Here is a 144179-nt window from a genome sequence, read left to right on the forward strand (position 1 = left end):
CAGCGCTTATATAAGCAAGCTCTACATATATCATCCCTCTGATATGAGAGGAAGAAAGCCTTTGTCAGCCTTGTTTGTGTTCCCATCTTACTTTTCGTCTTGCCATGTTTTGAACAAGCGTATGTTGTATGTGTCATGATTAATAGCTAGAAGTCAAACAAGCACCTCAGAGAAGAAAAGGCTTTAATTAGAATGGGATCATAGCATTATCAGGTGCCTCTGTCTAAAGCAAAATTACATTTTTAATTACAGACGTTGGCAGATTTATGCAGGATTATAATCATCAGGTTCGTTCCAGTTGGTGCAACTCACCAGGGTGAGGTTAGGTTGGTTGTTCTGCGCGAAGAGGGCTTTCACATCTTGTAATAGCGCTCATTTGGAACCAGTGTCTCTCCTGAGGAGCACCACACAGAAACAACAGCGACACGTGCTGTGTTCCTTACGACAAACCTTGGCTTATGGAATGCCGAGTCCTGGTTCCTGCTCTCCAAGGGAGAGTGGGGGATTTTTTTTTTTAAATAATGATGAAAAGCCCACTTCACAGCTTATCCCAGCTACAAAAAGGAAGACTTATCTCTTCAGTAAGATCCCAAATTATGAAAGGCGGAACCTCGCTGGCAGATGTGCTTTGCTTTCATCAAGCTGACTCCTATTTGCTTGGGTTTATCTGCCAGCAGATATCCACGATGTGACAGAAATACATTTTACAACTGTAACGACAAGCAGACCAAATCCTGTGACGGAGTAACATTCAGCGGCCCTTTGTAGATGCTGTGCAGACTGCAAAGTTGCATATTAGTCAGAGTGAGATAACACTGAGCCCCACTTTATTATAAACTGAAAACAAACACTGTGCGGCTTTTAATTCTTACAGAAGGCGTCAGGAATCATGCCCTCCCCAGGCGGCCGACCCAACGAGCTTTCAGTTGATCTTTTTATACCTTTCTTTAGATGAGTGCTCAAGACAAGAATGTGGTTCATCTTGCATCAGAGACCAGATGACACCCAAACTGTAACTAATGCCTCTAAGCTCACTGTGCAAGAAACTCATTCTGCTTGCCAAGCCGTACAAAATCAATGTCTGTGCAATCAGAAAAGCGCGGATACAGCTGCACTATACGGCGCTCTGATGCATGTTCGACCAGTTTGTGTTAATGTGGAATATTTTAATCCAAGACCGTGTGGCCGTCAGGGCCCATGTTGTGATCAGCCCGTCAATCCACACAGCAACACCACACAGAAAAGCATTTTCTTCCTTTTCTTCTTTTTTTCCCACGGTAGCTGTCAATTAGTGCGCGGATTGGTTTTGTTTATTTTGCTTAAAGCAAGCAGGGCCGCAGAGGTCAAATTAGCTAATTAATTGTCTTATATTAATACTTTTCTTTGTTGTTTGTTCTTTATGGCCTCAGTGTGGACATGAGCTGCCATCAGCTTGACTAAAGAGGATTTCATTCCCTCAACGATTCAAAAGAAAACATAATTTTTGTGTAACAGATTTTTTTTTTCTTTTTTATCCCATTAATCATCTTGTCGCCCCTACGATTTATCTCCCTGCAGATCGGAAGCACTGAAACAGTGTCTTACACTTTGAAGCTCTCGATTTGGAGCACTGTCACCACTCTATTATTTCTTTTTAGAAAGTAGTAAACTTAATTAATCTTAATCCGTCTTGTCATAATTTGGCTCTAGTTCCAACCCTCTTGCTGGTCACTGTTGCTGACATGTTTAACCACACCTGTGCCTGGATATGTGGGTGGTGCTGGTCTTATATCAATGCTAACAGAGTGAATAGCTGAATTTTGGTTGCATAGCAAGTCTCAGCACTCCCGTTGCTGGAACATTTAACCGGCAGGAATTGCTTTATTGTGTGACAGTGCGACAGTGAATCGAAAAGAAATGACTCTTTCTTCTTAAAGCAGTATTAATGCATGTTTTCAGTCACTTGGGGGCAACGCTGTTCTCAGGAATGTGTCAGCAAACAGCCGCCTGTTTAAAAATCCAGCAGAAATGGAGCAACATTCATTCATTTTTGTCCATCTGTCCACATTCACTCTCTCATCAGAGCGTTTTTTTTACTGAAAACAGCTGCTTGCCGATGCTATAAATGATGCTAATGAGACTAGTGGGAGAAACAGAACCAAAACAGCTAAAAGACACAAAAACACTGAACAGAGCTGAGGGGAAGAGCTGGTCATTTTCCTTTCACATTACAAATACTAGTTTAATCGCTTATTACCATAAAAGTGTCGATAAATGGAGCTTTAAAAACTGCAAATTGCTGTAAAATCTTCACTGTGTTGTTTTTAAAAGGGTTAAACATCTCAGCAGTTATATGGAGATTAAACTGACGGTATAGATAAATATGAAATAAAAGATTTTAATTGATCAGCCAGACATTTGATTTTGAGGCGTTTGAGTGTCCTTAGGTTAATTACAGTGTTGGAGACCCCGCTGTATTGTGCACACTGTATTTATCTCGTCATGTTATAAAATGTGAAATTAAACGTGAGAAAACTACACCTATAAGGCGTAACAGCAGCCTCATTTCTCGCTCTGCTCCCTCAGATCCCATTGTGCTTTTCTTCCTTGTGCGCGACAGATAACTACTGTATATACATGCTTGCAAGTACACAAGCAAATCCATATGCACACACCGACACACACCACGTGTCTCCAGGCGCTTTAGGTGATAAGAGAATATCAGGGCATCAGAGCAGCTCGTTCTGCCACTTCTTTCTGATCTTCTCTTCAGACCTCCTGTCTCTTGATGGTTCTCAAGTTCTCTCACGCCTGTCTGCTCTTCTTGTGACCTTTCCAAAGTTATACATACAAAATGAGATTCTTTCCCTTCAGGAATGTACCATTTGAGAGCGATCCCATAACTTAGAAGACACTTTTTCAGCGCTGCAAGGATTTTCAAATGCCCATTGAGACGTACTGTGCATGATTTCTTTTTCTATTTTTTTTGTCCCCATTCCTCTGCCTCGCTGTTTTTTTTTTTTTTCTTTTTTCGGAGTCATTCCACACCTCAGCTCTCACTCTACATCTAATATTGGGCCAGGATTTCAATTTGTTGTTTGACCTTTTCTCAGCTACATTCTTGGGGAAAGTGCAAATAGCATTGTGCTCCCAGGACTTTAATTCAGGGCGCTGAGCTTCGCTGGCGGAAAAGTCCATCTCGATTCTTCAAACTAATATATCCTATCAATAGTGCAATATTTTTTGATGCCTTGGAAATCTAGCTATTATTTACAGGTATTAGATACTCGCCTACACAACATTACACTCTGAGTGATATAATGAATTTCCACTGCCGCCTCACCCAGACCCGTAATAGTATTCTGACGGTTTTACATGACCAATAGCATTTTCATTGTGCAAATGCAGCTCGGATCATAAATAAGCTTGTTAATTTTTGCCCTGCTGTTTGTGATGACAAATCACCCGCCGTGTAAACATTGTCAACAGATGGCAAAATTACTCAAGCGAGGGTGTGCCTGATACTTCTGGGAGGTGTAATGGCAGGGCTGTGTCTGGCAATGGGATGCTAAGTGATGCAGGGCTCCATTCTTCTTAGCTCAGCCTCGGCAAACAGCTCCATACATCATATCGCCGCGCCTCCTCAGACGGATGCGTGCCGAGGAAAAGATGGAACACATGCTACTATTACTTCAGATGGATCTCGCCAAAACAAAGCCCACAATGGATATTCCGCAGTCCCCGAGCTTGACAGGCCTCTGTAATAACAGTGCCCCCCATGAGGACGATATCTGTGTGTAACCGTGAGTGAGAGGGTGTGTGTGCTTCCCATCTTCACCCGTGTGTTCAGATTTATCAAATTCCATTCATTTCCTCTGAAGTCATCACTTGCAATTACCCACTTTTGTTATGAAATGGCAGTTACACAACACAGTCCACACTGTCAGCAGGGTCATGGTTGTTTGCACCAAACGTCTTCCCATCCACTCCGCTCTCTCCTTTCCTCTTCCGCCTGTTCGAAAGGAAATCATGATAAGAGACAAATGACCTGAAACTCAGACCTTGTGAATGCATCTTTCAACGCGAATGGCCTCGTTAAGTCCGCTGAGATGCAACTGCGCTGCCTTTTTTGCTTTCACTCATGGCTCAGCTTGTTTCCCCACCAGCTCAACAGTGATGTGATGGTAGGGGGTTACGGGTCAGAATGGGGCGGACTGGGGCAGTTTGAGCCTCTGTTACAGCTGGGACAATCTGCGTGATGGCGAAAGTCAGGAATCCTTCTGTGGGATCGCAATGAAGAATTTGAAAGAACGCCGTCTTGGCTTGACAGGATGTGTTTACTGTGTTAACATTTCACCAAAACAAGAATCTTTTCCAAAAAGTAACCAAAGTATTTCTTTTGACCTCAACCTGCGTAGCCACAGACGTGAACCCCTGTCACCAGTATTAAATTCTTGTGCTCTGTATATTGTATATTGGTCAGCTTCAGTCTTACCTGCAAGTCGTGTTTTCTTCAAACATATTTGGCTTAACAAATTAGCAACACATACATAAGGAAACAGGGTCGCTTCTCTATATGTAAGACAGTAGGCCAGTGTCCTGATGAATTACCAATGATGCCTAATGCAAACTGCTGACTGCCAGTGTAGGAGGTGCTGTGGCCTTAATGTACTGAAGTGGTAAGAAATTGGTTGGAGGTGGTGGACGGATGTGTAGTGTGTCCAACTTATACGACATCAATAACATTATTATGTTATCATGAGAAGACTTTGAATGAAATAATGTGGGAAGATAAACTGTATTTACCAGCTTTTAAATGGAGCTTATTATCATATTTTAAAAATAGAGTAAACAAATAAAAAAAATGATTAATGACTAAGAGTTAATAATTCACATCTTTTTTCTTATTCTGCACATTATTGCTTTGAAAAAATGTTAGAATTGAATATTCTCAAACGATTTGTAACTATGTTTAACTGACAGACAGCATGGTGCCATCTATCCGCTCTGTTTTAATTTTCTTGCTCACCATTAGCAACTCAACTCACGTTAACATAAACCCTATTGTATGTAAATGTATAAGGGTGATTTGGTTCAAGCTTATTGATACTCTCCTAAGCTTTATATCTATGCAGTTTAAAAGTGCAGGTGTGTTTGCTCTCTCTTCAGCTCCTACTCATATAATCCCATGCAGTAATGAAGTAAGTCTGCAGCAGCAGACACATCCTTCACCAACCTTCATTTTAGCTCGCCTTCAGATCAATACCCTGATATTCAGCGGACAGATAAGGCTGGTTTCAGTGCAGTGCAGAGGTGTGTGCGATTCTAACATCTCAGCATAAATGCTAAGCAAAAGTTTGATTTGAAAGGAAGTGGAGGAAGGAGGTGGAGCACTGACACACACAGCCAGTGACTGAGCATTATATTAACACACTATGCTAATCCTTTCAGCAACGCAGCTGGAGTCCAAGTTAGAAGGAGAGATATAGCTTAGTTCTCAAGTTCAGGTTATTTTAAGACATAAGAGACCTCGTTTTCAAAGGAACCATAAAATGAAAGGGAAAAGGTTGGCTCCTGAAATGTAAGATAATTAGGCATTCTCTGCAACAGTAATTATCCTTGCTGTTTTTGACAGCAGTAGAAGTAAGGGCTTGTCTTACTTTGCTTCCATCTACTTGCAGACGTGTATCTCTTCTCATCTGGCTCATGCGAACATTTGATTTTCCAGCTTTTTCTAGTGGAGCCTCGCCATGTTTTATTGTTTCATCACTCTGCGGAAAGCAGCCAACACCACTGCATGAATGATGATCAAACATATGCAGAGGAGCTGCCGTGTCCTCTCAGTCATCTGCACATAGCATCAGGTTATTTGGAATCCTACACTCAGAGACAAAGCAGTTAAAAACCTAAAGGGTACGTGCATCTCTCGATGCTTTCAGAAAGCAGATATACTTAAGATCAGAAACAATCGCAAAAGTTTGTCCTATAATTTAGCACATTTGTCGCTCTGATTCATCTTCACAGGTAATGATAAAAGGTCTAGATGAAGGATGCCATAAACAGAAAGCAATTTTGAAACCAGCTCTCCAGAGAACTTCAAAATTCTAGTCTGAGCCTGCCAGAATCACCTATCAAATCTGTGAGGATGGCTGTGAATTGAAGCCACGAAGTGAGTGTCTAGCAGTCCCAGTTTAAAGCAGTAAATATGGATTGCGCTGCTTGACAGACTGGGTTATTTCCTGACGAATGCAGCATAACACAAGGGAAAACAGAGCATTACACAAGCAGTGGATTTAGCACTTGTATTATCCCTCTCATGTATCTTAATCATTTTTACTGTTTAAAGGGGATATTACTTTAAAAGTCAGCCTGTGGAGGTGTCTTCTGTAGCTCAGGACAAGCCTTGCCAAGTCTGAGAAAATTACCCCTGATTATGAGTCATTTCTAACAAAAGGCTTGCATTACAAATTAGGCACTTGTAATCTTAACTTGAAATAGAGGCATTGACCAGGCATGTCGTAAAAAAAGATGCCCTGGAGCTCATTGTGGGAACTATAGGATCGAGGCTTTTTAGGCCCATACCCGGGACTAAAATAACACCTTGGCCTCTACTGCTTTGATTTGAACCATTCTTTTTAGATGCTGCATGGCATTTTTTTTAAACAATTACTTCTGATGTCTGAGCATCTGCTTAATAAACCAGCACAACATTTTCTACAGACATGCATGGTTTCCAATGAGACCAGAGGACTTTAATTGACACTCAATGAATGGATTATGTGACATTTAGTACAGACATTCATGAACAACAAAAGATTAACTGTAAAAAATCACCTGAGCACCAGTGTCAGGAATACCAGTACCTAATTGGCGGAGTGCAGCTTTAAAGAGTTGTAATCCCTGAACAAATTACATGTATGTTGTGGGAATGGTCCTTTAAAATCACTTAAAATGTAAACATATGAAAATGGAGTCTCTTTTCAGCTTAGCTGCTTAATTCCAGAAGTGAACTAACGAGCCCACCACACTCACACACTGCAGATGAAATAAAAATAGTGTCCTTTAGAATAAAACAAACCAGCGCAGGCCTCGGTTGTGGCCTGGGAGCATAGGGACCTAAAACAAATGGCTGCTCCGCAAGTGCAAGCTATCAATACAAAGTGCCTGTGGAATATTAGTTTCTACCCACAAGGCCATGAATTGCCACCCTAAACATGGGCAAGGGAAAGATGGGGCAGACTGGAGAAGGGCTGTGAGTGTATTTCAAGCTGCATGCTGCAACAATCCATATTTAATTTAAATCTAATTAGTCTGTTGTTTTTAAATGACTGAAATGAACTGGTTTCAACATAACATATTTAAAGCTCATGAATGCTTATTTATTAGCTCCTTCATTTCTGTCGACGTATGAAGTCTTAAACTGAGCTACGGGCTGCATGTGCGCGTACAGACATGAACACTCATGGTGGGTTGAATTATATTGCCATGTTGATTCTTTACAAGCCTCAATACATCTGAATTGGGACCAAACACCGTCATCGTAAATGAGCAGCCAAGTGCTTCAGCAGCTTTTAGCCAACCATGCCTTTTCTGCCCAGGGGTTATTTTTGCGGTTTTTGCTGTTTGAATACATATAACATGCTGGATAAAAAAATAAAAAAATAAAGAAAATCCACTGAGTCTCTGCAGCTCTTCCGTTCTATTTCATAACCGGAGCGGAGTACAGGACACTTCCCCAGTGGCATAGCTGCCACGGCCCCCTGGGATCCCTGTGCTTATGGATGGAGGCCTTAGTGAGGCTTTTTAATGTGGTCCTGAGTTCATCCATGACCCTCCTCCCTTTTTTTTCCTTAGAGACCTCAGTCTTCTTCATTTATATAACTAAATCTATTCACTGTAGAGAAAGAAAACTGGCAGAACTGTGCTGCAGAAGAAGGAGGATAAATAAAAAAGAATATAAAAAGCAGAAATGCAGCACTTACTTTTGATTAGATATCAGACCAAACCCTTTTCAAGTTTTGCCTGGTAACCACAGGAAATGCACAGTTCAGTGTTGAATTCGACAACAACTGAAGAGAATAGTAATGAGCAGTTACACTGTGTGTTCCAAATTTTGCTCATAATAGTAGTTGCAAAGCGTCCCTGACGTCAGCGCCTCAGGCGTGCAGTGGGGGGAAATGGCACCAGCTTGTTTTCAGCACTTCTTGTCACAGTTAAAGAATGTAGGACAGAATGAATAAGAGGCATATGAAGTCGAGAAAATAACATGTTGTCTCACTGCGCCATTGTAACCACATCTTTATTGGGCGGATTACATTCTTTTTTTCCGCACGGGGAGGTGATCCATTCATTGTGAGTGTCAGAGGGGGCGGCTGGAGTTGGAGTTTGTTTCGGAGCTTCATCATCTCCACTTTCCATTGTGGTTCTTGTATGTGAATATCTGAAAGCAATATGTGAAATAGCGTGCGCGTGGTGGAGAAAAACAAATAACCACATCTTGCAGACGACAGTCGGTTTTTGAAATAATTACCCGACCAGAAGGCTGTTGTGATTTTAAAGCATTTTTTTCCTCAAACCACAAAAGGAAAACTGTGACTTCAAACTGGGCAGTCATTTGCTGCGCATTGTTTTTCATCTTATTTAAAGCTTTCTTTTGAGAGACCACAGGGTGGGCCTGCAAATAATTTCATTTTTCAAGTAGCAGTGAAAATGCTTTGGAACAAAGGACATCACTGGAAGAAACACAACTCATGACCAGTATTTGAAGAATTAAAGTAAATTTGTGTTATTCATTCCTCCTGCTAGTTTTTCTAAGTTGAGCAGATATTTGTTAAAGCTGGTTTTTAGAAAATAATGCCACCTAGAGGTGAAAGGTTAGCAAAAGGAGCAAACGGCTTGCTCATCCGGTGCAGGTGGGCGCTGGAAGTCACAGTAGCGCTGGCAGTAGCTCTCAACCACAACAGAGAAGGCAGTAGAACATAAAAGAATCAAATGTAAAGAAAAAAGTATTTACAGACAGTAATCTTTTGAGTTTGCTCCTTTTTAATTTAATTTTGTTTGTAAAGGCCTGTTTTACTCATGAATGCAGTTGACTTTGTGTTTGTTCGGAAGGAGCCACTACAAAAAACAACATCAAGATCAACAAATGTGTGTACCTACATGTTGGAACTTCACGGCTTACGGTGGTTAATTGTAGAACAGGAAGTCACAAAACAGACAACTCATTAAGGATATTGCTTTTGTTGATTGGACCCGCTGCTGAAGCAACTGTTATCTGAATGGATAAACAGATGTGATTTGGAAAGTGTGGAAAAGCACTGGATCGACTGTGAATTGTGATCATTTGCAGTAAACCAGTGAACGCTGTATCGTTGTGGATATCGTAGTAGCCCATGTTCTGTGTCAAATGTGTGGATTATTCACTGAGACTGCCCTGTGGACAAAGAGAGTATTTGCCAGCAGATACTGTTTGTTTTCCCATTCATTTCAGTTGGTTGAGAACAAGAGGAACTAACTATCGTTAACTATCATGATTGAAAAAAAAAAAAAACATCTTGATTTTGAATATTGATGAAAAGGTGCACGTTCTAAAAAGCCTGCTGCAGTTTAGGTGAGACTAAGTGAAGGAGACCCTAATAAGGCCAAGAGTGGAGAAGAACCTGTAGAAGAAAAAAAAAAAAGACAGAGTAGGCTGGCAGAGAGAGCTGCTGAAGCGAAATTTGTTCAACTGATAAATAAGAGAAAAGCAAAGTTGGCTCAACTCCCAAGTAAAAAGAATCACATAAATTTGTTAAGTATATATAATGGAACATGAACTGCAGTGCAGCAATGTTTTAGTGTACTGAAGTTGCTCATCAAGGAATTTACACCCCTGCATTACTCTTTCTGACAGAGGAAGACCAAGATAAAGATCAGAGAGTGGTATCTTCCTAAATTACATATTTAAAGAAGTTTCAAAATGTGATTAAATAATGAACTGTTGAAGCCGCCTCTGTAGATAAAGAGTCCACGGCCTGAATGGAGTCTATTTGAGGAGAAAGCAGCATCAATAGGATCAATTAGCAGGAAGGGCTCAAAAAGCCATTCTTGTGATGGTGGTAGGTGTTCTACAGCCTCGTCAGCACATTTAGAGGCTGAAGCTGAGAGAGCAGCGCTGGTGAAAGACAAGGAGGAAGCAAAAAGGGCATGCCTCAAAGCTGAACAGGAAACACTTGCTCTTAAAACAGATACTGGAAAACCTTTAAGGCTTGAGAGGAAGTCACAAGTGCATGGTAGAGTACTGAAAATCTTTACTCAAGTAAAAGTATAACTATTCCCATAAAAGATAAAACTCAACTAATACTAAAATTTACCATTTGACAAACAAACTCAAGTAAAAATATAGAAGAACTTGTGTTTTAATACTGTTTTGAGTGTGCGGGTCAGAGATCTTCACAAGTTATTTCATCAAGTCCAACTCAAATTTCAGTTTTTTGTCAAGAGTTTGAGTCTCAAGTCTCTTTTTGTATAATAAGTCCTGCCTCCACTGTGCATCAGATTAGAAACAGCCACTGTGCAACATGGTTCATTTTAGGGAATGCACTTAGCTTTGCATATTGATTATCTATGATTTAGCTATTTTTGTTTTATATAATCATTGAATTTATTATTTTCTTAATCCGCATGAAGGTATCAAAAAGACCATTTTAAAGTATCATGCTTAATAGCTTGATGTGGGCATGCAACCAGCCGAATCACTTGCTTTGATGTGAAGGGTGCTGCATCTGTTTTACCTTCTCCAATAGCACAGTCTCACACAATGAGATTATTCCTAAAGCAACATCATCTTTACAAGGTAAACAATTAAAGTGGCAACAACATGGGAGCAGCCCATTGTTGAGTGAAGTAGGATGAGCCTATATTCAAGGAGAGACCTGAGCGTCAGCATGCCCAGCAGGATTGTCTTATCCACTCACATTTGCTCTCTCCCTGTTCTTCTCAAAACTTGTTTCCTGAGTGAATAACAACTGGTCGCCTACTGAGTGAAAGCCAAGCTCATTAATATCTGGCACGAACGCATGTCTTTTTGTACCGCAAGGGAGACCGGTTTAAGCTCTCTGTGTAAGTTAAGTGCATGCACACAGCCTGGATGGCAGCTTGTTTTGGTTAGTGTAGCAAAATAGCAAAATGCATAGCAGATAACAGACTAGTTGCAATGAAGTTAAAGATGGCAAATGTAGCAATGTTAAAAAAAGAAAATCAATGGCCCAAAAAATACTCAGGTAAAAAGTCCAAGTGCAGTTTTAAAAAGGAACGTGAAAAGTAACCATTCAAAATTTTTTGCAAGGAGTTAATACTCATTCCTGAAGGCCAGACATGAACCTACTGTGCATGAAACAGATGGGTTGAATGACAGTGATCATAGTAGTATAAGCAGATAACTTGAAGATGGTGATTATCAGGAGGACGTTGAAGATTTAGGTGATGGCTTAGAGCAAGTCAGCTCAAAGGTTTCCAGTACCTTCTATCAAGGTCAGCAACTGTAACCCAGATGTACTGTGGCAACAAGTAGCTTGGCTCCACCACACCACTTGAGCCAGAGTAGGTCAGCCTCTCATGAACCCATGGTAACTGGAACTCAAATCATGCAAAATGCAATGGCTGGCATTACCCTCATCAAGAGAAATCCCAGGCTCGAAGCAGATCTATTGGTGTTTACTTTGTAAAGTGTGTGGTTGTGGCTCAGGAGGCAGAACAGTTGTCTATTTAGGAGGTTTTATCTCAGAAGATTGGTGGTTTGATCCCTGGCTTTGGTAATCTACGTGTATCATGTACCCGAGTATTGGGCAAGATACTGAACCCAAAATTGTCCCGTTGCTGTGCCATCAGTGTGTGAATGATTAAAAAAAGCTTGTAATGTGCAGGTGGCCAAGCCATCATATGCGTGAAAAAGTGAATGTAGACTTTGTTGTTGTGAAAATGCTTTGAGAGGTCGGCAGGCTCAATTTACCAACATCGACCACTTCTTTCTGGAGCAGTTTGCCGAAGGCAAAGCAAGATAATTGATGAGTTGAAGGTGGAAGCATATGGACAGTGCAAAAATGGATACCAAGAAGCAAAGAGGTTGCTTTAAGATAATTTTGGAAATCATCTTTTGATTGCTGCTGCTTGCGTCGAGAAAATTCTGAATTGGACTACCATCAAGAGTGAAAAGACAGGTTTTTCTTGCCTTTGCAATTTTCCTTCAAGGATGTTGAAACACAATGCAAGATGTTGAACTGCTGGACGAAATGAACAGCCTATAAAATGTGAAACAAGTAATATTGAAACTTCTCTTGAAGCTCAAGGAGAATTAGAGATCAACTTTGACTGAAAAAAGCCAAGAGCCAAGTTCAAAAAGTTGGTTGATTTGATAGAAAGGCACACTTTTGATTCTTTGTTTGGGGACATGCAAGATGGGGACATTGTCTTAAAGGAAGTAGGCATCAGACTTCATCCATTGTCCCAGTACAAGCGATACTAGCAAACTCAAGTCAGATTGTTCAAACTTACACCTTTAAAGATCAGGGAAGCACTGCTGGCCTCTGCAGTCAAACACTTAAAATGACGGTTATACGACAAAGAAAAGACATTAACAATCCTTTTAGAAACAATTGGCCAAAAGAAAGAAGTTGAAAGTCCATTTGTCAAAGATCTTGAAGTTAGTTGTATTTGGTTTCCCAGATTGTATGCTGAAGAGGGAATTCCTTGTAGGAGAGAGAGAACATTCCTACACAAGACGCCATAGAACTTTGAGACTTATAGTGTGAAAGAAGTCAAGTTGCCAAAAACTGTTACAGCTCACAAAGCAACAAACTCTTCACGGTGGAGGAAACCATCTGCGACAACTCAAACTCAAACCTGTATTGCCACCAGGTTTATACGGCCCACAAGACATATACTTTAGACCACACTGGAGTTAGGTCGAGTATATTGCGAATTTGTTTTGGACCAGATGGGAATATCTCCCTCTAATGCCACAGAGACTACAGTGAAATCATATTAAAAGAAATTTCCTGCAGACATAGTGCTGATTATGGACTCGGTTGCATCCCGAGGATCCTGGGTAATAGCCAAGGTTCTGGAAACACAACCTCTTTTAGAGGATTTGCTTGAAGTGTCGTTCTCAAAATAACATGTTTGAAAGGCAGCAAGCAAGTTCTGCTTGCATGTACCTGCCACAGAATAAGGCAAAGAGCTTGGTTTTATTTTTTAATCTTGCTGTGTTATTTTCTTTTGTTTCATCGATCCATAACAATAGAGCCTGGTATGTTACAAAGTAATGCCACCTAATATAGGAGCAAATGGCTTGTGCTGGCCTGGCCAGTTAACAGTCAGGTGCAGGCGGTAGCTGGAAGACGCCCTCCAGCAACACTTCTAAACCGCAAGCAACCGCAACCAAAAAAGCAGTAGAATTTAAAATTAACAAAGAAAGACGAAGAGACAAGAATGTTTTATTTGAGTTTTTCTCCTTTTTTATTTAATTTTATTTGTAAAAGCCAGTTTTATTTATGATTGCATTTGGGTTTTTGTTTGTTCGGATCAAGCCACTACACATATAATCAACAAAGATCAACAAACATGTATGTTGGAACTTTACTGCGTGTGGGGGCTAGCTGCAGTCACAGCGATCATATTCAAATTCATTTAATTTTGTTTCAAATCAGTCGGTCCTTGGTGTTTGTTGTGATTTGTGTAATAATTTATTAGCAACAATAAGTACAAATTTAAATTAGTTTTATGTTTCTGCATTAACATAAAAGTACATTAGTGTTCTTCAGGGGACGTGGAAACTTGGATCTGGCCGTAGGTTCAGTTCAGTATCTGTGAGGGCTGCAATGTCATTGACTGCAGTCCGGCTGGGGATCTTTGTTGCATCGCTCTCAACCACATTTCCTGTCAGCTCTTCTCCGGCGCTATCTAATGGAGACATAAACCCACGCCCCTTTATAATCTAAAGTTCGAAATACTCGTACTTCATTGGTCGCCATCCTCAGCAAAACAAATCATCTAAAAATAACTTCAATTATGCGTTTGTGTACATTTATAGTTGTCTTCATAACTTGGCTCATAAATATCTCTGCGATCTTCTTCACACCTACGCCTCACTTTCTGCACACGTCTATGCCTCCACTCCTCTGTGCCCCTCCACACACCAGGCTGCACTCTGTGGTGGACTGAGCCTTCAGTACTGCTGCTCCTATGCTCTGGAGTGCTCTCTTTGCCTCACGTTCATTTCTATTCTTAAATCTAGACTTTAGGTCTATGTTTTATCCAAGCTCTTTCATTAATTCCTTTTTTTCTTATTTATGCGTCCTTGAATTATGTGAAAGAAATTAATGAATTAAAATTTGACATTTAGGAGACACAAGCGTTGTGCTGTGTATTGGTGCTGTATTTACCACTCTGAAACTCCCAGTATTGTTGTACTAAATGGCAGCACCTTCACTACACTGCCAATGTTACTTCAGTCTCAAACAGCATTTTTTTTTTTTTTTCTTTTTTTTTTCAGGTAGCTTCAACCTCAGGCTGATATTTTGACCAAATACTTCCTGTACAGTTCTGGTAACTAAGAAACAAAAGTGATTGATTTTTCATCATTCTTTCATCTCAACCAGTGGTCAGTGGTCAGTCATTAGATGGACCCACAAAGGTCAAATTCAGACTTTTGGTGCAGCCCCTTCTGTGTACCATGGGCATCAACATGGAGCTGTAGCAACACAGCACAAACACAATAATGGAGATAATCCATTATCATGTGAATACTCCTTTGCATCACATTACATTTATGACTTAGCCCGGCTCTATGAAGGATTCCCTCTAACAACTCAAGTGAATAGCACCATGGTGAGCATTGTAAGAGAATGTGATGTAGGCTACTGTTGGACGTAGAAACAAACTGCAACAAAATGCACATGATGTACAATGTCGTGCATTGAGTTTATTCACTCCCTTGAATTGTTTTCCTTGACTGTATTTTAATTATTTGAAGTGTTTTATCTACCAGTGTTCTCTTTGCTGTAAAGCCGCTCTGAGCTGTGCAGGCTGGGCAAGTATGACTGACCAGCGCTTGAACCAAGGCCAAGATCAGAAGTTATTCATCCTCTAGCCGCTCTCCCTGCCTCCTCAGACCATCACGGTGCTGCCTGACTGCTGCTGCTGGCGGGACACATGAGGGGTCATCATTTCAACGAGTGTCCGGTCTGACCTGAATAAACAGTGTCGGTGATGGGCAGAGATAATGTTTCTAACCATGGCCGTGACATTTCTACCAGATTCTATATCCACAGAAATGACATTTCCACCGGCGCTGATGATGTTTCCACACACGGCAGTTTTGTATTTACTGAATGATGATGTCTCTGACCCCAGCAGTGACCCGAACGGATAACATTTCTACTCATCTTTTTCCTGTGCTTTTCCTGTGTTTGGATACTGTATGCTCATTTCTAGTTTTTGTTCATTTTATTTAATATCAGCTCTATTATTTAGAACAGAATGCCCTCTGAACCACTCTATTATTATTTTATTTGATCCACTTGTTTTTACTCTGTAACACAGTGCACATACTTAACAATTGATCAAACGCTATCATAGAAATGGACCACATGGAGCAGATTATAAGGAAGGACATAGCACAGCATAAATTTAGGAGTAGAAAAAAACATAGATTATATGTTTGCTGGTCTTTTTAGTTTTATGTCAGTGTAAATGTAGTATGTTTTAGTTTTGGACTGTTGGTCAGACAAAACAAACACTTTCACCAGACCTTTGACTCTCTGAAATGGTATGAATTTTCATTATTGAAGCCAACAATGCCTGCACTGAAATGTGATGCAAGTTCACATCCACATTAAGACAAAACAGATGTGTTTTATACAGGCTCAAATAATTTCAATCTATCATGATTTGAAACTTCACACTGCTTGCTGAGGGTTTTATTTATCACCAGGTCATTGTGTTACCATCGGCATCATAACGATGTGAGGCATGAGCCTTTGTCATATTGAATGTAATCAAAAGGAAAAAAAATATGGGAAGTACATACTTTAATTATTTAAATCATGAATTCAGGGGCATTATGAAGGATGTCCATTTTAAAGAATGAAATGGGCAAGTGCTATGGCTTCTGTTTTATACCATTTTCAGATAATTGAGTGCTCCAATTCCTTTCCTGCATTTGGAGTTTTTACGCTTTTCTTCCTCTTTCTGTCACGTCTGGTTGTCCTTGTTGTCTGTGTTTTATATTGTAATCTTGTTGCCACTTTATATGCAGGGATTTGAAGAGACCCCAATCCTTGCTACACAAAGCTAAAATACAGAAATAATACTACACTGCAGCCTACAGTGTTTGCACAATTAGGCATCTTCAGCCTTCAATGAATTGAATATGGCTTATTGGGGTTGGGCATACTTGGTGCTTACAAATGCATATGGTGCATCACAAGACTGTGATGTGAACAGCCTTGTTCACATATATGTTGTATGTACGTAGAAGATTACAAACAGAGTTACCAGTGTGTAAGGTGCAAACTTATCGACAAGTTAAGTCTAAGCCTATGATAACCTGGGTTTTTTTTCTGATAGGAAAGAAATCACATGCGCCAAGTGTGTCACATAACAATAGACAGAATGAAAAAACAGGGATGGAAAATAGGATGGAAAATACAACCCATTTGACAATAATAGCAATAATAAGATAAAAATAAAGATGGATGCAATAAGATGAAAACAGAGGCATCAAATGACTCCACACTCTTCTTATTCCTTCACTACAGTGGGGTTCAGCAATTTGTGACTTAATAGGCAAGAACTCAGAAAGTATTTTGCCTCGTGTGCACACTCTACCAATTGGCATCTAGGCCTCTGAAGCAGACAAGCATAACAGAGCCTCCCAATTTCCTTTATTCACAATGCCTGAGATATTACTATGTATGTCCTAAACTTTTTGCATATTTTTCTTGATTTTTTTTTCAAATCTTCTGTCTTGAATCAAACATGCTTCTAAACAAATTAAGTTGAGTTCTCTTGTTAGACAACATGTCGTGTTATCTTCTCTGAATCTCATCTTCCCTTTCAATTGTCAGCAATGATGATTTACTCCTGTTTAAAATCTCAGATCCCATGCAAGGTTTTATTCTCTGTTTTGTTCTTCTACTCATACTCATGTTGTCATATGACACACATCACAAGTTTGTGTAGCTATCCTTTTTAGGGCATTGCACTGAGTTCCATTCATTGTGTACAGCTAAACCTTAACCCTAACCATAACCAATTCATGCCCAACCCTAACCTCACCCTAACCTCAACTCACGCAGCCGGTTAAAATAAAGTGCAAGGACATGTGTAGAGCTTTTAATTAGAATTCTCTCTGAGTGGAGTTTGCATGTCCTCCTTGTGTCTGTGTGGGTTTCTCAGTCCAAAGACATGCAGGGCAGGTGTATTGGAAACTGCCTGTAGGCATAAATGTGAGTGTGAATGGTCGTCTGTCTAAATGTGTTAACCCGGAGACAGACTGGTGACCTGTCCAGGGTCAGCCACAGGATAGGCAGGTGTAGACGGATGGACTATCCTTCTGTAAGGTTGTACTGAACGGTTTATTAACCATTAATAATAAAGTCATAAGTGGCAACTTCTAAACTGATTATCTGACTTTTTTGTTTATGTTTATGCATTGATTCATTGTATCAGGCTGAGCTAATGTCTCAAAGCCTCTATAATCCACAGCATCATTATCGTGAAGTATGGATAGAGAGGAAATTAGTTTTATTGTGTTTATGGGTGAACTGTGTCTTTCATGATCATTACAGCAAATGTTAGGGATTTAAAGATTAAGCACCAGTAGTTAAAGCACTACCAGTGACACATAAGCAGCAAGGCTGTTGGTGAAGCATGCACTACACAGACTACATCTATTGTGCTACAGGCTTTATTTCTTCTGTACATTTCTCGGTTGCCATGTTAAAGTAATTCACGTGATCACAGTCAAATGTGGTGCTTTTTAGCCTTTGCAGATAGGATAGTTGTTGCTCATTATTTATTATGACATATGATGCACTTGTCATTCTTACTTAAATAAAGAAGTGTGGTTTTTGAATGCAAATGGTGGAAAAACTCAAAACTGCTCTTGACTGTAACTACCCACCATATTTCAGTTTAAAACAGTATTCAGATAATACGTCAGATATTTAATCCATCACAATCTCTTCATTCTTGTGGAGGATGACATTTTTGCAGGTAGCACATCGGAGGGCAGCAGTAGACAGGCTAGCATTGAATGTAATGAGTCTGTCCCAGACATGGCTCTAAGGATGGCCTTGAGTTAACAATATTTTGTCTTAATTAAAATGTTAATTAGACTATCCCTGTAGCCAGACCCAGAGTTGCAGTGCTCCTTTTTTCAAGTCACTCCCATCTAACCTCCCTTGGACACCACAAATGTCATGAAACAGCGGGGAAGCCGCTTTGAAGTCTTCTTACAGCTGAGATTTGAGACGAAACTGTTAAACAGAACATGGAAAATTACAGCTTCGCTACAATTAAGGGAAATTCCTTTCATTGGAAGAGAATTTTCTTGCACTTTTTCTTGGGTTTGTAATAATGTTCTCATTCAGTCTCCTAAAAATTCTGTTCATATGCAAAAATATATTCGCAATTTACATTTGCTGGTAGCATTTAGTGTGTTTGCAGGAAGAGGAGGGCCATTATAGCACAGGGACATATCAGTGTGTGGAGGATGGGTGTACAGCTCCACAGACCGAGGGTAATGTCTCATGTTTTATTTTACATCAGCGACTTTTTTTAATGTCAACATTTAACAACTTCCTCTTACCTTGATTAAGTGCTTTGAGTGAACTAAACACAACCATAATCATGCTTGAGTTGCTGCTATAGATATTTTAGGTAAAACACTGCCTGTGAACCTATTGTTATGATAGGCTTATTGACATGTTGATAAAAAATGTCAGAACTTTTATAAATGTTTAATATTAGTATGTCTTATCATTACCATCATGATTAGCTAATGCACAGTAGTTGGATATGAATTCATGAGTTTTAATCTTGCTTGCAGTTTCACTTCACAATTAGTAGGTTACATAATCGGGTAAAAGAGGATTTAAAGCATCTAAATAGGTAGTGAACTAAATGTTACTACAACAGACAGGAATGATAATCTAGACCATCAAAATAATATTCATTTATATTATTTCCCTTGATAATAGAATGCACCAATGGGGCTAAGGAACTGTGTCCGACCTGCTGTGTATGCTTTCCACATGCCTCACAGTATCATTATCCCATTTTTGATGTATCGTGTCACACTCCCCTCTATGACAGCAGTCAGACCAGGACTTCATAAAGGGGACAAAATCAACAACCATATTTAAACTTGAATTTATTTAGAGCAAATTTGAGGCTTTAGCATTCTGAGTGAGACTAATTTGAGCTTTACATAATCTTTAGAGTATGTTTTTGCATGTAACAAAAACCGTGAGCTGTTTTGTCCCCCATCACTTCCACTGAAAACACAGTAGGATGGATCTGTTCATGGACAGGATGAGCAGGAGGAATGGTGACAGTTTCAGTGTTCATGTTGGCATATGTCTGCTGCTTGAAGACAGACTTGAAAAACTGGGAACCTATTCTTAAAGGCCGTTTAGAGATGCACTCAGCATTTCTAAAACTAAAAGGTTCGGATATAAAATATAGAGTGTGTGAAGGTCTCTGTGCTGAATAAGAATATTAGTTCAGTCAGAAAAAAAAAAAAAACACACACCATCATAATGTGACAGTTTTCAGAGAGAGTGTTCTGCTTAGAACTGAATGGCACAAGAGTTTTTGTATTTAATTTTATTTATTGTGTGTCTAATTGTGGCACATGCTGGAAGCTGAATGGGTGTAACATTTTTTTAAAAATGAGAAAACACACAAATCACGCTGGAATTATCCTTAATTATGTTCCCATGGTATCTTCTGTTTTGCTAAATTACCAACCTGCCTCATGTCCCTGGCAATATCAGGATGCTACATCAACACAGTCAATCACAGTTAGACACACACTCACACAGACACTCATATACCAAATATACTCATTCATTTACTGGATGCGATGAAGTTTATCATTGAAGACATTCCATTACAGTCATGTACAGCTAATATGTGTCAGGCTAAATGGCTCCATAACACATTGAAACTCAGCCTCTGCACGGGGAAAGAAACACATTACTGTCCGTTTCAGCCATAGCTCAGCCTGTCCTGCCATACGACATCTATTACAATCCAGTCAATGAGATTCACAGAATGGCAATGAAAGTTTCCCCAATGTCAGCTTTCTATCTTTGAAGTGAAGTCAATGATTAAGCAGAATAAAGACGGAGTGCAATAGGCCGCACTCGAGGAGACAGACAAACAGCCAGCGAGCGAGAGGGAGTTCTTCAAGTAGCCATTTGCTGCACGGCCATGAAATGACGGCCCTAATTATATCTGAGCAGCATGTGTGTGCAGACGCAGCTGAGCAAAGCAGGAGAAAAATGAACCCTACTCGCACTGTTTTAATTAAGTATTACAAACAAAATAATAGATCTTGAGTAGCTCTCACATGCATTACTGGCTTCATCTATAAAGGCTGCTCGTCATCTGTGTTCACTTTATAATAATGACACAGCACACTCAATTTAATTTGAAAATCTTCCCCTTTTGGCTTTTGAATCCACCCTATTCACAGTGAAATCACCTTCAAATAAATTCCCCAAAGGGCAGGCTTGAAGCCAGTTGTACAATGTTCTTGTCCAACTAAACAATTCTGAAGGCGAGAGTGTTTTTAGCCATTCTGAATGGCGGTGGAAAAAGCCTGCCATCATATTCTCATCCATTTCGCATTCCACTGTGTGTCTGATCCATCTCCAGGAATCCTGGGTCAGATCAACTATAAAAAAAAAAAAAAAATTGGCGAGGCACAAATGTGCAGGGCATTTCTCAATTAATTAGCAGTAGAACCACGCGGCGTGTTTAGGCTGATTTACGAAGGCGGCAGCTGATTGCGCAGTCAGCTCCTGGACGGCGGCTTCTGTGAGTGGGCGGGTCGAGCGGCTCAGAGTGCAGCAGGTGGAGGTGGAGATGGAGCTGATACAGCTGATGTTTCACAAGAGCACTCATGCATTCAAAGGCTTTAAATACTGGAAATGCATTTTGAAAAAAAAAACAAAAACGAAACAGTTTAGTTGCAGCCTGTAGTGATTTTACAGTACAACCAACATCCTGTTCCTGTATAATAATTAATAATGATTGCGCCTTTTGCTTTTCTAACAATCCAATTTAGTTATGGGTGTTTATTTTTATTGGTTTGTTTTTAGGTAACTGAGATGATGCAGGATGTTTGAAATCACTGAGATTCCCATCACAGTCGTATGGTTTCTTTTCCCACATCATGCTTCCTTGTGTTTCCTGTAAATACCATCTGTGCTATAGAATTGTCTGGCTACCGAATAAATGAATAAAAAACATCCATGCTACTAAAAGCTATGAGCTATCTGCATACCAGGATCTATCACATGGGCAACAAAGCAGTCTACCTGCTACAACTACTTCACACCAGTGAAACATGACATGTGGAGCTGGCTTAGACTGAGCTAATAAGAGCACCATATGGGGATTTATTTCACTGGATACCCACACTCCTGTATTATTGGATGCTGCAGCTGATCTGACACATCAGGCTGCACTGAAATGTAATCATTCCAGTTTTTACGTATTTGTTCTCTTTCTCTTTGTACTTTAATTAAGATAATTGGATCTGTGCTAAATGCAGGTCTGAATTAAGGAATCCTGAAACCCCTGTTCTCGCTCTTGTTATGTTTCTTCAGTTAAAGGCTTCTTTTCATTCTTGTATCTCTTCCTGTTCCATGTAACGTGCACCTTGGCTCACAGTCAGGTGCGGATGAAGAATATGTGATAAACTTTTAGCCCTCGGCTGACGTTTAATTTTCATTTTAGGCTATTTTTTTATTATTATTAACTGTTTATCATAGTAGAAGCTCACCTGTATCACACACTAATTAGCCTAAAGACTATATTTAGAATATTAGCTGTTGTCTCTGCTCAGTTGTGTCTGGTCTTTTTGCAATAAACAGTAGATTTTGCTGTCATTTTTTATCATTGGCTGTGAACCAATTAACCACAGAGTGTCGGGTTGTAACGTCTGTGACGTGGGCCATAGTAGGCACGTTTTCTGACAATAGCAATTCCTGTTATCATCTCACCCTACAGCAATAAGCTGTGCTAACAAAAGTCAGTAACAATTTCACACGCTCAGATTGGAAATATTGAAGCATGCTGATGAATGGCTGGCGTCTGGAGTGAAATATCATAGATCGACTGTGTGAGCTGGTGAAATATTTACATTTACACACTGAATTATGTTTCAATCAAGGTTTAAATTGTCTAAAGAGACGTGTGTTCATGAGTGGATCTGTGGGAAACGGCTCATCAAACTGTTGATTTTAAAGAACAATATGAACAGATAGCTGCTTTCAAGAGCATTTGAGGGTCGCTGGCAGGTGACTCAGCTATGCAGCCATCATCAGTATCTGACACTGCTTCAGATGACGCTTGAGAGGTATTTGGGTACTAAGGGAAGAGGCTCACTGGCTGATGACAGGACAAAAGAGGTGTTAATAGAAAATAAAATGTCCTCCATGCTGAATCAGACTGTTGGCTGGTGTGTAGGTGATGAGTAACAGCTTCAAATCAATTCTGAATTATTGAAGAAGCAAATGCAAGGAGGGTGAAACAAAGGTGTACTCTCTCATGCGTGGTTTGTGTACCTGGTTTGCTGAACTCTTGAATAATAAATATGTGGTCCTCTTTGTCTTGTTAGACAATGCACTCTCCATCAGTTAGTGAGCTGAGAGCTGCAAAAAGCTGAAGATCACGTTGTCGATCAGCGAGATTGGCACTGCTGTCACTCCTTCCAGCAGTTGTTGCTACGTGACATTCAAACTCAGGAGGTGTAACATTTGGGCAGGGGTCATGTGTTCAGTTTGGTTTGGAATAACTACTGGCCTGATATTCATGAAACCTGGTGGAAGGGTAGACCCTGGACCAATGAAGAACCCATCAAGCTTTGGTCAGGACTCCATATCACAAGCCAGATCCACGGGCACCAGTGATCCTCTGAGGTGGCTGTCACATGTAGTTGCTCAAACTTGGAGTAACTGTCATTGTAACATCACCACAACTGTGGCTGTGCTTTTTCTCCAAACTAAACAGAGGCTATGGAAATGTAAATACTCACATATCATGTTAATTATACTGAAAGGCGCTCTCTAGAGCTAGTTTCTTTTTTGCTTTAACCATTCCAGGCTGCTGTAGAAATATGGCGGTACAACATGGCGGACTCTGTGGAAGAGGACCTGCTCCTTAGGTAGATACGAAGGGCAAGGTAACGAAAAAATAACTACTCTTATTTTCAGGTGATTATGCACTAATGAATACAAAACTATGGATATTATATCCCATTTCTTACATACTGGACCTCTACATTAGTCCTCAGTAAACTCATTTGATTTATTGTTATAATATTATTACAGCAAATGACTGTTGCTCTGCAAAAAAAAGGTTGGTTAAACTTTGCATAAAAGGAGTCCTCCACAGATTGCAGCCATCAGTCCGGTCACAGGTGTCGTGTAAAACCTTTTGTGGCTCTAGAGGGAGCTTTGTCTTGAAGTGATGTCACTTAGTCAGCGTCGGTTGGATCTAAAGACTACAAGTTTGAAAATAAAAATCTCGGGGAGTGGATTAGGTAAAGTAGGTGTCATGTTTTACCAAGGAAGAAGAATGTGTGGAATGAAGCAGACGATAGCTCTCGTTCTGCTGCATCAATTTTTATTTTATTAAAAAAAACAAAAAAACAAACAACTTACTTCTTAGTATTTTTTTCATATTCAGAAGTTTCAGGATTAGATACTTAAGTTTATACTTCTTTCGACTCCCTTTCGCTCATGTAAACTATGTTGCTTACGAGATGTTACGGTTTTCTGTTTTTTTTTTAATGTGCACTTATTTCCTTATGATTGTTATTATTAATATAGATACTGTGTATGTATAGGTATGTATGTATGCATGTATAAATGGGTGCTTTATTTATTATTTTAGTTTTATTTTTTGTACATTGTTGTTTACGTGATCTAAATAAATAAATAAATAAATAAATAAATAAATAAATAAAAGACCTTGTGAGGTAATAAAAGACATATTTTTTGTAAGTTTACAGTATCAGAGGCTAATGGTTTCCCCCTGCTTCCACTCTTCGTACTCAACATATTCTGGAATGAATCTCTCTGCTTCACGCCTATCAAACAGATTTTTTTGTAGATACAGCAGTAAATTATGTGTCATCTTGAGTGACAGAAAAATGTATAATTTTACTATGAGGACATTTACAGTGAATGAGATATTATGAGTTTGTCATAAAATCTCAAAGTCATCGTAGTGATTTAAGTGTAACGGTGTATTTAGCTTCACTAGGCAACCACAGTGCGAAGCTGAGGGACCTGTCTTCTTCATTCAACATTCATGACACTGATTTGTTTTCAGTACCTGAGATGCCCCAAAACAACCTTGAATTGATTTGACAGCAGGGTGTCACTTCCACGTCCTCGGTGTGTGCAGTTCACTTCCTTCACTCGCGCCCCTGTGGCAACCTGTGAGGATTTGAAGGGGAAAGGTGGATTTTGCTGGAGGGGTCTTCCATATGGCACTTAGATTTGGAACTGCAGCATCGCTTCTAAATGCTGGATCCAAAGACACAAGACTGCACTGTAGACCCCAACACACACACACACACACACGTCTTTTAACTGCTGTGATTGATAGTGAATTGAACTAATTTGTTTGTTTACATGTAAGAAAAGCGTTCAGGAGAACAGTACATGTCTGTCCCCGGTTCTGTAGTTTAATGAGGCAGGCTTCACATTCTGTCAACACACATTCAACACTCAATTCTCTTGGGCTCTCTTTTTTAATAAGCACACCCACTCGCTTATAGCAATGCAGCACATTTCCATTCTGCCCTCACGCTGCTTCATCTGTCCCTCATGTTGGGTTAAACTGGGAGCTTTGTATCCGCACACTTTAAAATGACACGGCTGTTGTCGCCATATTCAGCCATTGACATCCATCCTAAGCCCGCCGCAGCGCATTTCTGGCTGATATGTCATTATGATTTTTCTTCCAAAACCTTTGGGGTTCGTAAATCCCATCCATTGACAGATGCTTAGCATTGATACGTCCACACAAACGCATTTCCATTCCTTTGGGCATTTTGTGGAACAAAACAATCAAGCAGGGTTAGAAAGTCACAGGGTACATTACAGTGACAGATTCTTGAAAGCCCAATAAAGACCCTTACATCAATGCCAGTTTCAATTGATTACTTTTAATGAGTGCAAATAAATAATGCAGGACTGTTCACACACATACTCTCTCTCTCTCTCTCTCTCTCACACACACACACACACACACACACACACACACATTGGCAAGCAACAGAAACTTCAGCAAAGTTTAATGCCCTTCAATTCCTTTGGCTTTGTTAAAATGTCTTTGAGCAGAATTGCTTGTTAGCACTTTGCCAGCCACCAGATCCCAATAGCACCAATAAGTTGGTGTCAGAGGACCGCTCATCCTGTTAAGTCAGATGTACAGGTCAGCAATTGTGAAAGCATGCAGGAGATTCGTATTCATTTCTGGGATATCCAAAAAGAACTTCTCCACGCTTTGCTGAAGGCAGATGATGGATTTTGTTTAACACGGCTGTTTGGGGTAAGGTTTGCAGAGTAGGTTTGTTCTTGCTCTTGTATTTTAAAGAAAATTGTTTCATAACCATAAACCGAGACACATTCACAGGCACCAGGGCTCTAAAAATTGGCAGTGAGCAAGTAAACTCAACAATGATTGGTCAGATTGCACATTACATTAGGTATTGGTTATTCATGGTCCTCAGAGGATGATATTGGTGGCTTGAGATTTGCCCTTCAGGCATGTTGGTTGATTTTTGGTGTCCAACAGGTCTTGCGTCAGAGAACCGTTTCCTTCCTGAGCAAAAATTGAAGCATTGAAAGAAACTTGAGCATGCTCTTTAGTGAGTACAAGGGCCATAAAAAGCTCCAGGAGGTGACAGAAGATAAAGCTGTTGCTCAACAGCACCTTCGCCGCTGCATGGTTAGATCGTTTTCCATTTTACCTCATGCACAATGTCATTCTTGAGGTGTGAGGAAGCAGTTGAGAACACATTGCGTGCGCCGTGCAGCGCTACCAGCGGGGTGCTCTGCGTTAAGGCTGGAATCACAGCGACTCTTTCACTCAGCATGGATCCCGTCTCTACAATGTATGCATGTATATTTCATGAACATTTGAAAAACTTCAGTCATCTCAATGTGTGATTTTTTCTTCGACAGGAGCGGATAAAAGACAAACAGATCAGGCCATCTGTGATTCATCGACGCTGCCACAGCACTCTGTATTTGAATATGCGAGATTTAGATAGACTTAGTCGTACAATACAGTGATTTCCACCATCCCTCTGTGTTTGTGCTGCATTAGGACCATTGGCCTGATTAGAGTGCCAGAGGCAGGCTGGTGCTTTGCCCTCTCTCTGCCTCCACATAAATAACTGTGTCATTGCTTGCTGAATTAACAAACATGGGCAGAGGGTTAATTTCGTATTGTTGCTCCTCTATCTCTCCTGCCTTCGCTCTCTTCCGCTGCTCTGCCTGCTTTGCATTCTGAATTCACTGATTGAGTAAACCTGATTAGCTGAGGCGCTGCTGCCAAATTCACTCCTCTGTTCCAAAGAGGATCTTATTTTCTCTCTCTTCATTTTCCTTTCCCCTATCTTGTCTTTCAACGAGATGACTGGATGATGAGATTTGACAGGCCCATTTCTACCAACAGAGAGATAGTTTCCGAAGGTTTGCACTAATAAAGCTTGGCTCCCAAAACCAAGAGACCTGCAGGAAGACTAATTTAAATATATCCTCCAAAATGGCCCCCCCAAACCCAAACATCGCTGGAATCACTTGTGAGGGGCTTGGATTGGTTTTGAAAGTCAGAAATATAAAGCAGTTATTTTGTCTTGCACACTTCAGTATCGGTTTTCTTTTAGGTTTTTTTGTTTGCTTGTAGCTCAAAAACTGTTCAAATATCAATAAATAAGTTATTTTATGCAGTATGCAGCTCTTTCATAAAATGTGCATACATTTGCATATTCAATGAGCACATTTCATAATTAAAATTTGATGCACATGGGTGCTGTTACTTTTCACATTGATAACTATTGTACTTTTGAATTATTCATATTTCTCGACAATCGGTGCACACAGTCTCATATCTTAGTGTATACAGGGTAAGTATTCAAGTTTAGAAAGGCTCAGCATTGTACACTGACCAACTGCACAAACCCTTGGATGATATATGTTGAATTCAAGTCTAAGGAAGCCCATTCAGTCTGACAGTATTTAGAACACAGCACCTGAACAATTGCATTAGACAGACAGTATTGTTCACTGATTATCCACACGTTGTTTCATTATGATGACATCTACAATTTAATATTTAAAGTAAATATTGCATTAAAGACTATGAAGCACTTATATACTGTACAGCATCAGCTGCATTCACATTGTAGTGCCACCTCCTGCACACTGATCAACTGTGTGTAATTGTATTATCATGACATTTACAGTTAATGATATATTGATATATAATGATATGGTTAATGCTGATATGGTTATGCTATATATATATACATATATATATATAGTACTGTATACAGTACAAACAGTGTTACATTAGGCTATGCTTAGTACTGCACACTGATTAACTGTACATAATTTCATTAAGTTTGAGTATACGTTATATATTGCATTAAAGTCTATGGGGGCCTGTACATCCCCACTTTATTTGAAGCTCCCTTCAAATTTAAAAATGCTCACTGCTGCAGCAGCAGTTGCGTGTGTTTTCTTCAGGAAGTGCTTCCTTAGTTTTATATGACTGTTCTGACATCTCTCCATATCTGGGCAGTTGCCTAAAGGAAGGGCGGTTTGATTTTGAGTAACACTTAGCAGCACAATCAAATAAAAAGTGATTTAGCTCACACACACACAAAAAAGAAACTCTTCCAAGTTGGAAAGTGGGACAGTTTTTGCCGTTGTCAGCACTCTCTCCAGTTCACCCGCTATGAAGCTCAGTACGTTCCCAACCAAATAGATGGAATCCCTCAGTGTTTGAATTTCATCTGTGAAAATGGTTTATTTAAATATTATTCTGATATCGTCATTATAATACAAACTGTTGCAATGTTCCAGTACAGAAGCCTCACACAATACCAAAGAAAAGAGAACTATAATTCATCAGAATTTTTGACAGCTCAACAAACAGACAGGACCGCATTGAAATGAAATACATTATAGAAGAAACAAATACATCTAGAGTGGATGGGTAGTGTGGCATATAAAACAGAACAAAATGTGTGTGTGACGTTTCTGAAATCACATCCCTGGATGAAGGAACTGCTGCTCTAGCCGTCGTCGTGAACTGTTCTCCTCTTTGGCAACGGAGACCTTGCCGCTTGTAAGCAATTCAGCCTCCATCACAACGCAAATGTTTTTTTTACCAAGCATCATTTTTCATCGCTCCGATCATATCAAATCAATCATCGCTCCAATCTCTCCTTCTTTGTTATTCAATATGTTGCAAGGACCCACAGTGACGGGAGTCCTTGTTGATTAGGATGAAAGCTTTATAAAGGAGATGTTTCTAATATATATATAGATTTTTTTTTTTTTTTTGTCAAATACAATTTACCCAAGTTCATTTTGAAGAGATGAAAATCCACTTTGGACTTTTTAACACTTGAATATGAGTACATGACACCATTGTTACAAGTACAGAACATCACTGGCCTCTGCCTTTTTAAATGGATTTTTTAAAAAAATGTTAACATGCTGATTATTTCATTTACAAGTTGTACAGATCTGTAACTTTTTACATGAGGGTTGGACAAACCGTCCACTCAAAACTGTGCATGCTCTCCAAAGCGCCGAGGCACTTTTCCAATAGAATCAACATCCAAATTCCATTCTCGACGCCTTAAAATAAGCTGTACTTCTCCTGCAAACGAAACATCCTGCATCTCATTACACAACACGTCTCATTTCAAAACACAGCAACCGATTCCCAGTCACAGCAGAGTGGCGCCTATATATCTCGGTGATGCTAGATTAACCGTCCAAATACAACCTGAAGCTATTTGGAACTTGAGGGATTAGACAGGGTTGCCCTCTATCGCCCACACATCTTGTACCCAGGCTGAAAGCTGCTGATCAGTAGATGTCTCCGGTCTGATCCCAAAGCATGACACACTCTGTCAGCCTTTGAACCTCGGTGCTGAATCAACAAGTTTCCCCCCCACACAGTTCTTTGGGAACGCAGTACAACTATACGAGGGGGGTTTTTGCTTTGTCTGCAAAACGGAATAAAAGCTCGAAGGGATGTGAGTGTTTTACTCTTTGAAAAAAAAAAAAAAACACAGCACAGTTATCATTGGCAATTACACCTGTATGTTATGTATGAATGTTAGATTATACCATACAGCACATGAGGAACTACATAATCATGCTTCGTGTTACCTTAAGTTGGTGTAAATTCTGGGCATCAACTAAGCAAAAAACAGAATGTGCTTAGGGGTCAGTGTCTACCAAAATAAAATATTGATCTCATTGCAGGGCGACCGCTGCAGCATGGTACTCATGGTGGATAACATTCACTTACAGTATGATTCTTGAGACATAAATCAGCTACTCTATTATTCATAAATATTTCAGTTTGAATTGGAACATCTGCTTTTCTGATGGATGGTGCACAATTTCCTTTTCAGCTCAAAAGTTAACAACAACAACAACAAAAGAATCCCATTTAATTCAGAGCTTATACTGTGTAATGATCTGAAGTTGCTGCGCTATGAAGCCAGGAAACACCTTTGTCTGTGTTTGTGTCAGATTGTCAAAGCGTTTTGCTCATAAATGCTCTGCGCGGATAAAAATCTCTATGATATATCATCTGAAAATAAAGCTAAAAATATATTACTGTGAGATATAAGACAGAAGATTTCAACAAAACTAACTTGTTTCTCTCGAACATGGGTCATATACAATGCCGATGATAAGCAAGCTGCTCTCTGTGTTGCACTGCATCTCAAACACCTCTCTGAAACCTTCAACATAATGCAAACTAGCAATGCTCGTGAGCCGAAGTGGGTGAATACTCGTTCACCTTTCTGTGATAATGAGACGTCCCAGGGAGGGGCACAGCAACTGAAGCATGCCGTTTAAAAAACCGGTGCAGGTCAATTAAAATTAATCATCCGCTGGTCACATATCAAGATTTTGAATGACTCATAAATTGTGACATCCTTTTTATTCCTACTGAGGATGCAATACAAATTAAAATGACAAGGGACAATTTGTTTTTTGCCTTTTTTTGTTTGTTTTTTTTTCACACCAAAGCTAGCACATTAAAATAAAGCTAAATTCAACATACTGTAACACTGAACTCCAAGTGTTGACTTACGTAGCTCAAATAACGTATGTTCCCCTCTTTTAAGCCTTCAGACTAATAAGCATGCGCACCTGTATATGTAACACTAACAAGATGTAAAATTATGCACATTAGATAATTTGGATGGCCAATACAGCTGAAGAAAAATGAGAAGTTTAACCTTTTTTAACCTGATGGTTAATGTTAACAGTCTAAATTAACATGTACTTGAGTTTCTTTTGCTTCTTTGAGAAGGCCAGAGTGTCTATTCACAATGAAGTTCAATGGCCAATATGGAGAGTGTCAGCTATGTTCACAGCACATACAGTAATTCTAGGTGTTTCAAATAAAACAGATATATATCTAGAATCATATATTACACAAATGTAGATTCTCCTTTTTTCTTGTTCACTTCTGAGCAATGAACACATGAACAGGAACAGCGAAGCCATAAGAAAATCATTCTTCCGTGAGAGTTATCCAACACGACACACAGTCCGTTCAGACCGGAGCGCCGCGCCTCTGATGGTGTCGACGTCTGTACAAAAGGTAATCCAACTGGTTTAAAGGTGACCGGTGTTTACAGTGGCTAATAACAATGTGCTGGGTACAAGAGCAGTAGTGGCTGGGAAATGAGGGCCAACTGTGTAGTCCGCATGGTGAGAGGGGGGGGGGAGAAAAATAAAACAGGCAATTTTCTCGCTCTCTCCGAGAGCAAACTGAGAGAGAGCGAGATCAGGGGGCAAACCATGTCAGTTCTTCAAATTATAACAAGGCATCCCTCACCAAACCACACACCAGGAGGAGGACAGCCAGTCCATAGCTGGATGATATTCTTGTACCTGAGGAGAAGAGAAACAAAGGATTTAGAAATGTACAATGAGCTTTACAGTTTCTCATGCATCCACAGCACAGATTACCATAGTCTGATGAACAGACAGACCAATGCAACACCATGAGAAAGAAACGCTTTTTTATTCAATTATATGTGGGGGTAGACGATATTTCCATACGTCGTCACGTTATAAAATTTGCCACAGATTTTTCGTACAGGCACTGTACTAGGTGGAGGTTTATACAGAGGTAATGATCTTCTTCTTTTGTGTTAAGTTATGAGGGAAACATTATAAATTAGTCAGTGGGACTGATTTATGTCAACATCGGATTATGTTTATATGTTCATGAATTTTGTATGAATGATAGACGTTGAGAAGTTGTCTGGATATTTTAGCCATTCAGAATTGCTCAATTTATTTCCCATCAAATATATGAAATTATAAATACTGTGATATAAAATTTTAGGAATTTATGCATGTTACCCACCAACAGTTATGTATTGCTATATCCGTGTATCTACAATATGGTATTATTTTGGGGAAAGCTCCCGGTTATGACAGATAAAACAAAAAAAGAGAGATGATATTTGGTCTGTGATGAGATGTGATGATCCAGCACCGACCTCCCAGACTGTTCCCTCAGGAAAAACAAGTGCATTAGTAGAAAATTCCCAAAACACAAAACCTCAGCCTTTCAAATAGCTTTTAATCTTCTTTTAACCTAATGTAACCATGACAACAAAGGTCCCCTAACCTTAAGTATCAATTTTAACCCAAACCATGACCCTTAACCTAACCAAGTTGCTCCACACCCTCACGTACGTTCCACCTTGTGACATAGTAGAGTTCACACAACCTGATGAGGTGGTCTAAAATGTGCCTGCGATGTTTTTTGTTTGTTTTCCTTCAGCATGTGGTTGTGTTCATGTGTTCATGGCTTCATTAGATTTGGTCCATATGGCTGCAGTCACCAATGAAGCCTGTGAACTCTGTTTTGCTCCAGAGCAGGTTTTAAATGCATTGGTTTAAAACAGAAAACACAGTGAAGCACATCTCGGTTGCTTCTATGTGTGTCATCAAATTGCTTTTAAAGCATTATCAGACCATCAGGCATCCATTGTTTATATTCATCTGTCCATCTGTGACTCAACGTGTTTTGGTGAGTCACCAAACACAAAACTGGGAATAGGGACTCCTCTTCCCATCAGAAAAAGCTCACACATGTGGCGAAGCTGCGTCGTGATGTGCTGCTGGTCACGCCTCGATCTGCAGGCTCACCTCCTCAGACACTTACAGTCTCTCATGCCGAGGCTCGTCATGACAAATGTACTTATTCTCACATGAATCCCGCTATCTTAGGCGAGCAGCCACAGCATCACCTTGCCCCTGCTACCATCACTGTAGACAGGACAGCTCTGACCGCTTACTGAGCATCTGACATGACGAACAACTACAAACTGCAACGCGGCCTCTTCAGCCCACTCTTTGATTCACCTGGGTCTTGGGGACATCGAACCTGAACCGACGAGCGCAGAACAACAGATGACAACTTTACAATCCCACGCAGCAGAATTCTATGGCCGAAAAACAGCCTGCTCTCCATCAGCCGAAAGAGAAAGAAAGGATGTGAGAAAGACTGCGCTCGAAAGCAGGGAGAAATGAGCAATAAGAGCACAAGTCGTAATCCTGTGAAACAAGGCAGGACACGGGAAATAGAAAATGAAATATTCTCTAAATCATAGTGACATTGACTAGATTCCCATGTCAGACTTGGTGATGGTTCTAAGAAGAAAATCGTCCAGGGGGACACTTTGTTCCTCGCGGCCCAGCTCTGGGTTGTCTGGGCTGCTGGGGATCGTAGGATGAAGGGAGGAAGGGTGGGGGGAGGAGGGGGACAGAGATGGAGGGCTTTGACCCTTTATTCCTCCCCAGCACATCTCATTTGGCTTGAGGAGATCGAGAGAACAGGAGAGCCACAGAGGAGCAGCAATCACTCCGGGCCAAAACACCCTTCACACAGAGAATAATTAATCAGCCTGCAGCTAGGAGTCAGAGCAAGACACAGACGCAGAGAGACATACAAATGTACATGGAAAAGGCATGCACGACTTCACCAATATCAAGCCTTTTTACGATAATCTACTCAGCGACGGTAAAACCACAGTTAAAAATGTCTTATTTCATTTTAAAAAACGAAAGCCACTTCATTATGCGTCTTGGGATCCCTAAGCAGTTGCCAAGCTAACCTGTGCCGTTCTGAACATCTCACGCCACTTTGAGGCACAGTCATGGTGTCACATGTCTCCATGTAATAGAGTTGTAATGCAAAGCTGCAGTCTGTCTGCACTGCACAGCTAAATGACGGTGAAAATTACGAAAAGTGATTGAGGATTAACCTCGCTGAATGCCTGAGTAGGTTTTTTTTTTTTTTTTTTACATAATTTCTGAGTGTATTGTGGATTAATCCATCATGGCTGCGACGATGTGTTGTGACATTTGAGGCAGATTTTGTAAATCTGGTGACAGGTCTGTATGAACAAAAGGGAAAAAATACTGCAAGAAATTAGATGCAGTTGGCATCTGTGGAGCATTATCTGTTCATATCTGAACAATGTTTTTGTATTTGGTCGCATCATTACTGTGTATCACCTATTCATGAAGTGGCACTGAGATAATGAGTAGCTACTACCTCAAATTGGTACTTCTTGACATTTTTGAAAATCTTTGCTGGGACTGCACTCTCCTAAGCACATTCAGTGTTTAGTCTCCTGCTCCGTGTGTCGAGGCTTAACGAAATCGATCAGTGGAGCACGAACAGCACTGACTTCACCAGTTTTGACTAATGTCTTAAGCCACATTGGTGGCAAAGCTGCCTGGATGAATGTTTTTAATGAATGGATTTTTATATTCAATACAGTACATAAGGTCGGTTGTGTGTTTGACAGGTTAAACACGTTGTTTTTTTCCCAGTCAGTGTGGGTATTGTGACATTTTCATCACTTTGTTGTTAACAGAATGAACACAGACTGTGCATGTTCATTTAGTTACTGTCTGGGTCACTGTGTTTGTACATTGCATCTTTGTTATGAACTGGAGGCAAACAATATATATGTGTATATATATATACATATATATACTTTCTAGTCATGAGACATTATTAAGATGTTAAGGGCAATACTGTGTTAGGGTTGACTGACGCCGTGTCGAGTAATCACACAAAAAATGCAAAAAATGTGCAACGGCTGCACGTCTGAGCTGTTTGAACAGCTCTTAGTAGTGTCAGGTTAAACTGATGCAAGATATGTGCACTCCTCTTTTCAAATGTATGGAAACATTGCAATATATGAAAGATAATGTGAGTCGTTTTATGACTTCATGCTTATGTTTTTGTTATAGCTTGATATATTTCATTGTGAACATTCCCAAAAACTCACAATGAATGCATGCCACTGACAAGTATTGTGCTTGTATCCCAAACCTGATGAATCTAGTTAATCTGTGCCACCAAGCTCTGTTGTTGTTCAACATATGTGATGAGCCATACTGTCGCACTGACTGTCATGTTCCTTCATCACCATGAACGCTCACACTGCCGCGTATTTTGACTCTGACGTATGAACTTACATGTTGCTTTTGGTCCGTTTTGGGGATTTGCTGACATAAAAAGCTAGCTTTATTCTTTAACCATATTCATTACTGAAATGGTTACAGTAAATATTTTATTAAAACCTTGACATACAGAAATCGAGTAACACTTAATGTGATAGTTTTCTTTTTTTCCCCTATTGGCAGCTGATCTTTGGCACCTCTATCAAGGAGTAAAATACATAAATTCCATGTCTCTTTATTGATTTACACATTGCTGAGTATGAAACTGGCCTGCTCACTTGTAAGAAATTTAGGTTTATTGTTTAGCTGAAAAACACTATGACATGCAGGCTGGACCTTCGCCTGGTCCATCTGCCGCAGAGCTCAGAACTGAACATGGATTTACAGTTACATATCATTTCCTGAACCATTTAAATTTGATCTTACTGAAAAGGAATCTGTATATTTGTCTCAAGGTTCAACTAAATACAACAACAGTACAGTGAGACAGGGCTGCCAGTGCTGGGTCATTATGACCTCCTTCTGGCTATAACCCGACATGACGGGCGAGCGCATGACGCACAGCTGTGCTCCATCACGTCTTTGATGTCACTTCTGACTTTGTTCAGATGTGCTTTTAAAAACCATTGAAAAAACTCTAAATAGTGCTACTCTCCCTCCCTCCCTTGTACAGAACATCAGGGAGATTGTTATTCATACATTATTGATTTGCTGTTGCAGTGGTTTATTGCTTTAGTTTGTATTTGGACACCTTTTTTTTTTTTTTTTTAGTTTGGTAGTCTGAGAGAACACACGCAGCAAAAACAAAGGTGCATGTAGATCTGATTTTATCAGGTAAAGAATAACTGAAGGAAGTGTAGCTGTAGCTGACAAACCACACCATCTCCATTAATACAGTATGCAAGGTAGTGAGATGCTCCAAAAAGCAAAAAAAAAAAAAAAAAAAAAAAAAAAGGCAAAGTTAAAGGCGATTGGTTTTCAACAATATTTTGGTCAGACATGGAATGCCGTTTTTGATCTTGAGTGGCAGACTGTGAAAACACCAGTGACAATGACGGATAAGTCCAGTCTATCCCTGACAAAGTCTGTTTTTATAATGTGTTAGGTTGCTGGCAATAAACCAGGTCAAAAACCAAAGTAATAGCAGAGCTCTGGATCGCCACAGTGAAGCACAATGTGGGAAAAGAGATGAGCAGTCAGGATGTCAGACAGGTTGTAAACAAGGCAGCACTCTATCCAGAACATTTTACGGCAGGTTCCTAACCTTTCTGAGTTGTGCCTGTTCCAGCCGAGAAATGTTTACAAATGACCCCCCATCGCAGGTTGCATATGTGCGTGAGTTTCCTCCTGACACCATTTCATTTCACAGCACTGGCCTTCAGAGGCATGAGGAGGTTAAACTCAACGTTTTACAAGAAAAAGTTACGAAAGCTATCATTCTGTGCAATAAAGGTATTTTTTCTCTTCTTTCCTAACTTCTAAACCATTTTTAAGCGCTCATCTTGTGGCCTTCTGAGGGGCCCTGACTCCCAGGAGGGGGCCTACAGTTTGGAGGTAAAACCAAATGTGAGCAATCTTGAAATGTCAGGAATAATTCCTCCCTGCACCTGGAAACTGTATGCACACAAACTGTGTTCAGAGGGACAGATCAGAGCTGAAGTAGGAATGTTGTCTGGAACCTTCATTTATCTTCCAAATAAATCGCTGGGACAAACACAAGGCTGTTACTTCCAAGAGGAATGAACGACAGCAGAGATTTCAACTCGCTGTGCGCCACTCTGCCCCACACAAACCACCTCTGCCCAGCTGAATTAACCCTATAATGCCGTGGGTATCATATTTGATCAGAGTTTTGCATTACCATATGGTAAAAACTTTGCTCAAAACGATACAAACAAAAAAACATATTTGCATTTTTTTTTTTAATTAAAAAAAAATTTTAAAGGGCCAAATAAAGTCTTCAAATTAAAAAAAAATAGATTCTTCTGTCCATTATTTCTTGGGTCAGGCATTATAGGGTTAATGCATTATCAATGGATTTATTTCCTCCTTTTATTTCCCTCTGTCTTCCCTGCTGTGTATTGTGGGGATGATCATGTTCTACATTTTGTTGTTCTCATGATGTTTTTGGGATATTAACCAAAAGTAAAGCGTTGCATGGAGTCAATCACTCAGCTTTTTTTTAGCCTGGATGTGACAAAACTACTTTATGGACATGGGACTGCCAAATGTCTGATGATGCAAATGTGGAATTTTTACTGAACTGAAGCGGATCACAACAGAGGACTGATCCTCTACCTCTAAGTGTTTCGGGCTCTGCCTGTGGCTAGTAGTTCCTCCAGAGTTTGGGTTTTCCCCTGTCCCGCCGCTGAGCGCTTTTAAACCTCTGTTGTTCACTGGGCGGCGCCTGGCTGCAACAGCACAGCAGCAGCCTGTACTCACAACGAATGACTGTCACTGTCCGAGCATTTCAGAGTGTATGCATGAGAGACTACACTCCTATACATGCTTACATTTTGGTAAACTGGCACCATTTAAAACATGCTGAATTAATTATTAGCAGCAGCCATCACTGGATTACTACAAGCTCTGGGGTTATATGGAGTGTCATTTATTGACCAATTGCAGGCATATTTCTGGACATTTATTTGCAGTGGACATCAGAGATAATGAATCACTGCATCACTGAATTAAAAATGATGTGAATCATGTCTGTGTTATGCAGTAAAACTCAGAGAAGGAGCACGACTGGCAATGAGGCGATAAGTGTTTTAAATACGTTAATTGCCTCCATGAGCTGCGTGTCACCGCAACACTGACGGTGTTAGCAAAACTGCATTAACTGGCTCACCATCAGAACACCTGCGTGCGCCGCTCCCTCTCACCTCATACGATCTCTTCCTCGCGTCTCTCTCCCCACCGATTTTCCCGTGCCCCCACCGAGGAAACGCCTGAAAACCTCTGAGCTGATTCTCTGATACTCACACAGCACTTATTAGACTGTTTCACCTCGCTCTCGCTATTAGCATTCATCTGGCGTGAGGCCGTTATATCCCCGGCAATGAAAATGCACGTAAGTCATGCAAAGCAAAACTACGTCTAAAGCTATTATTCTCATCCCGTCATATATATTCATTCAGCTGTTCTTTCATGTGAGCTGTTTTTCACTTCAAAAACTAACTTTGCAGGCGAGCGTGCTGAAGGTAAAGGTACCGTGTTCCCGTGCTATTTTTGGAAAACAACAAAGGAAGAACATTTGTGAATTATTGTTGTTATTGTTCACTAGCATGCATTTTAATTGCTGAGCAAAGAAGAAACCACAAAAGAGGATCGAGCAATGCAGCAGAAAATATATATATATATATATAAAAGTCTATCAATAGAGCAGAATACACACACCATATATGTGTGTGTATGTTGTGTAGGCAATGGTTATATTCCTTCATTTATCCATCTCTGTGGCTAAAAGCATCTCCTCCCACTTCCTGCCATTGTTTGCTTGACAAGATCATTCCATGTATGTCTGAAGTCATTTCGGATTAATTTCCAGCTGAATTCTGACGCTGTTATTCATCTGAAGAGGAGAAGCTCAAAGAAAACTGAAACAGGTGAAAAAGAGTTCCCCGGCAGATGTGATTTGGAGATGTGGGACTTTAATGCGATGTCTCGGGGTTTAGAGCTGCGACATGATGCCCCTTTGAGTTTACATTTCCTCTGTGTGCTTTCTGGGGGACTGCAGACTGACTTATCTGTAGGCATAATGAGTAAGAGTATCTGTCTGAGCGAGTAGAGACGTTTTCAGGCTTTCTCGGTGCATGCTGGGAGAGAATAGACCCACAATGAATACTCTTCATTTTGTCCTACTTAACCTAACACAACACTCAACGTTTTGCCAAAATGTTTTTGGCTCGGTGAAATGGTGATGTGGAATATCAATTCCAGGCCAGCGAGGCAGTCAGGTTCAGCGAGGCAGGGAGGTGAATCACCACAGCGCCTCCGCAGGGAGCTCTGACTGGCTTAGCGCCAGTTCCATCTCTTCCTGCTGATCCCTGGCCGGCTGACTGGCTAGCTGACTGTCTCTTTGACTCGCTTGCTTACTCGCCTGGTGGCTCTGTCATAAAACTGGCCGTCTGATTTGCTTGTTGACTGATACACTCTCTGACTGACAGTGCGGCTGAACGGGCCATGGCTGGGTTGGTGGCTGACTGGCTGGTTAAATACAACTGGATGTCATTACCTTGCAGCTTGACTGAGGGTAAATGTGAAAACACAGTCTGGTGTGCGATGTCAGAGCTCCAAAATGACCATCCACCACATTTGAAAGGATCCCAGCAGCAGTTTTGTGTCTTTCAGTCCACATTACTGCGGCCATTTTCCAAAGCTTATAGCCATAACTGAGATGAGGGACATGCGGCTAATTCAGGCTTAACGCGAGGGCCCACCATTGGCTGGTTTATTCTGTTTCCTTCCTCAAACACAAACATGTTCCCATTCTTTGTATGTCTTAGCTTTGTCATCATCCGGTTTGTAGCTGTTTCCACAGAAAATTACAGTTATGGAATGTAACTAAGTACATTTATTCAAGTACTGCGCACATCTGAGGTACTACTTCACGCTTTCTACCTTCACCCTTATTTGACAGCTTTAGTTTCTAGTTTCTGTTCAAGTTAAGATATCTGGGCACAGAACATATGGAAAGCTGTGATGCTGATGCATTGTTACATATGAAACTATCAAATGGTAAACACAAGTAGAGCTGAAGTGAGTATTATATTAATATACTGTATATATATATACATATATATATATATATATATATAGAACATTCAGGAAACTATTTGGTATAAATTATTTTGTCATGTCTGAAATGTGTGGTGCAGCAATTCTAACTATTTTAGTCTTTTTTACAAACCAAGTAATCAATCGATTGAGAATATATCCAATGTATAGGAAAATAATCATTAGCTGCAGTCCTATAGAAAAAAACAACAATGAAATGCTTTTCACATTATTGCATAAGTAACAATACTCTAATGAAATGATATACATATATAATAGTGCATATCATAGTGAGTTGAATATCTTTGCAGTGTGGTATTTGTACTTTAACTTAAGTATTGGATCAGAATACTTCCTCCACCACCTACTGGCTAAATAACGATCTTACAGAATCTTTGGATAAGTGGTTATCTTACAAAAATATATAGCTAAACACGAAATTTTACGAAACTATCAACTTTTCTTCTTTGTTTTTAGCTCTCAGTTTACCTGAAGCCTTTTTTTCACATATCCAGTCAAGAGTGTGATGTTCCTATAAAACTGTAACTGTATTGAACACACACATTTAGTTTTTTTTTTAATTTTTTTTATCTTGCTTAGAGAACTGAGGGCACAAGCAAAATGCAATGACCTAACAATAGCATTAGCATTTGTAGGCACACTGAATTATTGTCCCAGCAACCTTTAACTTCAGTTCACACTCTGTAATCTGTGAAAATGGACACATTATTATTAAACAGAGACCCTAGAATGGCTCCCTGAGGAGCTTCAAACACTATACAGTTGCTTTCATACTTAAAAATTAAGTTGATGCTAATTTGACAGCGTGGATAGAAATTATTATTTATGTATAAAAATGATCAAAAATTAATTAAAATAAGACGTCTGACACCTTTCGGGCTCCTTGGCATTTTGACGACTTAGCTGGAAACACATACATATAAAATGTTCTACGACAAAAAGGGCTCAGTGTTTATTTGTAAAGGTTTGCAAAAACATTGGTGTAACGCGACATTATTTGCTCCAGTCTGGTGGACAAAGTTTGTTTTCAGTGTTACACACAAAAGAGCATTTGGCTTTGGTTGATATCTGAAATCAGACTGTAATGTTGTTTGGTCAATTTCGAGTTCATTGAGTACATTTTGGACACATATTGGTGATAGAGCTGTTTGGTTCTACTCTTGTTGTCTGTGTTGTTTCTGTGGAACAGGCACAGTCATGCCTGTGTCCGGTGGACACAAACTGTCACTGCTGCAGTCTCATTTAGCCACATCTACAGCAAGGCTTCGGTGGATCTCAGAAGTGGCTTTTTAACATGCCGAGCACTCACAGACGTTTGCCAGATTTACATGCGCCCAAAAGACAGAACTGTGAGAAAGGAAGGACCCACGGAAGCATCCACATGAACCTGAAATGACACATTGGCATTGCGTGCGGCCGCTCGAGCAATATGAATGCAGCCGTGAACGGCGGTCTTGCTGTTCCCAACCACCTACTGGAGCGATGACTCACTGGTGTTCTTTCCTTAGACATATGCAGTCAAGGCGGTTTAAAAAATGTGGTGGTTCTTCAAAACAAGGTCAGTGATTTTTTGTTTGGATGAATGCTTATGCAATCAAGCTGAGTCCATATTTGTTTTTCTTTCATGCGGGAACCAGGCTGGCCTCTGGGGTGGAGGGACAAGTCTGGCTTAGGGGACATTTTCCTTTCCTTTTTTTTTTTTTTTTTTTCCGCATTCAGCACTGGTCACCTCTGAGCTTTGAGAGAACAACACTGCCAGGAACGATAGAGGCCGAGCTGTGATCTAACAACAGCTGACACACTGGTGGGGAGTAGCTGTGAACAAACCGCTCTGCTGCTGCTGCCGCCGCCGCTGCTGCAGCCGCTCCACCAGCCACCGTCACATTCCCCCCATCTGGAAAGTGCCTCATTGTTTACAGATGCAGCAATGCGGAAAAGGAAAATATCGGCACTCTCCCAGGTTTAATTTCATCTCAGCCCATTTACCTATTGTTGCTCATCTGCCTCCAACCTGAGCACAGCAGTAATAGAACTCTGTCGCCCTCAGCCGTAGCACCTCTCTGCCGCTCAGAGAAGGTGGCTGAGGCTGCCTGAGCAGCCACAGAGAGGCATTTATCAGTGTCAGACACACCGCGCAGAGGACTCACCGCAACACAGTTGTCAGCATAATTTGGCTGCTCATAATCTCCGACTCTGCAGCCCCGGGGATTATTCAACTTTTTACCTCTATTCAGTGGCAAGTAATATCTTCCTATGTTTGCTTCAGGGTGCAGAGGGCTATCTGAGCCCAGAGCAGGGCTGACTTTGTGTCTGGTCAGGTAGCAGATGATTGGCATGCATAGATGAGGAGGAGCAGTACAATTATAACACAGTTTGATAGTCAGAGAATTGAAAATAATGCGAAGAGTTAATGAGAGAATATTCAAACTAAGCCGCCTGAGGGACAGAACTGGCTGCTGCTTATGGACCTTACTGCTGCCATACAAGTTGAACACCATGAAGACACAAGACTGAAGCTTAAGTACGCGGACATGAAAAAGATTTGAGGAAAAGTGAAATTGCAAAATGCTCTCACACACATAAAGTCAACTCCACGTACGAACAAAAACACAAGACTGCACTCAATACACGTAACTTAGTTATTATAAGTGATGAGTAAAGGATGCGTCATGACTAAAAATATGTATTTTTGTGTAATTTGCATGACAATGCAGCGACATCGGTGACAGTTTGAGTTCAGTTATTTTGTCTCAGGTTAAGCTTTTTACTGACGGTGGTTTGCTGACTGGTTTGACACCATCCTCACCAGAACAAACGACAGCACTGATCATTCGCTCAAGCATGACCTTCTTGTTTTATTGACAAACCTCTTGGGAAGGGTTAGGGTGGCTGTACTGGTGGGTCTGACTTTGGGACCCGAAATCACTCTTTGCATCCCATTTTCTACCAACATTCAATATTTATTTGCCCAAAATGATATCAGAAAAAGTAAAAAAATTTTTTTTTTTCTCTGTTGCACCTAAAAACAACACCAAACTGTTTAACCAATTTAACCACTGAAGTAAAAACATCACTTCCAACTGGTGTTAAGTTGCTCTTTAATCACTGATAATGAAAAAAGCTAGATAAAATCGATTCATTTGCCCACACAGCACTGAGGTAATAAGGTTAAATATTGAAATGCCTCTATGTTCTGTATTTAACCGAAAAATAGATTTTTGAAAATACTGTTAGCTGTAAGCTTCCACACTTCCATCTGTTCAGGCCAGATAAATGTGCTAATGTGACTCACAGCATATGGAAACTGATCATGTATTTCACATGCATCACATCTGAGATGTAGCATGAAGACTTTCTTGGACAGTTTGTTCATTCAGGGCGCCTGCTTGTGTTTATTCGCTTGACTGTTCTTTAATTTTGGTGCCAGCAGAGACGTATCGAACTAAAGTGGTGATGCAAACTTTTTAAGGGTTGCAGACATTCACGTTGTTACGGTAATTTTATTAACCAACGGAGCATTTTCTTAAAATGTAAATCGCACAATTTCAGCTCGCAACAGCTTGCAAATCACTTCAGCTCACAAAACGATGCGCGGTGAAATGTTTGATGTGAGCGACTGTGGCTTCACAGGGAACGATTGCACAGATTGGTCGGGTGCATTTTGTTCATGTTGGTCAAAGGAATCCACCGGGAACGCAGCTGACCTCGACCACAATGAAAGGATTAAATTGTCCTCCACTAGCTCGGCCCGCACGTTTTCCATTTCTTGGCAGTGCTGATGATGTTTGCACTCACCAAGACAACTCAATAGGTATTACACTGCACACATCTTTGAAAGGATTTCAGCCTTGCTGCACTTGCTGAAGGACAAAGGTAACATTGATATTCTTTGCAATCTGCTGAGTATAATTACAGACTGGGTATTAGAATCCTATGGCAGGGCCATACTGCAGTAAATGTCATGAAAGTTCAATAATAATAATAAGAACTAGTATGTTAGTTAGCTAGTATGTGTAGCACTTTTGTGTGATTATAGCTCATCAAATTATTGTAAAGGTGTTTTTTGTGGGTAGGAAAATTAGTATATTGGAGTAATATTGTAGTAAATCTATGTATGTGTTGTTTTCAGCCCTGTATTCTCAGAGTGTCTCTTGGGTGTATTGACAGACTCCTTGAGTACACAAATCAGGAAATATTCTAATTCTAGCCACAGATAATAATTAAGTAGCAGTGAAATTCAAGCTAATTGTGGAAAATTAAATGATACTACTGATTTGGGCCAGCCTGCTCAGGCACGGAGTCCCAGAACCGAGAGGCCTGCAGCAAGAAGACCCTCGATAATAAGGTGAGTTTAAGAAGCACCAGAGGAGGCACGCCTCAGGAGCTCTGGGGCTGCTCATGGGGGATGAACATCTCTAAAAGATGGCTGGGAGCCTGGCCACGTAGTGCCTCACGCATTAAGAGTAAAGTCTTGAAATCAATTTTAAAACTCAGCCAGTGAGGAGACGCATGAAAGGGTAAAATGTGTTCTCTTCTCGAAGAATTAGTTAAGAGCCGAGCAGCAGCGTTCTGAGTACGCTGGAGGCAGGAGATTGACTTGTAGCTGATCACTGAATAAAGGGAATGGCAATCCTCCAAACAAGATGAAATAAAACCACAGACTCCTTCAATATCTGTGGTGACTGAAAAAAGGCCTAATTTTGGCTGTGGTCCTCAGCAGACGCAAACACTGCACCACCATAGTCACTTGCTTATCAGTGCTTTATTACTAAAGTTGGATAGTTCCTCTAAACAGCTTGCAGTTGTGCATAATCAACAGGAACAAGCAGAGCTCAATAGTGGGGTCTCAGATTTTGATTCACTGACATGCTGACACAGTGACATTCTCCTCTCAAGCATGCATGCTTCTGTCGCTGGGCTCTGCAAACATGTGCAACATGTATGTCAACAGGCCAATGGGGCTACCAGCTTTGTGAACAGGAAGATAGCCAAAAATGGTGCATTCCCGCTGCCTGGTGCAAGTTGAGATGAAAACTCGTGCTGCACTTTGCCTCTTGGGGAGCCTGATAGGGTTGTTAATCAATACTGAAGACTGGGCCAGATTGCTCGCCAGCTTCTCCTAATTCTGCATTTTCCTGCTTGTCCTCTTGTTCTATAAAACCTACATTATATCGTGACAGTTTAGTGAGACCAGACACTCAGCACAAAGTCTGTTCAGCTGTTTAGAGCCACAAGATGCTGATTCCACTCTCATTGCGTCCGACGTGTTGATCAGTGTTTTTAATTTAGAACGACGCAGGCTTGTTTTCTGAAAGCGTCATTTTACACTTGACTTGGTTCTTTTGATTGTCAGCCACGCAACCTTTTTTTGTTTTTACCAAGGTAGGTGGCTCATGAATTCGTCAGACAGGAAGGTTGCAGACCAGACTTTATGCCGGTAGTAAAAATTCTGGCCAGATGAGTCTGTTTTGTGTTGCACAGTGCCCTCATTATGTAACCCTCCCCCAGGGCCTTACCTGAGCCGGGGTTGTGTTTAGCTGTATTGGAGGATGTGTGAGAAGTGGAGGTGGAGGCCACCCTCTGGTCTGAACTCATGTTGTCCTGGCCCAGAGGCGAGCTGGTCTTTCTCGGCTTCTTGTCCGTCAGGTGCAGCGGGGAGCTTTTCTTGGGGGGCGACAGTGGTCGTCGTGGCCTGGCCGTGGCGTTCACCTTCAGCCAGGCTTGGGCTTTGTACTCCACAATCTCTCCGTAGTTAGCTCGCGTCACCCGGCACTCGTACAGTCCTTCGTCACTCTTGCTGACTCTGGAGATCTGTAGCTTGTGTGAGATGTCGTTGCCCTGGACTTTCACTGTCTGTTAGAGTAATTAAAAGAGACCACAGTGTCATAACAGTGCGTGGTGTGATGGAATGCAACAAGGTTTCATGGCACATCATGCCACTTTATTCTACAGCATGCCATATGACCATTATACTGAGACATTTGGATAGTGATTCCTAACCGCAGTGGAACAGTGGATCTGGAGCCAATAACTTTTGCTTACTGGCTTGCAGACAAAATTGTGCCAGGGATTGAAAAAAAAAAATCATCTGTCAGGGTACATGTACGTTTATATAGCAAGTTCAGTATACATGTCATTATAAAGCCAATTCTGGACTTAGCTACTTCTACTTCTTATTCTGGAATTTCTGGAAAGTCAACTGAGAAACTGGTTCTAGATAAAAATGCTAAACGGTGATGTGTGTTTTTGGCAGACATTGAGGTACTTAACACACAGAAATGCAGCAGTCTTGTAAATCCAGTATGACCATAAAGCAGTCCTGCTCATTGATTTGCAGTGGTGCTTGCAATGGCTCAATACATTTAGAAGTATCTAACACCTTAGTAGATATGGTAAAGACAAATCTCTAATTGTTGACACATTTCTCCTCTTTGACCAAACCTGGCTGTGTCACTTAAAATGGTATTTAATCTTGGCTTTTTTGGGGGGGGAGAGGGTTAGTTTACATCTGGTCAAGACACCTGAGTAAAGTGGCACAGCTGCTGGAAATCTGGTATGGCATCTGGTATAAGCAATGATCAAGAACTTCCTTAGGTATTAATTATTCAATGTTCAACAGCCAAAAGCACATACCCATTTAGCCACTAACTGTCAGAAAAAATCACTAAATTCTGTCTGCTGCACAGAAATGTGTGACATTACCGTTTTCCAAATGCACTCCAGCCACTTCAAACCAGTGAGAGGAGCGAGAGACAGAAATCTCTTGTGAAAAACAATTAAATGTCACGACTTGAAAAAGCTGCATGTTCGTGTAGCACCCTGCTAGAAGCTGCCTGAGACAATGTTTTCAGGATCTTTAAAGCAGGTTGTCACAATCATTTTTTCAGCCGTGTGTGTTCTTGAGGGTAGCATGTTTTGGGATAAAATCTTTATAGTATTCAAAAATGGACTGAATGACTGAGGTGGACGTTTCTGCAGTGATAGAGGCCAGGCTAACAGTGTGACTTCTGACGTGGTGAATGTCAAAGTTGGGTCTGTACAGTTGTATTAACACAGTAGCTATAGAACAAAATAAGTAGATATAGTATAGATCCCAAAAACAAAGCCACATGTTTAGAGGACTAAGACTATATAATGCAATACAGCATATGTGGTACACGTTCTATGTATATTCTTTTGACTATCCATTTTCCTGAAGATAATGGTAAAGAATTAAGAATCTACAACTGTGTGTGCATTTATTAACAAGGGGTGAAGAAGTGTCCCATGGCGGCCGGTGCAGCCCTGAACGCTGTACCATCCATGTTAATCAGCACAGCTCAACTGGACGCACTGGTGGAGCCAATCGTGTGGTACGTGGCAGATGTTTGCCAGACCTGTCTCCTAGAATTTCTGTTTATGCACAGCAACCTTTTTTTTTTTTTTCACCAAATACTTTTAAAGGAAACATCGACTGTATGCCTGAATTATGTTCTCTGGCAATGCTTGTTTTCCAGTCGGCAGAGTGCTACGTTCTTGTTCCCCACAGAGGTCACTGGAAGGTTGGCGTAAACAACAGACTAACAAAGCACTGAAGATCCTGGACCCCGTGTATGGTTAAGTTTACACAAAAGAAAAAGTAGGGAAAGGTTTGATTCAATATTGAAACTGTTTTATACCTCAGATCACAGTTGACTTTTTAACTTTAACCATGTGCAGATACATTTTGTGAATTTTAATCAAAGCACTTCCTTATTGTGTTGATAAAAACGTAACTTGAGAGGCATTATGGCTCTGTCAAAAAATACAGTATTCACTGTTGGGAAGTGAGCAGTTTCTAATCATTTCTAGGAGACAGAGTTGCACAAGCTCTGTAATGGCACATGAGCCGTGGGACAACGTCATGAAGATCTCTGCAACTATAAACGTCGAACCTTCTGCTTCTAGTACACAACAATTCAGAGAGTAACTGATTTTCATATTTTTTTTAGCACGTCTTCAGTGCTTCTTTTAGGGAATGGGCATAACTGGTGTCCTTGCGAGGTGACCTTCAGTAGAACGTTTTTATTCTAAATATATTTCAGATGGGTTGGTTGAAATGAAAATGCAACAGAACTGAACCAACAAAAGACAAGTTTTCAAGTTTGTGGTTGTTAGTAGAGTTTTGCTGTCTTCCTAGAGGGAAATTATGGTTTCATACAATCTACTTCTTTCAGTTTTGCCTGTTATAATAACACCGTACTTATTTGTGATAAGTACAGCGTTGAAATCCAGGAATGCAGCTACATTGCTAAAAATAAGTCAGACAGGAGATGAAACACTAGAACAAGAAAACCTAGATATATGCTATTACTTTGGTGAGTATCATAATCTGAGGAAATGATGACCCAGTGTCTGATAAACCAGAATTTACCTTTAATAGCAACCTATGGGTTACCCTGAACCCGGACCAGTCACTATACAATGCATGACATTACATCTAGATGGCTCTTTGATTATCTGAGGACTCCATTCAGAGGCGGGCTGTGTGGCGCACTGGGCACAGAAAGCACATACAGAGTAGCAGGAAAAAGAGGCAGAACGGCTGCTGGGGCATGAGCACAGGCAGGGAACCACTCTGACAGTAATAATACACTGCCACTGAATTCACTGATTAGCTCCTTTCTCCTATTTGAAGGTGTATTATTCCGGAAAATCAGCTGCTGTTGTGTTTGCTTGGAATGAAACGGCTCAAACTTGGGTCACGACGGTGGGCTGGGCTACCACTAGAGATACATGTTCATCAACTTACACTTATTTTTGTCCCCTCGTCGTCAGGATCGGGCTCTGGTATCATCTCCATCTGGGAACACAGAAAAGCAACAGAAAGAGAAGGAAAGCATTATCAAAAGTGATAGCAGAGTAGAGCAGCTGAGTACTGTGTAGCTCTCAAAAAGCCACTCTGAGGACACATTCAAAAGACGCGTTTTATGCAAGTCTAGCCGCAGACTCCCTAAAACCAGCTATGAAATTACTACAACAGCTTTCCAAAAAGCATCATCCGTCTGCTGATGGTTATGAATCTTTTATTCCAACATCAACACACAGTTTACAGGCTGAGTGACTGCATTGCTACCAGTCTGCTTTTAAAAATAAATGCACAAAGATGTCACTTTTGCAACCGTTTCTGATTTATATTTAGATTCTTTGAGTGGTTCTGGAGAGAAATTAGAGACATCTTCTAGACGCTGCAGTGAATCAAGAGAAACAACTGGTTCAGACCAGGATACCGTGTGACAAACTAACAGCAGTTCTGAGACAAATTGTGCCTCAAAACCTCCATCAGTCTCTGCAGTAAAAGTAAAATTACCCCTGAAAACTTATGACAAATAATACATGTCAGAGGGCCTGGAATAGCTTTTCAGTTAAAGAGAATTTCAAAAAAATACGAAATACTGAACAGCAGCGTAGCTCTGGGGCTCATGAAATGTCCCTGTTTGGGCCCCTGTGACATAATTCTAGCATGGTGGCAAGCACTAAGCCTACAGCCTACAACGTAGACTGGGCATTGATTTTAGGGGCTATAATTTATTTATCCCACATCGGATGCCAAATGGATGCGTGCCCGGAAAAAAGTCTGCTGACTACAAAGCTGAAGAGGAGCAACAGCGAGAGCAGTGCAGCAGAAAAGGCTTGAGAGGAGGAGGAAGTTTCTACAGAGGACACGGGAGCTATTGGCTCCACGGCCGAGACAAAAAAAAGGGAAGGGCAGGAGAGGGATAAGATGGCTACTTATGAGCGTTTGCAGCAGAGAGCGTTCCTTCAAGTGCTGTAATTACCTCGGAGGAGCCGGGCGCTTTCTCTCTGGAGGATGTTCGGCAGACAGGTGATTAATGAGCAGAATTAGGAGCCATAGCTTTCTCTGTCTGCATGTATGCATGACTCTTACATCTTGACTTCACAGATGGACCTGGCATCCTCTATTGTATCAAGGAGACGCCTTTAACGCGGAGGCAGGATTAATTGTCCCCAGTCTTGGCGTCGGACTGTTTCAAGTCATCAATTTCGGCCTGCTCTTTTACAAACTTCGCAGTGGTTATACGGGCTGGGTGTGCAGTCTATATATGTCACCTGAGGGGGATAAAGTTAGAGCTCCGCTGGAGGACAGATGCTCGACTCTTGCCTACAAATTGTGGCTGCTGCGTTCAGGAAAACATGGTTACAGTGACAAATAAGCTGGAGGAAAAAGGTTTAATTGCTTCTCACACATTTTATAATGGAAAATCCTATGGGCTTAATGAAATGGCTTAAAACAGCTGAATTATTTCCTAGAGTCCAGTGTCTAATCAGTTTGTAATTTTTTTTTTTTTTTTGCAATTGAATATAAATGGATTTAATTATTTGTTTAAATTAAAACCTTCACTGACTTTTCTCCAAGCAAAACACCATCAATATGTAGTCATTGCTCCACTGATCAGTCAGTTAGGAATGGTGAGTATCTAGCCTTTGTCAACATCTGGGAAAATAAACAGAACTTAATAGAACTTTAAATTTGTTAAAGTGGAACTAACCATCACCACCAGCGTCCTTGTCCGACTCTGAAGTGTACTCAGCAGTTGTATATTGTCCTGTGTGGCTGTGGAGGACCACTGTCGAGTCTGAGAACATAACTCTGATGACATTTTTTGTGCTTCACAGTCTGCAGGTGTTCCCCAGGCAGTGAGGGTCTAATGAGAAGATATTACGGAGCGTGCGATGTTTTTGGAGCTTAAATCTGATGAAGACGTCGATGATGAAAGTGCCATCATTTGCTACATCCTGCCCCGACTGATCAAAGGCGGACTGGAATGAATTCTTGAACTGCTGCGCACTGTTAAGGACTGTCTGGGAGCATCTTCCCGCTCCACAATGTTTTTGTCACTTTGATTTCTCTCTTTTCTTTGCAACCCCTGTTGATGCAAACGGAGAAGCACCACGTTTGAAACGTGCTAATCCAAAGTAGCTGCCAGTCCGAGCCTCTTTGTGTTCTATGTGACATTATTTGGCTGTATTTTGCACCTATTGAGGTGATTACAGCTCCCCTCTTTCCTTCTTTGAGACATTGTAAAGTATGGGCACATAAGTCCCTTGGCTGAATGCAAAACTGCCCCAATTTGCATGCTATTGATTGCAAACACTTGGCCTACAGTAACATAGTTAGACTGCCATTGCTCTGGGAGCAGCACACTGACTCAGACGCACTCCTTTGGCTCTATGGGCACCGACAAACACCAGACTGTGGCAAAATAGCCACAAACCTCTGTGGTTGCTTGTCGTTTTGATGAATCACTCTAAACGGCTTCTATTGCAAATCAACAAGCATGCAGAAGATGGGCACATTGAAAACAGCTCAAACAGAAAAATCGTAGATCAATTAAAGTTCCTCTCTCTCCTAATAGCTCCCTCAGGACTGTCTGTTCCTGCCAGTCAACCACAAACACACACAAACACCCTTCCTCCTCTGACGCAAGCCTCCAACCGCCATTTTAGGAGTGTGGCCAAAGTGTCGCCTGGAGCTCTGTATGTTTAATTACAATACAGGTAGAGGTGTGACTGTGAAATTCTAGTCTCCGTTGATGGTATTTAACTGCAAATGTTATTGTGTGGATCACACTGATGAATAAAATCTCACCCTACTATGCAGAGGAACCATGGTGACAGCAGGAGCTTCAACATGTCCAGAAAAATGACTTCAACTTAAATAGAACTCCTTCCTCTGAGGAAAACTCTCCGCATGATCCCCAAACTGTCAGTGCGGCATGACAGAGAGGGCCCTGTGATGAAAGGGGGCGAAAGCAGTGAATGTGATTGGCCATGACCGGCACGGCCTCTAACATGGCCGCATATATGGCTGAAAAAAGCGTATACGGCGCTCTTTTACTCCCACGCACTCATTCATCACTGTGAGTGTGTGTCTATGAGTGTGTGTTTCTTTGAGACAATCAAAGTAATCACAGCAAGCGTGCCTGGCCCCCCCCCAAAAAATGTGTTTGGCATGCCACCGATGGATTATTTAATCAGATCTTTCCTGGGGGTTACTGTCTTTATTGGCCTAACTTTAGCTATGCTGTAGATGTTTGATTACAGACTACACTTAGGATACTAAATGAAGCTCGAGTGAAAGTTCAGTCAGAGGGACTGTTCTTCTGCATGCTCAGGCCTGTAGTTTATCTCTCATACCAGCCTGGCATTCGCCCCTCTCATGCTTGTGCATAAATTCCTGGCTGTCATTGTCTGGGGTTGTTAATTGAGATATCAGCTGTTCTCACCAGCTGGTTGCATCTATCCAATGGCACAGCGACACACATTTGATTCCCTCTCTCTGCCTTTTCTAGCTCATGTCACTGCGATGTTTACAACCCCACCATCACCGTCCAGTCTAACTCATCGGCTTCATCGTTTCATCAGCCTCAGCAGAGTCATCAGCCAGCACCACCACCGTGTCCAGGCACTGGCGGTGGTGCATGCTCAGGGTTCCTCCCTGTAGAGTCTAAGGCTTTCTGTCAAGGCTTAACTGTCATCATAACAATTATCTTTCCTTCATTCACCTGTCTCTCCTGACAGAAATATATTTCCCATAAAATATAATATATTGAACTGTATGCTGAATAGAGAGATTAGCCTAGTTAAGCTTAGAGACTGCGTGTATATGGGATGACAGGGTGTGCCGTAAACCTCTTCACAGTTCATTCATCCTGTGCAGATCTCTGTTCCTTTGATGCTCCCATCGCAGAAAAAGCATCATGTAACATGTCACAAAGATGGTCAAAAGATGCGTGAGGGATATGTAACAGCAACACACGCGCACTATCCTGATGGAGGTGATGGTGGTGTTTTTCTTTCATTTCCAAGCCTAAATTAAACTCAGTATGTGGCCGAAAAGGTGTAGATGTCGCCGTATTGTTGACAGTATTCTGTTATAGCGGTGGTTACGCTAGCTGGGGACAGAGCCGAACACTGAAATGAAAAGCTTGGACTGTTTATAAAAGAAAAAGGTAAAAATGGGAGGAAACGAGTGCAGAGTTTGGCTGAGATACTGAATGGAGACGCGTGTAGGACTGTAGATTTTGTAAAACAAAGCTGACTTCAGGTAGATTAGCTCATTGATTGCTGACATCAGCCACAAATATCAAATGTGTTTGAAAAAGTCTCCATGAGAACATTAAGCAGCGACTGAATCTGAAGATTCAACATTAGGCTCTCTACATATCACACACCATACGATTTTATCTTCCGACAGCGAACCCCAGCCGGCCCAGACAGGAGCAATCGAATGATGTGTGTCCCTGCGTCAAGAGTTATATTTTCATGTGGAACTAACATGTCCACCACTGTGGCTGTGGGCATGTGTAAACAGGAAGTGGCTCAAACGTTTGATGTGTGTTTTTTCATTTGTTGAAGCTAATTTATCAACTTTATGAAACATGTAAACTGCAGCAAGCACTTTCTGCACCATGGAGCTGAAACTCCATGAGCTCATACACATGTAGCAAATTAGCCAAAGGTGCAGCACCGTAAGAATGAACATACTCTCAAATCAAACACGCAAAATGACATAAATGAATTTTTCTAACTCAAAAAACAGCCCTATCCATCAAGATTCATCACAGTTACAGAACTACTTGACACACGCTGTGTCACATCCAGCAGCATCAGCACAGACTAATCACACAGCAGTATTTTAAAGAGCCAACAGCAGTGACTACATGTCTGAGAGCAGCGGGGGAAGATAAAAGGAATGACAATATTCATCATCTACATCTTTTTTTTTTGTTTTTTGTTTTCGAGACAGTATCTCTCAGCTCTGTCCCCAGGTCAGCTGACTGTGCCGGCCTTGTTCACACACTGAGCATACATTCATTCCCGGCTTCACCTCTACCTTTCAGACATTTTCAAATATTTCACCTAAATTGACTGTTTGAATTTGCAGGCATTAAAACAAAAAAAGGCAGTATTTTATGAGTGTGAACCCATTAGTCACCCGACACTGTACAAATGCAATTAAGGTAATTGTGACATAATGAATGTCCAATATCAATTCAGAATCCCGGCATTTATCATCCGCTGTAAAAGGCATTTATCTGCCACTAGGATTTGGCGGCTGTGTGTCCTTAAAAAGAACAGATAACAGTGTCAAACCTTTTGTCGAGAATAATCACTCTCTTGCATTTCTTGCAGCTTTTTCAGCTCATGACTGAAAGAATGACTTTTCCTTATCTAAATGTGTACCTGCTCGCAGAAGTAAGTTTCGAGCCTGTGACAGCAATGTAAAAGTTTTCAATGACACTGTCGGAATAAACCTCCATTATTTTCCCATTTATATTTCATTTCTATCGCATGAGTGCCTTCTGAGCCAAAGCTCTGGCCGCTCGCAAGTATCTCAATTTCAATCGCTTGTCTCTTTATTGCAAAACCCTTCCACCATGAAACGCTGCCATTCTTCATGCAAATCTCAAATTGACTTCTTGTAAAATGTGCTCCGCAATTATTGTGCATCAAAAAAGCTTTATTGAGTTGCTGAGACTAAATTAACGTCACACGAAGAAAAATGGTCATCATTTAAACTGAAGTATAGACTAGACCACCCTGTGTTGCTGTGATTGTATTGCAGCTCCTGCTGCGACGGGATACGATCTCATGTCGGAGCCCTGACCCTGGATGATAGGCATCCACGACGGATGAAAGCACATTAATAAGACCAAATATTTAAAAGAGGCTATCCGGCAATCATCAGCGATACAAACACGAACGCTCAGATGAGGGTAAACTCAGGTCGTGCACTTCATATGACACATTAATGCCTGTAATCTTAAGATATGGTGGCAGAGGAAATGTCATTATATGCTGCAGTGAAAAGCTTAGCATCGTCAGTTTGCATAATATGGTGCCAGCTTAGCGGTGCTATCGAAATACACATTAAAAAGAAATTGTGCTTTAAATTTGACAGGAAGCAATGATTTTTCACTTAAATGCCTCTGTGATGAGATATAAATCAAATTGGGCCCAAGGCATTTTTATTTAAGTACATCTATTTGTGTACTGTGAATGAAAGTGCGTCAGTTTCAGAATTAGATGAAACTTTTAAAGGTGCACTCAAAGGACACTCAAAAAAGGGAATTTGGAAATAAACAGTTGTTAATAGTAGTGCCAATTGTCTCTTAAAAAAAATCCACCAACAGATGTCCATGTTGTTTTTAAAACTACATTTTATGATCTTTAGTTTCTGGTTTGGACGTTACATTTTAAGCTTCCCAGTGTTTCATCAGCCAGAAAATGACAGTTTGCATGATTGACAGTTATTGGGACTATTCAGAGTGGATAACACCTCTGAGAGTGTATGGATTATTCCAGGTGAAACACACATGCACACTTGACTTATTCGCTCAATATAAAATCTCCATGAAGATTAATTCTATGAAAAAAAATTGAAGATTTGTGTGCAGCGTAGCTGTCCGGCAGAGCTGGATCCAAAATAAACTGAGCTGTTTGGTTCAGGGGAATTTTATTGAGCTCAGCAACAGTTTTTTTTTTTTTTTTTTTTTTAAAATTAATTGGTAATTGACAACCATGCTGTATTTGTCAGCTACACATATCGTGCTGTTACACCTGCATTTTGAGAGGATGACACCTTCATCAGCCTGTTTCACCAGTACACGACTTACTCTCTTTGCCTCAAACATGCACAAAGGCAGACTTTGTGTTGTCATTCATGTGGTTGTTTCTTTAAACCCAGTCTCACTCCACAGATATCACCTATCGATTATGAATCAGCCTTGAGCAAGAACTGTTGGGTTGAACATGGTGAAAGTGCTCTGTGGAATGTTCCTTACAGGCGGCTAAGGGCTAAGGGAACAAACTCATCGTCCCAAGTCCTACATCTTGTAGTACTTATCATCACTTGCCCTTCACGAAATGTAACATAAGATTTTAATCAGACTGACAGTTATTATAGTACATTTACTGAAATAATTAAGGCCTAAATGATCCGGTGTTCCTCGTCCTGTTCTTCCTGTTGATTCATTTGTAATTTCTGACCTTGATGTTGCCATCTGTTTTTTGGCTGACCACAACAGTAAAACACACCTTGCACTGTATAAAGTCATCAGACTCATGACTTGTGCCAGACTCGAGTCCAAACTCAAGTCTGTTCCTCTGCGTTGCCAATGTGTTGTGATTCTAAATCGTCTTTCCTCTACCTAAAGTACCTAAATAATTTAACACCCATATCAACAGCTGCCTTTTCCCTGCACATCTGGATCCATTTTCTTATTGGCTGGTGTGTCTCTTGTGGTATAACTGGATAAATGTGCACATTGTGACACAATGCCAGCATATTTCCAGTGCAGCACCAATGGGGTTTAATAGCAGAAAATGAGTGAAAGATCTGAAACACCATCAGAATCAAAGAGCGACACTTTCTTTGTAGAACCGCCATTTGCACTCATGCTCTGTAATGACACGAGGAGAAATGCATCACGGAAGAGGCCGAGATAACCGTGTCTCCACCCACAGCAGCAGAAAATAGAGCTGCATCTGATGCGGCAATATGAAGACGTGCTTTGCGTAAGGTAAATGTAACCCACACCTAAGTGTTTCCACTTCGGAGCCAATTACATGCGCATACACCCACGTTGATTGAAAGCAATGAGTTCATGGCCTTTCTCTGAGGGATGTCGATGAGGGACGGAGGATATCATGAGCTGAAGCCGAGGTGGTTGAGGCAACCTTTGACATGTTGAACATCACAAATTGGTGATGCTGGAACATGGAACAGTATCTGTGGGGATTTTTCTCTCACTTTACAAGTAAGTGTTGTAAGTGACAGCAAGCTGCCGTAATGAAAACAGGATTATCTTTTTTTTTTCTCAGCTCTAAAAATATGCGACTGACTGACTGAAGACTTGCAGTCTGACTCGGTAAGCCAACAAAATTAAACACAAAGTATTGACATGGATCCTTACATCATCTTTTAAAATATACTATCTCCAACTTGAAATACAAGACATGTCATCATCTTAAAAGAGACTGTCTGTCTGAGAGCACAACTGATCAACAGCTTCAAAATACATTACACATAATACACCGTGCAAGACATCAAATTCTCACTCCAACATCCTTTCTTGGCCGCTGCTTTGAAGACTGTCGGGTTTGACGAGGCCTCAAAGGACTTTTTTTAATCTTAAAACAGTACATACTGTGTTGGTTGCTGTTGTTCATACCGCAACCCTGTCTCCAAGAAGTACAAACTAATTTGCATTCATAATTATGTTGTGCTGACAAATGTAATGGCCGGATTATGTTCAGATTTTGAGTGAAAGAAACCTGCATTTATGGACCGTGCTGGAGTTCGAAGGAGGTGGTCAGGGTGGACGGTGGCCGCGCAAAGTGCAGGACTGTGACACCAGAGTTTGCATTCCGACTGTTGGATTTAGGCAACAAAAGCACTTTGATGAAGGCTTGGGAAAAACTGGGACTGATCGGGATTGCTGCTGTCTTTTAGCTGACGTTAACCTGATGTAAGTGCCTATGACATAACCATGAAAAAGTTGAACAATGTCTTATTCACTATGAGTGGATAGAGTAATGTAAGATTGCCTATTTTGATGGCAACCAAATGAAATTCATTGTCATTAAACATTTTTGCGACGTACTTTAATTAATCCAAGCCGTAACTCAGTCTACATAATGTTATAATGTTGCTAATTAGTTGTATATGAATATAATTTCCGGGAAACAGGGCTCCCATACTGGCCACGAAGCAATTCCTTCCTTACATGACTCCAGTCTCAGAAATTAAAGGCTGTTTTCTAAAATTCGGTCACACTCAGCCAGATATGTATGGAGTCGGTCAAGACTCATTGATGCGACTGATCAGTCATCACCTGTGCTGATTCAGAGGGATCCTCACGTGTCTTGTCTTGAGGTCAGTCTATCTGCAAACAGAATTCTCACTTTTGACTGTATTGCTGCAAATACAGTACGGCTGGGGTTAGACAACTAAAACACTCAGGTGAGGTTAGGGACAGAATGTGTCTCCGTTTGCTAAAAACGTGAATGCTAATTTTAGGTTTGGCGTGGGATCAAACTTTGTTCTCTCTGTCCAACCCTTCCGACACATGACTTCCACACCTTAGCTTTCCACCTCGCCACATATGGGCCCACTTCTTCTTACGTGGTATTGAACATTGTCATTGAATGTAAACTATGAGGAATCCCCTAATATGGACAGAATCCCTAGGATACTGGGCTGAATCGTAAGGTTTAGAATGCATTTTCACAGAAAATGATTTTGTTCTCACTTTTTGCAGTGTAGACAAACTGATCACTTCACAGCCAGTAGAAAACAAGAGGAGTAATTAAAACAACCAATAACTCTTTCAACGCGCATATGGGATGTGAGCATTGTATTAAGACGGCCTTGGAAAAATCCCAACCAGTCAGCACAATAGGCTGCTTCTTCCATGTCATAGCAGCAGTAAACCAAAGAGAACCTGACCATTTCTTCTCCTAAACCTGTGACGGTTTAGGTTTTCCACACTTGTTCTGTCATTGTGAGACTGAACGTCTCTTACCTCCTCAAAATAACTGGGAAATCGTCCGTGTAAAATCCTGTGAACTGTATAAAGTTGGATTTGATGTGCTCTTTCCTCAACTTAAAACCACAGTAGCACTCTTTTAACCCATGGTACTCCTATGAACCTGCCTTAGATCAATGCAAGACCGTTCATCTGGCAAAATACATATCAACAAACCCCCAAGTCAATGAAATCTATGAGAAAAAACTGCGCGTGTAAGGCACCTACACTTTGACAGTGTATCGATACTCAATGACACATCTCCAATTATGATGGATGTGTTATGTGTTTGGTGCCGTTAAGATCCATTACAGCCAGGACAACTTAATCATATCCGATAATGAGTTAGGAATGTTGCAATCATTTACAATTCAATCTCCTCTCCAGCTGAGGCCCTCAGTGACAGTGCACCCCCTCTTTAGGAACAAAGTGAGGCCATAGTGGGTGTAAAGTTGGAGTGCATAGAGCACAGTAGCACGCTGTACAGTACTACCCTGTAAAGTGCTTCCTAATTACAATACTCTCTGACTGCCGCTTGAAGATGTTTTGGGTCTAAGCTTAGTTGTTAACCCTAATTACATCCCACAGCTGACAGGGGTCCCATTCACATGCAAACACTAATCCCCTTCACAGCCCATTGGTTTATGACAAGAGCAATGTTAATTACATGTAAAGCCTGCAATTGTGCGTGTAGAAAACATGAAAGTGTTCGGATTGTGTACAATTACTCCATTACTTTATCCAGTGAAGGGGAAATGATCCTTGGACAAGCCAATGTTACAGGAATTAAAGACCAAAGGGGCGCTCTTGTTAAACTGTGAAATGGTCTCAAAGCACAACTAAAAGAAGAGGTGCATGATGGTCCTTCAGAGTGACACTTGGATTCCTATAAAGTCGCATGCACGGCACAACTAGTGTCATGTCAGCTCTATTCATGACACTCACACAATCTCTGGCAGCTACATTAATGCTGAAATGAGGACGCATCCGTCCCAGTGTGCAAATCAGAGGTTTGTCCTCTTTATTCCACTTTTCTTCCTGTGTATGTCTTTGATGTGGGAAGAAAAGTGGAGTAGAGAGGTGGTCTGACAAAAAAAAAAAAACGTTTTTCGTTATTCCTTTTTTTACATTTGGTCTTAGTGTTATTCTTCTGGTGTCATAAACAAACACTGCCGCCTGGTCTCTCGCTTTCTCGGGTCGAAAACCAAGCTGTTCCACTTAGCACGCCCCCGAGAGACCTGGAGAACGTCCGTCGTGTTGACTGGATATGCAGCGTTTTTCTGTTGCGTTTGTTTCTGGAGAATATGCAGCAAGTTTGCTTTTAATGTATTTGTTTTGGCATTGCGCAGCCCATTTTGTCATTTGTGCATTGTTGTGCCAGTTTGACAGCAGGGAATACAAAGGGGATTTACAGAGTTTCCTGAACGGCATGCAGCTTTCTTTAAGCTAACCATTAACTGCTGCTAACTGAAGCCGCTAGCCGGATGGCAGCACAATGTAACACACAACCAGCGCTACTGGCTACTGAAAACACCAGTCATAGCCGCGACGAGTCCCTCCATAGTCTCCTGTTTTTTACAGGGAACACACAAAAAAACAGAATGAAATAGCGCTCTGCTATTAGTGAACATGGCCGAACTGGGACCGAACACAGCCACCAAGATATATGGAGGCCAGTCTGATTATAGGGGGGTCGTTTTCTTGCTGGGTTTGGCTAATGGCACCCTGGGGCTGAGTCAGCTAATGTTAATAGGTGTGCCATCTGTACGCTGAACCAATGTATTCCAGCTAATAGAGGCTACCCTTCGCAACATTTAGTGGTTGTCTTGCTTTAGCAAAGAGTTTGACTACTTTTTAAACTCTCAGCCAAACAGGAAACTCCATAAATCACCTCTGTAACGTTATTCCCTGTGGTCTCGGAGGCTGTGTTCTGGTACATTTAATAGCAGTTAGCAGTTAGCTACTTACAACAAGTAACGCTATCTGTCCATGAGGAAACTCCATAAAATCACCTCAGTGATATTAGGGAATTTTCTGTCCTCAAACTGGCCTTATACGATTTAATGGCACCTTAATGTCATTAAGTCCCAGTTTTAACACTGTAGCTGAGGTCAAGGAAATTATTCATGGCACAAAAGCATTTGATAGTTTAATAAAACTTAAGAACATTTTAATGACTAGTCCAAATTATATTAATGTAGTTAAGGTCAAGAAAAATATTCACGACACAATTATTATGTTCTCATGACAGCCAATGTCAAAACAAACCATGCATGACAGTTTAATGTAACAACACATAATATTCTTTAAATTTGATAAAGCAATGGGATGTTTAATGTCAAGTTGTCATAACAAAGACACCGTTGTCTTGGATAAGGTCAACTTGTCATCACAAACACATCGTTGTCTTTATTAATGTCAAGTTGTCACAATGAATGCATCTCAAACAATGTCAGCTTTGCTTTAAAATTACATAATTGAATGACACTTAATGAAAACAGTCGTGCCATGTCAGGCTCATGCACATCCCTTCAAAAAAACGTGTTAACCATAGCCCTTACTGTAACAGAAAGAGAAGAAGAGGAAGAAGGATGAAGATGTCAGTGCTGTTAATAGAAAGTGCTGTGAGGTTGTATTGTAGTGGCCAATACGACCCAGCGTAATTGCAATGTCTGGTTCCAGATGGGGACCTTTGTTAGATGCCATCGTCCCCTCTATCGCTCCACATAGCCTGTTTCTCTTTACTGTCGCCTGCCAAAAAAAAGGCAAAAACCTCAAAAAGAGATACATTTGAAAAGCTGGTTAGCGACATTTTTTAGATCCAAAAAGAGCAAATCCAATTTGAGAGCTCATATCAGTGGTCAGCGATAAAGTGCCATGAACAAGTGTGAACTGAGCAAAAGTAGTAAATCATGCAGGACCACAAACAATGTTCCTCCCTCTCTCTCTCTCTCTCTCTCACACACACACACACACACACACACACACACACACACACACACACACTATCTGAGACGAGAGAGAGAAGGCTGGCACATTCTGGTTGGTTGGTTGATTGCAGGGGCGTCACAGCCATTTAAAATGTGGGGGTGTTCTAGGTTGCGGCACATGAGCGAAATTTTTTGAATCTATCATCAGGAAAACCAACAACTATCCATTAATGTTTCAATTTTTATATTAAAAAAGTAATATATGGCCGAAAATAATAACAAAAATGTGTTTTTCCTCATTTAAATATTTATTCCAAGAAGAGCAAAACCTCTTTCAGAAACAATTACAAAAGATGTCAATCATATGAAACAATACCACTGATGTGATGGTAGTTTGGGAGCAGGATTTAAGCTTTCAATTTTCTGTCAAAGAACTCCCTAACATCTAACTCAATCTTTATCTGGTGTACCGCGAGTGCAGGTAAACAGTTTAAACCATGGATATTAACGACCCTGCAATGTTATTGCTGATTAGTGTTCCAGTTTCCTACTGTCAGTGAACGCCTCTGGTACGGATGCGTGCGTGTGGTTGGATGAGGGGGAGGGTGAGGAAGTGTGCCTGTGTGTGTGTGGATGGGACCGAAGGGAAGCGCACGAATGAGGAAAAGATTTTGGAGAAATAGCTTGTTTAATGATTGTTTGTTCGGCGTGGTTGCAACCGACAGTAACCGTTATCCTGCAATAAAAAGTAGGTGAGACCAACTCTCCGTCCGTTTCCTGGATCGAGTGGGACGCTACAATATATAACCTCAGGAAAAAGTCGGGGGTATGAAATCATCTGGTTGCAAAAGTGGGGGTGTCGCAACCCCCCCATCCCCCACGGGTGCGACGCCCATGGTCGATTGTCCATATGCTCTTGTCTGATCAAATTCACTGGTCGAACAATCACTGGTGTTACTTTCATAAGGAGAAAAGGTGCTTCTTTATCCATCAGCTTTGTTCACTTACCGGAGAAACTCCAGTTCCTGTCTGTGGCATCACAGAAGCTTACAGCGTTGACCGGCTATAACTTGTGACACGTAACCAATCAGATGCTGTGGGTGGGACGCTGAGCGAGACTACAGAGTGGTGACCACAGACGAGAGAAACTGTTTTCTCAAATGAGGTCCGGACAATGTCCAGATGGAGCTGCCCTTTCACACATGTAGCACACAACAGGCAATGATACAATTGGTGCCCCCCCCCGTCGTCTATGCATAATAGCTTCTCAGGTGCTGCTCAATCACCAGCTGAAGCTTGCAAACTTGTACAGTCAAATGTAAAAGCATCCAAAACTCCCTGTGCAGATGGCAAATCTGCACAAGCAAATGAGGAGCAGCCAACCAGTTACCAGATTCCAAAGTGACACCCCATGCTGCACAGCCGAAGAAGCGTCTCTTGAGAACCACTCACAGTACGCCGAGCCGGGCTCGTCTGTTAAGTCTCCAGTGCCGTCGCATTTGAGGATGGATCCGGTCTAGGTGATAGCCCTTTAAACAAGCTCCTGCTGGTAAATGCACTGTCCTGTCCGGTCATTCCATGCTACATAATCAGAGGCCATGCATGTCGCTCATCCACAAAAAAAAAAAAAGTCAGTCACGTTTTGTTGAATTTCTATGCAGTCACTTTGCAGGTGCCCGGCTCACATTATGTGGTCACAGAAGACGACCCTGAACTGACTGACTGTGTGCAGCACATAAAGAGGAAGGAGGACAATGCTGATTCCTGTTCCACACCATGAACAGGGTGAAACCTCAACAGGACATCCATGCTGACAAGTCGTCTGTATTTCACTGCATTCATTTCAAAGCCACATCACTATGCTGAAACCCCTGCATCCCTGAAGACCAAGCCTTGACATCTTGCACCATGACGCCATCTAATAGTAAGATGATTTATCTTTAGTACATAACTGAGTGTTTGTCCTCGTAAGCCCATAGATAGAAGTTATATTTGTGACACCCGTTTGTCCGGAATCTGACTGTGTTGTAACTATATATTGAATAGCTTCTGCATTTCAGCATCTCCTTTTAAATATCTGACTTTGTAGGTTGGCATATAGCAAAAGTGCAACTAATAATGCAAGGATGGAAGCAGACGGGCGAAGAAAAGGGTGTGATGAACAACCGTGAAAATGAATCTGCACCTTTGAGGTGCCCTAATTGATTTGGCAGTTTAATTTTTGTCCTGGCAGGCTCATCCATTACCAGGGAGACAAAAAGGTGGAAATGGCATGGCTGGAAATGAGTGGACATAGGCAAAGGCAGTCTCCGAAGAATACTGAATGGAATGAGAGCCACTGAGTGAAATGTCAATTCAAGGCGACGGCTAGCAGAATGACAAAGTACTTACTCCTCGCAATGGGAATGCCTAATGAGAGCCGAGAGGAGACATTTGAGGAGAACACTGCATTGTGACAGCTTGAGTCCAGTTTTTAAAGCTCAACAGACGATTTTGTACAGTGACAGCTCCCACTGACAACAGTTTTTTTTTTTTTTTTAAACTGAACTGAAATGACCAGAAATCTTGAAAGATGACATCAGCCAGCGGTCTGTCCGGTGTTATCTGGACCGTGCATTGCTCGCAGCTACAGTTCGTTCTGCAGCCTTTAGAGTTATTGCTTCCTGTGGACGGACTTTTACATCAGTGACAACAAGGGGAATAGTAAAAAGGGTGAAACTACAGCAGCTCAATTAAGCCTTTCTCCACCAGCCCCACTGCGATTTAGGCGGGTCACTTTCACGTCAGTGTTTTATCTAATACAGCTTTACGTCAAGCATTCCGACTTCCAGATGTTTCTGCTCTTTATATGAGAAATCCAATCAGCTCTTCTGTTCTCTTTATATACATTAAAGTATGCCAGCAGTCTCAGATGAACAAAAAACTAATTCAATCACTTTGTATTTCAGAGCCACTTACTGATGATCTTAGCACAATATGGTCCAAACACACTGAGGTGCACAGGATGGATTCCTAATGAGTTCACAAAAACTTAAAAAGATTCGAAACATACCCCACAAGACTTTGGGAGAAGAATGGTTTCTGTTCAAAGCACCACAGATGGCTGTGGTCTGCGTACAGTAATGGGATGAGACTGTTAAAAAAAGACCCACAGGGGTGGTGCAATAATAGGAGCCGCACATGAAAAAGGTCTTTGAAATAACTAGATCACACTTACAAATGCAGCCACACGAGTGAGTGGCATCAAGTTGAATGACAATTAGGAGTATATGTGTCAGCAGAGACGGAGTGTACAAGAAGTTTGGCAGTCACTACTTTTATAATGTACAGAACACGTTACCTGGATGACGAATTGTATGAACTGTGAGAACTGGTCACATAACTGCAACTTTTCATTACCCCTTCAAACCATTTGCGTGTTTTAGCCTTGAAATAGGAGACATTGCGATCACTGGAAAGCACAACTTGCACTTAATCCATCAAAATGCACAGTACATAATGTATGCACATCCTGATGTGACTAATTTATAGCACAATGAATGAGGGCACATTTGTGCCCCGATTAGGCAGTAGAGCTTTAATGTCTGAGGAAGAGAACCTCTGGAAAGCCATAGGCCAAACAATGACATCCTCCCTGTCACAGATGAATAGTGGTGGCAAATAGTTTTTCTCATGTAGCATAATAACTTTCGTTGTGCAAACCTGTGTTGTAAAATGACAAAATTTGGAGAAATGGATAAACAACCTGCAGAATGGTCTCCCAAAAGCTTCAGAAGCATGTTCTATCCAAGCTTGTACAAAGATGCACATACAGAGTATAAGGAGTACTATCATAGGCTATTATAAGATAATTATCCTATCCACACTTTCAGTTATTTCACCATCCAGGCAAGTTTCAGTTCAGACGAAGCCAGCGAAGTCTTCAGCTCACAATGTCTGCAACAGCTGGCAAACATGGGACATCTGTGAGGTTGAGGTCATGTAGCGGGCAGTACAAAGCAAGAAGGACATACATGCTGTGAGGGTTTTTATCTTTGTCCTTAACTGTTCAATAATTATAGTTATTTCATCAAAAACAAGTTGGTCTTGTTCACACTGAGCGAACCTGACCTTGATTTTGTTGCAATCAGTGCAAACATGTGTCTTATTGGTTAACACGGAGATGAGCCGTGGCTGCCTGAGAGCAGCATTCACTTCAGACCCACAAGCCACAAGAGCACATCCATTGAACATGCTCGTGTTTTTGGCGAACACGTTAGTTTGCAGCTAATGAACGTGAATGTGAGCGTTGTTAACTCCTGTGAGAATTAGTCTGACCATCAGCCACATCTGCAGTCTTGGAAAATATTGAGTGAATGATGATCACAAGAAATAATTAGGGTCAGACCACGAGCCAAGAGAAGTTTTCGAAACGTTTCCTTGAGCAATAAAAACCAAACTTTGAAAATACTCCATTACAAGTGAAAGCCCTTTACTGAAGTAAAAGTATGGAGATGTACTTGAATCAAAAATAGAAGTCATCACGATGCAGTAAAATGCTCCCTGTCAACATGTTATTATCATACATGATGTTTTTGGAACATGCTGCATTAATGTGTGTATTTGTGTGTATTATAGCTGAGCTAATTTTAACTACTTTAAATACTGTTGGGTAGTTTTATCTACAACAATGCATCATGTTTTATGAGATCATCATATGTTTGTAGTGTCAATGTCCTGTACAGCCACATATCTGTGAAAAGTTACAGCAGATCATGATTAGGTTCACATTCTAAACTGATGCTTTAACCTCGATAAGAGCTGCTTTGGCACGTCACCGTGAGAAGTTATTGAGGATTTTCTGCTGCCTTCTGATGTAATATGCTATATTCTGTGTTTCTCTTTAAAGCCATAACCAAACCATTTTGTCTCACGAAACAAACCCCTTCAACTCTCCTTCAAAGGCACTATTCATAAAATCGTGTGCCTCCAGGGTCCTGTAGCGTTACCTATAGCAACATCCCTGATACTTTTGATATCTGACGGTAACTGGAGAGAAGCGAGGATTAAATGTCTGGCACATTTTCATCACAACATTTGTGTCCCTTTCAGCTGTTTCAACATATAAAAGGTGTAAGTATTTCACAATTGATCATTTTAAAGTGCACTATATTGCACACAGCATGCCCATGTTTACCAGCCAGGCCGGTGCGTCGTGCTTCACAGCAAAACGATACCAAAGGGAAGAAAGAGGCGAATCATCTATCATTTCCCACAAAAACTGAAAATATCTGCCTCTAAGGTGGCTTCATACATCGTATTTTTCTGTTCTGCTCATAAAATGTGTTCTCTCAATACTTTCTGTTCTCTGAGGAGGTTTCCTGGCAGTTGTCATATCCAACGACGTGAGCTCGCGTGGACAAAACCAGGCCTGGTGTTTTATTGTGTCCCATTTCTCATATGTGGAGTGTCGTGGATCACTAATGGGTGTTCAGCATTGGGAGGGTGTGTGGCGGTGGTTGGGCTCACTCTTGTGCATCAGGACATGTTTAGCTGTGTTAATCCTTTCTTAGGGGGAATTCAGTAAAATAACAGACGATGGATGGTTTATTCACTAAAATATGGATGGTACTTGAATGCAATTTAGTGTAATTTCTTAACACATCACTCTATGTCCTTCTGGAGAAACAAGTTTTGTTGAATTCACTGACAGTTGAAGGAGTTTTTAGAGTTTTTTAATGCTCCACGTGACTCAGAACCCTTGTCAGTTCTGATCTAATTATATTCAGTCTAATCAGATCAGATGGGATCCTGTTGTAGTCTCCCAGATCCCTGGTCTGCATGTCAATATCTCTAATACCTGACTGGTTTCTTATCAGCTGTATTTTGGACTTTGGTTTCAATTGCCCTGGGGTCCCTCTTGGTTCTAGACTCTGTGTCCTATTCTTTTTTTTCCTTAGAAAATGTATTTATTTTATATTTACTGCTCAGTGCAGCGCAGCATGATGGGAAATCACTTTAACTCCAGTTTTCAGCGGTGTGTGTGTGTGTGTGTGTGTGTGTGTGTGTGTGTGTGTCTGCCTCTGTCCAAACAGCAGCACACTCCACTCTGCCTAGGTTGCAAAACGTAGATAAATATATTTATTCAATGTAATTGCTGGAATGGGAGACTCGCACGTAGCAGAAAAGCATCTGATAAAGCTCGTCCAAACCAATCACAAGTCGAGCTAACATCGCCACAGAGCATTTTTATTACAAACCGTAATATAACTAATGCTAGTTGTGCTCTTGTGGTTAATTTGGTAAAAAGTATAGTGTAATCAGCCATGCATTACTCCACACAAACACTAATGCTGTAAATTAATGAATTACTGTGAAATAAAGTAAGCAGTAATATGTAATACATTACATTTTGAAAGTAACTTGTCCAACACTGGTAATCTGATTCGAGTTCTGATCAAGCACGACAGCAGCTGTATGACCTGTTCCAAGCCTCCAGCTTCCAGTATCTAGACACAGATTGTGATGAATGTTTGAAAATTTTAGTTGGCTGCTGCATTTTTCCGATTTGAAAATCAGACCGGTGACAGCTCAGTGAGAGATTCGTGCATCCAGTCAGACATGGGGAGTGTTGGTGTGTGAATGAAGGACACGACTGCTAATCATCCATTTTCCAGCCATAAGTCAATCTCATACTAATTCCACCACAGCACATACACACATTACAGAGCTAACGTTCTCTTGCCAACTAACATTTGAAGACATGTACTTTTCAAGTTCTCTGTTGAGTTTTAAACAAGTACTTCAGCCACTCCATGTGTGAATCAAAAGATAGCAAACTGACAGTTAGCACCATCCTGGACATTCGTCTGACATGAACTATTTCAGTAGCGTATTAAAGAAAGCTGACCCTGGATCCTGCATGAGTGATCCAAATCTCATGGGCTCTTTGTGACACCTGCTGGCACCTGGAAATGTTCTTGGTTTTTGGGGTCCAGGGGTGGTGATCAGGTGGTGTGCTGGCTGGGTTTAGACCAGGCATGCTCACTGTGCCCAGCGAGACTGCTTCAGGACCAAGACCAGAACCAAGGATGAGGTGGAGTCTGTTATGTTGTTCAGCTGTCCATGACTTGCTATATAACAATATAGCATAGTGTCGCTGCCATGGTGTATTTGTATGCAGTCTCCAAATGCATGTACATGCATTCATTCACACACACACACACACACACACACAAACTAGCATACACTAGCGTTAAGCATGCTTAGATTAGCCTGCACTCCTTTCCAAATGTAGTTCCCTGCCAGTGGATGGAAAGCCACCAACTTTCAGTCTGCCGATCAGAGGGCGCGGAATGAGTGACAGCAGAGAAACCTGTGTCTCTGTCTGAGATGCGTGCTTCCTGATCAGATCGAGGACTCTACAGCAGATGTTGTCAAACTGTGAGACATGCTTCCCCAGGGTGGGGGCAGGGAAGTTTAGGGGGGGGGCACAGAGGGAAAGACATGAGGCAGAGATACTGCGCGAGGTGAAAGTGACAGGTGCACGCCGGCGGTCTAAAAATAACAGGAAGTCAGTCACTGTAGTGTGGCCAGCTGATTTGCCGGGCTTTCCAAGCGGCGGCTGTGACGCACAGCCCATGAAGGTTATTTAGGTGCTTTAAAGCCCTCCGTGCCTGATTCCTGCAATTTGTGCAAAGAACTCCACTCCCTCCTGGAGGCACGGCTCAGTCAGATGTGAACTCGCAGACATGATACACATATTTTAAACTCAGTGTCTCTCTGTGAATAAACACCAATAAATAAAATAAATATACGTCTTTATTACTCCACAACTTAAATGAGAGGCATCAGTTCCCTTCAGCATCAAACTCATGAAGCGAGCTACATTTAAAAAGCAGAGGATAATTCCTTTGATGTGATCGACTGAAGTGACGTGAAATTCTATGACGTTTGCATCATCAGTCATTTTTAGGGTCCTGTTTTTTTTTCACATCCATGCTGAATAATTGCTATAATTACGAGGTAGCTATTACTTATGCAGAGTACAATAACAGTGTAAGATATCATCTTATTTGATGGGAATTAATTGGCACATCAATCATGTATTCAGGGGTTCCACTTTTGTCGTTTCCATACCAGGAGTATTAATGGATGCTATACTCAATCACAGGTTTAATTATGATTCAAAACAGTGAATTTCATCACGAGATGAGCAGTGGGTGACAGCAGGGAGTCGCACGTTAATATCTTGACAAGCTTGGAGTTAGAGATGGGGGGTTTTTTGTCAGTCGTAGTGGAAACGAATGCAATAATACCGCAGGTGCTTCAAATGAATGTTATTTAACAATTGCTACAATTTGGAGTGAAACCTTTTCACTTTTGCTCTGGTGAACCACAGCCAGGGAAGGTGTGTGTGCTGCATTATTGAGAGGCTGTGCTCCAGCGGTGCTTTGATTCTATAAGCAACAGACCTCTTTAATCAGATAAAAAGTTTGTGTGTGTGTGTGTGAGAGAGAGAGAGAGTCTCTTCAGAATACTTTGCCATGAATCCATATCAGCTTTGAAGTTCAGATGCCTGACTTCAGAAGGTAATGAAATAGTTATCACAAAATTTCCCAAAGTTAAAAGGGAGAAATGAAAGCATGGAAGGGGAGAAATTGCACTTAGATGTCACATTCCTTTTAAAAGGATTGTGAAACTGCTGAGACTGAGCTTGATTTCTCATGCAAGAATTAACTCACTGGATAAAGCACATCAGGCTTATATTACATCATTAAAACATTATTTGTAAAACATTTTCATAAATCAGAGCGTGCACTCTGATATTGCCGTATTAAAGCTTTCATTCAGCTCAGCTATCACAGGAGATGAGCCTCCGCAGCCTGAACCCACAAATCTCGTGCCCATCAACCTGACAGTCATCCCTCTGTAAAGTTTAATTGCATGTTGCTGGTGGGTAATGGATAGTGTTTCAATTTGAGGAGCAGCCTCGGACAACTTCTTCAGCTCTCTCGCAGGCGGGCATTAGTGTCTTAATCAATTTTATGAGGTAAACGATCGCGGCAGTCAGCGGAGACGGTTCAGGTGTGGACGCTGGGGGAGCAGATGGAGTGAAATAAATCGGGGAAAAATGAACTGCATTGCAGATGTTTGCAGTCAGGACAGGAAGGGTTTGACTAAAAGTATCGATTCACTTTGAATTTTAAAGGTTTTTATGCGAGCGCTCCAGCAGTCTGTCTGTGGGCTTGTCCCACTCATCTCAGCAGCTCCTGGCCAGGATTTATTCATTTATTCATTTATTGTGTTTCTATGGTCGCCACAGAGGGGTTCCCAACACCTCCGGGGATTCCTCTGACCTTTCCTCGGGGCAACTTCTCCTCTCGACAACACTTTGGGCCACGACGAGGTAACTCTGTGGATGTTCATGGATCAGCCGCAATGTTTTAGGTGACTCGCTCATCTTCCATCTAGCGCCACCATCAGGCCAAAATTCCCTCTTGGGTTGAGGCAACAATAAAATGTGATCAGAAGAATGTCAAAGAAGAATAAAGTTTGCACTCAAGAGGTCGAACCCCTTCTGTTATTGTCCCTCTCGCAGCACCTTCAGACTTGCTGCCTTGTGCTGGTTTGTAGCGCCACCATGACACATCGCTGGCTGCTGCCTGGGCATTAAGGCTTTTGCTCGTGTTTTAAAAAGCTATTCCTTTCATGAGAACCCTCCATGCTCTTCACCTCTACAAAATAAACGAGAAGTGATTGTTTTGGCAATCGTGTCACACGAATGCAATTTTGCTGTCGGGGTCAGTGAGAAAAAAAGCGCTTGACGCAGATTGTGGTTTGTGTCGTTGTTGTTGTTGCAGCGCCGTCGTTTTGTCAGCAGCCATCAGCTGCTGCGCCCTTATCTTAACAAAACTGAACCTTAATCTCCCGACAGGAAGCAGCCTCGTTAACTAACATCCACTTCAAAAGGAACAGAAAACTTTGCTCCCCCAGCTCTTCCTGTTCGTTTGCTTCACCGTGACTTCCAGCAGCACTTGAGGTTTTATTTTGTTTTGTTCTTTTCATTCGACCCCGCTGAACGCCTCTCTTGCTGTGTCACATTTTGACGGTGTCCTGTCCATTTCAGACTGCCTTGCGGCTGTCCCTCAGTAAGAATCTATTTCTGAGTTTGAAAGGCATAAATAGAAGTAATCAATCAAAAATAGGTTTCAGTCAGAATAATACAATGGGCTGAAAATAGAAGCTTTGATGGTGACTTTTTAAAAACAAAGCAATGTCTACTTTGTGCTGCAATATTAACATCTGCTTTGTAAAAGACTGGCTAAGATGTACATTGGCATCCTGGGAATCCAGCTTTTTTACCATTTCACTGGCTTATTCAAGTGCATGCACACATAATTACCCTAATAACAAGCTTTCCACCAGTATTTGAAGGCAGCATCTGTTTGTTACTGTTGGGACTGCTGATGTGGTGTCCAAAAGCATTTAGCAAATATGGAAAATGTAGAAAACAATGGGGTAAATATTTTGAAACCACAGTGCTGGTGCAGCTCTTTAAATGCTGCAGAGAAGAGCTTCAAATATGCAAATGACCTCTGTGTGCTTATACAGGTACTATACATATTATAATACTGATGATAAGTGTTTCATTTGTTTTTCTAACTGAATACAACTTTTGGCATGTTTATTTAGTGTCTTTAATTAGATTTCATCAGGGAATATTTACTTTATCACTGTATGCAATAGTATATATATTCTGGAACAAATATTTTACTTGCAATTCCTTTATTAAAATGAATTAATCAAAAATAATGGACTTCCCTGTTGGGAGACTTTTTCTTTTCAGTCACTCGGACCAGGACACAGTGTCACAACACGCAGTGGAGCTTCTGCTTAGACATCGATGATTTGAATCACCAGGCAAGAGCCCTTGATTTGAATCTCTTGTGGTTAGCTGATGCATCTAACTTTCTTTTTTTTGCCTGTGTCATTATCTCCAGAGCAACAGAGGATAACAGCTTGGCAGGCTAGAAACTTTTATTTTTTTTATTATTACTTACTGAAAATCTCACTGTAATGAAAACAGAGAAATGGATGATGTAAGTTTGCCCTTGTTTCTGAAAAGTCTGATACTGAATGCAAGCAAAATTGTCTAAATTAGTCCACGGTACCTCTTCATGTCATCCAGTGTAATAATCACTGACTGTCAGCACTGTCAGGAGAGACGCTAAGCAAGGTGCTGGGATTGTATTACTGTTCGATGATCAGGAATAAGGCTGGACTGCCACCCGGTCCACTTTCAGTGACATATCTTCACAACTGTTGGACAGATTGCCGTTAATTTCTGAATCCATAATCCGGTTCCCAGATTCTGGATTCTACTGACGTTGGTGATCCCCTGACCTTCCCTGTAGTGCCACCATGAGGTTGACATTTGAGGTCAGCAAATGTCAGCATGGGAACATGCTAAAGTCAGATGTACCTGCTTAACACCAGCATGTTAGTATTGTGATTATCATTATGTTAGCATGCTGACTTTAGCATTTAGCTCAAAACACTTCCGTGCCAGGTTCAGCCTCACAGAGCTGCTAGCATGGCTGCAGACCCTTATTTTGTCTTGACCTCCAGGAAATTTCAAATTTAGAAAAAATCATGATCAAGTCAGATGACAGTAAAGGCACTGAAATATCAGGTAAAATGTGAGACTTGCACACAAAGCTGTGCGGAGCTTTACTGTAGTGAAACTGGGTGGAGGCAGTGAATAATAGAGGAGTTCTCAGAATTCTAGGCAAGATGTTGTGGTGAGAGTAGACCCTGTAATAAGGCTGAATCTTTACAAGGCCTGAAAATGCTATAGGTAATTGAAAGCAGGAACAACCAAACTGAATAAAATGAAGAGGCTGACTGATAATTAATTCCCTCATGGACAGAAAGTGATCCCCAATAATCAGTCCTCAGCTTGGTTCTAATGTCACTGCATTACCAGTATAAACCCTGCTGCACTCTGAATGATTGATACCTCCATCTTCGAGCAGATGTCAGCGATTCTCTTTGATTGACAGCTTGAAATGACTTTCTTTACTCACCCAAAGTGCTTTCTGTCTGCTTCCACCTGAGGATATTGAATCAGTCACCCCCCCCCCCCCCCCCCAGACACACACTCCTACACACTAACACACTTTGTAATGTAAAGAATTTCTTCCTTCCCTCATTCAAAGTTTCTGTTGGCCTTCAGACTGTCATTGACCTGAGATTGATAGGGCCCTGCAGTGTGGCAGTATTCAATTTCTATCAGCCAGCCACGACTCATTCGCCACAATTGCGGTTTTGAATAAACAAGGTCCAGAGGACATGATTGTATTATCTTATCTTATTGTGTTGAATTATTCCTTCAATTTTCTCTGCGTCGGTACAGAAAGCAATGTCATGTGGTTTGTGTGATTTACAGTCGCACCCCCTGCCACAGGAGCACCTTGACAGCACACATGTCAGTGATGTGGCATCTCATCTGGGGTTATGCAAGCGGAGACCACAGATAATGCTTGAATAAAGCATAGCCGAGGCTGTAATTTCAGGCCCTGAATGTAAAAGTGCTGCTTTATCACCTTAAGCATGCTATGGAAAATTGTCTAAATGTTAATCCAGCTGTTGTACAAGCTCGTGACAACTCGTCTTCCCCTCCTCACCAACAGCAATCCTCTTCCATTGTTCTCTCTCTCTGTTTTCCTAGACAGTCACTCCATTTGCCATGGTCACGTTAAAAGGGATACAAAAAAAAAAAAAAAAGAAAGAAAAAACAGACCCTGAAAGTAATTCAAACCAAAACCCACAGGATGAGTTAAGATTTAAGTGGCCATTTAAATTAGGTGTGAGGAGTCAGAGTGGAATGAGTGTGAAGACTCAGGTGATGAGGCAGTGTCACAGGATGAAATAGGTTTTAAATGAGGCCATCCCAGCTTGCCGGAATATGAAAAGCAAACATAATGACCACAGAGATATTAAATACAGAGATCTGTGTTAGGCTGTGCTTGGAGTGACCTTGACCCATCGAGTCAAGGTTCATTCGGATTATATTAAAACCCCATTAAGGGATATTTTTTATATTAACATGGAATCAAATCGTCGTAATATGGAAGGGCTGCTTGTGCTGCTAACCCACTGGGAAAAAACTCTGCAGTTCTGTGCAGCTTTTAACCAATTCATCTGTCATGTGTATGCAGCCCATGCAGACAGTATGCAGGGTCGGGAACAGACATCCTGTGTGGAAGTGAGTCAGTTCTAAAATAGTGTAAATAATTGTGGAAATAAGGCCTGGAGCCCGGGTCTCATCCCTCACTAACACATAATTATATGCTTTGGTATGCAAGATACGTTCATCAATATTTCTATTTTAACAATGCATCCAGTTACTGTGTGTAATGTGAATGGGGTCAAACCCACACAGAATTATCACCAGACTCTGCAGTTCCCCTCAACTCCACCAAGCGTTTTAACCCCTTGCTCATTGTTTTAGTTTTATGGTCCCAGCTTTACTGATTTGGGTCACTCTCACTGCTGTCGCCCTTATGAGCTTTGCATCCGGCAGCAGCAAGACAGCTGTTTTCAGCAAAAAAAGCTCTGATGAACCCACATCACACCACACGACCTACGGATGCAGTTAGAGACCAACTGGTGAAGCTAGCAGAGCTTCTTAGCAGCTTAAGAGACATTAAATATTTTTCTCAGGAGTTGGAGACCAACACAGAACTAAGAAGAAGGTGAAAGTTGGGCACACATTCTCCAGAGACATGACACCTCATGAAGGCTGGATGTGTGAATAGATAACTGTTTGTCATATTAACTGATGTGCTATTGTGACAATGTTGTGTTTACAGTCTGGTGGTCAGACCTACCGATCAAAAGAGCGTTTTTTTAGTATTTTGTTTATAAAATGTCTCACGAACTGCTAGGATTGACCATTACTGTGATTGCTGTCCCTTTGAAAGGTCCAGTTTGCATTGCCGAACACCAGTTGGAGTCATGCATGTCACAACATGCGTCACGGCCACACCGTTTGTCCTGTTATCATGAATGAAACTTCAGGATTGTGTGATGGTGAGACGGGAACTTTAGACCTGCCTAACCTGTGCAGCCACATTTCTAAAGGTTGCACCCATTTTCTGTTAATTTCTCGAGATGTTCCCACAGCTGCTCGGCTTCCCAAATATCAACAATGCGTCTTACAGCCCACTACGTCCAAAAGTTGATTGGTTGATGTGATTTCCTGTCTGAGATTTTAGTCTGTTTTTTTTTTTTTTTTTTTTTGCCAAATTTGGATGCAAAGGTAAAAGGTTTATTTCTCCCAGCCGTTAATAGCTGTTCACAGCTTCCTGAGTAGTGTCCATCAACGCCACACACAACAATCAAGTATTTCTGATTATACTTAGTCCTGTGAATCTTCCATTGCTGTCTATGTGTGCCTCCTGTCTTTAAAAGGCACTGTGACTGTAAGCAATGTGCAACAACCGACATGAAGCTTCATTTAGAAGGCTACATTAACCTTAGCTAACTACAGTCAACAATTAGCATTTAACAGTGTAGAGCAATTATTAGCTGTAGAATATCCATTGCTGACTGATGAAAACAGTACTAAACAGTTTAGTATAGGCATGAACAATTATCAATCACAACCACTTTCAAAATCCCTCAAAAACGTTTTTAAACATATACTGTAAGTTCTTGTAGTTGATTGGACTGTTAGCTGCTTTCCCACCATATATATATATATTTTTTTTTTATAGCTTGAAAGTTTTTTGTACAATAATAATTCAAAATATCAGCACTGTAAATAATAAGCCAGTATTAATTCTAAGACTATGTTTCTTTTTCAGTCATTAAGGGCACCGCAGCTAAAGAGGGCCAGCGGTTTTAAAACCTTCAGTACAAGTGGACGCTGCCACGCCAGCATCAGATTTTTCAGTCAGAGTGTGCAATGGGAAACTCATGTGGCTGGATGTTTCAGAAGGTAATTGCATGCTTACATGTCAGCTATCACCACTAGATACACTGGAGCAATGCTGTATCAGGACTGTGTTTCTGTGACCACCAAAACCAACCAATGCCACCAAGCGGCGCCGCAACAGAGCGAAGTGTCTGATTGTGGTTACGTGAACTTACCTCGATAGATATGTTCGAGCATTTGGATGTTGCATTTTCACTGCTGGTAAACAAGCTTTACACTGTGCAGTAATGTTAGAGGCCTTCTCTGATTTCAGCAGGAAAATGTTGTTGAGTTTCCAGCACTGAAACACCTTCCTGTCCAACAACATGGCCGCCGGCCTTGAGTGGCCAGCCGGTTGCAGGCATGTTAGACATTGCCCAGGGCAATGCGCATTGATTTAATTGGCATAGGAGGGGCAAATTCAAACAAGCGAAGCACTCAAGAACAACGCTCAAAATTTGAGAGCGTACTGCCCAATGAATGAAGCCTGTCTAAACACTTCTACAGACAGGTGTTTTTGGAGCTCCTGTTCCAACTTGTTTGAAACATGTTGCTGCATCAAATTCAGAATAAGCAGATATTTACAAAAACCAATGAAGCTGATGAGGCCAAACATTAGATATATTGTATTTGTGCTGTTTTCAAATGAGTAGATGTCAGGAATAATGAGCAAATGATCACATTCTGTCATGTATGTTTCACGCAGCATCCCAACCTTTTGGGAATCCGGGATGTGATTACATATTTTCTCCCAGTAACTGTAAAAGATTACAATTACATTTAGTTTGTAGTTTAATTGTAAACATTGTTAAATGTAACTAGTTACTCCCCAACACTGGTCCTGACCCTCCACCGAGTACACAGTGGATTCAACCCTGTTTATGTAAAATAAACTGTGATGCTGGGTATTGGCACTGGGCAATGCGAGAGAGGAACATATAATAACCTCACAGTTCTGGGTAATAAAATCCATCAAACATTTTAAAGCACCAGCTGCTATCTCCAGCTGTCAGTTAAGGCTGCTAAACTGAGACATGGCCTAGCACAGCTTTAAAATAAACTGCCATTTTGGGAATTACACACTGATTGCCATCTTACCCAGAGTCAGACAAGAAGATCGATATGATTTTCATCTCTGTGCATCCAATACACAGATATTTGACCTCGCTCCGCACGAAGCCTGGAAGCAACGGGGAAACTGCATCGAAAAGGGAAGAAGTATGTCCTCGAACAACGCCAAAGCTGTGCTTATTGCACCTTACAGCTTCACTGATATGTGTAGAAGCATAAATGTAAAATCAATGAGTTGTACTGTTAGCAGCTGTTAGATAACAGAGCTATTTATTGGCAATATCTCAGGAATCCTGTTCTCATCTTGAGGTTGCCAGGCTTAGACCTCAGATTACTGCTGGATATGCAGCTACTCACAAGTCCTCCAAGCTTACTGAGCAAATATACTGCTTTGCATTGCCTTTAAAAATAACACCTATAGCAGTTTTTGAGTGTCTGTGCCTTTCAAAACTGCTACAAATCACCTGCCATGAAACTGATTCAAATAAAAGCTGCTGTGTTTTTGGAGGTTGAAACTGGTGAATACAAGGTTAATGCTACGATTTGAACCCGCTGTTTCGCATCTTCAGTGACCACTGATCACAAACTGCAGTGTTTACTGTCATTTAACTGTCTTTCTTTCCTCTTGCTTTCTTCTTTATTATATTTAACCTAAGTTGAAAGATTTATTGTTTAGCAATCCACATCATTTTTTCATTACTAATTAAGGCTATTAACAGAAATCGAGGGGAAGAATGCTTCAAAACAGCAACTTTGCAAATGTGGCAGCTTTATTTAGCTTTAATCTAATATAACATGGTCTGCTTTAAGGCGTCAGTGTGATTCGAAGTATTTGTCAGGTCATGTTACAGCATCTGAAGCCCCCTCCCCTCGTACCTTTCTGAGGTTGGAGCTGTGGGGCCTTCATGTGATTTTTTTTTTTTTTTTTTTTAAATTTGACAAACCAACAATCCAACAAGCATGCTCAGGTTAGGCAGTGGCTGGCACTCCAGCTGTGTGAAGTCGATGTACCACTGGATCTTTTGCAAACTGAATCATTACGGACTTGACTGAGGGTATAAAAAAGTTGAAATGAAAGAAAATAGAAATGTCTCTGGCCGACTGGTTCAGCCGCCACAGGCATATGATTCTGACTTTTTACAGAAAATAAATGCTAGTCCTCTTCCTTTGAAAATCACTGTGGACAAAGAATCATTTTGAAAATAGAGGAGGGCAGGGATGCAGGAAATCATTAGTTTGGCTCAATAAAATACCCATGCCGGATGGAAACAGAGCGCTGAGTTATGCCCCTCAACAATCACTGTAATTGTTTGGAGGTGGCCCCAATCGATAAAAGGATTATTGGCACTGACAACACATGAGTACATATCAGTGTGTGATCAGTGTCATAACTATTCTAGTGCAACAATACATTACATTTAATATCCTCGGACTGCTATCCAGCAGGCGGAGGCCTAAAGCAATTAAAGGCTGAATCAATGCCCTGAGTCAAAACACTGTGACAGCTCTATTATCCCTGGATATAGGAGTCCCATTTCTCGGCTTCTCTCTCATCGTGTTGCCTGGTGCACACACACACACACACACACACACACTCACATATTCCCTCTCATCCGTCTTTAACTATCTGCAGTGGAGTAGATACACCGCTGCACTATCACACACATAATACACCGACCTTTAACATTTTCAGCCATTTTCCTTCTCTTTTTTTCCCAAGAACATTCTTACCGTCTTTCAGTCTGAAATAATCCCTTCTGGTATTTTCCTGCTTTTTCCTTCATTACCTGCCTCTGCTCGTTCTGTCTCCCTGTCTGTCAGCATCAGCCTTTTTCCGCTGAATTTCCACCCCATCAATGTCAGCTGCACATCAGCGGCGACAGCGCGTTCATCTAATCGCGTTCTTTAATGTGCTCAGGTGCTACCAGTCCTCCAAGGTACCACAGGTGAAAATGATTTTTGCTTGCATTTGTTCATTTTGACACATAATACTTTGCTTCATTGACCACTGTAGCTACAGTAAGCTTAAAATTATCTAAAATAAATCTCTCAAAAGTGCATTACCCCAAGTGCGCACCCAGCCGACCAACCAAAGGAGTAGCTACCGCTGAGGACGCTGAGGTCATGTCTGTTTTTTTCAGGGATTATGAAGGTTTTAGCAACCAGGATGGAGTTTTCACTCTCCATTGAAAATGAATTTTTACACCCAGTACGCTTCTACCAGTATTCAACATGTGTTTTATTAAAACTTACATTCAAGGTATTGCAATAGCTGCAGCCAGCGGCCAGCAGCTGCCATTGTGGACGTATGTTCTACACCGACATTAAGGTTAGTAACTTCTCTGTTCCTAATTCACCTTTTTCAAGCCATTGTGCACTGACAGCAATCTTTCCAGACAACATGTGATCAGAAGGCTTTGAATTTGCATGTAATTTACAAAATAACACCGACTCAAACAATATACATCCAATGTGAAATGTTGCCGTATTTTGTTTGTTCTGAAGCTGATTTTCTCCTGTTTTCGCCTCCACGAGGTAGGTTCAACCAATCACAACAAGCAATGGCTACACACTAACACCAGCTGAGGATTACCTGAATGTTTCACAGCAGCTGGTGCTCTTTGATAAAGCCCATAAAAACACACACTCAGATACACTGGCCTGATTGGCAGGGATCACTTGTTCCAATGAACAGATTGTGGATAGCACTCGAGCTGTGTAGCAGTATACAGGTTCAGTGTGCCTGCAGTGATGACAAGTAGCAGTATTCGAACTGGTGCATCATCATTTTTGGTCTGTTTATTAATAATGTGCTATCTGCAGAAGAGCATTTTCACTCACAGTGCAAGTTCAAGGTGTTTTGCTTATGGAGGAAAAAACAAAAGGTGGAGGTGACAAATAAGAAGGAAAGACAGAATGGTTGAACAGATGGATGAAAAATGAAAGGAAACAGCAACACAAAGTGTCAGAAGGTGTTGTTCCACCACGGGCCTCCAAACTCCAACTCTGTGGAACTCCACCGCAGGGATGAACAGCGTCCTGAAAGATATTCCCTCATGTGGTGTTCTGATGATCGTGGTGGAGAGTGCTGGCGAGGCCAGAGCAAATCATTCACTGTACTTTCACACTCCATTCATACCACTCAGCGGGGCCTTTATACTGTCTGGAAGCATCTGTATTCATTGTGCCCCCCCCCCCCCCCCCCTCATTTATTATGTTTCTCCCTTTTATTTGTCACCGTCTGAACAGCCAGTCAGACAGCTGTCTCTCACAAGCTGCCTCTGATTCTGATTCAGCATAAGGAGTTGCCTAAATAACCACTGACAAGGGCTGACTACAGCCAGCACACTATGCCAAACACACTGCCAAAGCTAACGCGGCAATCAGCCACAGATGCTCCATGGTGGCCCGATAGTGCCCGATTATCTTGTAGAAATGCGTTTGACACATATTTTTTCTCCACTTATTTTACTGAGTCTTTAATTTCATGTGTCACTGCCATTTGTTCTATTTTACGTGGTAATTTTCATGAATTATGTTCTTTGAATTGGATTCATACAGATGAAAGGAAAAAAATCCACTCATACTACATCTACTGATAAAACATACACATCGAAATGAAAATGAGCTATTTCAAACATGTGCATTAAAAATGAGTGTCCTTAATGTGAAATTTCAAAGAGGAATAACCGACACGCTGGCCCTGCTCACCTGTGCTGCTTTGTCTAAGCAGTCCATCCGCATCATGTTGGGCAGTGAGCTTAATGCCAGCGGACAGACAGGGCTGACTGATGAAGACGCTGCCCGAGGAAGTCACACTTCCTGCAGAGTCCCTACATGTTTTTTTGTCACTTCACTGTCAGTAGGTTGCCTTAATGAAGTGTAGCAGGTCCCGCAGCCTGCCGGTGTCACCAGGCATGTGAGTGTTGTCGCTGGACGAGCATCTGCAGTGAACACGGTGCCTCATTTATCCTGGAAATGTAAACTCAGTCCTACACTGGACCCCAGACACGCCCTGCTTTACATTGGTCGCACGTTGACAACTCAATGGTCTAAGCTGTCAATACAAGACTGAATCTATCACTTCACAATGAGCAAACGAGTGACAAATACCAAGCTGAGTCGTCTGCTTGCCACTACATGATTTTGTGTGTACTGATGTGGTTTCTATTGACAAAGCAGTTAAATTCCTCCTACTGTTAATAATTTGGAGAAGGTAAAACATGCCCCAATTTGGAATCTCCTGGAAACTATTAAATACTAGTCATCATGTGTATGTAGGACTGACCAACATTTCTACTTTTGGGTGGATTGTGAAAGGTCTCACCATCCCCTTTCAAATACAATGAAAGGTCATCCAGAATGGCTCAGTTTATTGAGACGAAGATATTTTTATTCTGGTGTAGCTGCAGATTCTGCAGATTTGCAAAAAAAAAAAAAAAGGATGACTGGAAATGGTTAAAAGTTAATCTTCCTACGAAATATGAAACAATACAGTACATATTTCATATCTGGCACTGGGCATGGAAGTATCTATATCTCAGTTAAGATAGGTGAATAAGGGGACTTGAAGCAATTAGTGAAATTAATCATAATAGCCAATAAAAGTCCAGTACATTAGATCTAAGTTCCTCAGGGAAGGCATTATGGGCCATGAGTCCTGTAAGCTGAAACAAATCATCCTTTGCTCTTCCACAGGCAACGACCTCCAACCATTATGATCTAGAGTAAAGGAAAGAAATACTGCCTTCCTTATAGATACTATGGTCGCCCTGCCCACCAGCTGCCACTTGGAGCTCCACACGCTCAAGAACACTCTTTGTAGTTTCATGCAAAAGCAGTTCATTTAATTGATATGATGATTTTTTGTAACTCTACACTATACAGTGGCTTTGTTTATTATTCATCTTAAAATACAAAAGAGAACCAGCAAGATGTCAGACAAAAGCCATAGTACGTGAAACATATAGAAGTGACTGGATTTTTCTTCATTTTATTTATTCTTGAGTTCTTGCCTTCACTCACAGTAATATGAAGTATGGAAGTGGAGAAATAAAGAGGATGACATGCAGCAAGGACGTGCACAATGAGGTCTGAAAATGCTATTTTGTTAAAGTACTCAAGCTTGGAATAATACCATGTTCAAATTTTATGATCACATCATGTCTTGCATCATATGATTTTTGACAGCAGTAAAAACATCCTAAACATAATTAGGTGAACCTGAAATTTGATGACTAATGTGACCCAAAATTCTCCAAAAATCTTTTCTCTAATATTTGAAAGTACTAAACTTTTGTACAGGTGCCACACATTTCTGTACATTAAAGATGTCCTGGGTCGAATTGAACCCGTATCGTAAATTGAATTTAGATCCACCAGCGAGGGAAATGGTTGTTTTAGGGAATCTTGAAGCTGTGAAACTGTACATTCCATGTCTTTCTATATTTTTTATGGGACTGTAGTGACAGTAGTGAGTTCAAGGGGGACCTTAACACTGTCACAAGAACCACCTGCGTTCCCATGATGGGATTCTTGGGCTTTATCAACATTCCTCTGGAGCATACTGTTAAGGTATAGCATATGAGTAGTATGTACTACAACTGTTGACAAAACTGCACATTAATACACACTTAAAACGCCTTTATACTTGCTTACAGCTACATTCCAGTGATTTATGTGGGGTGTCCAAGAGGCTCCTTCGGCTGAGCATTTCAGATGAGAGGCGAAACATTAAGATTTAGGCACTTAGATTTACACTGTTTGGCTGTCTTTTTCTTTGCCTTTGCTGGCACACAAAAAGTCGAGCAATAACACTATTGTGATTATAATAATTATACATATATCAGCTGAGCAAATGTTTATTAAAAGCATCAATATATTAAGTAAGAGCATCGCTGCTACAACATGTACAGCAAAGATTAATCATGCTCTTAATGAGGACTCTGCAACATCTGTCGGGAATGACTCAGTGAATATCGAGCAGCACATTTACAAGCAGACCTTCCAAGCTCGGAATGAATGAAATGAAATGTTATGTACAGGCTGATTTTGGACTGTCCCAGACAGCTTGTTTTTGGCTGTAATAATAATGTCTCTGCTTGCACTCTGTTTCTTTCCATTCTACACTGCAGCAGCACCAGGCATTCATGCAGTCTGACAAGCCTCAAAGTCGGCATCGTACGCTTTTTCTCAAATGCGGCAGCATGTTTGCAGTTTGATGCGTGGCAAGGCCAGAAGTGCATACTGCTTAAGAGTTTTAAACTGCAGAGAATAGTGCAGCAGCATCGCCGCGCCTGATGTGATTCATTGTCGATGCATCCAAAATGTATATATGTAATGTAAAAAATGTGTATGTGAATTATTTGTACTACTGACAAAGAAGAAGAAGCACTGTTACTTTGTATATCTTTGCTGCCCACCAATATTAAACGGCATGAAGGGGTGGGGCACAACAGTAAGCACCGCACCCTGTCCCTCCCTCCTCGCTGCTACAGTCACATGACTTCTCCAAGCAAACTGTTTCCTGTAAATATTTCGATGCTGAAAGAAACGTCAGACTCAGCCCTTTCAACGCTGCCTGAAAATGTGACATTGCATTTACCGTCCGCAAAACATGAAGCAGTACCACGCCATTGGCAACACAAACATTACCAATTTAAGAAGAAGACGTGTGCACTGACAGTTAAGTTACCAACTAATGCAAGCGATCGCAAGTAGCGCTACTTCCGAAGCACCCCTGCCCAGAACTCCTCCTGCTTCAAGGCAGTAATTGAAGAAATATCTAATTTACATCGATTCGATCATCCTGTCAGTCTAATGTTCCCTAACGCTATCTGGCACACTTCAGATTTGTTGGACACAGTCAACAGATAAAATACAAGAAACTTACCAACATGTTGGCTCATGCTGCTGTGTCTCCAGGATGAATGGATGGCAGAGCATCGGGCTTGTACGGCAAAACAGCACTCTGGAAAGTAGTTACTAGCTACTGGAGGCTACAGTTTGGCTCTCAGATTTTCGGATCCTTTGGTAAAACATGAAGGCTCATTATTTCTCCTTTTGCAGCTTTGCAACAGAAAACATCTCTGTCATCATTTCGGAAATGGTGAAACTTAACTTGCAAAATAGCTAGCTACACCAGGCTTTCCCACTGATACATCTCTTTTCATTGCATCATCCAACAAGCTGACAGGATTGGTTCCTTATGTGGTTCTTATTGAAGGAGAATGCATCTGTCAGTGAAAGAAATAGTATCGAGACACTGACCTTTACCTTAAGGCTGTGAGGTAAATGTCCATAATCGTGTGATATGTTAAATATCTAAAATGCTGAAAAGAATGGGCTACTTATATGTGCTTACAAGATGTAACCCATTGCATATGAAACTAAAAAATCCATTTCCTGCAACAAAAATGTCGCCCTTGTCAGCCTTCTCTTTGTGCATAAAAATATAAATTATCCATGTACAAGTGCAAAGCATAACGGCCAAAGGTTGTGCACAGAAACAAAAACGACATCCCTGCGTCAGATAGCACAGCACAGAGTGGCAGAGCAAGCAACGGGCTGCCACTTGCATATGTTTCCAACAATGGAAGAGTATTCCAACAGAGCTGACATCAAAGGCATCAACTGTAGGCATTTGGAGAAGCCTCTGATTCAATTTGAAAAGTACCTCTCTGAGTCTGACAGCCGCTTTTGTGACACCAAATGGGTTCAGTTTCCTTTTGGTGACAGTGTAACAGTGGGGTCAAGAAGAACAGTGACAGCAAAGGATCCATTGATTGAATTATCTGTGGTGGCAGATATGAGATCCGGCCCCCCTCTTGTCTGGTGGTGGGGCGGCTGCACGGCGGTTACCAGGGCTGACATCAAAAGCAATAAAGTGACTTTGCTGTTTACAACCATGTATCTGTGACAGTGGACTCTCCACCCTTGTGTACAAGGAGAACAAATATAATTCCATGCTTCAACAAGAAGATAGCGAGGCAACAGGGGTGAGTGTTGTTCAGTATGTTGAGGTTTCCCACTAGCAGCGAAGAAAAAGCATTCTGAAACATGCTTCTCTTAATGAATATGATGGAGCTTCAGGGATTAGCTTTTGAGTAAAAGTGGAGCTTGACAACACCTGTGGGAAACCATTGGCCGCTGTAAAAGCCAAGCACTGACATCTTGAATGAACCCAAGCGTCGCATCAGGCAGCAGGAGCAGGTCCTATTTAATCCTCACGGCCGCGTCTGCAGTAAAATATACAAAATAGAGCTCGCGCATTCAGATCAACGTGAGGAAAATAGTCAGCGTAAATAAGCTGATTCCCATGGTGTTAAAGTCACAGCCAGCCTCAACACCTCCATCACTGCGCATGTGTTATAATCTGCCTCTGCTATCAAACAGCAAGGATAAACCATCTCCCTAATCCATGTTTAATTTCCTGTCCCACTATGATGTATATAAGCCCTTTTTCTGCCATCACTGGTCATTATCTGCTGCTGATTAAAGCACCAAAAGGGATGTGGCAGATTACGGAAAAGCTGTTGGTAAATATATTGGCTGCAGTAAATATATAGACATGTGAGATCAGCAGTGACTGATGTTCAGTCTATAGACTTGTGTATGATTTTTTCGCAATCAGTCGTGGGTGGTGACCACTTCCTTTGAAGTGGGCTTGAGAGGTTGAGCTTGTGCGTGTCTGAAGTTTTATTTTTATTTTTGGCCAATATAAATTGATTTTGACACTCATTCGATCTGCTAAACTGATGCTTGATGGGTCATTTCCAGGACAAAAAAATAAAAATACAGTTTGTGTGAAATAAACAAAAGATGAAGTCAAGTGATTGCTTCTAACCACATATACCTAAATATGTGAAATTAGGATCACAGACTCAACAATGGTTTTGGAATCGTTGATAACGATCTCGTGAAGAACTACAGAGAACTGTGACCAGCTCTGGTTGGCTACTTGTCAGGCTTAAATCAACTAGTGTGCTCCTCTTTTTTGACATTGTTAGTTTATTGAATCCACTTCAATCATCTCCTTGGTTTCATGATGCTTTGCAAGCCGTCTGTCAGCACTTTGCAGCTCCAGTTGGAAGAACTGCAGGTACCACAGAAAGTTACGCAATTCAGTTCATTGGCCTGACCTGAAGTTTTACAGAGCTGTGGTGGAATTCGTGCCAGGCTGTCATACATCTGAGGTTTCCTGCAGTTAAATCAAAACTTCTTTGCACCAGATCCGCCTGTAGACATTTCTTAACAGCACGTAGGTTCCTTGGCTTCTAGAAACCAAGGGGTCATCTTTGACTGCCAGTTGGACTTTAAGAAACATCTTGTTGTGTTCATTAAGGAAACATCTCCAAATTCCAAGCCTTCTTCTCTTTCCAGCAGCTCCAACAAACCATCCACTGTTCTTTGTCTTGACTTATGTACTGTGTTCTTGTTTAATGCAAGAAACCATAACATGTTAGTTCAAAATCCTGCTAAATTTAGGACGGAATTTAAACTCCCCGTAATTTATTTTACCTTTTACCCTCACAGGTCCACGAGACCTCTTCAGTCAACAGAACAAGGACTTCTGGTCCACTCAAAGTTAAAGACTCATGCTGACGGCACATTTTCTGTCCTGATTATGGGAGAGTCTGATCAGCAAACTCTTTTCAGTGGAATTTCATTAATGCTTGTGTCTGTTATATTTATTTATTCAAATGCTTTGATCGTCTTTCTTTGACTTTCTAATCCCAGTTTTGAAAAGCGTTATATAAAAAAACTTTGACTGACTTATTTAATTACTTACTTAGGGGAAAACTGCTGAAAGTGGACCTGTCCCGAGGTGCTGAATATATGAGACTGGGCCAACAACAGAATTCCATGAAGAGAATGAAATTTACTTTGATTTTGTGTGTTCAGACTGCACCTGCCTACTGCTGCTGGATCGAGTTTAATTCCGAAAAGTTCATCTCAATGGAAAAAAAAAAAAAAAAAAGTTTTGAAAAGCTTTTATGACTGAATTTGTTTTAGTAATAAAAATGATTTGGCGTATACACAGGATGGCAGGAGATAGACTCAGTCTTGGCAGCCAGACAAGTAACATGATGCGATTACAAGCGTGAGGCGTGCTTTTGGATCAGAGGGTAGATATATGTTGAGCTCAAAGAGCAGAGTCATGTCCAGTTACTGTTTGGAGGCTGATAAAGCGGAGCTGAATGCTCATTGTTCAACTATAAAAGCAGTGCTGTGCCAGTTAAACTGTATCGTCTCTTAATGCAGATTTGAGTGTTTAATGCATTAGAATAAAAACAAATAACTAAGGAAACAGCACTTAGAAGAACATTACAATCATATGGTCCGATAATTCTTGTCTCCGTTCAAGGCATAAAAACCTCAAGGGTTTTAAAGTTTATTGTTATGAGATGAAACGACTGTTCAAGGACTGAGTGGCTATGCTAACTAGTTACTGCTAGATCTCCTTCCCTCACCATGAATAAGAAGCACGGACAGCTTGCCTCAAAGACACAAAGTCCCTGCTTTGTGAGTCTGCTCTGTTCGTGGCATACCGTCTGGCCAGTATAGAGCTGCGTAGATACACATGGGGCAGTAAATGAGGATTGGTTTTGCATGCATGTATGAATCTCTTCCAGATATTTCCCCAGAGACATTCTGTATCCTTATTGCATCACACCTCCCATATGTTTTTTTCCATCTGCCCGTCCCTTCATCCCTCCCTCCACCATCTCATTCCTCTGCAGCGCATGAAGCTGCCCTGGATCCCACAACAGAGCCATTTAAAGATGCACATCAGGGTTTTCCTGGCATGTTAAAAAGGTCAGAAGAAAAGACTGGTTTGGTTCACAGAAATAGAAAAAAAGGTAAATAGCAAATTTATTTATTTATCTTTACACATGCTTTCTAAATGAGTTTTACGTATTTAACCTATTAATAACACTGACTGCTGCAGTCCAAAACAGCACGTAAATTGCAGGGCTGCAGGAGCACAAAAGGAAGGCCAAATTAAAAATGTGCAAATCCAAACACAAATAAAATCCTTAAAAGAGAAAAAAAAAAAAATCATCTCTGTGACCTTTCAAAACGTATTATGCTTGTATTGCGTGACAGACCAATGAGTCATTCAGGCGCTTTGCTTTTCAAAGAGGAGAAAAGCAGACAGGCATCTGAATCAGATTCATCAATATGGAGAAGTATGGCATCGTAGAGTCAGCTGACAGAGCCCCGTCCGTCATTCTGTCTGAAACCAGAAGAGTCAGTCCCATCCCATAACACTCGCTCCACCGCCATCATGAGATCCCCTCTAACTAGAAAACATTGGCATAACCTTTCTCAAATGTTGCCTTTGTCCATTATTCACAAGTCACCACGTAATAACAGGCTTTTAACAATTTAGCAAATCTACAAGTATAATTTTGGAAATATTCTCCCTCCAATTTTTTTTTTCTTTTGCCAGTTATTGACTAAAAGAAGGCCCAAACCACCAATCAAGGCACAGTATCTACAGTACAGTGCACAGTGCTTTACAGTCCTAGTCCTGCACGTTTCACATGTTTCCCTGCTCTCACACACCTGACGCAAATGAATGGGTCGTTTGCAGGCTCCTGCAGAGCTTGGCAGCAACCAAGGATTGCCACCAGGATTGAAAAATACTGTACAAACTAACTGTGTTGCATGGGATATATCTCATCCCTCTGCGCCACGGCGCTTCATTCACGTCCAAATCAGTGAGCCACGCTGCTGCACCGAGCGACGCGTTCCTTCGTTAACACAAACACACACGCTGCCGTTTGTTTTGGCTCAGTTCTGCACACGCCGTCCTGCTGCTCCAAATACTCACTAGAGCACTGAACGTGGATTCATCCGCCACTGAAAATAGTCCCCAACAAATGCGGCAACCCCTGCTGTTTGAGTAACGTTTGCTAAAAACTACTTCGTCCAGCTGTTTTAAGTGATATATGACAACTGAAATGAGGATTCTTTTTCTTTGCTTGTTTGGTTTCCTGCAGCATAGAGATCTATAGAGATCTGCTCTCTGTAAATTACATTTCCTGTGCCCGCTACCCAGAAGGGGAAATATATTTCTTATATTATTTTGGTTTCATAACAGCACTGTGTCTATGCATTAATCAGGACATTGTTGGTTCCTTATCTGCATAGTGGATAGAGAGCTTCTTCGCATGTGGCCAATAAAATCATTCCATTCTAACTTGTATTGGCATAAAGCGCCATGTCATAATTTTGCTGTAGTCTGGCTGACTTTCACAGCCTACAGCTAATTGGGTCAGCTGTAGCACTTCAAACGGCTTAAAAACTTGTCAAATGTCAGTTTGGGCCTGTTTTTGCAAAGCGTTATTCTCCAGCACTGCTGCTAATAAAACCGTCTGCCCTCGGTTTGTGCGCCTCGGCTCCCAGCACCAGTTTGTTTACAGTGTCTCCCCACGCCCTCGTCAGCCTTCAGTCAAACACGTACATCCAACTCTTCTGATTAATCTCCCGTTTCAAGCCATTTTTCTTCCCTGCAATAATAATGAAAACATGACTTAATTTCGAAGTCACTTTGACATCATGTTTGAAGAGTAATTATGATTTTGGGTGAATGTCACAGATTTATGTCTCCAGTGTGAACCAAAGGGCTTGAGGCTGAAACCAGTCATTTGTGGCACTGGTCATTCTCATATCATTTGATGACTCTGATTTTATATTGTCAAACAGTTTTATTGATCATAAATCAGCTTTCAAATATTATTTCCACTGAGAATTGCTTTAAACTAACTGGCCAGTCTGGAGGTGTTAAGCTAAAGGAAGCAAAGGCCATACGACTGCTTTATTTTAGACTATGAACATTGGATATGATTTTTTCTTTTTTTTTTTGGAGAGAAATGGTGAGAATGTGAGAAGACAAGGCCAGTGCTCCACCAGCACGATGCAGTGATGCAACAGCTTTTAGTGATTTCAAAGGAAGCCTTCCTTCCACGCCTGGTGACTGCAGTGGAGCCTGACAGTGAGCGGCCCGCAGTCCGCTGGTCAAAAATAAAAGCAGCAGGCTTTCACACGTGGCTACACGCTCGCAAACCTCCCGTGACGAACTCATATTCACCGCAAACCGTTTGGAGCCCATTACAATCATTACGGATGTGTGCGTGCATAGGCAGGCGTCTGACGGGAGCAGTTAACGGGCCTGCGCCCGGCGCATCACGCTGCCTCCCGGTGCAGTCATCTCAGCGAGAGTGTCGGAGGAGGCTGCACGAGCTGCAGTCAAGCAGTGATGGAGGGGCGGAGAGGCAGACAGTAAGGTCACTCAGAGAGCACAGCAGCCGATGGATTTTATGCTTCCTTGCTGTTGCACCCACTGGATTTATAAACTCACTTGTTAAGAGAGGTAAAGCTTGCTGTGGCTTGAGTGCGTTTTGGTCAAAGTGCGGCGGTGGATGTTTTATGTAATGGGTATTTGTATTCTGATCGCAGGCCTCAGCTGATCCCTATTTTCGCTGCCGGGCCTGGCCGAGGCCAGCCTCGCGACGTGTCCGCTTACCTCTTTTTTAATTCATCTCACTTTTACAGACACATCATGCCGCCTTTTAACATATCCCAGGTCAGATAAATCCAGGTTTGAATCCAGCAGCAGTCTAGCCATTCACGCACTCCGGGCGGTATTTCAGGAATGAAATGCGGTATGAATTTTTAAACAGCACACATCTGCGTCAAGTCTGCAGCATCATCTTTGATTCTTTGTGCCTTTGCTTGATCCAGGTTCGAAATTCACACTGTCAAGGTGTAGCTTATCAGATATTCCAGATATGCAGCGACTCCTTTTCCCCTCACAGAGAGCATTAAATTGATTCTAAGCTGTTTTTATTTTTCATGTATTTATTCTCAACTTAGGTTGGAATATAAATATAACTCACTGAGCAGTGGCTGAAAGGATCAGAAGAGTTACCTTCACAGATATAGCTCGGCTTTTCTCCTGTTTTTTTTCCTTATATCCAAACATAATCCCACACCAAATAGAATTACCAGTGGACAGGGTTGTAAAGATTTACTCAATAAATTGATCTTATGGCAAACAAAAGCGGCCGGATTAGCTGGATAAAAAAGAGAGATCAAACCCAGAGAAGAATCGAATCCACCTCTTCAAAATAAGAGGGATTTAGGGTTTGAAACCAAAGGGGGAATTCGCTAATGTATTTTCAGATTGAAATACATGGAAATGAGCCTCTTTGTCCACCATGTGTGACATAGCCTTCAGATAATGCCATTACCCAGGAGGCCGTGTTCTGCTCTGCCTATGCTTTCTGATTCTGTGATGGAGGTCAAAGCGGCAAAGCAGAAATCCATAGCCTCAGGGTATACTTAGTATTTAGTGTTCATGTATTTCCTACCTGCACCGTGTGTTCACCCCTGACATCACAGGAGTATCTACAGACTCGACTGATATGTGATCAGATGGGCTGCGACCTGAGGATCAGCTGAATAGACGGTGTTGATCTGGACGGACAGTGTCCGGCAATTGGTGATTTGCAGTGTTTGGTCACAGCTACTCAGTTTATCAGTGCAGGCTCCATGTCGGCTGCTGGACAGTTTGACGCCCACACAAGATCAATGGCAACCAATAACACAGATGCAACAACAAAAAAGAAGGTAGAAATAGTCACCTATGTCATTTTGTTTGTACCATCAAGTCAGTTAGATCTTAAGTTAGAAAGATTTGGAGTACTGATTGTAATATATAAATAACCAGAAAGCATTATTACACCAAATGAGGAAAGATGGTATGTTTTATATGGGCTTTGCATGAACAAATATAGGTGTTTATCCCTCTCGTAGCTGCCGTTACTGTTGCTGCTGTTCATTTAGCATTCTATAAGCCCGACCTCCACCCCGGCATCTGCCCGTAGGCTCTGTGGCTACCCTCTCCGGGGTTACGCTCATCAGCCCCTGCTGCGCTGTACTTGGTGCTTCCTTATGGAGAGTGACAGCATCCGAGCCTGGATGCCAAAGATCAATGCTGTGCATAATTTACGTTGACATAATAATCTGTCTGAACTACTAAAAACAATGTAATATTTCATTGTATTATATGATAAGATATTGTATTGTATTGTATTATGTTATATTATATTATATAAAAGAACTTATTTTGTTCAGGTTTTTCATACGTATTGATTCTTCAGTGGGATTAGAAAGAGGAAAGACATTGCTACATATATTTGTGTTTGTGTTGTTTTTTGTTTTTTTTTTTAATCTATGATGTACTGGCTAGTTGACATTTTATTATGCTCAAAATTTTAAAATCTGATCAAAGGGGAAAATCAGTGTAGAACACAGCACATGGTACCTGAGGGGTCTTCAGCTCTGTCTCCCAGTGATCAAGTCTTTGTACAATTAATGTGCAGCAGCAGTGAAATGCAAACAAAACGGCACCCAGATTATCATATGTGAGGATATATGCTAACAAACAAATAAGCAAAGTTGCAAAATGGTTATTCTGATCAAGTCTGCGAAGTTGGAATATGTTCACTGACAGCATAGTTCTTTTGTTTTCATATCACATGCAAAGTGGCAACTACAGCAATGTGCTTTCTGGTTATATATGGGCCTCACAGCACTGGGGTAGGTCACGGAGCGACTGTAGAACATCAGCAAGTCAGGAAATGTTTACTGTTTAACCAAAACCATGATCTTTTTCCTGATTGCAACCAAACCTGGACTCTGGACCTGAACACTGGTCACCGAGGCTTGACTTGTATGCTCACCATCCATCCAGCCACCTCCCTGGTGGTACAAATATGCAGCACTTTACATATTAAAGTGTATATTATTAACATACAAATGTCATTTCTAGACACACTTTCACTTTAAAGGGGGGTCACCACCAGTCAGATGAGTTCACTAATGGACTATAGAAGGTAACCAGCACAACCTCAGAAGCCAGCCTTCCATTTTACTATGACGAGCATCAAAGATGCTTCCCATGCTTTCTAAGTGACAGAGGGGCTCTAAAGCCCTCCAACAAATTACTTCCCCTGCTTATGACTTCATATCTTATCTTCAAGTCTGTAAAATAATGGTGCAGAAAATTACATTCTTTGTGTTTTTTGAGAGCTACCTCATAGCCCTCATGGATTATAATCCAAAATACCAGAAAGTCCCAGAGCACGCAGCAGAATGTCAAACACTATGCAACCATGTGTAATCAAGCGCCACACTGCTTCAGTTTGTAGCAGAAAGTCTGCAGCCAAAGTGCCACATAGACTGATGACCCGTTGCTTCCACCGCAATCTGCTCGTGCTCTGTAACGGCAAACGTTTAGCTCACACCCGTGCTCCGCCGCCACTCTCCTCCTCTCTGTGTATCTTTAATCTTTGACTTGAATCAACAGCATCACAAGTGTAGCCAATCCCGTCAGCAGCGTGAATCCTCTTTGTCATGGAGGTGTGAATATTTTGTCTCTGTCTCTCTGTGTTTGTGCATAATTATGAACTGGCAGTGTGTCATTTATAATCAGAGAGGAGAATCATTTGCCACTTGTGGAAGCTGGAGCCAAATAGCAGCTTTCTGTATTGACATGTTTACTGTTTCTCTAATCCGTGTCCAGTGCAGTCTCACAGAACTTCATGAAATGAGCACAAACAGTGCAGCGTGAATGTTATGAACATTCCTTTCCTCCAATAAAAATGTGATTTAGTGAGAACCTCGTAAATTAAACATACTATTTTCTTATGCTCTTGCTCATGTAAAATATCTATTTGTAGCTCACAGTTGGTACTGTCTTCCTGTTTGACTGCCCTGTTTGCATCCTGTTTTGTTCTGGCAGAAAGCATTGGTTTCTTTCATGCTATTGCCCGACCCAGCCAAGGTGTTATTTGAATGCAGTCATGATCTTTACATAAGCACTCCCTACTTTGTGTGCTTCAACCTCATCAAACCTCAACCGGAGCTGCGTGAGAGCAGAAATAGGTTCACTTATTAAAATGATGACAAATGATGTCATTCTGGCCTCAGGACCATCAGTTTAAAAGACGCTGATATGGAGCATGTTGATTTTTGAAGTAATTTGTCGTTTAATTTGGCAGCTTTCTGACACTGACGTATTTATAGAATGGCTGATTGATGTGTCTTCATCCTGAAAATAAGTAAACAAGCTGACGATGGAAGATGTCTTCATAGATACCAAATGTCAAGGTTTTGGGTGGGAAATGTGTGTGTGTACACACGCACACACACGAACAAACATGCATATGTCTGTATGTCTGTGTGTGTGTGTGCATATATATACACACATACGTAATAAAAAACAACTGTGTACACATGCATGTGTTTATGTGTCTGCATTGACATACAAGGGTGAGAATGTGTGTGTGTGTGTGTGTGTGTGTAAATATTTTAAAACCAAATGTCATTAAATGTTTAAACGATTTTTAAACCGCTGTTTAGCAGAACATCTGTCTTTCTATGTCTAAATCTATATATCTGTGTAGCTATATATCTATGTATATCTATATCTATATCTATCTGTCTACCTATCTTATCTAAAAGGAGTTCAGATTTGGCGAGGTTCAGTGTTCTCGGTCTTTTTATGGAGGAGATGAAGGACTGTATGTTGACTGTTTGTAGAGATGTATTCAGATGAAACTGCCCCATCCACAAACTATCTCAAAGAGGCTTGGGAATAAAGGTTATTTGAAGATTAGGGCTAACGCTCACCAGGGTATTCAGTCTCGTTCTGTTAACTCAAGACATCAGTTACTTTGATACCAAGTGATTCATTGACCACACTACTATCAGATAAAACTTCCATCAATGTGTTTGGTACATGTACTTGTAAAGGATCACCAGGTTTGGGTTTGTTCCAGACTACAAAAGATGGCCCTCCAGTGTTACTCGAACATTTCTGATATAAAATCCACCCCAGATCCAGACACTGCATCCTTTAGGTTGGTCACCAAAATTAGCAGAGTGTAACTTTTGAGAAATGAATTCCAGTGCTTTGGAATAAAGAGACTACTCCTGACCTCAGTGTAAGGGGTGGCTGACTGACTGAAAGAGGCTGCTGCATATGGAAAAGATCAGATATGATATAGGTGGAAAATACATTGAAAAAATATCAATTACTTGTGTGGTCCTGGGCACACTTCAAAGGCTTGAGTGATCAATAGGGTCCATTAATGTTTATGTTAGGAAAAGAGCTGAACCGACTGTTCAGCATTAATGTATGGGTGCATGTTAGATTTCTCATTGTCTCCATGGTTATTTTTTGGATTGCTGTCTCAATCTGTTTCGACTAATATTGCAGAGATCCTGGATACCCAGATTTATGCCTTCCCATAGACAAGAAAATGAGCCATGTGTGAAAGGAAAAAAACTGATGTCATTGGCTCACTTCTCCAACTCGCCAACTCTTTGGATATTACTTTTTTATTTTTATTTTTCGGTGTAGATATAGCTGGGAATGGGTTAATGTAATGGTTTTTTAAATGTTTTGATGTTTTCCCAACACATCCTCATACTTAATCTACTGAATAAACCAAATCCACATATATCACCTTCGCAGCAGCACCAGTGATAAACGACCTCTGTCGTTACATCATTAATGTTGTGAAACAGCTACAGTTTGCTGAGGCTCAGGCACCACAACCACTGGCTTAGGTTTAGGAAAGATATGATTTTGTTACTGTTGCAAACGCAGTGTACCTAAAGTGCTTCATTCAAGTTGAAATAAGTTAGTGCTGACTGTGAGTTTCACGCGGGACATGAACAGCGGTCTCCTGAGTGAAAGTCCTGTGTTGGTTTGATTCATCCAGTCACCCAACCCTCCTCCACATGCAGACTTTCTTGCTCTTTATACTACATCACTGACTTCCACATTTGCTCCAATCGTAATTGCTACAACCGCAAATAAATGTAAATATGGGTTGCGATAACCCACATGCAAGTTCAACCGATAAGGTCGTTCTTCTGCTGAGGACTGTATTTTTCTTTGTGATATGACTGAAAAGCTTTAAATGAAAGCATCAGAAGAACTGCAGTCTCATTGTAGAGTATTCATTTGTAAAACTGAGAACTGATCCAGGGTTGTTGAGAGTTGAAGATAAAGCATCCCAGCCATCCACCCAACTCCTTCTGCTGCGCCAGTTCTGCGGGAACGGCTGTCTGTTTTTTCCTCGTTCCTCTTTTCATGTCATTATTTCAAATGTCCAGCATCTCTTTCTTTTCCTGCACGCGGCTTGTATTTGCATCCATATTTGCATTCTAAGACACCGCGCTCATTTCCTGTAAATTTCCAGGAGACCAGCTGTTTCCCAAGCAGCATCCCTCACACAGTCTTCACTCAGTTTCCATTCAAACTGCAACACTGCAGGACAAACACACGCGCGCACACACACACACACGCACACACAGCAGCTTTCATTTCAAACAGCTTTCCCTGATAAGAAATGTGGGTAACAATGTGATGTCTGCATCAATAGGCCACTTCAGCCCAACATTCAAGAGTCATGTGGGATCAAACCCACATCAAAGCCTGGCAGATGCCACTATGAGAGCCCAGCAACAATGGAACAATAATTAAAGCCACATGGATATCCAGCCACCCCCCGTCTCTCTCTCTCTCTCTCTCTCTCTCTCTCTCACACACACACACACACATCATATATCTCTTCCTCTCCGTCACAAAAAAGAAAGAGCATCGTTTGATGTCTGTCATGACAATACACCAACCCTTCCAAATCTTGACACGCAGCTACCTACCACACAATATGGAAGCGAGTCATTTCCATCCGCATGAATGGTAAACACATTTAGATGCTCTCATCCGCTAAGCAGCAAATCATTATTTGGGGCAGGGGAAGCTGTCATAGCCAGCACTAATGCAACAGCAACACATAACAAAATGCCAAAGCACTTCCAATTCACTGTTTAATTAGGCAGTATACAAGAATATGCTTTGGCTGCATTGATTCAACCACTTTTTATCCATTCATGAATAGCCAGGCTCATTTACTTCATTTATTATGCAATTAATAGGCAGAATGGACTGTTTTTTTTTTTTTTCTGCAGAAGTCCTTGATTAATGTTCTTATGTTTGTTCTTGATGGGACTGCTCCCTGCTCAGTGTCTGGATGGACTACTTTCACTGTTAAAGGGACGGGGGCATTCATCCACCATTTAAGGAGGACTGATGGGCATTAAAAGCTTTATTGATTATTTCTTACGAAATGTTTCTGCCTGTATGTGGATACAAATCTAACAGTGGCTCCTGGTCATAAGAGGGGACTCCACTTCAAGATAAAAAGTTTAAAGCAACTAACTGCGCCTGAAGTTTCTGATCACTCCTAGGCAGCAGCTGGACACTTTTGAAGGTCATAACTCGTTGTTCCGTGGGAGAAAATAGGTCAACAAAAAGTTCTACCAAGAGCGCCTGACATTGTCTCCAGGGCTGCCTCACAAGCACGACGCAGATGACATAAGGCGCTTGTGCGTAATAGCGCGGATACTTGTTGGATAGCCTTATTCCTTTTGATTGGGTGTGATTAAACATAACCCGCGCAGCTCTTAGCGGGGAGGGGGGGGGGGAAAGGGGATAAAAAGGTCCTTTGTACCTCTTCAGCTTCGACGTCCTCCTCGCTGTCAGTCGGTTCCGGGGCTTTCACGAACCACCACTGGATCTCCAAATACACAGACGCGGTTCCGCTCTGGAAAGCACACGCCATTTCTATGTTTTGTCCCTCTTTAACCGTCATGTTGGAGGGCAGATCCGTGAAGCGACCTGCAGATGAGAGAAGGGAGGAAGTGTGTGTGTGCGTTGGGGGGGTGGGGAGGGGGGCACAGCTGAGTGATTTCTGCACGCAAAGAAATACCCATGAATTAATCACTTAAATGGTCTGTGGCTGCAGTCATGAGTGTGGCGGGTACGCGGTCACGGCAGCTGTGCTGCTGAAAGCAGGCGCTTGATAAAGGTGCGTTCTTGTTTTAATTGAAGGAGATGGCGAGGGCTCCCCATCACAGATACTGACGCGTCTTCATCGGGAATTTACATAGTGCACGGCCGCGCCATGGCCACATTATTCAGATCTTTCATTTGGAGCAGGTTGGGTTTTTTTTTTTAATGGGAGTTTTCTCCATTTCCCTTTGCGTTTTTTTGTATCGCCGCTGTCTGCCTCTCTGTGACCGCGATTAAATACTAAATAAACTTGACTGCGCCAGAATGAGGGCATGCACAAGAAAAAAAGCACACGCAATAATAAATGAGTTTGGTTTGAGGGAGGCTAAAAGGGGAATGTAGCCTGAAGGAGAGCGGTGGCGACGCGGAGAGGAAGACTTCGTGCGTGCAAACTTTCACACGGAGCCACCATTTCAATGCAGCCGCGTTCACACTAGTTATAGGTTCATGCGACCTTTTCTGTGGTTTGGGAAGGCGGCTGTAAGGAGGAAGGGGAGCACAGGGGCAGTTTGAAAGCGTAGTCGGGTGAAGCAGGGCGGGCTGTGCGCATGGATGCGGACGGCGGCTCTCAGCACGGCTGTCCGCGGTGCTGAAATCCGCGGCTCACTTTTTAAAGCGAGGAGCCTCTGGAAAGAAGTTCTGCTTCTTCACCAGCAGATCCATTTCCCGGCATGAAAGAACATGCGAGGGGGGCAAAAAAGAGCTAGAGCCGTGTCCTCCACACGACGTGAAACGACTTGATTTCAAACAATCACCAGTTGCATTTTTTTTTTTTTTTTGTCACCACGGGGTTAAAAACGCAGCCTTCTCCATCTTTCCTCGCGTGCTTTCACCCCCTTCCCCGTCTTTATCACCCGTCCACCTCACTTTAAACATGCCCCGTTTTGCTCCAAACAGCCTCCTTCGCCTCTCCAGAAAGGCTGCGCACTTTTAACACTTCCCCGCACCGAGCAGCCTCCACCATGCGGGGCAGCGAGCCCGGCACGATGACGCCGACGCGCGCTGCCAGCAAAATGTGCAATGCTTACCTTCAAAGGAGAATCCCAACTGCACACAAAACCCGGCTAAGAAAACAAATCCAACAGTATCATGAGAGGTCCACATCATTCCAATGTTAGAGGGGTCGATTTTTTTTTTACATCAGCCGAAGGAGGGGGAAAAAGACGAATCTCTCCAAAAAAAAATTAGCCTTCACGCCAGCAAAATCAAACAGTTGCTGGGCGAGTGTGTTTAAACGGAGATTGCCGAAGGTGGAACATGCTGCAAAACTACAGCTCGTCGCCGGCGAAGTTCTTTTATTCCCCTCTCCGTCTCTCTGCAGGAGAGACTGTCGACTGGCTGGCTGCACTGTAGTCTGCGAAATAACCGGGCTGCGGTCTTCGTCTGCGCTACCGGAGAGACGTCAGTCTCGTGGATCACTGTGGCATCCGCACACTCCACACACCTCTGCAAGCGCAGTCCTCATCCGGCCCCTCGCTGTCACCTTGACCGCTCGATTTAAAAATGCGCCGCGCATTTCAGCGGCAAACGCGCCGAGGCTCGCTGCATATTTATGAAGGGTCTTTATTTTTGAAACGTCTGTATAATGAGCGCCAAATGACGGGGGGGGGGGGGGGGGGGGGTGCTGTTTGCTTCTACACTTTTTACATGACAGATGTTTAAAGGTCCTCTACCAAAGCTACTAATTAACAAAACAGAAACAAGCAGAATATAAAGCGCTCCCCCTCAAAGACATGATTTAGTGTGGGAGTGTCCAACAGTTATGCAGTCAGAGTCACTCTACAGTCAGCCTTAGAAGCTATAAAACAATATTGTGGCATTAGATTGGAGCAAACGGGGGGGGGGGGGCAAGTGCAGGGCAAGCACAGCATGTCCTGAGTCATTAAGACAGAAGAGATCCTGCTGGAATATTATTAGTCTCCCGGGTGGACCGAGAACACTTTGCCCTTTGTTGCAATGGGCACAAATTGTGCCATTCCTAATATTCGTTCTTAATTGATTCAGAGGCCGGTCAGGGATCGTCCTTTTGGGACAAGCACTTTTCTCCTCCATCAACACCAGCGTCCGGGGGCAGAGGAATTAAAGTGACTGGTCTAAAGTCAGCTGGATAATCACTGGTCCCTGCTGTCAGCAGACTGGCGACTGTACTTTGAGCATTAACGTTACACCTGGCAACACACTGTGATTTCACTGGTAGAAGTAAAACACAAACATTCACTTGGATGTAGGTGATGCGCTGCTCTGTCAGTGAGAAACATGTAATGAAAATGAACTAATAGTATAACAGAGCTGTGTTTTTCAAATGCCATAAACACGTTCAAACTGGAAAACGTAAGATAGTGATGACTATGATTTTTAACAATATTTATTTATTGCTTGTTTCAGAGTCTAACATTTTCCCACTGCCAGTCCCTCCTTCATATGTGGCATATGTTGCACTGTGGGAAAGAATTGTTCATGACAAACTACAGCCATCTTCAGTCTATCAGCTTTGTGCTAGTTTTTACTGTCAGCCAGTTCCTGTTTTTAAGGATTTTTGAGAGGCGAATCTACTGCCTTTATTTTGACAGGGGACAGTGAAGATGTGACAGGAAATGAGGATGGAGCGATGAGGGCTCACGTGCAAGAAAGGTTCCTGAGGCATTAAGATTACACGATCAGCATATTGAACGATGGGTTCACGTTTTTTTTGTACAAGTCCATCTTAAAGCAGTACTCCCATGCCCATATGCACACCGAGAGAGTTACTGGTCTCTGGAATTGCTCCTCTTGTCCATACTGGCTGCTGCAAAGACATTTCAAAATCAATTCCAGTGTAATGAGGGACTTTTGGAATGAAATCCCCTGTTTGTCATTTAATGGAAAGCCTTTTCTTGCTGAAGCGAGCCGGAGGGATAGTAACACATCGAGGCAACATGTGAGCTTTACCTGAGCTGAAAGGCCTGTGCATTTCGTCCCCCATCATTTCTGTTGACATATCTACAGGGAGGGATCCCTTTGTGTGGACAGGAGGATCGATCACAGCAACCAATAACCCTTTAAATGTCTCAAAAAAAGGCGAATGTGTACTTTAATTCTCGTTAGCAATTAGAGTTTCCAGCCAACTGGAGGAAAAAGCACAGATGGCCACGTGCACAGTAATACTGACGTGGTGAAATCATTCAACCTCCAAACTGACTTTTTAATAAAAACAGGGTTTAAATCTTTTCTTGATAACATTGTTGTATATTCCAAACAGTCAGTGTAGAGGTTTAAGGGGAAAAACCACCTCCAGGTATTATTCATCAATCGTTATCGTCAAGGTAACTCGATGATGTGCCGTTTTGAGAGTGAACAGGCAAGAAATTTATATGCCTTCAGGTTTTTTAATGGATTAATGACATAAGCTTCGATTTATGCCAATAAATTCAAAGTGAAAATCATGAACACAAAATGAGATGTATAATATTCATATGTATTATTTTTCCTACAATGCATTCGCAGATCTTTTACTTTACCACGTTGTCGTGTCTGCAGAAGGGGACATGTGATGGCAGAATTGTCGGCCTTCAGAAATAAACCATCACTGCAGCTCTCTTTGGAGGTGGAACATGCCGCCTCTTGCTAACTACACCTGGAAGTGTGGAGAGGTCACGCTAGGCCAGGCCACATAAAGGGTTCTCAGAAACTTCAATTCAAAATACATCACTTTCAGAGTCCCTTAAAAATGCTCCAAACCTTTTAATTTCCGCATTAATTAGAAACATAATTATTTTATGAATAAATTATAAATGTAAGGTGTCATTAAAGGATTAAGCCAAATAGCATCATGCAGTAGCAAAAAGTGAATTAACTGAAAGTAACTGAAAATGGTATAAAATGTGGATGATATTTGGTCAGTTTTAAGGATTCTTTCTTCTTCAAACTCCCTTAAACTCTGCCAATAATCCATTAAAACTTGATGACGTATCACAAGCCGTCAGTTTATCGATCATGTTGCGAGCTGTGTGTGTACGTGAAGGCCACGCTGTGGTCGGCCTCTGCTTCTTGTCACGTCAAAGTCATCTGAGCAGAGAAATCAGATGTTGACATCCGACAGCCAGTGGTTCGTCCTCTTCTCAGAGGCACGTCACTGCGTAATGAGGGCACTTTGGGAGTCTCCTTGGAATCAAGTGACTCCTCAGCATACGGCCACAAAATGCACAGTAACACTGACCTCTTCAAGATGGAGTCCGTTTATGTGAGAGTTTGCTGTTCATTTTAATTGTAATTCTATTTCATTTAATGATCTGACTCATTAATAGTGGAGCTGATTTTTATTTCAAAAGATATATTGTGAATTGTCTGCTTATTTATTTGTTCTATACAGCACTCTTTCATATATATTACTGTCTCTTTAAAGAATTTTGACTGGAGTCAAATCATGTCTCTGCTGTTCTTATTAATAATGATTATTCAGTTAGTGACTCACAGTAGTTTCCAAATTCATTCAAATAAGTGATGATCATTTTTTAAAATCTTATTTTAAAAGTGCGTAATGAAATACTCTGTTTGAATCAGAATGCTGCAGTAAAGTCCTTTACCGAAGAATGAATTTGTTTTCTCCGGCTTATATATGAACTAACATAGATTACCATTATGATTTTGATAAGCTGACAGTCAAATCATTCAAATCCTTTAGCTGTAACTGCATGAATGAGTTTTCTTTAAGTAGAAGAACAATTTACAACTTTCGATATCATTTTCATATATTTCAAAGCCTTAAAAATCCTCTAAATACACTAAAACAACACATAAGTATCTAAATGTTATACGAAAAGGGAGAAAACCAATTTCTTGTGGCATTCATCAGCGAAAGGAGCTGGCTCTGTTTTTTTAGAATTCAGTTGTTCAAAAAGTCAAGAAGTTCAGTCTTTCACACTCAAAAAAAGAGAAAATGTTTGAACAGACTGGCATGTGATATTTGAAGGTTTGTTGACCCTGGCGTTGCTTTTGACACCAGAGAAGTTGTGCATTGTAACTGTGGTTTTGTTTGATGTAATTGGAATATTTTGTTTGGGGGGGGGGTTGCATAATGTTTTTTGGAATTGCTTAGACCAAAATCAATTTAAATACAAAAGGACCTTTTAAATCTGCCCACGTCTCTGCACATAGTTTGGCATGTCATTAGCTGGAAATCTGCAGCAGAATCACTATTACAGAAAATACAAATATTTCATCATTTATGGAAGAAAGAGTAAGAAATGACTGACAGATAAAAAAAAAAAGAAAATCTGTTAGCGATGCTGTAAAAACAATGGAGCCTCTCCTCAACCATCGCATGCAAATCTTATTTTGTATCCCAATACTCTGATATGGCAGGTCGTACTTGTTTGATTAAAGGAATGACTCAGTGTTGGGTTATGAGCAAACAAACCATGGCAGCAGAGTCACTGTGTTCCAGATAACACATGATTTGGTTCCTGTTCCTGATGTCTGTTTGCTTCAATCCTTCCTTTCATCTGTACACTGTTTTTTCTCCAACCAAAGAAGAAAAACAGCTGCATCAGTGGTTCGTTTGAATGCCTGAATATGACATATTTATGCTTAGCTGACAAGGACATCTAGCAGCTGTGTGAATTATGACTCTTTCCTGTCAAGAGCAAAGGCAGAAGTAGCAACACATTGTTATAGAGCCATAAAACCCTGAGCTAAATTAACCCACAAAAGAGCCCCAAGGCAAAAAGGAGCAGTGAGCCCCTGCTGACCTTGCTTCTCTTCTGCTGCATACGTACAAAATTATTCGGTGGAGGTAATAAGTCACGAAGATCCTCTGAAATAGTGCGTCTCTTCTTAAAACAGTGTTAATTTTCTTTATGATCTTAAAAGAGGTCATGCTTGGGTGTTTTTTTTAGGCTGCAGAAAACACTGCAGTGCATGGATCAGTGCACTCTTAGTTGTAAATAAAGTACAAATGTATTGAGGAGTATGTACCTTGTAAGCACAATATAGTCACAAATAACGAAGGCCTTAAAAATAGATTTGATCCTGCGGCAGTTCGACAACAATAGACCTTCAAACTAAGTAATTGAGATTTCTTCTTGATCTTCTTGTGATAAAACATACTTAATAATAATGTTTCACTCTGTGTTTTCCTTTAGTGATGCATACAGCATTCCCAGGCAAATTAACGATTAATCAAATCACAAACTAATCGTCACAAATCAAACCTGGAACTTTTGGGGCACCTGAGGGCCATGGGGCCCAGGGCAGTGGTCAATTTTACCCAGTTGGTAATCCACCTTTGGACTCACAACGAAGCAGCAGAAGTGGAGATATTGTCGTTTTTATTCCATACATTACCACAACATGACCAGATTGGAGCTACCGGTGTGGTCTGCTAGTGTAACTAGCAGCTGCCAGTGTGAAATGACAGAAATGACACATGTTGTGGTCTTTGAAGGCTGCACTGTTTATTATTGAGGAGACTGAGTTCATGTTGTCTGGAAATTTGGGGGCAAACTTGGTGTTTTTAGCATCCTTTGTAGCATTTACAATCTCCCATTAAAGGCCAACCCTAGATGAGCACTTAGTTATTCTAACCTATGGATTCCATTATTTTTTACACTCAACATATTTGACTGTGTATATTCAACAATGTATTCATATGTGATATTGGACAAAGGATCTGAAGGCGCAGCCAGGGAAGAGGATTGTCTGGTCTGGGGACCTCATAATTGCATCGTTTCTGAAGATGATGCTGTTCTGCTGCTTTCATCAGACTGTGACCTTCAGCAAACGCTGGCATGGTGTGAAGTGGATGGGATGAGAATCAGCACCTCCAAATCTGAGGCCACGGCTCTCTGCTGGAATAGCTGTATTGCTCCTTCTGGGTTGAGTTGCTGTCCCAAGTGAAGCATCCTGGGGTCTGGTTCACAACTGATGGTAAAAGGTAGCATGAGACGGACAGGAGGATTAGTGCAGCAGTGTCGTCTTTGTTGCAGCCATCACCTATAGTCATCTTTGGATAGTGACCCGGAGAACGAGATATACATGGTTGAAATGAGTCTGGCCGACCTACAGACAGAGCGAGGAGATCAGACATCCAGAGGAAGCTCGGAGTAGAGCCAGTGTTCCACTGCATCACAAAGAGACAGCGGAGGTGGCTCAGGCATCTGATCAGGATGCCTCCTGGGCACCTTCCCTCTGAGGTTTTCTGCCAACGTCCAACTGGTAGGAGACCCCGGGGTTGATCCAGAACTCACCGAAGGGCTTATCTGGCCTGGGAACACCTCGGGATCCGCCAGGAGGAGCTGGAAAGAGTTGCTAGAGTTGCTTAGCCTGCTGCCACCATGACCCAGTGGAAAAGCGGAAGACACTAGATGGATGTATAAAAATTCAATTTATTTAAATTTCTGTCACCAGAATTGTTTTTCCTGTCAGAGTGTGGGAGACTTCAACCTTATTGACCTTCGTGGTGCAAGATAAACTTTACAGACAATATAATTGGCTGATTAACTGAATAAATAAAGCATTTTACAGACTTTAATTTTTGTGTCTTCCAGGAAATAGAGGAGACTCGGACAGCTGACCTCATTATTTCTAAAATCTTGGCTCGTGTCTCGTTTTTGTTCGTTTTTAAACAGGCTTTTAATCTGTTTGAGGAAGAGCATCCGCAGCTACAGTGTCGCAGGTTTTTGTGTGCCGATGTTCAGCTGCTGCAGACATTGATCATTTGGATAAAAAGTCAAACCTTTAAAGCGAAGCCATGTCACCTCTGCCACAGCAGACCTCAGTGCTTCTCCGCTGTCAAGAAATACCATCTGCCCTGCCAGTACAATAGCCATTAAGCAGCGAAACCACAGTTTAGCTGGTTCCCTGCCAGCATGCATTTTGTCAGCCTGAGCACACTCCACCAGGCTCGCTGAGTGCAACAGAGTGCATCAAAAAATAATTAAACACTTTTTCCAGGGTGATGATGCAAGCAGTAATTAATTGCCTTTGCATTCAGTAATGTTCATTAATGTGACTGCCACAATAATAATACTTTCTACTAAACTGTCTCATCTCTCGTTATCTTGCTTCCCAAGGTTTCACGGTTATAATATCTGGTTGTGGAGAACAACTAGCATGTCAATAAGACCCAAAGCCCCGAACAGCCAGTGTCGTAGTGCACAGTGAGCGATAGCTACAATACTAATGTGTAGTGAATTTACTTGAGCTGCTTATTTTGGCTTCACTGCTCGAATCTATCTCTCTTTTTTTTTTTTTTAAGTTGGATGGTAGTCAGTTCTTCTTCCCATCATCAACAGTGATGAGCAGTGAGCAGTGTGAGAGGTGTCTCAGGGAAGCCTGAAGTGTCTTTTTACCTTTGATGTTGCAAGAATGTCATTGGTGAAAGATATAGTTTAGCTGAGCCTGTGTGGTAAATATAAGAGAGAAAACAGCTACACACCGAATAGAGACTAATGAGTTTGTTCATTTGATGAAATCATAAAAAAAGATTTTTCATAGAATTTTGTATTTTATGTGCCCCTGTAGGGAAATATTCTTGTTCTTTTTTTTTTTTTTTTTTTTCCTGACCCTTTTTACAAGCAGTCCAGAGGTCAGGGTCAGCTACAAAACAGCACCACTGAGGCCAGAGGGATTTGACCTGCGGTTGGCTTTAGTCAAGATATGTGCAACCTTAGACTGCGGTTCAAGAGGATGTCACCCACAGGTCTGTGAAGGAAGGCTGGATGGGATGAGAAACCATCAAGGCTGACAGTGACAGGCTGACACCTGTCAGTCAAACATCACAGCGCACTTTAAAGATGCTGAAGATGTTTATCTTTCAAAACAGCTCAGAAATGAATATAATCATAAGAAACTGTGCATTTTTTGGAGGCTATACATGAGTAGGACAGTGTATGTAGGGCTGAGTCAAAATCAGATACTGTGAGTGTGTTCATGCTAATAAAGGACTATGTCACCCAGTGCATCAGGGTGGCTCATTATCAGTGTTTCCTTTGCATCGTCAAGTGAATTTGAAGCAAACTTCTGAAATGTTGCAAATAGGGAAAACAAAGAGCAAAAATGCAAATCAGGCTTATTTCCATCAGCTGGTGTGGAGCGGATAAACTAGGCCACACAAACCATAAATTAATCAGAAGTTAGTAGTATAGGTCATGCATGGCTGCAGTAAGGGAACAGAACCTGTTGTTTGCCAACCACCAATGAATCTCACAGATGAAAAAGAAGAAGAAACAAAGTTAGTGGAGCCTTTTTGTGCATCACGGGAATGATGGCAACAATGGAAGCAGCTTCTTCTTCTCCTCTCGGAGCAGAAACAGTTGATTTCAATGTGAGCTAAATGTTTGCTTAGTCAGAGGCTATTCAGAAAGAAATGGTTGCATCTCTCATTAAGTCTATTGACTCGTTCAAAAAAGGCAAAAAACGTTTTGCTCAGAAATGAAGAAAGCTTTTGTCACATTTTGCTTTTTCCATCAACCATTTCTAATGCTCTCCTTCAAAATACACATAAAAGTATGTTGATGGATGTATGAATTGACTTTATATCCCTGTAGTGGAACAAAGACCACAGCAGGTCAATTCATGATTTGACTGCATGTTTTTTCAAGAGCTTAAAACCACTGACTGCTGGTGCTTATCAGTATTGTTCTAAAACCTGTGGGGCTTCAGCGGCTAGTCAATATTAGTCTTTTGTGCAAACTGGACACTGGTAGGGTTCGCATTGTAGAGAGAGTCAGTGTTTACAGGCAGACTCCGTCAGTTCAATTGTTCTACTCTCACTACACAGCGCTGCTACCCTCAGTGGGTGTCTTCATATGAGATGGTATGATGGCAAAGCAGTAGAAACCAAACGGCTGAAACACAAAACAAGCAAAAGCCTCGTTAGATGTGGTAACATGAATATTTTAAAGTGCAATTATATGTCTATAATGCAGGCATGAAGCCAGTACAATGCTGAAAGCAGCATGTAATGTTTGTTTTAGGGTTTTTTGTTGTTGTTGTTTTGTTTTTTTGTTTTTTTGTTTTTTTTTTGGTTACTTGGGCAGTGGGACAAGCTGAAATCACATGTTAATAATCATATAACATTATTAGCTTATGCAGTTGTTATGGCGGACGTGTTATTTAGTTACACGTCATCAGATACAGAACAACAATATCTTGCATCAATATTCACTCTCTTTTAGCTCTGTTGTGAGCTCTACCAACTTCAGAGAGAATATTTGGCTTTACTGCTATGTGCTACACTTTGTTCACCAGCTGGTCTCTAACAGTGCCTGTCTGCTGTTTGGTGTGTGGCTTTATAAGAGCTTCTTCCATGAAGACAGCCGCCTGCCGCCGCTGCCTGAGCTCTCAGAATGAACAAAAACATGACTTTTGCATGCCGCAAAACCAAAAAAAAAAGAGCTGAAACACAGTAAAATGCTTCACATACTTGTCGGGAGCTGCAGAGTGAGTGTCACATGTTATACAGGTACACCCTTTTGACTTGTTTTTAATAAAAAATATGGATTGGTGTAGCTTTAATTTTGGTCAAAAACAGATATTCCAACAATATTGTTTTCTGAAGACCAATCCAGACGTTACAAAGCTCCATTTAGGGTTCAAATGGCACAATTCCTATGGAACGTCTGCATAGCATTTTGTATAAAAGACACTTTAATGGAAGAAAACTACATATAATATACAGCTTCAAAACTGTGAATTAGCTAACCCATATTTAACTGAGCTCCACACATGAAATTCCATACAAAACAGAAAAAGGGCACTGACTCACACTCAACGCTGACTCACCTTTAGAGTTAGACAGATTAAAAGCTGTCAGTGCCTGAAACACTTTTGTCTAACTTTAATGAAGCTTGAACATATCTTTTCTGTCAAGTTTATCCGTTCTCTGCATGTTTGCGTGGCTTTGAGTAACAGTTCAGATCAGAAGAGATAAGATAAGATAATATCAACTTTATTGAACCCCAGATGGGGAAATTTGGTGTTACAGGCAGCGTCAAAAAAAAAAAAAAAAAAAAAAAAAAAAAATAGCAAAGGCAATAAGAAACACAAAATATGAAATAAGAAAATACAAAATAAGAAGTTGACTATGTATATGTACATTTTATACAAAAGACTATAGAAAATATGTTGCCAATAGAAAGTACAGGTATTGAAACAAAAATTGCACATGGTTATAGATTAATTAAGTACTTGCTCTATTGCATATGTGTGTGTGTGTGTGTGTCACAGATGTGTCACAGTGGAAATAAAAATGTATATGCAGAGTGTAGTATTTATGTAATATTGCACAGGTTATAGCAGGAATGAGATAGAAGGATGTTTTACAGTAGTGCAAAGAAAAAGAGTATGTGTGTGGGGACACAGTGCTACATTATACAAATGGGTTGAATAACCTGACGGCTGTTGGTATGAAGGACCTGCGATAGCGTTCCTTCTTACAAGGTGGATGCATGTTTGTTAATGAAGGAGCTGCTGAGGGCCCCCACTGTGTCAAATGAATCAGTATGGTTGCAAAAGGGGATGACCTGGACAACAAGAGGTATCTATTGTAGAGTCCTGAGATCTCTGGCTAAGCTGCAGAGCAGTCACTGATAAATGATCGTGCAGGTCATCACGACGATCTAGGGAACAAGGCATGTGTTTAGGTATAAAAGGACCCCAGAACATAAAAAAGAACATTAATAATTCATGGGCCTCCTTAGATGTGTTTTCTAATCCTGAAAGATCATGTCTCACTCTGTTTATTAATCTGGTTTTCAGTGATGAAGTCGCACAGAACTGCCGAAATCCTTCATCTCTACTCCCGACCCACTCTGTTTCTCCTGCTGCTCAGACATGCAAAGGATGATTTATAATCTCAGTTTGTCACATGAGTCTTTTTGTCGTTTTGACCGTCATTTCTATCAGTAACAACACTGTGTTCACAACAGTTAGATCTACAGGCGGGGCCAGACAACAATCAGACTGCAGAAGCAAAGACTAACAGTTAACGTATTACCCAAACTATCCACTGCAGACATCCAGAACAGTTCACAGTTCAGACTTTAACTTTGCTCAACAGTACTTAGCCATGTGCGCACAGTTTTCCAACAATGATGGCATAGTTCGCAAGATTTCAGCTGTGCTTTTCCCTTGAGGTAAAGTGGTCTACGTAACCTGTCTAGACTGTTGTTCACTCTTGGATGCATTCTGTCTTTTCTTTTTTTTTTTTTTGCCATTGTTGAGATTTCTCCATGTCTCAGCAGTCAGCCTGGTGAGTACGGTGTCACTGGTCGCAGTGTGATTAAAACAATGAAAATCGGGGTCTCAGCCTGCGTTTGCTCCATCTTCTCCTCTGCGTCGAGGGTGTCCACGAGTCCATGATCGTCCTCCCTGGTATTCATGATATACAGGAGGTTTTGTGGTCCAGCTCCTATCACCGAGCAACGACACATCACACACATATGGTCAGAATATGAATTTTGCATCAAGTTTTATTCTTAAAACACACTTTATTGTTATTTTAGTTGTTTGTCCTGCAGACCCCTGGAACAGACCTTGATACTGCATAACTTTTACCATGTCAGTTGTCCTTTTTGCTTTTCTTTTCTATTAATCAGTATTTGTCATCCACAAGTGTGGTTAACAAGACACAAAGGTTAAGTGAAAGTGTTTTTCTATCTGTACGTGACGCACACTGGACCACTCGTGAATGTCTTTTGCATCTAAGAGAGAATTCTAAATACGAGGAAACTGGTGAATGCCACAAATTCTCTTGACATCACGTGTGTGCGACTCAAGAACAAATCTATTCATGTGAGCAGTTTTTACATTCGGTCCAATTTCCTTCTATTCCTCTATAACAGGGGTGGGAACCTTTTTCCTATCAAGGGCCCTTTCAATTTTTATAGCATCCTTCGAGGGCCATACTAAAGTGCTGAACACATATATCACACTATCCTCTCATAAGATGGCTGGAACGGCTCCTTTTCTGCGAGGCGTGTGCTTCAGGTGGTGGGGATGATGATGATGATACTTGCGGCTGGTTTTCCTTCGTTCACACAGCTGACCTGACAAATGAGATATTTGTGTGGAATCAGTGTATTGTGAAAAGCCTTCTCCCCAGTCCTTGATCTTATCAGCAGTGATTGAGGCGAAAGCGATCAGTGGCGATAGAAACCTGTAAGCCTCTCTCTGGCCATAATGCAAAGCCAGCCGCACATCAATGAAAGCATCTCATCAGACATTTATGCTATCAGCTTCGCGGCAAATCCGTTTGAATGCGCTGAACACCAGGTATAATTACAACCTGTGATGATAAATAATCTCTTCGGCAGAGTTAGGGGGACACTTTTCACTGCCAATGCATGTGATGAGGTAAACGATAGCAGCGGGAAAATAGTGGCACTGTTTCTTAGTTAATGCTAATTACATGCCTCAGCACGGTGGATTTCAGCAAGCTCGCTATATTTTTTTGACAGTTTCATGCTGTAAATCAGAGGCCCCAGCTCTCTGTGTGTTTAATGAAATAATATGGAGCAATATTAGAAGGGTGAGGAAATATATTTTTAAGCCTACAGAGGTTGGACTCTTCTGAGAGTAGCAAATACTTACATACATATATTAATTAGTGGTAGATTTTATGATACCGCTTGTTAAAGATGGTTTTCTGTATAAGGTACAACTAATTTAGTCTTTATTAATGATTAATACATTATTTACTGTTCCACAGATGAGTTACCATCCCTTAATGCAAATAACTCTTAGATTATAGAACAGCTCTGTCACGCTGCTGTAAATCATTAACACGTGGTTTTCACTTTCTAACAAGCCATCAAGTCTGCAGTTCTGAATAGTCGCACAGTAAGTCATTCATAAATGTTCACAGGTTTCTCCCTGTCTGAGGGCCCACAACAAAAAACAGTCATTATCAAAGTGTTGCTACAACTATTCATGAAGCCTGCAGTTGTAAATGTTAACGAGTGGTTATTACAAGCTTTTAGTTGGAGGTGTCTTCCTGGTGAACAACAAGCAGTAAAAAGACAAAGCAAATGTCCTTCAGCAAGAGGAGGACATTGCAGCGAGGACACGTTCTGACCAAAAATAACGGCTTTGTCATGACCCGTGCTGTGCACACCAGTTTTTTGTTGAAGATTCCCCTTGTGTGTTGTCTTTGGCTGGTTTTATTTGAAGGTTCATGTTATGTTTCTTTGTTTGCTTTACTTCCTGTGTTTTCCCGTCCTTGTGATTGTCTGATCGTTTTCACCTGTGTGTCATTAGTGTTTCTGCCTTGTGTATATAAGTCCGTGTCTTCCCCCCAGTCTTTGTCAGGGTGTTGTCTGTGTTACTGTTGCTGATCGAGAATCCTTGCCGTAGCCCTATAGTGAGTGTTTTTCGTTATCTTTGTTCATCACAGTGCCTCATGTCAGTGTTTTCTCTTGGTTTGTCTTTGTTCATGTCTGTGACATGTTTCCTTGTATTGTCACCTGTCATTCCACAGAAACCAGACAGTACAGTTTAAATGAAAGTGTGTGCATTTCACCACTGAAGGAAAAAAAAAATCAAAAAAATTATTCTATCACTACAGACGAAACAATGACTTTCCAAAAGCCATCAACTGTGTTTTTCTGGCAGGCTGGAATTTGTGCATCTGGTGCAAAACTAGTGAAAATAGATTCAGGGCGTTGCTGTCAGCCCTTACATGTGTAGAACGTAAAGAATCATGTATTCATTTCCCAGTAAACCTACAATATAAATTCAGTAAAAACGATGATCATAACCGCTATTGTTCTTGACTCTGGGGTGGCTTCACATAAGCTCTCCACTGCACGTGCAGAAAAGTAGTATCATGTGAGGAGTAAATCTGTTAGTGGCAGGTACAGATGCCAAATGAAAATTCAGCCCAACATAAAGTGTCTTGGAAGGTGTTGTTCTACCTCGAGCCTCTTGAGCAGCCTCAGTGCTGCTTGTCACAGACTCTGTGAACTCTGCTGAAGAGATCAACACCATTCTGTCAAAAGATTCCCTCATTTGGTGTTTTGATGGTGGTGATGGTGGTGGTGGTGGTGAGCACTCTCTAACACGTCGTTCTAAAGCCTCCCATAGGTGTTCAGCTAGGAGTTGAGATCTGACGACTGTGAAGGCTACCGTATATAATTCATGTCATTTCCATACTCATCAAAACCGTTCAGCGCTCTTTATGGAAGCATCTGCATTAGTTATGTTCTTCACTTTCTTTAAAATATATCAAGTCCAAGTATGTGACTGTGTCAGTGAAGAGTTAGCAGGGTTCCTCTACTGTAACCCAGCTCTAATGTTTGCATCCGTCAGGCCAGCAGACTAACAGGGGCAGAGAACCAAAGTCTTGTGATAGACAGGCAAACATGAGGCTGGACCTGTGTGAGTCCAGAGGGTGACACGCAGTCCTCCTGCATCATTAACCCAGTTTGTTGTGAGGACCTGCTGCCATTGTGAGGTTGTGTTTTTGGCATGCTGTGTTATCAGTAGTGATGGGGAGACTGATTGCAGCTGCACAAAGGGGGAGGAAATTTCCACAGCCCATCTATCACAGCTCCAGATAAACAGATGGAAGACTGTCGGCAGATACAGGCCGAGCACACTGCCTCCCCTGCTGTCCATTAAAGCTAAGGATTCAGTGGCTCAGGCAAAAAAGTTAAAGACGCACTCCAGGCCAGATTCTCTTTGTTATAAAAGAGGCCTTAATCAGTCTGTCCAAAGGACACTACCCATCACTGCTAATCCACACGTCATATAGATTCACACTGAATTTTGCAGTAAAGGCTGGGAGAATTCATTGTTAGAAATTTGGGAGCTTCACGCAGACATCTCCACTAACTCAACGTCAGCGTTTCTAAAACCCAAGACGACCCGTTTTAATCATGACTTTGACTCCGGTTTAACACTAACCAAGTGTTTTAGTTGCAGAGCCCTAACCTGAAGTCGACTGTAGATCATCTGCCACGACCACAATATTTCTTTAGAGTCAGATATTAAGCGAGGATTTCAAAAATATTCACAGTGGATGTAAATTTAGGGTTTTCAACTTTGTTTATGAAGCTCTTCATCTCTATCTGAACAACTTTTGGATGTCATGCACACACTTGGTAAAATACATAGAATCCAGGACGCTTTTATTAAACCTATAACTCAAGCAATCCCCAATGTCTTACTGATGCCATATGATTCATTCTAAGTTAAAGTTGGGTGAAGTTCCAGTAATTCAGTAATTCTGAGTCACTGAGAGTGTCAAAGTTTAATATTAGTAATAGAATTGAATTATATTTTACATTGAATTTATTATTACTGTTATTTTATTTAGCATGCTAAAATACAGGTCACTCTGCAGGTACACTCCTTATTTAACCTCACCAGGTATGTTCTGTACAGAAAACTTGTAATAATGAATGTTATTTCTGAAATGTTACAAGAGGCCTCTTTTTTTTTGTTTTGTTTTCTGCTTTACATCATGTACCGTTAAACCTTCAGCCGCTGCTGTTTGAAGATCAGAAGCACTCACAGCGTGTATACAAAGATGTTACTTTACACCACCAACACCCGAACACATCCAGCCGGACAGTGTGAAATCTGATGTGAGTGAACATACTGAGATACATTTCTAGAAATCTGATTAAAGTGATTTTTTTTCCAGACATGATAGAAGCATGATTTGTCACAATTTGACAACCATTGCTCCAATGACATTATTTTAAGGTCATCTAATTAATATTATCCAGAATAAATTCAAAGCAAATTCAATCCGGTTGTCATCATGTGGAGTAATTGGGACTCACTTACGAGGGTAAGATCGCGCTGTGTCTGATTTCCAATCCCATCAAAAAAAGAATGACAGCATTAATCGTTTCGAGCCTGGTCTCATTCCCAGAGCGTCATATACCAGCGCTGCGTCCTGTCCTTCTGATTCTCATACAGATGCTCACGCTACCTTTTACATCTGTATGAGATGCACCAGGCTGTCAGCTAACTCCAGTGTAAACCCATGCACAGCAACACTAGATGCTCAGAGCAACATGGCACAAAGAGAAGAAGAAAATCTGGGGTGGGGGTCGGAGTAAAGTGGCGGTTCTCTCTCAACCAGGAAGCTGGGGTTTGTGTCTACTTTGAGAAACCGAAAATGACCGATCTTTACTAAACCTAAGCAAGAAGTATTCTAAACTCAACTGCAAACTTTACAACATTAACAGCGTGTTAGAAAGGCTTCGGCCACGAACGCTTTATGCGTCACTGGGATGAGAACCTTGTGCTACCTCGTGTGTCTGTGTGAGACGCAGAGGTGTGTTAAAAAGTGTCGGTATTTGACACTCTGGGAATGAGAACAGGTTGTCATTTCAGCTTGTGTTCCAATACATCTGTTTACCTTCAAATGACAGCGGCCCCTAGTGGCTACAGCAACTGTGGCAGGAGACCACTGCATGAAAAAGAGCCTGTTTTTTCTCTCGGTCTGGACCGTGCATGACCAAACCATCTGTGTAAGTTGACTGACATACTGTTTGGAAATGAATGGAAAACAATGATCAGTGTCAAACACTGCAGCGCACCATGGATAACAGCAGCGTGTGTGATTCGTGGAGCAAATCCTCTGTCGTAAAAGAGGCCACAAAGTGCAAGATCGCTGCTTCTGTATAGTTCTCCAAAAGTTTTGTCGAAAATGTGACATTGCGTTGAAAATAAAACCATCATTTTGTCTTAGAAAATTGAAGTTCAACCAAGAAGCAGCATTCTATCCTTGAGACTGATCAGCACACACCTACACACACTGACACCGACCAACATGTTCTCAGCCTCTGTATCTCAAACTGATTGTTACAGTGGCCATGGTAATTATGCCCTGCGAGATTGCAGATTGGGACCTTGCTTTGTGATTGAATGCTGGCAAAACTAGAGGGAGGACAGCCTGGTAAGAAGAGCCTGGCACAATAATAAGCACACAGCGCCGACTGTAAAACAACTGGCTCTGGACCGACCAACATCCAAGGCTGACGAGTGCATATGTGTATGTGCTCTGTGTGGGCATGCAGGGATGATTCATGACACCAGGCAGTGACTCACCTTAAAACAGCGGAGGACAACGACAGAATATTGCAGTTAAGAAAATAACAACCTGCCCAGCCGTAAGTTACATGAGATATTCCAGTCCGACGTCTGTTAATTTCTCCATGCTGCAATTACTGTAAGCGACTTTCGTGCCTGGATCAGTCACAGCCTTTCTGTCCTTTTGCCATGCTCCCTGGAAAGTGCTCTGTTTCATTAATACTGGATCTTTGCCCCTGGAAGTTTGAGATTTATTTTAAGAATTTTGTGCATGTAAAAAAAAAAGTAAAAAAGAGTCAAACTCTGCAGAGAAAAGGTTAACTGCACCACTTAGCATTCTGGAAGGATCGAGCTTCAACCTGCGAGTCAATCTGTCATTAAATCACCAGCAGCACCATCCCTGCTACACGCCATGTGAGACATCAATAAGCCATCTCCAGCAGCATCGGGTTAGGCTGCTAAATTGATCATTGTTATCCTGATGGCCATGTGCCATTGGCGCTAAAAGGTTGGATCTATGGGATGGAAGTTGTTTTCAGATAAGGTGGGCCTGAGGTGTCTGTTACTCATACTGTGGCAGATGAATGTGGCATGTACTTAAGTTTATGGTGTAAATCCTCTCTGGTCGACTTAAATCTTCACGAAAATAATCACGAACCGCTTAATCTTTCATGCTCTTACAAGGATGGTCCAAGGTCTGACTCTGCAGCTGTAATAATAATGTCTGGCACTCGTTCCTCTAATGATCTATGGCACCAAACACATACGAGACCGAACAAAACTTCGGTGTTGATACACTGAAGATACATGATTTTATAATAACACAGTAGACAACAGATGTTAACAGTTTGGTACCTCAAAAAATTGCAGGCTGAAAATTCATCTGATATTAAACAATCACGCCAGAGCACCCGAGTCATTACCCCCCGCAAGAAAAAGAAAGGCAGAAAATTGCCTTTTAATTACTGTCAATGCTGAGATATTGATTGCATTATCACATATCTGGCTAATAATAAGTGTACCCCAATTGCCATGAAGTTATTTGTCTAATTTGAAAATAATTGCATGAATATTGTTAAAAATCCATGTAATTGCTAAGAAACACAGGAAGAGGGCCATAGCTACCATTGAGGACACTGAGGGCTTGTCCATGGTATTTCTTGGGGTTTATAAAGGAAATTTCAAAGAGGCCGTATCATGCTCATTTTCATACTTTATTACTTTTATTTTATACTTTAATTTTAGGCATTTTACAAGAATTGGTTTAAACTCTTTAATTATTGTTTAAGAACAAAGCTGATGTTCGCTGAGCTCACGTTGCAGTATAAACACTTACAAATTAACATGAAGAAACAGCTACCAGCATCAAGCCATGAGCCAAGCTCATGTTATCTGCAATTCATCCAGAAAATATTCACAGTGCTTCACCTTTTCCACATTTGGTTTTGTTAGAGCCTTATCAATGGATTAAAAACTTTTTTTTTTCCTCAAAATTCGAAAATTTCATGAAAAACTATGAAATCACATGTACATAAGCATTCACAGCCTTTGCCATGAAGCTCAGAACTGAGCTCAGGTGCGTCCTGTTTCCACTGATCATCCTTTAGGTTCCACCTGTGGTAACTTCAGTTCATTGGACACGAGTTGGAAAGGTGCACACCTGTCTATATAAGGTCCCACATTTGTCAGCGCATGTCAGAGCACAAGCCGAGCATGAAGTCAAAGGAGTTGTCTGTAGACCTCTGAGGCAGGATTGCTTCGAGGCACAAATCTGGGGAAGGGTGGAGAAAACTGTCCGCAGATAGGTGTGCATCATATTCAAAACGACTTGAGGCTGTAATTGCTGCCAAAGGTGCATCAACAAATTATTGAGCAAAGGCAGTGAATACTTATATACATGGGATTTCTTAGTTTTTTATTTTTAATAAATTTGCTAACATTTCAAAAACACTTTTTTCACGTTGTCATAATGGTGTGTTGTGTGTAGAATTTTGAAAAAAGAAATTAATTTATTAAGGCTGTAACATAACAAAATGTGGGAAAAGTGAAGCGCTGTGAATACTTTCCAGATGCACCGTAGTTGGCTTCAAATGAGGTTCAATGCTCACATGGTTTATTTTGATTGTCCCTCAATATTACAAAAATCGCACAGTCTGCGGAAGAAGGCGTATTGCATAGCTAATGCTAGCATAGCTAGCACTGCAGTACGAACACACAACCGGTATCAACCCGCCGGTGAGCTTCCACAGTGACCGGCCCTTACTGACAAAGCAGTCCGGCGGTGTAGCGGTAAAATGCAAACACAGTTTTGCAGTCATTGTGCCAACATTTCTGTCACATTTCCATCAAAAATAAAGTAAAGTAAATCCACTGAATCTCAACAAGTTCAGATTGTATTCATTCAGCCACCAACAGAAAACGTGGCTGCTTTGCTCCAAATATTAACATTAAATGTGGGTTTTTAGAGATTTTCTTAGAAAACGGTATACTTGTGGGCTGGTTTAACAAAAGAAACAATACACAGGATAATCAGCTCATTCCAATTGCCAGATTCAGTATATTTGTACTTGTATAATTTTAGGCCAAATAAATAAATGATTCAGTATTTCCCCACCAGAATTGTAGATACAATTAGTAGCTGTTCTAGTGCTACTAATATTTTAAATGAGTGAGACACGGTTGACATTTGGTGACAATTCTCTGAGCTTTATGAGAGCCAGAAATGTAGTTTCTTTTCCTGAGGACATTGGGTGATTCAAATCAAAAGGATCCATCCTCTAAGGAGCACTAATGTGCTGAAAAATGCCATGCATTAAAATTTGATTGTTTTATAATACATTTGAGCTTTTTTGGGGGGGTGATAATTGTCTTGTTGGTAAGGTCACCAGGCACATCATTAGGATTTATCTTCTAGGGACCAAAAACTTTGTGTAAATAGTGTATGAAATTTGTATGAAGGATTCAAATCTACCTGATTAGGTATGAGACTGGTGTAGGTGCAGTTTTGGCCTCATGGTGTCACTACACAGCTGGCTCAGAGGACAACAAATCATTGGGATTCATCCTTCTGGGATCCTGAATACCTACATTAAATTTCATGGCAATCCAGCCAGCAGTCAACATACAAAATTTTACTCCAGACAAAAGTGTGAAAAAAAGCAGAAAAGTTTGCTAAACTCCTGTAAACAGATTCTCTGTTATTGCTGGGCATCCATTTTTGTGCATTTGTTTTGCCAGTACGATGGATGCTGCTCTTTTAGCTGAAACTGTTCAGTCAGGCACAGGCGACATTGTCCCTACCAATATTTTTACCAAAACCTGAAGATCCTATCAGTTTAACTCCAGTAAGATCTGTGCAGAGCTGCCAGGTTTCTGAGTTTTCTTTGTGGGCAACCTAAATTATTGGCCTTACATACAGCATGAGGTAAATTGCCCTCAGCTTCTACGACTGATTAATTGTTTTGTGGAGAAAATCCTGTCAGCAGCAGTGTGAGCGGCACACAGACACGCACACAGGTGGGCTGCAGGGGGTCTCTGATGTCACAGGGAAATGTCTGACTGTACGCTCACGAGCTGATTGAAAGGGAAATCGAAGTGGAAGTTTTCGAGAGGGGCTTTGAATAGAGGTTAATGCTTGAGCACTGTCACAGAATATCAGGTCTGAAGATGGTTTACAGCAGACAGTTGCTTCAACACATCCCCTACAGGCTATTATGCATTTATTTTCTTGTATCATTTATTGTGAAAATCTGCTCTAGTATAAATCAATCATCTTATCATCATCTTATTTGCACTATTAACTTTATTTTCCTAAGTGACTGTGCACATTGATCTTTAATCTGCTCTGTAAGAACTCTCTTATATTAAATCTAATCTATGTTTAATTCTTTTTTTAATCTAGTATAGACGTTTCTATGCACATGTGTATCTAACTGCATGTTGGCCATCAGACAACAACGTCCCCAAAAACCAAATCTGCATCCTTGAATTGAGTACATAGGGTATCTTACAACACTTCAGTTAATTGTGTGTAAGCCACAGACATATGACTGTATCTATGTTGAGGGACTGATTTTTTTGTAATAAGGCTGCACTTTACATAATTTAACCAATCTGTGTTATCCTTCACTTCAGGTTCAGGTGCACGACCCACACTTCCAAACAGAACGCAAACTGAAAAGTGCTTTCAGGTTGCTGCTGGGGAACACTGTGGGAGTGCGCATTGCCTCCATCCTTGACCCTGCATGTCCTTGATCAGTGTCACACTCCCTGACAAAGCCGCTGAAGAGCTTTTGAATGTACCTGTTGTAGCAATGGAAGCAACCAACACCTCTCCATCTTCAGTTCTTCCGTTTTAATAAAACGTCTGTTTCCTTTTTACTTCAGTGTTCACACTGAACACCGTGAACTGGGTTTTAGCTGTGAAAGGAGCAATACAAATGCTTTATCCACGCTAGACAAATAAATTGTATATTGTAATGTACTTGGCTTTATATGAAAAGTAGCATACATGTGTGGGAGAAAAAGAAAAATAATTTAAATGTAATGTTCTTCCTGTGTTTTTTACGCAAACAGGTCTGGACTAGCGGACACAGAAACCTTGGGTTGAGCCAGTCTTCAACCGTATTATAATTCTCAGTCCTGAATAAAAGCAGATCTGAATAAAGGTGTACAGCTCTCCAGGCTCTCAAATATCACTGCCTAATTTCAACAGAATAATTCCATCATATTTCAATTGGGCCAAAATAATTACATTCCAATTTCATTCTGCTGTAACATTTGCAGATCCGGGCCCATTAAACCCTGCACGACTTCATTTCTGCAAGGTGAAACCTTGAGCAATTAATGGCTTTAGCCTGTGCTGAGGTGCAACCATAAAGCATTTTTTTTCCACTTAATGTAATCATAAAATGTGTCAAAAATCTGTTCTGTGCTTTATTAGCCTGTGAAGAGGGATTTCTGAGTACATCCAATTATGTTGGGACGCACCACCAAATGTCATTGAGTGCTTCGCAAGTCCACAGCTTCATATTAATGCTTGAATGAGTCTTCACCACCTATCATGATAATGCACTGATGGATAGCATAAGTAGTGAATTATGAGGACGTCGGAGTAGCAGGTGTGTGTTTGGGTGTGTGTTCGTGAGCAGCTCTGTGGACCTGTGTGTGTGTGTTTCACTCTGATGATCCCTAATGAGAAGTAAATGAAGCACTTGTAATGTTGCATGAAGGAGTGAAAACCTTTCAAATGCAGGAAGGCTTCAAATATGAACACAAAAACAAAACATTATCGCATGAGGTGCGCACCCAAGGAAGACGTTTAGTTTTCCATTTTTAATCTTGAACCTTTGCTTTAACCTTGATTACTTGTTTTTTTTTTTTTTTTTTGCACATTATCAGTGAGGCTGAGCAACGTTTTTAATGAGTTTTCATTTCAGGCCCCAGGTAGTAAATCATGAGATCTGAAAGACTGTAATGTGTTGATATTCACTGTACGCTGTGTTTGTTTCAGATGTAGCTGAATTTCTGCAATTAAAGAGAGGTAACTGTCGACAACGGAGCGACGACGCCTTCACAAATCACAAAAATAACGCTCACTATCTCAAGATGTAAACCTCCCTTTCAGCTTAATTTAATTTAAATTTTTAATTTTATTCACTTTATTAATCCCAAACTGGGAAATTATTCTCTGCATTTCACCCATCACTGTAAACACACACATGCACATGCAACATGCAGTGAACATACAGGAGCAGTGGGCTGCCGCATCAGGCGCCCGGGGAGCATATGGGGGGTTAGCTTAGAGTGCATTCTTAGCTATTAGCACGCAGCGATCTGGTCAGAGCCCTGAATTCACCTCTCAACAGTACTTTTAATGGTTTCTTGCAAGTTGCTTTATTTCTAAATACTGAAAATGTCCATCTGCAAGCCGCAATCACATTTTGGCTGTGAGTTCTGCAGCGGCCTGCCGTGCATGGATCCTCAAATGTTTTTTTAAAAGGAAAACCATCTATAGCGGCGTGGTTTTGACTAAACGGGCATCATTCAGCTCAGTGTGCATACTGTATTATCACATTTAATCCCAAAATGTGTTTGTACTTTTTCTGCAAACATGTCGGCATTCTTTGCTTAAGGGCGTGCACACAAATAAAAGGGTTATGCATGTTTTACAAATCTTACATCCGCTTTCTCCTCAGGCACTTTTCTCAACTAAAGCTGGTCAATGAGGCCAATTACCATTCTCTATGCTCTCATATTCCTTTCTTCAAGGATGTGTTAGGTATTAGAGATGGTTCCAAATCCAAATCTCTGGGCCAGAAACAGAAGTAATCAGAATTATACAGCGTGCGGTTTTACCATATCAGTCCAGTATTATTTTTATAGGAGCCTTACAGCTATAATCCGTCACTTTTTTCCCTATTTCTTTCCTTGAAAGACCACACCATGATGTTGCTCTTGAAATTAGATTCTTTTTACATTAGTGTAACAGTGTTTGACTACATATCTATATATCTAAGAGATCATTTTTTTCCTATATTCCAGGCAGCATATTCCATACTTCCCTGAAAACCAACTAATCTTTCATTCTAGCATACATTATCATTTCCTGGTTTCATTTTTGTCAGGCTGTCGTCTGTCTTCCTGTGGTGTAACTATGGTAACACAATTAAAAATGTGCATTAGTTTGAAAGAACTGCTGAACTGCGCTGCTTCTGCCTGCTGCTGATTGGTCTCGCGGTGACGAGGCACCATGTGTGGAACACGATTGGATACAACAGGTTCTACATGCTCTCTATCTGTGACTGGTGTTGGAGCTCTTTTTATCCAGAAATATACCTCTGGAATGCCAAAGAAGTCCATCAGATGTTTGTGCTGCACATTGAAATAACAGCTGTAAATTTTTCTCAAGGTACTTGATCCAAATAGTGAAGGTCCTGGTTCAAAACTGTTACACTGATCATCTTGAATCATCATGGGAAGTTTAACTGAGAGAATGTGACTCTTGAAATTGAGCTGCCTTAGAAAGAATCACTGTGTTGGAACTGTGGGAACTACAGAAACACTCAGTCCACTCTGTATGTGCAGTGTGCTCCAGAGTGGAGGTTCTTTTACCTCGTAAACAGTCTTCAGCCGAGTTTTCTTTATGGATTACATGATGCAACCCTCTCTGTGTGGGCGACACTAGCTCCCCGAGGTGGACAAAACAGAGTGCAGTAAAAAAGGATCACATTAGTTTGATTGATGCTGACGTTGAGCAAGACATTGAAGCCCTTATCGCTCTCGCTGGTCAGACCGACGCGTTTCATGGTAGCTGGCTGCCGTCTGTGTGTATGAGTGAGGGCTGAATTGTAAAGTGCTACAGTATACAATAAATGCTGGCCATTGACCAAAAAGTTCCCTATTTAGTGTCATAGCAATGCTTTATGGGTATTTCGGTATTTTTTACCTGCTTCAATAAAATGCACAAGCGTTAGTGGAAGGGAAGCGCGATCACTTCAATGCTTGTCTTGAATATTGGATTTTAATGAGGTCAGAAAAAAGAAAAATACAATAATAGGAAAAGAAAAGCTTCAACAAAATACATGTACTGTACTGATTTTTTGTTTGTTTGTTTTTGGGCCCATTAGGAGTAGTGATACAACCAATTAACACAACACTGACGTATCCCCTCATAAAGATGGCACGCCAAGGGCATCAGCAAACAGTCTCCTGTTCACATACTGCCAGTATCACCTGGTGCCCTGTATTTGTTTTTGCTTCTAGCTTTTTTCTCCTTTTGCCCTGTTTTCCCTGAAAGACAGTGACTGCTTGCATCTGCTAATGGCGTTCATTATAGCGGTGATACTGAACCAAGACAACAAACCCGCAGGCTGTAAAACCAAAACGCTGAGGTGAAAGATTCCCAAAAGGCTCGGCAGAGCTCAGAGGAACTGCAGAGTCTGGTGGGAATTCTTTGGGTCACAGGATTGCAAGTCTTAACACAGATGATGAAAATCAAGCTCCACATTCAGTTTGTGCTGACTCAGCAGAGCCTGAGTCAATAATCAAATCACGGGGTAAGAACCTGAATCAGTTATACTGTAATGTCCAAATTGGATTTTGTGTTCCCAAGAAAACGGAAGTATTGTAAGGTCTCTTTTTAAAGAGAGTCACAACTTCACGAACCGTCTCTGTGGTAGACAGAAAAGACCATCCCCGTTCGCTCTGGCCTGATTGGCCCCCTGCTGACCACCACAGCCCCCTTCCTCTCCTTCTCTCCCTGATCTCCCTCATCTCTCCCACTGCTGGACACTTTACAGCCGGCCATAAACAATAAGCAGAGAGCCTGTCATTGTGCACACAAATGCAGCAGCAGCCGTCTCGGGGGGTCATCTAATTAATGCAGGGGATTATTGCCGGGTCCCTGGACCGAGGCTGGGCCCCGCTGTCTCTGAATAGGGTCATTATGGGAGGTAATGAACAGGGTGAGCAATGAGTTTTGGGCTGACTTGGCAAGGGGCTGCCTCAAATGTCAAAGCCACAATGTAATCATCACTTTGTTTGCGGCACTGGGGATAGACTTTAGTTGCTTTTGCGTAACAATTAGTGTGGAAACTGCATAGAGTCATGTATGGACTCATCTGGTGGGATGAGAGAGGTTTGGTTCCTCATTGACAATGCAGATGTTTAAGGGGCTCATAATGGCCCTGTGGGTGGCCCACAGTGGCTGATGTGGGTTCTGTAATCTCTCTGGGATATTTGATGTGGTGATTCACAAATGAAATATCTAATGAATAGCACAGTTTTTGGGTGAAAAGTATATTTCACTCATGAAGCCAGATGCATATTATAATTCTATCCAAATGTGTAAATCTATGTCCCGGCTGAGTCATTCTTCCAGAATGTGGCAGGTAGTGAATGTTAGGAGCTGTGTGCGGGGGGAAAAAAAACCCATAAAAAACATAATCAGCCACAAATCAACACACACAAATTTTCACCCCATGTACCTGCAAGTATGGAAGGTTTAAAATGCCAAAACAAAAAAAAAAACAGTTGGATAGTTGATAGAAAAGAAAAAGCTTCCTGGATCTCCTCAGTAAAACTAATGACAGTGCTTTGTATTTAGTGTGGGCACGTCCATGCTGCTGTCTCTCTGAGATGCCTTAACTTTGTTTGCTCTGTGTTGTGATTGATTTTAATGTGGCATGCCAGAACAAAAAACTATTCATTTTGTTAATGAGCACAGAGCTAAATCATGTTTATTTTAAGGTGTATTTCATTTCAATATGACGCAGTTAATGCACACAACAAAATAAATGTCACAAAAAATGTTTCAACAAAACATTTTATAACATCTGTCCAGGGTTCTATGCAATTCTAGTTTTGCAAATCCACTCCGCTCCTGCAAAGCCCATTTTTGTATCTCATCCATGACCCACAGTAATCTCAAATCAATTCCAGACCTGACCCAGCCCGACACGCTGACATAAGACTCGACCAGCAGTCCACTCATACGCTCTAAATTGTACAGGCAAAAACTGCAAGCGTGAACAACAAGTAAGTAAATAAATGCTCTAAAATAAAATGAATAATAATGCAAGGTCACACACAGATTGCACAGCCAGAAGCACTCTCCTTGTTTTAATCTATGTTCATTTATGTTTCCTCTGCTCAGACCAACTCCTTGTCACAGACACACACACCTCCAATACTTATATTACACACAGCTGGCACAACGTGGATATTTTCATCAATTGTTGAAATCTTCCAACATGACACCGTGATTTAACGGTTAACTGACCTTGTGTGCTTTTCTGACAGTGGTGAACAGTCAGTCCAGTTTATACACTGAGATCATCGATAGCTGCAGACAAGCTAATGTTCAAGCTGTGTTGTGATGTTGCGTTGATTTTTAAGGACTGTTTCAGAACAGAACTTATTTCAAATTGGATGAATAAGGACATAAGACATAAAAGAGTGACTCCTACTGGTTGGTCAGGCACCTTTGCGCATATATTATTCCCTCCCTGATGCTTCTCACTGGCAGGTGGAGTCAAGCACATGGTGACCGGATGTGCATCAGAGGAAGCAAATTCTTCTCTTATCTCTTCAGAATGGGAGAAGTAAGGAAAAGGGCAATAATTATTCTTCAAGTGACATGTTTGGTTGGATAATTAAGAGGGTTTGATACCCCTCAAGCATGTTCTGCACAAAGATGATAATATGAATTGCGATTGAAGACACATGCGCCAGTGGCTGACCACATACTGCTGAGTTTGTAGGTATTGTGAAGCCCTGAAGAAGAAGTTTATCAAAACATCAGCACTAATAAAGCCTTTTCTATAACAGATGTGCAACTAGGTGTAAAATTCATGCAGTAGCTTGAAATGCTCATTATTTACACATGGCAAGCCGCCATATGTGCATTGTTGAAAAAAAAAAAAAGTTACATCACAACTGCTTCAGGAAACGGCATGAAACAGTTTGAAGCTTTACAGCCTAACTGTATGGATCAGCTGTTAATCAGCTGGTTCAGAGTCTGTGTGGCTGTGCTGATACGAGATCTGTTTTTCAACACATCTGAGTCTTCTTCTGTTGTTTTGAATGCTTGGTTGGCGGCAGCCGTGCGACTCCTCAGAGCTATGTGTCTTGTGTTTTGGGGCGCTGCCCTGGGCGCTCCGAGGTCCCTGCTTAAACTGCAGTGCACAATGTCAGTGTCAGACAGAGAAAAACAGAGCGGCGCCTGGAGAGATGCACGCGTTTCCCACCGAGCGCTGTTAACCTCGTCCTCCGTGCAGAAGCATTTTTATCTTTCACCACATCGTCTCCTGTTTCAGCAAAGATGAGCGCGTCAGCCTGGCTTTGCTGCACATTTGCAAGTGAGCTGGTCGTCATGTGCACCCTGACGCTAAGCGTTTGACCTAGCCAGACAAAGTGGCAATAGTACCAAGAGAGCAGCTCAAACGTTCTTTTCCTCAGCGTTTTCAAATTCATCCCCACGTGCTCCCAGACCAAATGTAATCCCTCCAGCGTGTCCAGGGTCTCTGAGGTCAGCTGGTCATGCCTGGAACACCTCCAAAGTGAGACACCCGTGGGAGGGAGGCCTCAGCAGGTGAACCACCTCAACTTGGCTCTCTCAGTGCAAAGGAGACACACATATTCATTCATTGATTAACTTACCATATAGGCATGCATGAAGGCCAACAGTGTTCAATATAAAATAACAAGTAATATATGAGACAAAGATGTGCAAATAAGTTGTGTAAATATATATATTAATCTATGATTTGTGAAGTTATGTAAGAAATAATTGTTACAAATTATTATTATTATAAAATTAAGTTATTCCATTCCTGTTTTCATTTTTTCTTTATTTCGTCTTTATTTTCCATGACAGTGGTGTTGTCAGCAGTCACTGCCCTCTGACCTGTCAGCCAAATCCCATCCTCCCCTGCCTCTTAAGCAAGCGAGCTCAGGAACTGCTCATGGATTAAGCCAGTGAGAAGCTGTTAGCTAGAGTAACAATGTCAATGACACACAAACACAAAAAAATATCTCCTTTTATTTACTGGTCTTAACAAGGCTGCACATGCTATCTAGCTCGTTGGCTATCAAAGCAGGGCTGCAAATTTGGATTTCTAACTGCATCCCTTTGTATAGCAGGAGATCATGTGCCGGCTGTAAAAAGATGTCAGGGCAGCTCATCTCTGATCTTTACCCCCTTTTATTCGCCTGCTTGAGTTCATTAAATTAAGAAATTCATTGTCTTGATGCAACCTTAGCCGCTCAGCTAAATGCTCCAGTCGAGAGCGTGAAAATGCAGTGCTGATGCTAAGTCTTGTTGCCGGGGAACTATTGTGTTGTACGGTAGCGTGTGCTCTTCTGCGTCAGGGAACCTCCCAGCCAGCGGGCCTGCTGCAGCCAGAGGAGTGGATCTCATAAAATGCAGACTGCCAGATTGGCGATGACTGTCTTAGTGCTGAGATGAGATGACACATTATGTAAATGACGTCCCCTATTTCACTCAGGCTGCCGTGTCACGGAGGATAGATGCGAGTAATGTAAACAACGTCTGCAGATGCTAGGCGCTGGACGGCTGACAAGATAGAGTGACACATTCAAGATTTCATATTTACCGGAGAGAAATGAGTTTCCTTCTCTTCCATCGTTGGACCTTGATGGTATTGTGTGTGGGTGTGTTTGTGTGGGTGTCTGTGTGTAAGCTGATAGTCGGGTAGGAATTGAGTTTCACCGCTAGTGAAAGTCGTTGATCTACCACTTGTTTTTGTGTTTAATCAATAAAAGGTAAATACGGAAGGATGGTTTTCCAAAGGTGTGTATGAATTAAGATCTGAGAGATATACATGTAATGAAACAATGAACTATACGTGCATAAACATCTGGTTTAAACATCTGGAAAACCTTTGAAATGAAATGATGCATTAAAATCATGTATTGAAGTATGGTTAAGGTATGCTTATGTTTATACAACTAAAACTCTTGTTTAAGGTTGGGAAAAGGGAAGAAAAACTAATTTTTGACTCGATGCGTTGTTATGAAAGTTGTGTTGGCACTGAATGTTGGCAGTAGGTATAAATTGTGTGTACAATCTTCACATAATTCCCAGGATACTGTTATATTAAACACATACACAACAGTCCATTGTCTCAGCTCATCACTTGCTGATGTTCAAGCCAAAGTGAATAACAAAATGTTCATGACATTTCAGTTGTCACATTGGCATGTTTCAGCATTGCAACAATAATATAATAATAAATGACATAAAAAGCCTAGAATATTGCAACATAAGCAAATGAGGTGGACACCTCTGACCATGCTGTATAGGCTGAGCAATGTGCAAGTCCTTTAAACCTGCGTTCTGTCTAATGACCAGCAGGAGGCGACTCCATATGTTGCGAAAAGAAGTCTGATTCTATGTAAGCTTATGAGAAAATGACCCTAATTCTCATTTGCTAAACACTAAGCATTTTCCTAATAAGTTGATCGTCTCAATCACTAGTTTCAAGTCTTCTTCAATATAACATGATGTTCATTTAATCTATTTACAGTGAAATAGTTGATGAAGCAGATGTTGTATCGTGAGATGAACCGAATGTCCACAACATCTCAAGTTTAACTTAACTTTTACTGAAGTCTTGAGCATGGCAATTTACACTCACACACATGACTGGACTTCTACAGACACTCTCTGATAACTTCTTCTGTTTACCTGCATGCACTCTTAACAGTGTGTTATCATCGCCACCTAGTGGACCATCGAGACTAGCTCATCACATTCATCTATAACAAGGTAACTTAGCTGGTAAATAATAATAATTAGCAATTACCAATAAATGTCAGGATACCACAGCAGACTATGATTTAGTGCTTGGCTACCACATGTTTTACAGGTCACTACCATGGGGGGTTCTCACTCAAAGCCGACCAGGACAGAGGCACAACAAAGATAATCCATGACAGCTACCTCCTCTCGCCAAAATATGGTTCCTTCTGGCTCCAAAAAATCAAGATGTCAAAGGCTGTAATACCAAATTCAGGCTTCAAAACAGTAGTACGCCAACCAGTGCATGACGTCATGGTAGCTCCGTCAGCTATTCAGTGTACAGTCAATAGGGGTCCTCTGTCTGGAACAGGCCTAGCAAAACTCCAAGACAACAATCCATGACAAGCTGCTGCTTAGCCCAGCCACCCTGCAACAATGGCTTGATCAGTTTCACTGGAGCCATTGTGGATGCAGACATTAAAGCAGCCATAATTGATATCTTATGGTAAGAATATAATGTATCAAGTGACAGGGGGAGTCTTGAGGTGAAGAACCTCAAAGAATTACCATCTGAATCTACGGCTCCCTTTAGCTTTTAACTCTCACCTCTCTCATGGCTTTGTTTTAGGGCATAGCTAAAGCTGTATGCTACCTGCTCAGCATCAAACAGCAGACAGTTAGAGAGCACCCGGTGAACAGAGTGGAGCATTTTGAGCCAGATATTTCCCGCAGGAGTTGGTCCAGTCTTAAACCAGAGCTAGAAGAGAGTAAATATTGGCCCATTCATCAGGTGGGCAGAAATACGTTTCTAAATGAATGATAGCTGTACTGTTTTACTTACAAGTTCACCATATCGATTTAAAATGTGATGATTTTGTGTTCAGAACTTGTTTCCATTCCCCCCAAACGGCCTCTTGCGTTACATTATGTGAACTGTATTTATGTGTGTGTTTGCATGTGGGTGCATGAATGTGAAAAACGTAAAGCTGCTACAACAAGAAAGTTTCTAAACCGACAAGAAAGCTGCTAAACCCGCTGCTGCTCATTTCCAGGGTAAATATATTATTTTTTTAGCTGCTGTTTGAGACATTTTAAGTTGTGACACAACTGCTAAAGAATGCTTGTTGAGTCCTTTTCAGTTCATGCAAATGTGAACTGCAGTCCAAAAAAAAAAAAAAAAAAAAAAAAATCCAAAGAATTGACATGCTAAAAGAAATCAAGAGCAACAATGTGTATGCTAAATAGCTCCAGTATTTGCCAGACAATATTGCTGCTGTCAACACGACCCCATTTAGACCGGCCTTTGAAATCCATCCGTATCTGGACAGTTTTATCTTGCATGTTAATGCAAAATGAAAGTGCACGGTTATTCCTGGAATAAGACTGAGTATGCCAGAGTCAGCCAGGTGGAAATTCTTTAAGTATGCCTATGGCAATTATAAGTTAAATTCTGAAGTACAGGTACTTTGCAGCCTGCAATTATGTATTCGAACATGAGGCGAGACTTAATGTTAAAAAGTTGCCTGCCCCTTGGTAGCTGCTCACAAACAGTCATCACCATTATATCGCTAACTTGTTAGCTGACAGTACTAAGCAAGCGTTCCCAACTCATATTTAACATCTGCACATACAACATACTCAATCATGCATGAAGATAGTTCTCACTTGCTTCAAACCAAATGTTATCAAAGACTAAGAGGGAATTATTGGTTCAAAAGAGATTCCTTTGATGGCTGAAGGCTGAAGTTCTGTAATATGATGAGATCATTTGAATCACACAGCTATGACTGTTCTTTAAATAAGGTGGTTGAACATTTCCAACCATACCATGTTATCTGCTTTAAATATCATTGCTCCACAAGAGATTGAAAAGAGGTCGACTGACCGAATACCCCCATGGTTGAAAAATAACGACGTTAATGAGATTAACAGAATTTGTTGAGCTGCTTTTTGTCTTTGTATATATTACAGTTCACTGTAATATATACAAAGAAGCCATGACTGTGTATAACAAAGCCATGCATGTGGCAAGAAAGGATTACTTTTCCAAGATTATTTTAGAGATGACTGTGAAATCTAGACTATTACTCTCCGAGCTACACAACACTGCCCCCAGTCATCTGCAGTTCTTTGCATGAAAATGACTTTCCTCTTTCTTCAATGATTAAATAACCTAAATTAGAGGCTCTCCACGCTGCCCTTTCAGATGGTTTTGGTTTCCCCTGCATCTCCAACACCTTCGGCCGTGATCATTGTTATTTAGTGAGTGTATGTGGACCTGAGCTCATTATGTGTTTGAAAACCATAGCAGAAAATGTTTTTGCTGGTCAAGTATGTCCTGTAATTTGACACTTTTTGCTGCAAATTATACATAAAAAACATATTTTACCTGACCCATGCTGCCAGTGGTCAAGGGCACTCATCAGTGCTCTGAAGTTCAAAGTCTTGAATCTACCTTCAAGGTAAGTGCAAGGTCAGCTTTTAGGGTTGAATTCATACATGTTAAAACTCACACCAGCATGCCCCAGAATATGCCGGTATTTCCTTTAATAATGAATCCATTTTAGTCAAACTTCATAGTCACGCCCATGAATATGTTTGGCAAGCTCAAAATCAGTGGAGTGCCTCACCAATGTGACTGTGAGCCAATCTGTAACAACTGCAGTTTAGGGATGCATTTTGCATTTTGCTCAGGTTTAGGAACCACAACCACTTTGCTAAGTTTAGGCAACAAAACTACTTCATCAGGTTCAGGAAAAGATCATGATTTTCCTGATGATATTTAAAAAGTGTTTTATTGTATTGAAAAAGTCGAAGTTTGGAAGTTTCCCTCAGAACACAAATACGCTGATTTGCCAATGGAGAGAAATGAAAGGCATGTAGCCTGTAAAGAGAATATTGTTCCATATTGGAAACAAACCTACAAGCGCATTGTAAATACTTCTCTGTTTGGCACAGTCATGGAATTTGACATGATAGATTCCATACGTACATGTTGTCCTAAGCTTTGCGCTGCAAATAGAAGACTTAAAACATGAGGAATAGATTCAGTCAGGGTGGACAAGTACAATAACATATCATAGGCATAAAGGGATATAGCAAAGCAATAGAGCAGTTCCTTCGCTTGAGATGGGTGATATCTGTTGATGTCTAACAGCTTGTGCTGAGGTTCTTGAGTAGAGGTGTCAAACTAAAATACACAGTGGGCCAAAATTAAACCTGGGGCAAAGTCGCGGGCTAGATTTCATAATTATTGAAAAAAAAGGGGTGAAAAAAGGGGCGTGTCTTACATCTGCCCGAGGTTCAAGATTCAAGAGTTCAAGATTCAAGATTCAAGATTCAAGAGTCTTTATTGTCACTGAGCATGACATGTCAATGAAATTTTCATTGCAACCCCCATGTTAGAAACAGATAATAAGAAGATAAGAATATTAGAACGAATAAAATTAAGATAACTACAATAAGATAAACCAAAATATTCGTAAATGCAATTAAAAATATACCAAAATGAAAATATACTAAGGCAATAAAATATACTTAACAATAAACAATAAAATATGGAAGTGAAATGTGCCAACAGAATAAGATATACAAGCAGAATAAAATATACACAGTGAAATGTACCGACAGCAGCTGAAATATACTAAAATGTATATAATTTAGTTAAGTATGTGTGTGTACATAAATGTTAAGTACACAGAAGGTGGAGGTGGAGGTGTAAAGTGCAGTGCAGTGGTTCATAGTCCTCACAGTCTCTCACTCCAGTGAGGGGCTGCTGGGGGTGATGGCTCTGACAGCTCTGGGGAAGAAGCTGTCCCTCAGTCTGTTAGTGGTGGCGCAGATGTTCCTGGACCGCTTTCCTGATGGAAGCGGTACAAACAGTCTGTGGCCCGGATGGCTGGGGTCCGTGGCGATGGATCTCGCTCTCTTCCTGACCCGGCCTTCATATATAGAGTCTAGGTCAGGAAGGGGGCAGCCCACGATGCCCTGTGCAGTTTTAACCACCCGTGCCAGTTATTTCCTCTCCTGTGATGTGCAGCTGCCATACCACACTGTCACACTAAGGCTGAGGATGCTTTCAATTGTGGCCCTGTAGAAATTGACGAGCAACCGAGAGGAGAGTCCAGCCCGTTTCAGTTTCCTGAGGAAGAAGAGCCTTTGTTGTGCCTTCTTCACCAGGCGAGAGGTGTTCATGGACCAGGAGAGATCAGATATGATCCGTCTTCCTGGACCTCCTGAAATCCACAATGACCTCCTTGGTCTTCCCTGTGTTCAGCACCAGGTTGTTGGCTGTATCTCCTCTCTGTAGTGGGTCTCGTTGTTATCTGAGACCCACTACTGTAGTGTCGTCTGCAAACTTCACGACTGTGTTGGTGGGGTGGATGGCAGCACAGTCGTGAGTAAACATGGTGTAGAGGGCCGGGCTGGGCACACAACCCTGTGGCGTGGCCGTGCTGAGGACCAGAGGGGAGGATGTAGAATTCCCTATTCTCACCACCTGAGGCCTGTTGGTGAGAAAGTCTCTGATCCAGTGGCACAGAGACGCAGGCAGACCCACTGCGTGTAGCTTCAGCGCCAGCTTGACTGGGATGACGGTGTTAAAAGCTGAGCTAAAGTCTACAAATAGCATCCAGACGTAGTTGTTGGGCTGCTGCAGGTGGGTCAGGGCTGTGTGCAGGGTGATGGAGACAGCATCCTCTGTGGACCAATTCCCTCTGTAGGCGAACTGAAGGCTGTCTAGGTCCGAGGGGATGAAGCCTCTGATGTACCTGAGAATAATCCGCTCAAAGCACTTCATGATTACCGGGGACAGAGCAACAGGCCGGTAGTCATTCAGGCAGGTGATGGATGTCTTCTTCGGTACCGGAATGATGGTGGAGGACTTGAGGCACTCAGGAACCGTAGACAGCTGCAGGGACAGGCTGAAAATGTCCAGGAACACTCCTGCTAGCTGGTCAGCGCATGTCCTCAAAGTCTTGCCTAACACCTTATCCGGTCCTGCAGCTCTGCGGGTATTGATCCTCCTCAGGGTGGATGTCACCTGGTGCTGCTGCAGGACGAGGGGCTCGTGCTGCTCCTCCAGCCGGGGGAGGTGTGTAGCTTCTCTGCTGCCTGATGTGTCGAAGTGGGCAAAGAAGCTGTTTAAGGTGTCAGGCATGGTGGGGTCGAGGTGACTGGTAGTATGAGATTGCGAATAAATGAAAAAAAAAAAGGAGAGGCTTGCGAGTCTTGGCTTGCCATGGCACTAGCAGAGCATTCTGGGATTTGTAGTACAGTATAATCGGTGCATGCGTTACCAGCAGGCCAGCTCAAATAAAAATTGGCATTATGTGGTCCATGGGCCAGAGTTTATGTTCTAGAGGCTTTATCTGCTTCAAGAGAAAAGATGGCACCGGGGTGTTACTGAACTGATGCTGCTTCAAGAATATGTAGAAGCCAATGGATATTATCTGAAGACAGGCAGCCACTTATAAAGCTTAGTCTGGTTGAACCAGGATGATATGCTAGTGCCCAGACATCTTGAATAGACCTTTGCATACAGGTTGCCCTACAGTTTAAAACTGATAGGGATTACAGCTGGACCATTCCATTGGATTGTGAAGAATTAAGCTTTTGAGGTGATTAGTGATTTTTACTCACTTTGATGTCAATAGGTCCGTTTGTCAATCCTCAGAAAAACAAGATATGTGGAGAGATTCAAGGTTCAGATGTCAACAATATTCAGATCTTGTACAAAGGAATTAGAATCAGATGATGTTAAGTGATTAAGAGTCAGCAAGATCCAAGAATTTCAACTTCACACCATCAAGGAGTGCAGGGTGAAATACATTATGTGCACAGACTCTACGACACACAGAGCTTTGTCCCATTAAGGATTATGGTCGCATCGCAATTGTAGCATAAAGCTTTCTTTTTACCACAATTAATACACCCTTTGATCCATTCAGGGTGCAGGAGTATGAAATGACTTTGTACATTTTGCTCTGGAATCTACTGATATCTAGCAGTTTCAAATGTGTCTGTTGCAGGAAAGCCAGATCCACATGCTCGAGTTTTAAAAATTCAAGAGTTTTGAATCTTTTTACTGGCGAGTTCACACCTCATACATTCAGTCATAAAATCAGCTACCCACATAAAGAGTGTAATAAGTGTGCAAAGTTTCAGTTTTGTCCATTTTTCTGGTTAATATCCAGTAAGGCTACCCAGAAGAGGCTCATTGTATATTTATAATTGATCATCAGTGGAATGCACTGGCTGCAAAATCTGCCTGTACAAATGGAATTTGTTGTTGTTTGGGACATCAGGGCTCGGTGGTGTGACACTGAATGCAATTGTATCACAAATAATTGACAAAAGGTAACATAGTAACATTCATTCAGAGTATATTTTAAGTATGACTTTTTACTTCAGTGTAACTACTCTTTCCATGTCAGTGTTAAAGTAATCTGAATCAGATACATTTCAACATCACAAGAACAGCTTGTGATGGGAGTCATTCTTGGGTTTATGACAGGACGGGAATTTTTTGACTCTGTCCTGTGATTGGGATGGGACACGAGTAATTTTGGGGGGCGTGGGATGGGACAGCAGTAAAAATCCACTCCCACATCGCCCTGCAGTGTGAGTGCATGTATGAGGGCTGATCACTGCAGCTCAGACAAAAAACTGAACATCCTCTGGTGTTTCAAACAGGAATTACTTGCTGTTATGAGACACCCTCACTTTAGCTGGGTAGATGAGGAAGTGTTGAATGCCCTTCTTCAAGAGATTGGTCATCACTTGGGAGAATGGCTTTCTTAACCTAGAGGTAGAGAATAGTCCACAAATAGGAATAACTTGTGACCCTCATAGGATATGGAAGAGCCAGAAGCTCTGTACGTATCCATGATAGCTTTCCTGTCAGTAGACCGGATCTCACAGAGATCTCAGCCAGGAGATCTGGGAGATCTTTTTTTCATTAGTTCAAACAGCATCACACTGCTTTTAATCAGTGCAGCCTTACAAAGTTGTGACAGACTTGTTAAGAGTGACAAGTTTCCATTTTGGAGGCTTTTCATGCTCATGAGGTCAGTTTGCATCACAGTGACTGTTGCCCTGACATTACTAACCTTGAATACTGGCGAGTGAGTCCTTAATTTCTAAGAGTTGTGTGGAAATGTGAAGAAAAATTGATAGAAGTACCATCAGCAGAGCTTGATCGGATAGAGTTGACCGATTCAGATGTGTGATGAAAGGGTTTGTTGGATGAATACTGTCAGCAAAGTTTTTGGCTTCTTGTTGTCCTGAGTTGAAGTGGGCCATCTTTTCTTTGTTTCCTCTAGCAGAGGTACAGATCTAATTTTGTGTTGGTGAATAAAATAAATCATTTGAGGAACACTGCAAAGACGTCAAAGCTTGCAGAAGCAAAGGCTGAACTCTTTCTCCACTGTGCCGCTCAGTGACCCAGAAGGATCCAATTTGTGATTCATCTTTGACTTTTCCAATGCATTCAGTCGAATTTTCAGTTAAATCATTTGGAAAACGCTGTGTCATGCAGCCTGCAGGGTCATATTATCATCTTATACCATCAGTGTTATTAAAAGGAAAGATTAATCAAACCAGTTTGAATAAAATGTATATAGATTTGTCTTAATCCATGGTTTGTATCCTTGTGAACACATTTACATTGCCCTATTGCATTTGTCTATTTGAAATGCACCAAAAATGATACATTTTTTGGTGATTAGCTTTATATTAATAATGACCGATATACTGTTTGTATGAATACCTGTTGGATATTTAATTTCCTATTCAATTTCTGCTTATAATTCATGAGTGTTTAAGTGCTCTTTCTTTGCGTCATTGTATGTAATGCCTGTCTGTGAATGCTTTGCCAAATTTAGTCACATTCTAATAATTATTTCATACAGATACAAGTTACTTTTGGATAACTGTTTTTCACTATTTTCAGTTTCGGTTTGATTCCAAACAACGACCAAATAAGCAAATAAGCAAATGTTGTGGTAAAACATTTTATATACAACTGCCCAATTCAAAAACTAGACATACTAAAGTCATGAGAAACCTCAAAAACTAAAGTCTTTTTAGGGTTTTGTTCATGCACTAAAATTATTGAAACCAAATTACTAAAAGACCTGAAGTTGCTATGATTAACATGTTAGCTTGCTCTTGATGACTTTGTTAACATGCTGATGTTTAGCATGTATAATGTTTACCACGTTCTCTATTTTCTCACTGGCAGTAAACACAAAGTACAGCTGAGGTCGATGGCAATGTCATTAGTTTTTGCTAACCAAAGTACCGGACACATCATTTATTTTAACCCAATGTAGGCGCTATACAAAAAGTCAGGATGACCAAATTTTTTTGGATTCCTCCTCTGGGATATTAACAATTAAATATCTCAAAACTTGTTAAGGTATTTCAGACTCCAACTGACCAATCAACTTACATATCTCCAAATTTAAAACTGCCTACTGATGGTACATATTTAATGGACAAAGAAATATTAGCATAGCCACCTGGAGCATGTTCAACAGTTCAGAATTTGAATAGGTTAAATTGATTTAGGTGTTAACACGTTAACCTAACTTCTACATAAATGTAGAAATGTTAAAGATAGAATACGACAAGAGTTGAAAGAGATATCATCACTTGTTGAAAACCATCACCACAGAAAAAAAAATCATCAACTCTGGGAGCAGAGTAGATGTTACTTCTGCACAGAAATGTCAACAGAAACATTATTATTGTGGGTTTAAGGTCACCGCCACACCAAACACATTTTTTTTTCTTTCTTTTGTAAAAATGCAGTTGGTGAAGGTAGAAACGTCATTACTGCAGGTGGAGACATTATCTCCATGGGCAGAGATCACACTGACAGGTGGAAACATGCTGTCTGTGGCTAAAAATTGTCATCTCTCCAGGAACAAACACCTCCTCTGTGGATTGACGCATCTTTTCCACAGGAAGACATGACATCACCACAGGAGGGAGCGCTACCTTGTGGGAAAAATCTTCATCTGAATGGTGTGACTGCTGTGGGAGTCACTATCATTTCTACAGGCAGAAATCCAACTCCATAAACAACCATATGCTGAACATTTTTGTTTCATTATGTTTCTCTCCTGATGCTAAGGCTTTGTTTAGATAGATACAGATTGACATATCACAGCAACAATAACATGGATTGATCCATATGGAGGATGTTGGGATGAATCCTTTTCAGGGCCACCATTAGATCAGCATTTGGGGTTTTAAGCTGATGTAATTACAGGATAAACTGTGATGTCTTAACTTTGCATCGCCATAGTCTGGTCAAAAATCATAACTTCAGTTCAAGACAAAAATATGTGCAAAACACAGCTGCACTTAGAGTTCAATGCTGATTATCAAATTGTAGTATTCAAACACTACAATTGCTAAACATTAGCATGTTAGCATTGTTAGAACATAGCCTTCTGCCTGTCTGATTTTGTTGACTTGCTCAGATTTTGTAGATTTGGTCTTTTTTTGTGCTTCTAACATGGTTAAATGGGCTACGCAGTTATATAGTGGATTTTGTGTCTGTTTTAGTACTGTCTATTGTTGATATGCAATCAGGAATCTGCACAGGGTGTTTTATTTTGAAAATCAATGGGATTCTCTAGGCCATTTCTGTGTCTGACTTCCTTCCTGGCTCGATATGCTTTGTGCTGCTTGACGCGACTTCTGTCAAAAATAGACTAGCCACGTATTTTCAGCGGAGCAGAGCAGAGGACCCCTTCTGGGATGCTTCTGAAATGTACCGTGGCGCGATCACCAGTAATGTCAGGAATGGTCGCCCTCAGATCGGTGCAGCAGCTGGAACACGACTCAGCCTTGCTAATTTATATGCCAGCATTGCATTGACACGTTTCAAACAAATGCAAATTCACTGCTCTCAGAGAACTGGATATTGTCCAATGACAAACACACAAGGAGCACTTTAAATTGTGTCGCAACTTTGGTCACTCAATGTCAGAATTTATTTTTGCTATTTTGGAACTCAGCTGTTTCCATTTATTTGCATAAAGAGTCTATGTAGCAAGATTAGATGGATTAGTTTTGTTTTTCCGAGTGAGACACAATTTCTCCTATTTTTCTCTTTTCCACTTTAGCTTTTGATTTGAGACTGTATGTTATCTTCTACCAAGTCACCACTTGATAACTAGCGGTAGTAGAAACATCAGTATCATTAACAACCACAAGTTATAAGGAACTTGTGGTTATAAGGAAACATTTTAGTTCCTGAATAAACTGAAATCAGAAAGTCATTGAGTTATTTTTTTATGAGCATATTTACACGAGGTTGCCACTTTATTTGGTAGACCTGCCCCCATCCAACACCACTAAACTGGCTGCTTAAAGTTTGCTTGTCTTGCTGGTCAGTCACAATAGCTCTCCAAGCCAGCTAACTTTTTAATTATCAGTTAACAAGCTAGCTCTGTTTCTAGCCCAGCCCTTTAAAACCATCCCTCTTTGGTGCAGCAGTTTAAACTCAGAAGAAGTTTAATGGAAAGTGGCTTCTGTAACACAGCTAAGAAGCTACGATTGCTCTGTTTGATCTCTCATGTTGCTCTGAGGTCAACACTGTCGACACCAATTTATGTCACCAATTCAGTTCACCAATGTTTCATCTGACACTAAATAGCTGCATGAATGTTCACCTCCATACATTTTGTGGCCTTTCTATTTGGAATGAAGTGATTACACCGCAAAACATTCCATTAACCATCATAATCAAATCATTACCAGTCATATAATCCAGTGAACCTGAACAGCTGTTGATGCCTTTAAAGCCTTGTGAACGTATGATGAATCACAGACTTTGCACAGAGTATCACTTGAACATATGAATACAAACCCCTTTTGTTGCACTGCTCCTCCAGCAAATAAACAGCATCCAGCAGCCCCCGAGAGTGCTCAAGTGTCAGTGCGGCTTCCACCAATGACGTCTTCCAACTGTGTATGAGTCAAGTTAGGTGAGATGAGTATGATGAACATCTGTCAACGTCTGCGATATCGACTCACTTATGTTTCAAGCATCCAACTGTGCTTGTACCTAAGCCCCCGCCAAACACAACATCAGCCCGTACACAGCTACGCCACAACACTACCGCTGCTTCTGCATGTCACCTATCACTTCTAGAGCAGCATTTCCTCCCAACCACCCCACTGCAAGTCAAACACACGGTGGGAGGCCTGATTTGCTTTGATGTGTTGCCTCACTTAGTAGTGGAACACAAAGGTTTCCGTGAGCTATGTTTGTCCTCACTACGGGGTACCTTCTCATTTACATAATTCCTGCAAAAATGTGCCACAGCTTTAAAAAAAAAGGGTGACAACAAAGGTCAAAAATAATGGAAAAAGCCCTGCAGTGCAGTACACATCAGACATTTGGACAAGGAGGTTTTATTTTACAGATGCATGTCTGTGTCTCGCTGGCCACCGGATGAAGCCTGCCAGCAGTATAGAACAGGTGCAGTGAATCACAGCCGTTTAAGCGATCTCTTTCAGCATGGAGGTGATTAATGTTGATCACCCCACAGCTTGTCTGGCAAGATATGTCCCCAGACACATTCTGTACAGACATATGTATTATATGCCAATGCTTCAAACAAGAAATCGCAACACCAGACTTGTCAACTAGTCTGTCAAAGTAATACAGCCTGGATTTACAGAATAAGCATCAGTTACCTTGAAGGAAAAAAGCTCATGAATGATTTAAATCAAATCTCTTCAAAAGGATTTTTTTTAATGTGTCACTGCAGGCGTGTAGTGGTGTCTTGGTGGCAGCAGTAGTAAGAACCCAATAGCACAGCAAACAACAGTGCAGCTGTTCCAGGGGTCATTTTCTAAAGATACTGAGATATTGTAAGCACATTTTGCTGTTCGTCAATGCAAGGCTATTTTCTGTGATGAGTGTTTGCACTCTGCAGTATTGTTACTTTCTGGAATGGAAGACTTCCTCCAGCACTTGTCAACACTATGTTGTTATGTTTGTTGCATGTTTCCCTCTGGGGATCTGTCTCCGTCTAGCTTGTGACTATCCTCTGTGTAACCGCGGGCAGGCAGTTTTTGCTTCTTGACAGAGTTTAAAAGTACTTGCGTCATATGTATATGTTATGGAATGACGAGGGGTATTTGTTCCCTGAGGTTGCTCTTGATACGGCACTTCTTCCAACACTTGGTGCAATTTCAACGGGGTACTTATGATTCCTGGAAAGAGGCACTTTGCTTTTCGAGATGGCTGAATTCATGATCTCATAATCTTACGATTATCAGTTAAAGTATCTAAACTGGAGTGTATTTCTTCAAGAAGAGCAAAGAACACCACAAGGTAAAAATGTTTTTGTTCTTCTTCTCACTGGCTTTGGCAAGAGGTTGAAGTTAGCCCATGATAGATGGTAATAGGCAGATGGCTCATCCAATCACCAGCCAAGTTTTTAATTATTTATATTTTTTTTCTGAAAGTGCCTACCCTTTTCCAAAAAGATTTACCAGATGGTTGTGTGGAGCAAAACATCTGGTGCGTCAGGTTAGGAGGCACGGCCTTCAAGGCAGAAGTCAGAAAACAGTTCTGTATTTGCTGTAAACAGACTGCAGCCTTGCTCTGTGAGACGTGCAGTGATACGTAGATGAGTCTATATTATTTAGCTGGGTCTATGGTAAATGTTCTTGCTCTTGACTTGGGTAGACCTTTTTTTTGTCATCTGTTACCATATTTAGTAGGTTAGATGTTTGCAGAGGTGTATTTTCATCACACCGTTTTCCACTACCTCCAGAGTGGTGCCATGCCACTGTAAAGCCATGCCTCCACCAGACACTGTTGGTATCGTAGCCTACCCTTGAAACTCATATCTACCCCATTCCTAGATGTACCTAAACCCTAGATCTGCATTGCTTCTAGCTCCAACTGAAGGCACCGAATGTGTTCTAGCAACCTCAACAAAGCGGTAACGAAAAAATGGTATGGAATGAGTGGCTCTTGCCACTTAAATTAAAAATTAATATAATAACGTATATTCTATTTACTTCCATTGAGAGGTTAAATGTTTTTTTTTTTTTTTTTCAAGTCAAAGGCATTTGGTCTTTTAACATGTAAGTTTATACAATTCAGTATTTTCAGGCGAATGTTAGCATCCTTGTTGCACACAACAGTGCAACATCGCCTGTAATGGATTGCATTTCCTCACTGGTTGACCACCATCTAAGTCAGTCAAACTGATTCCATAAAGGGCCGTGGGGCTGCAGGTTTTCGTTCCTACCAAGGAGGAGCACACCAGGCTGGAATCAATTAATCAGCTGATCTCAGTCTTCAGCTGATAACTAAGTGATCCCTTGATGTTGATTGGTTGGCCTGGTGTGCTCGTCCTAGGTTGGAACAAAAACCTGCAGCCACACGGCCCTTTATGGAATCAGTTTGACATGCCTGATCTAAGTTATGAACCTTTTTGTTTAAGCTCGGCATGTTTTAGCATCTTAGTTCACAGTATGTTTTTGTCATGGCACAGCACTGATAGCTGTAGTTGTATATTCTCTCTTTATTTTTTGTTTCCCATATAACCACTACTGACACTGATATATTTGTTATGTTTTCCTCTGCTGGTTTCAAACAGAGGGACTTCAAACTCCAATGATTGAAAGATTAATTTGTCAAACTTCTTTCTGACATTTTTGTAAATTAATCTTGCCGCCAAATGGAAAAGAATAAGTAGCCCTTCGCAGCAGTTTAGGGGGATCTCTTCTGATAAAGATCAAATTTCAAAACCATGCACCTCCTCATGTACCGTACAGGTGGCATCTGGTTGAAACAAGAAATGGATGACTCACTACGTGAGGTTTAGGATAAAAATATGCAAATGTTTTTGCATGATCCCCATTGATTCTGGATACAGTGATTCAGCTGTTGAAGTCTTTCAAAAGCAATTGTTCAAAGTTTTGAGCAATACAAGGGAAATCACAGTCACCTCATAAAGTAAAACGTCTCACAAACTAATATCACAAAAGCTAAGCAAATGAAACTGAAACTAGCAAAATGGCCAGGTACCATTTAAAGGAAGAGCAAAATGTGTGTTTTTTTGCTGGAGGTATAGTGACCATTGTGATAGCAACATCACTGTTTTCGTACATCTAATACAGCTATGTCTAACTTCACAGGACCCAGGAGGACTCTGACCTTCCTGCCATATCCGGAGGCTCACACCAAGTGGATGTCAACATTCCTCATGCGTCAGAGTTGAAACGGTCACTTAATGCTCTGGGCACAGCGACAGATCTGGGGGCTCAGTCACACTCCCATACCCGCATATGTTGAAGGCCTCGTAAAGATATTGCAACTGTTTGAGGAGGAGAAATGTACTATGTGTGAGGATTTAGCTTCTCAATCCCCTTTGATTCCTCGTGCGAGTCTCTTGGGGATGCATTGAATAACCTGTTGGAAGATGAAGCAGCAAGAGCTCCAGTAGAAGAACTGAAACATGAAACATCACTGCAGCTGATGTTTAATGGTGCTTGCAGACAGCCTCTACTGATCCCTTTGGACAATAATGTAAGAC

At 41.2% G+C, this 144179-nt stretch overlaps 1 protein-coding gene across 1 annotated transcript; it reads right to left on the minus strand.

Annotated features, from left to right (window-relative positions):
- Positions 1 to 31331: 31331 nt before the first annotated feature.
- vstm2a (V-set and transmembrane domain containing 2A) lies at positions 31332 to 99419 on the minus strand. Its single transcript, XM_041961852.1, has 5 exons — positions 99341 to 99419; positions 97972 to 98138; positions 48607 to 48657; positions 45353 to 45689; positions 31332 to 31433 (listed from the first exon to the last, which is right to left on the minus strand). Exons 1-5 carry the CDS (start codon positions 99417 to 99419, stop codon positions 31357 to 31359), a joined length of 711 nt encoding a protein of 236 aa, XP_041817786.1. The 3' UTR covers positions 31332 to 31356.
- Positions 99420 to 144179: the final 44760 nt, after the last annotated feature.

This window comes from Chelmon rostratus, chromosome 20 (genome assembly GCF_017976325.1).
Source record: "Chelmon rostratus isolate fCheRos1 chromosome 20, fCheRos1.pri, whole genome shotgun sequence".
Lineage (NCBI taxonomy): Eukaryota > Metazoa > Chordata > Actinopteri > Chaetodontiformes > Chaetodontidae > Chelmon > Chelmon rostratus.

Excerpts from the sequence above, each read along its gene's own strand:
- vstm2a (XM_041961852.1), bottom strand. The coding sequence starts at position 99,419 with ATGATGTGGACCTCTCATGATACTGTTGGATTTGTTTTCTTAGCCGGG. Across the intron at positions 45,690-48,606 it reads ACGAGGGGACAAAAATAAGT|ACAGTGAAAGTCCAGGGCAA; the intron begins GTAAGTTGATGA and ends TTACTCTAACAG. Across the intron at positions 31,434-45,352 it reads TAAACACAACCCCGGCTCAG|GTACAAGAATATCATCCAGC; the intron begins GTAAGGCCCTGG and ends TCTTCTCCTCAG.